The 122668-nt window shown below is 44.8% G+C and overlaps 1 protein-coding gene across 1 annotated transcript; it reads left to right on the forward strand.

The window, feature by feature from the left end:
- The first annotated feature begins 14697 nt into the window (after window positions 1-14697).
- On the forward strand, window positions 14698-116143 carry LOC142581965 (putative cytochrome P450 49a1). The gene is made up of 9 exons (XM_075691400.1): window positions 14698-14810; window positions 99989-100226; window positions 101582-101772; window positions 103948-104149; window positions 105175-105334; window positions 105461-105630; window positions 108912-108990; window positions 112290-112496; window positions 115957-116143. Exons 2-9 carry the CDS (start codon window positions 100024-100026, stop codon window positions 116089-116091), a joined length of 1347 nt encoding a protein of 448 aa, XP_075547515.1. The 5' UTR covers window positions 14698-14810; window positions 99989-100023; the 3' UTR covers window positions 116092-116143.
- Window positions 116144-122668: the final 6525 nt, after the last annotated feature.

Below are 122668 nucleotides of genomic sequence, written 5' to 3' on the forward strand. Positions count from 1 at the left end.
TTGGAACCTGTCATCTTGCTCTTTCACACACACCCCTTTACTTTAACTCATATCTGCAACTTGTGTTTCTGTTGCCTCCTTTCTAAAGAGGAGCCTGGTTCTGTGCACTTCTCGTTGGCAGCGGCCAGCCTGCCACCCCTCACCCTTTTCTCTCTTTGTCGATTGTGTACGTTTGATTTCATATCGAAAAAAATTTAATAATCTTCTGTGAATGTATGAGCAGGCCTGCCTTCACTGAAACAATGGAAAGGGCATTCAAACACTAGTCGAAGCACATGAGAGAAAAGAAAAAAATATTTAGAAGCATGACAACTGCAGCACTAAGCGCAACTCCCCTAAAAAAAATTTTAGCCTTGCTGAGCCTGACTAATAAGTCGCATTTACACCGTGGAGGAAAGTGTTTGTTTCGTTTTACGAAACTCTAGCTCACTTATTAGAAGAACTGCCATATGAAACAATACTCTTTTTTTCTACCTAAAACAATTGGGACGCGTTTTCATTTGACTAATTTTTCTTATTGAATATAGAGCACGACCTCTGAGTACAATATGTGATTCAGTAAATAAGGTGCAGGTTCCGACTTTGCAGGTGAGGTCATTGTAATGTACTAACCCGGTTAATAAAAATCGTAGTTTGGGCAAGCCTCCCTTCAACGTTTGTAACATATTTTCTGTCGGCAGCGCAATATTTACGCAGATATATTGTTTGAAGGAGTAATGCATACGTTAAGGAGATTAGAGTGCTGCATAGATTAGGAAATACCTTTCCAGTGTTGTAGAGTCCTTTTCAATACCTGAAAAGCACTTTATTCTTAATAGATTCTTGATGGCGTGAAGCATTCTTAGCCGCGAGGAAATATGCAACGTTACTGATTGCAATCTGCTCTTTTATAGATTTTCCTTCAGTCACGCTTAATTAATTGTCTTACCTGCTATAGAAAACGTGAAGTTCGAGCGTTTCATATGAATTGTCGGCGTTTTCTCCCGATGATTGCCTAAAATCTACCGCTTACGTTGGTTGTCCTTGTACCTGTTCATTTGTAATGCTGTCAACGCCAACGAATAATCCGCCAAAGATAACTAGGGGCAGAACAAAATGAATCGCTATACCTTCTTCCGATGTGCTGATGGCGTCGACATAGAATTGCATTAAGTGCACACACTGGGATGAAACATCACGCCATTGGGCAAATATATAAGTATCGGCGTTCAGGCCAGACAGCAACTAGGCGCGTCTCCAGTGCAATTTTTGTAGCTCAATATTTTACCGGCGAAATACGCAAAGAAGTAATAGCTCATAATGGAGATGGATTGCTTGTGACTTCGTGTGCCTTGTTATGTAGGTCTCTTCGGCGAGAAAATAAATTTAACCGCTCCTTCATCTACACAGAAACTGCAATGGTAAAGAACACCACGTTATTTTGCACAACGTACTGAAGTAATAAATTGCCTAAGCCACGCCGCTTTCTCGGTGGAACCGAGATGAAATGCAGCCCTTCTAACGTGACACCATTAATAACCACAAAAAAGAAACTGTCTGCTGTTTTTGTTACGTTGCCTAGCTTTTCCATGCATGTCATTTTTCTTTCTTAGAGACCACCGAATCATGCTAATGTTTTTGATGGGCTCTATAGGTCAGTGGCACGTTAGTGGCACGGGGTAACATTTTTTATAAAGTTTGTTTCGGTGCAGAAGAGACGTGGTTATTCTTGCGACGGTCATCAGAACTGGAAGCTCCTCCAAACTCCTGAAATTACAACTGAATTTTAGCATATACTAGGTAATGTAGTACGTGCAAAATGGTCGCAAAAAATTTATAAAAAGTTGTTGAAGTCGTCATGAACAGTGAAAAGCACGCATATTGTCATTTCAATTCTTCTAATCTGCGCAGAAAGCATGTTGCTACAAATGTATCACCTGCATTGCCGCTTAGAATGCAGCAGTTCAATGCTATTCTGATATTTTTAAATAATAGGTCGCTTGCAAAACTCTAGCTGGTTCGCCTGATCTCGCAGCACAGGGCTATACTCTCGAAGGCGCGTGAGCACTGACCCAGCAACAAAGACTCACCGTCAATTCGTTTTCATAATTTCGTTGTGGTCATTCCATCGTCGTCGTCCCGTCATCATTGCTATATCGTCGTTATTTCGTAGCCCTGATTCATCTTTGGTGCACCCTCTTCACACGCTGAGATTGGGACGAAAAAATTTAATGAGGGAAACCCCATGATTTTCTATTTTTATACCTATCGGCGGGACGACGCAACTTAAAACGGAGGCGAGAGCTGTCGCCGACAGGGAACGAGCGCATCCGTAGCTGCAACGTCGAGAAGACGCCCTCTCCCCCACGCTCTCCCCTCACCACGGTGACCTACTTTCGAGCGTCACTCAATCATTTCGGATTTCCAGCGATGCACCGGTTGCTATGCCAACGGAAGAGCAAACCAATAAAATACTCTCTGTCTTGAAGTTACGTCGTACCACCGATTGGTATCTGCTGCCGTCACCGTGCCGATGGATGCGTGCCGATAACTAGTTTATCTCGTCGATCGCGTCTCGCGAATGTCCTCACCTAAAGAGCATATATGTTCACATCTGCCTTACGCCTCGCTTTGTGCGCAACGATGCCCGCGTGTGTAGCGAGCTTCTTACGTGGTTCTCGAAAGCCTTAAGCGTACCGAGTTTCGGCACAGAGGCAACGCTGTGGTTGCTACGAGGTGGAAGAGTTGCATAATCTCATGTTCCAAAACGCTCATCTCGCCGGAGACCTTGAAGCCGCGACCAATTGCAATACGGACCCCAAAACGGTATTTGTGTAAGTCTTCGATCCTCCTCCTCCTCATGTGTGCATCGAGTAACCTTGTATGCATTATGTGACCCAGTGTACATGACAAAGGTCGTTCTTAAACAACAATTTAGGTACGACATGCCACTCCTAGTGCCAGTTGATGGAACGGCCGTGCGTCACTCAGCTATTACAGTACTCAGCCCTCGCGTTAAGTTGTAGACTTGCTTGGTATACGCTCCTTTATATACTACATAGGGCAGTGAAAATTTCACAAAGAGCGTTATAGAAGACAAGCTATCTCGTATACACGGCCTTCATTACACAAATAGAGATGCGGCGAATGTGTGTTCTGGGTTGCCGGTACCGACTGCGTGTAGAGTCCAGGCCTGAATTAGGTGGCGTTGAAGGGTGACAAATTGATGAATCACGGAAGTAGCTTCATGGAGGAGAGACCAGTGGTTTCTAATGAAGACTGTAGACGAATGAAGGGAACTTTTATTTCAGCCATATGGTACAGGTGGCGTTCTATGCGACCAATTACTGAGTTCTTGAACGTGAATTTGCTTTTTCGTATAACTGAGGGGGAGTTGTGTTTCGGCAGTGGGTACAATGGTAGCGTTATATCGGCCTCCAAGCTATTATCTATCGATAATTTCGCATTTATCGCAAGAAAATTTCCAGAGTGCAAAAACAAAGCATTGTTTTTAAGAGCAGGCCGTGGAGGCAGCATTGTTTTCATAGGGAGAGAAGAGACTTAGATGCCTGGACGTTAACCAGAAAAGCATCTGGTTGGCTACCATATGATGGGAAAGGAGAACAGATGTACAAGAAGGAGAGAGGAAGAGAAAGGAAAGACCTGGTCATTGCGTGCACGCGTGCGGACAATGTCACATAGTCAGACATGTTTGCAGAAGACTCGGAATAATGGTGGGGACAAGACCATAATGCGACATTTTAAGTTAACGCACTCTTGCAGACCAAAGAAAAACACTTATTTTCAACGACACACAGTTCGGATAGTCCGTTGTATAAAAGGCTTAAAGTTAAATAGATAGCGCACCTTACAAATTTAGGCGGATGGTGAAAAGGTCGGAAATGAGTTCCTCGAGGTCGACTTCTGCAACACTATTTAGAAGGAAAGATAGGCGGAAGGAAGTATGCAAGCGTGAGAAGCTAAACCAGACTAGAAAATCAGGATTTTCTATGGTACACTGGCACCAGGTGTTGTTTTTCTTCGCCATACACAATAGGTTGGTTTGAAACTGCCCAATTATCCGCGCGGCTGCGACACATGTGAACCACAATCCAGAGAAAGAAATGAAGTCTGTTCATTGTATATATCTGTTCTTTGTATGTATACTCTGGTTGGATGAACATAACATTTTCTAGGGAATAATAAGTTTTTTCATATAATTTTTCTTATTTACGCTCTTCAATGACGCCGAATCTGGGGCTGAATTTAGAAATATTTTCTTTCGTAGGAGCTCGCCCTTGTCGCTTACTACGTTAATTATTATTTTGTAGTCTAGTAATAACAGTGACTGGTGCTATTCTTTGAAACACCTGAAACATACAAAGGACCTCAATCCCTGTTCTGATTTAAAGATGGTCGAGGTCAAATCGTTTAAACAATATGAAGTAAGTTAATAAACATTCGCCGCTGCCCAAAAAAAGAATGAAGAAACCTCTCGCAGCATGTGGCATTCCAGAATTTATGCGAAATATCACATTCCCAGCAGGGCTGGTGCTTTGTTTCATCTTTCAATAAAACGAACGTGGACGATGTGTAACCTAATTATTTAGACACAATATTGGTTTCATTAGCCATTCAGAAAGTAGTGTTGAATGCGCAGCAGTTCAGTTTATTATAATAAGAAGGCATTTATTCCTCCTTGTGGAATATAACGCTAGTTTAAAGAAATACTAGGCTTCGTTGTTCGATTAGTCAATGCTGAGGAATTGATTATTATAAGTTTGACGCACCACGGGGCAGGCATACCGAGGGAATCGCACATAGGCGCCCATGCCAGAACTCGGGCTCAGGCCACTGCTAAGTCCAAATCTTTAAAATGAAGTCATATGAGTGAATTTGTTCGCTCATCCCATTGCCGAAATCCTAAGCAACACGGAAGGCCTTATGTAGTCAAATCCTAAAATTGAGTAGACGAATGTGCGCTCCGACTGCGCCAGTGCCCTTGTTCGCTTTCTACAGTAATTAATACTTTAGTATTCACTCCTGGTTTTTTTTCGTTGCTATGCGATAGCATAGTACCCCCATAGCTGCCTTTAAATTACCGATTCCTTAAGGCACCCTCTTGTGACGAATAGCACTAGTTTTCCCGCCATTTTTCGGGGAACGTTCAGCCAGAACTCACTCAAAGGCTTCACTAAGGCCTTGTACCTGATCAGCCTCGACGAAATATAGAACAATAAATGTAGGCCGAGTGATTTTCACGTGAAGGAATGTCCGCAGATAAAAAAGGAAGTGTAGACAAGCTCTAAATTTTTGCTCTATATACCGCCAGTTGGCAAGAAAGGTCTCAGCAAAACCTTACGGTACGGTAAATATAAAATGTTGCATGCGAGATATGTTTCCCAAAGATATCTGTTTGTTTCTCTAATACATGCACTGTTACACAGAATGAAGATAGTCTCGGTACTCCCTCAGCGCTGATTTTTAGATCCCTTGTTGTCTAACTTGTTTTGAAATGTTATAGTTCATATATTATCGAACTTTAATTTCTTAGTTTACGGTAATGATACCTATATTTTGGCAGCTGTTCCGTCAACTGCAGGCGCTTTCGAAAACAGAAACTAAGCTCTAGAATCTTTACAGTCAAGGACAAACAATAATAACCTAAAATATAAATATCACAAAGAACAAAGGCAGTAATTTGTAGGCCTAAGGATAGTCAAATTGGTGCTGACTATGCAATTACTCTAGATAGGTCAAGAATTCAGACTGCCAAATCTATTAAAGTTTCAGGAGTTTATTTTTGTGAAAACCTAACATGGTGTGGCCAAGTGAATTTTGTGTTACAAATATTAATCCATAAGACAGGCTGTTTTAGTAGAAACATTTACACACATCGACAGCTATCAAGCTAGTAGTTTAGAAATCTACTTTTGCTTCCCACTTGAGTGATTACCACCTAGTTCGAGGGAACCACAAACGCAGACAAACCTACTCCGGCTCCTAAAGGCTCAGATAAACGTTTTACGCGTGACTATCCTTCTGAGCCTGTATCAAATTCGTTCATAAATACCCTTTATTAAGAATGAATTACTTCTACCGGTTAATACTAGCCAGGGAGTACCTTTTCAAATACAAAACCAAAAAAATTGTACAGATCCCACGCACTCTGGGAAACTACGTTACCCGAATCATTTTGCAGCTACATGGATATTTATCGATGGTTGGTCTTCTGTGAAACGGTACCGTGGGGACCAACGTGATCCTGTAAATTGAGTAGGTGTGTGTGTGTGTTTGTGCGAGCGTGTGCGTGTGCGTGCGTGTGTGTGCATGTGTGCGTGCGTGCGTGTGTGTGTGCGCGCGTATGTGCGTGTGCGTGGGTGCACACGCACACGCACACGCATACACACGTTGTAAACGATTGCACGATGGCGATAGCATAATTTCCACGCCTGCCGTTTGGTGCGAGCCTGCGACATGGCAAATGTTGGTTTCTACAAAGGTATTGGATGAGCGCAAGCGAGAGAAACACTGAATGTGTCATCAGCGACTACGTGCTATTTGCCATTTCATGCTATGTCATGCTGTGTATGTTAAAAGGGCGATAGCGTTCCTATTTCGCCGAGGAAGTGCTAAAGCTTGATTAACTTGGGCGATCGTCATGTCTGTACAACGTTGGACGGTTTTACAAAGCGTAAGCTGCTACGAGGAAAGTACTCGGCAAAGTGGGCTGGTCCCGGTGATAGTGCAGGTGATAGGGCTGAGGATAGTGCAACTGATGGTGCAACACGCGCCTCAGAGTGCGAGCTGTCACGAGGAAAGACAACTACCAAATGCCACGGGGAGAACGCGCCGGAATCATACAGTTTAATAATATTTGGGGTTTTACGTGCCAAAACCACTTTCTGATTATGAGGCACGCCGTAGTGGAGGACTCCGGAAATTTTGACCACCTGGGGTTCTTTAACGTGCACCTAAATCTAAGCACACGGGTGTTTTCGCATTTCGCCCCCATCGAAATGCGGCCGCCGTGGCCGGGATTCGATCCCGCGACCTCGTGCTCAGCAGCCCAACACCATAGCCACTGAGCAACCACGGCGGGTAATCATACAGTTTAACATGGCACGTTAAAGCTCGAGCTGTCACAAGCAAAGACAAGTGGCATGGAATGCATGCGCCTGCTATTTGAAAGCGCTGGTTGGCCTTGAATCTAGAAAAGCATTCACGCGATTCTGGCCCAATAATTAGAGCACCTGACTACTGTGCTCGACGGTAGCAATTCAATCCCCTCATCAGTCGCGCATAATTTTATTTTCCTTAATGTGAGGTGAGACACGAGCATGCAAGCGGCGACAACTTTCTGTGGCCGCACAGTCAAAGCTTCGCGCACGTGCGGAGCTTGTGCTTTTACACTGACAAGTGTACATTGCCGTCGTTGGCACTGTATGCTTGGCAGACATGGGCACCAGCAAGCCAAAACTAAGAACAGCAAGTAACGGCAACCCTTTCTGAAGCAAGGTTATTATTTGTTACAAAACGAATCTTGAAGAAAATAAAAATATAATAATTGGTACGATTTGTTTTACGTTGCGTAGCCTCAAGTTGACTGCATTCATGGAACACATGCAGATGGGCAGTAAAAGCAATATGTGATTCAGCTCCATAGCTTTGGCTGCGTTGCCACATAAAGTTGTCGCCGGGTGTACGTACCTACTGCAAAGTGTCAAGAATGGGGCAAAGAATGGTTCGCATTAAACTCCGTTAAATGACATGGCGAATTTAGAGTGCAGTAAGTTAACCTGCAAGCACGAAGGGCAGAATTCTGGAAGTTGCCCGTGTGGATGTCCAACATATGGTCTTCAATTGTTAAGAAATGGCTAATTTCGTTTGTTGAACGAATGCGACGGGTCGGGTTTGATATTTATCAGATAGGACTGCCGGAATTAGCGGAAATATTTAATTTTTAAGGCGTTTCTGTGTAGACTGTGCACTTCTTTTTCTTGTTATTCTCATTCCTCTACGTTTCATGTTTCTATACGTTTCATGTTCTGCCTCCACTTTACCGTGTTGCCTCGACTTTATCCTTGTTTATTTATTTTTATATCTTAGACCGCAGGTAATCGTTTGTAACCGGACAATTTTTCGTCATTTTTTTTTCTTCTTTCCTCACGGGCATGAGAGTCCACTGATTGTTGTTTATATGCGATGTTTATAGTTGTAATTAAGCTCTGTATTCTTGTTGTAGTAATTATTGCATCTATCACTCGTGTCAATTCTTCATAATTGTGATTTTTTTGTATGATTTTAATGTTTTGCTGCTTTCTTCTATGGCCAAAGTTGTAGGAGTTTGAGAACTCTTCTAATAGCTCTTCGCGAATTTGCTTCAGGTCCCTTTATTTGTTTCATGTAAATAGAAAATAAATATTGTTTGGTTTCGTTTGAGTAAAGCCGAGAGAATCAACAGCAACCGACAGCTGTGCTCGGCAGCGGTGCTACAACTTAAGTAGTCACCCTCACGTGTATTCTTCTCACACGTATGGCCCGTCGGGCCACTCGACGAGTGGCTTCGTTGCCAGATCTGCGCACACCTTCGGCCAGCAATATCTCTGCCACAAGCACAGCGAAAGCCACACCATTGCCAGCCAGTATTAACAAGAACACGGAACGGTGGTGCTCGAAGTCCAGTGTCTCCGCCTCTCCCTGCTGAACCTTCGGGCATCTTGAGAAGTCTGCTCCCAGTGAGATAGTGTCGCGGTGCCACTTGCTGACCACGCCTGCCTCGTTCAGCCACTTTACCCTGCACCAACGTAGTAGCAGAAAGAAAAGACAAAGATTATTATTAGAAGTGTTCCCAATTGTTCCCGACAGCCCTGATTGTCACCAGTGTCATGCTGAGCCCCAATGAAGCATCGTAACTGTTGTGGCCGAGGTGCCACTTTCACGATGTGGAAAAATACCAGCCAGATTTGCAGTTCATTTCATCGTCTTCCCTTAGCCAGTAGCAAGTGTTTCTAAACTGAGTGCCTCTGTGCTTTCAGCTTAACCGCCGGTGAAGACACCTGAGCGCTCGAAGGAACATATATTACTCAGTGTCATCATCATCATCATCATTTATTGGTCCTTAAAGACCCCTGGAGGGGGCATTACATAAGGGGGGGAAACATTGAACACAACAACGCAGGTCACTGTAAAACATTGTCACAATCAGTGATCAGCAGGGTATATACAGAAAAAAAGAGTACAAGAACCCTTTAAGCATATACAAATATAAAAATAGCAACAGTAAAGCAAACAGAGGCAAACAGAAGAAGACAATAATTTCCACATCATGTTTTCAAATAGGACGTCAGCAATTGCCGGAACTTAAATGGATCGCGTTCTATTACAATATGGTCTGGTAATGAATTCCATTCTTCAATTGCAAGAGGCAGGAATGACTTGTTAAATGTGTTAGAGGAGCCGTGCAGACGTAGAATGCTCATGGAGTTGAAAAGACGGCGTGATGTTCGGAGAGGTGGTAGCAGAAGAGAGCCCCGAAGCGAAGGAAAACAGAAGTATAGTTTATGAAATAATGCCAAACGGGCGATTTGTCGTCTGAGTGTCAGAGGCTCGATGTCAAGCGATAATTTTATATTGGTAACGCTGGAGTGAGTGTCGTAATCGGATGAAATATATCGGGCTGCACGGTTTTGAATGGCTTCTAGGCTATCGATTAGGTAAGCCTGATGTGGATTCCAAATTGGGGAGCCAAATTCTAGTTTGGTTCGGACAAAAGTTTTGTAAGCTAGACTGCGAATAGAGGGAGGGGAGAAGCTGAGGTGCCGTCTGATAAACCCAAGTGATTTCGATGCATCAGCTGCAATCTTCGTGATGTGCTCGGACCAGGTGAGTTTGCTGCTGATGTGAATTCCAAGATAACGGTAAGATTCAACTTGAGAAAGGGTGGTTGAGTACAACGAATATGCGTAGCTGAGGTTGGTGCGCTTGCGTGTTACCTGCATGTATTTACACTTTGATACATTCAGCTTCATTAGCCATGTCGAACACCAGTCTTCAATTCTGTCCAAGTCATTTTGAAGCAATAACTGATCGTTGGATGTGGTTATGCGGCGGTACAAGACGCAGTCATCTGCGAAAAGACGAATGCTCGACGAAATGCTGGAAGGAAGATCATTTATGAAGATTAAAAACAAAAGTGGGCCGAGCACCGAGCCCTGCGGGACACCAGAAAGAACTTCAGTTGTGGGCGAATGAACATTATCGATGACAGTGAATTGACAACGACCGGATAGAAAACAACGGTCCAGTTCCACTCCCTTTAAATTGTTACAGTAAAGCAAAAAGAACTTGCCGCGTCTTTGGTTGTTCTCATTACTGATGCTGCCTAAACTTTGCAGCTTCCAGTGCGCTTCTCGGTGCTATGGATTTGCAATTTATTTTACAGCGAAGCTGCCACACTCTCCTTGGTCGAGAGTTTTCGTGTCTACGTGCGCGGTGCTCACACAGAAATGTGGGCTGGTCCCGTAGAGAGTGCGAAGAACTGTAAAGCACACAGTGTGTTTCTTCTCCAATCCGCTTTCACAAAGTGGAATGAAGGCGGATTTTCTTTTGTTTTGGAAACATGTATAATGGCATAAATGAGTAAACACAAATTCCTGCAGCTAATAAGTATACCCATCGCCAGTATCATTATTTATAGAGGTGTGGGGCACATCGCCTAGGACGACACCACCTTTTCAATCTTGCGACGAAACAGACACTCGGTTACCTGCAACCACAAGCAGTGGACATGGTCGACACTGCAGGTAGCAGTCACCACCCTACCGGTGCCGAACCAGAAAGTCACCGGACAAGGCAAGACGACTATATTGCTCTGTCTAGAAAACCGTGAACTTTTTCCAGCAAAGCGGGTGAAGACGTGTATGATTGGCTCAAGCCCTATCAGAGAGTAAGTAAAAACACAGCCACTGTATTACGGCAGCACAGCTAGAGGGGGTTGCTCTTTTTCTTGTCAGAATCGCGCTATTCTGGTTCGATAATAACGAGGACGTCCTGGTGAATTGGCGATGTCTGAAGAGGAACTGAAGATGCGCTTTGGAGATATGCTCCGCAAGAAGAAAAGAAAGCGCTTTCAGAAACAGCTCTGTTGAGAGACAAAACTTGCACGTCCAATAATATGGAAGTTTAGAAGACTGACGGAATCGTAAGTACGAGCATGCATGGATAATACAAAGGAAGGCATCTTTTGAAAGGTGTAGGCAGGGATGTCTGTAATCTCCTTACTGTAAAAAAAAGACACCAACACCCCATCCGATGTAAAGCGGTACTGTCGCACATTTGACGCCCTATTAATCCGGAGGATCCCGGCAAAGTTTGACCGCCCAGAGAATGTCGCCCCTGTTTCAAGCACTCAGGTGCCTGCCTCTGATTACATCGCTGAAATTGTACGGCTAGTTGTTAAGGAAGAACTCGCTCACCTCCAGTGGCTGGTGTGTGCCACCAGTGTACATTTAGCGAACGCTGCCTTTAATAACCTGCACCCTGGTGTCGCGGAATTTGGAGAGAGCATCATGCGACTTAGGACGAATGTTTCAAACAGAGGAGCTCGCGGCCGCAATATACTCGTCTCAGACGATCGGAGGACCCACCGCACCTAGATGTGGCCTCGTTGACTCCAGTTCCTCAAGACTGCAGCAAGGAATCCGAGCGCGGTGTTCCTCGAGATCGAAAGACACGAAGCACCCTTCCTAAAGCTGCGTTATTCCGGGGCACATCGCAAGGTACTGCCGCCGTCGTCAGCAGTGAGTATAGCGGTTTTCCGTCTAACAAACACGCGCTCAGGTGCATGATACCTGGCCTCTGCCTCTTTCCTTTTCACGGTTTCAACAAGAACGCCTAACGCGTGGTGAGTTCCCCTTCTCAGGTTAGCATATTTTAGGTTATTTATAAGCAATCAGATATAAGAATTATATATGGTAAACATGTGAACTACTTCAATAATATCTTGTTCTGGTGCGCCTTGCCACATACGTTAACCTCAACTCAGATGTTTCGTGGTTGATTGCAGGAATGTCGGCGCATATTGGGAAATATGTGCTCGTACAAGTGCTTATTTACGTCACAGTCGCTGAGGAGCATATGTAAATGTGAAGAGGAAACACCGGGACATGGGAGAGTGAGGGAGAGAAAATTGAGGTGAACAGCGGATGCACTCAGAATTGGGGAGCGGGTGCTACATATACCATGTGTCCCACGTAACTCGCAGCTATACCTAAACATATGCAAGTGCCACCTAGCTGCAAAATATTCAAGGTAGTGTAGTTTGCCGTCCTTTGTAGCGCGTCAAGCGATGTTTTGTATTTCGCCTAATTACCTAATTAGTTATTGTTCAATATTTCAGGGCAAAAGCGTCAACGAGAAAATTGTACACCCTAAAGATAGCCCGCGAAACACGAACAAGGCGCGCGCGGCCAGTCCACTGGACATCTCGGCTACGCGACTGTCGTCGTGTTCTGAGAATTTCGTGAAATCATTGTTCTTTCAGTGGCCACAGTGCCAGAGCACGAGTGTATCACGTCGTTATGATCTTTTCACAAGGCCGGTGTTGTAACCACTGGTGAGAATGCCTTTCACAAGCATAGCAACGCACACGCTTCTGACAGTCACACAGGTGATTTCACTGTTTTCTCAGTGCGTCAGTGCTACCAACCACTGCTCTGTATTAAAGATCTTGTTTTTTTGCCCCAAATACAAGAGCACAATTGTGCTGTCGTATTTGAGTGAAGTTAATACACTTATTTGAAGCGGCCTTTTACGAGAGACAAGAATATGGAACAAAAAAGCAAGAACTTGGGGAACAATTCAAAAACAGCAACTGAATTCACCGCACGCTCTTTCTTGAATTGCAAAATGCCTGCCCTTGCTTAATAAGTTTACTGTTCAGATCCAAAACTGGTGGTTAAGCAATATCTGATCAAGTTTAATTTAAATTATTTATTGTAGTTTTCTGGCCTTTTTCGTGCAATTGTCGTGCCAATTTATCTATTTATGTTTTGAATATTGTCTTCAGGAATGTTCTTAGTTTCCTTTTCTTGATTTTTTTTACTGGGTGCTCGTTTCGTTTTGTATAAGATGAAGGCATTTTTTCGGCGCACTTACTCGTTCTTTACAGCACAGTTGGTTTATGTTTCTTTTTCGCCTTCATCTGGTCAGCAAGACCACCATGAATGGCGCCCTGCGGTGCGGCCTGACTCCTACACGATGCATGCATCACCGCCTTGCTCGTCACCTCTAATTAAAAAGCGGCAAACAAGATCTCTATCACGCTGCCATCTTTTACGACCCTCATATGGTCCGCTTGCTGGACTTTCTATCATCATTACAGCCATTATTTTATATTCCTTTACCTGTAGATCAACCGTCCGCCCCTTTGCACTTCTACCATTTCACTTTTGTCGACTTGCCGCTGCACGTTTTTTAAAAACTCGGGGCATCCTCCCCGAGGAGATAATTCCTTTTTTTAATTGAAGTACCTTACAGGCCCGTAGCGCTTTTTGTAAGGAGAGGGGGGGGGGGGAGGGGGGCAAAAGATCCCAATAGGGCATACAAAACCAGATGAAAAAGAAAAAGTACAGTACATGGTAAATAAAATTTGGGCACATAATAGTACTAAAGAAGAGGAGACTAAGCAATGCGGAAATAACAAGAAGATATATGGTACATAGCTTAAAGCACACGATAACATAAAAAGCGCATGGTGGATGAATAAGTGCGCAATTCATCAAGCGTGTTATAGCAAATGTAAAAAGGGAGGGAAGAGGGGAAACGAAATGCTTAACTTCAAAATATGAACTGAAATATTAATATGAAACATGAATAAACATGAGCTCAAACATGAATATGAAACACGCTAAACGACGGATTCAGTGAAATGTGTAATAAGTTGGTGATGGAATGTATCAGGATTAGACAGAGATGAGATCCTGTCTGGTAGTATATTCCATAATCTGATGGCTCCGGGAAGTGCTGATTAATTAAAAGCTAAAGTGTCCCCATAGATCCGTGTAAGACTCAAATAATTGTGCAGTCTTTTGGAGGTGCGAAATTATTTTATGATACTTATGCTTTTCGTGAAATTGGCCTCGTTTGTTCGCTCCTTCCACATTTTCGGCTGTGCTTAAGCAAATAAAGGTACTGCGCGCTGTTTCTTGCATTGCACAGTGCCTGCCCTTGCTTAATAAGTTTACTGTTCAGATTCAAAACTGGCTGGTAGGCAATATCTGATGAAGCTTAAATTCAATTTTTATTGTAGTTTGGTGACCTTCGTTGGGCAATTATCGTGCCAATTTACCTCCTTAAGTTTTGAATATTGTCTTCCAGAATGTTTTTATTTTTTTTAAGTGGGTGCAGATTTCGTTTTGTATAAGATGAAGGCACTTTCCACCCACTTGCGGTTGGTTACAGCCGAGTTGGTATTGGCTTTCTTCTTTTTTTTTTATTTTTCGCCTTCGTCGGGTCGGCAAACAGCACACATTTACAACACGTTAAATAAGCTATATTTTATACACCTACCTAGCACGGCCGTCTTTTCAGTACCCAAAAATAACACAGTTGTTCTTATTATAAAGGCGAGTGCATGTAATACAGTGTGAAAATTCCTCGTGCCTTTACCGCACGCTTTGAGATTGAAAGTGCTAAACCTATTCCTTCCAGGAGAGAAAGTATTCCGAGTATGAACCTTTCGTGGGATTCTACGCTACAGCTGCTTCCTGTCCCCGACATTGAGGAGATCGGTGAGCATGTGAAAAGGGCGCCCGGCTTGAACGCTTAGCGTGAGTATGGTTGAATGTTCCTTCGCAAGTAACTCACCTTTTCTGCCATTTCTTCATCAAATCCATCACCGTCTTCCGCTGGCGACTATAGTAGACGACTAGTGGATTCAAGAAGAATCGGTCACGGGAAATGTAGAACTCGTGGTCTGGGTAATGCTTGCATAACGCGGCTAGCTTATACGTAGCCGTCGTTCGATCGCTGAGAAGGACGGCCTTTCCCTCCGCTACTTCGTCCAGCACAGCCGCTGAGAAGAGCTGGCGGTACGTCAGGAAGGAGGAGGGCCTCAGCATGCGGAACACCTGGCGGTCGTAGTCACGGGGTGACGTCTGCGCAGGGTGAGCGAGGATTTACTGAGCGGCAAGGTGACCTTAATATAAGATCAGATACTGTAAGCTCATAAAAATTAAACAGGACGTGAATGTCAAGAGTGGTTTACTGATTGAATTTAGTCTTCTTCTTTAGGGGGGGGGGGGGGCGGGGGGGTAGGCTAGAGGACCAGGAGGGCTATACAATGAGGTGAAGGGTGCAATTCGTACACTTGTTTGAAACTGCCTTGTATGAGACTCAAGAGAATGAAACAAAAAGAAAGCAACAACTTGAGGGGCAATTGAAGAAACGACAAAGTTGTTGTGTCCGTAATAGACTAAATGAAATCTAGCTTCAATAAGGAAATAAAGAACACGAGATTTCATTGCTGTTTGTAACGTTAAAGATTGAACGCTAATTTTAACAAAGAGTAAAACCTACCTCTATGTACACTTCTAATGATCGCATTACATAAAGTGGTGATGACAATAAAGGTTCATAAAGAATGGAACTGCACTAGGTATATTCATTTTTAAAAGTCGAACAGACTCTGCAATCCCAGATCATGTACTTCAATATGAGGCTTTGTCTAAATTAGCGAACATATCAAGTGTACTTTGATAGAAACCAAGGTATCTTATTATGACAATGATACGCGGCAGTGCGTTTCGTTAAATTATTGATAAAAATCCTGGGTGAATTCGTAAACTTCACGGTTTAGACAAATAAAAATGCAGCGTCGTATCTATAGATGATCAAAGCGGGATGAAACCTGTCGTGCTGGATAATTGTGTGATACTGCCAACACTGGTGACACAGCTTTGCATTCAACTTCTCAGGGTCGTTAGCCGGAGTGCTCGTCAGTGACCGAGAACCATCTATACCTTCGCTGCTTTTTTTGTACAAACACACGTAACTTGAGGAGTACAGAGGACCTTGGAAACAAGAGAGCCGCTATGAAAATCGCTGCTTCTTCGCTCCCAACCGTAGGTGAATCTCTTGAGTGCGGATTGTCCGTTTCTCTTGAAATATTGCTCTTTGTTCTAATTTCCCTAAGCATTAACGAGCATCCTCATTACTGATCAATTGCGGCAGTAGCATTTTTACTGAGCCATTCGTTCTGTAAGAGGTCCGATATGGGCCGATTATTAGGTCTCGCGTTTGCAAGTCCGTCTATTTCTTCGTCCCATTCATTTGCTGGGTGTTTTTTTTTATTTTCTCTTTCGCTTTAATTGTTATGTTTCATTTTCTTCTTGCACTATATCATGTAAATATTCATCGCTGCTGGCAGGTTGAACAAACATTAAGCTTTCTTTCCTATGAAACTCCCTAAAAATGGAGCAAGCTTTCTGTGTTTCATCGTCCTGTTTTTCCATCTTTTTTCTCTAATCTGAGCGCGCTGAACTCCATTGCAATTTCCTCGCTTGGCCACAGACAGCCTTACTCTCTTCTTCACCTCTTCTCTAATTATGAGTCTGTGACAAGAGGTGATGTGGTTATTAACTGTTTTACCCTACAACATTGCCTGTCTTTCGAGTATATTTCTCCTTGCGGTACGAAACCTCATGGCAGACGGTAGTAGTCAGCGTTTCGAAGAGCATGGCGTCATCTTTGGAACTATAACCGAGCTTCGAACGAATGGGCGTTCAGAGCCACCAGGGCATGGATCAGTTCCATAGCGTTGCCACAAAACGCGGCCGCAGAGGGCGCTCTAATGTATTAAAGACATAGCTTTCTTTTCTTTTTATTTGACGTCGCAGCTTGATTGGCTACGGCATATCTTAATTGTCGTGGCGGCTCAATTTCAACGGCGCCGTGTAGTTGAACGCTAGTGCATGGGTTTGATTAATACTTTTCGCGAAGGGCGCAAATGCCTGTGCACGTTCATTTTGGTGCATGTCAAAGTGTGCGAGCTGGTTAATGCTCTTGAGTATTTCACCATTGGCAGTCGCTGTGGGACTTTGGAAACCGTGATTAAATTTATAAATCAACTCGAAAAAAAGAATTTGATGTACGGATGGGTTGAAAAGCACGGTGACTAAAAAATGGTGCTGTCATTGTGCGATTTATGGGATAAAGGGCGTGACTTATGAGTACACGCAGGCTAGCAAATATTTCAGTGTAAAATGCAGGTTTAATGACGTTTTCGCTAGTCAAGCTTGCACACCCGATGGTAGTCGGAACATATTATAAAGCATGGCGGGTATACGCAAAAAAAAAGCACATTCTCTATATATGTGCATATCACTTCGCATATAACTGCGACATGCTCAAGTAATTTGCGATTAGCAGCTAGCAGCTGGCATCGTGAGACACATGTGGAGCAAGTGTGCGAAGCATGGGAACAACTCCCTGGCCGATGAATGAATGAATGAATGAATGAATTTATTTCCGTAAATATACAAGTTTATGGAGGATATAAGGAAAAAAGTTACAAAAGAGCAACTTGACTAGTCCCTAAACCTTCTCGTGACAGCAGCAGCAGAAAATAAACACATGGAAAAAAGGGAGGGTCAGAGAGAAGGAACAAAACAAAAACAATAAACGTTCTCATACTAGTGTTCATACAGCCGATAGCAATAAAAAAATACGTAACTCAATAAAAAGAAGCCTACTTATACTAAAGGCTAATAGGCACCAAAGACTAAAGGCTAATAGGCACCAAAGTGACCGAAGTGAAGATGCGTGCGCCATTCTTCAAATTATTAAGCAATCATTGAACCTTCGACAACACTCACCGAGAGTAGCTTTGGATATGCGGTTTCTGCCACCATGTACACTTTCATGCCAGCGCGCTCAGCCAACTCTGCGGCGGAATCGACGCGTTGACCCGTCTGGTGACGCACCGTAAGGGCGGCCTTCATTTTGGCTGTGAAGAGGTTGGCGACCACCAGCATGGCTAAGCACCAGATGGCAATCACGATGCGTGAGGATAGATGCCGAGGCTTTATCGCAGTGGCTGTGTGAAGGAGTGAATTGTAGACGTAAACTGCTGGTTAATTACCATGCACCACTTTTTCCAAAGAGGAATATCGAAATATTTAACGTCGCTGTGCACTCGGCAAAGAAATCACGTGAAGGTAACAAAGCACGACAAACAATCACGTCAACATCGAAGGAAACATCTGACCATACGCTGCAGTAGTACTTATCAGCAATTTTCCTATTTGTGTTTCGGAACCATCAGCTTCACTATCGGAAATCTAACGCTACCGGGACAGCAGACCACACGCGCGCCTATAATTGTTGGACTACTATTACGCTCACTTATAGGGAAGGCGTCACTAAGGCGCGGCAAGCTAGATCTTTAGGCATTGGTTGCAATAAAAAGTGATTATATAGTAGTTTCATCACATAAGTCGTAACGGCAAATTGTGTTGCACTTCGTTCGACAAGTAGCAAAATGTAGGCAACGCACAAAACAAAAACAAAGAAGCTACCGATACCAGGGCACCAGACAGGACCTTTTGATTGCAAGCTCATCCACTTGGATACAAATCAGTCATTATGTTTAGACAACCTACATTGAACCATTGCAGGTTGTGTTTTTTTTTTTTTTTTGTACAAGATGCAGGAACACGTCGAATGTGAATGGAAATTGAAAATAAGCACGCCAAAATTATGAGTAGTAGGTTTACCAACAAGAAAGAAATCATCGCTGAGAACCAGGCAAGTCCAATATACCGTAAGAGCGCACATACGCTATGCGGACTTTAACTACGTTATATGCTCGTGTAAGGCCCTCACTCTTTATTTCAGAATTTCTGACGGCAGGCTTTTAGCTGGGCAAAGACAAACTGCAACAAAATGTTGGACAGCGTAAAAAAGCCTAGTTAAATATAATGGAGATAAAACGATTGCTCCGTGCAAAATTTTTCGTTTGAAATACGAGCGGGAGCATACCAAAACGGTCGCAAAAATAGCCGCTTATGATACCGAAACTGTAACATAAAACCGCCACTACCGCTCACTCGAAATGGCTCATGAACACGGTGCTAATGAGTCACGACATAACGCGCGCCTTCTTGGCATGATTTCGCACAGTCTTGGAGGCCACGCTTCTGCGTAGCGTAGATACTACAGCCGCCGCGAGGTGCCGTGACGGGCCCTCTCCTCGTGAGAGACAAGCAGACTTCCGCGGGCTCTGACTGCCTGCCCGCGGCACGAATCGTCTGTTTAGGTGCTGTTTAAAAGCTGATGGCAACATATATATATATATATATATATATATAGTATTACTAACTCTGAAGCTTTATCAACAGGGGTTCAGTGTTATATAGTACTTTAAAGCAAATTTAACCCAAGTCAAATTTCTTTGCAGTTGGACTATAAGCATCGAACTTCGCTCAGACTGCTTTGCAAAATAACATATGCAACCGCTGGCGGCGAACTAGGAACTTATTTACAGACGCCAATGGCTGTTTCCGACATGTACGGTACCGCGAAAATGTCCGAAATATTACGAGTCCGAAAAAGCGAATCTCATGGGTTGGTAAAATCAATCTTGTTATATTGTAGACCGTCCATGCACACGAGAAAATAAGTGTTGTGCTCCCTTAGAATAAAGCTTAATTTAAATTTCGTGATGACCGAGCTCGCAGATGCGTATGGCGTTCACACATCGCGCAGCCCGACGTCTGGCGTGGGTCGTTGCGAAGTGCAGATATAGTACACGCGACCTTCATCTAGCCGCGTTCCGTTTGCACAGTGTTGCGCAAAATCCGTTAGGAGGTTTACTTGTTTTACGCCCCTTCGCGAACTTCCGCCGTTCCTTCCGTATAGGCACGCACACGTACTTGGTATACACGTTCGCGGCAGTTGCGGGCCAATCGCTCGCAGATCGAAACTCCACTTCGCGCACGCGTCCGTCAGACTAGCCTCTGCACGTGACATCGCGCCTCACTGACCGTGTGGTCTACTAGTACAAACGTTTTAAGGGCGAACTTCCCGCATCGGCTTGCCGCTTGCCGCAACCGCCAGCTAGGCCTAGCGAGTCCCTCGGCGCTGCTTCATCGGAGTCGGCCGACAAAGTTGGGGTTTGGTGCCTTTTGCGGGATACGGTCATGATAATGCTGTTGTCGAAAGGACAAATAGTGTCATCGTGTAGCGGCTTGCGGAAATTCACCAGCAGCCGCAGGTATCCGCGGACGCTTAGGAAAACACTTTCCTACTAATTTTCCGCGCTGCAAAGAGGGGATGCGGGCCTTACACGAGGATGTGCCTTACACGACTAAATACGCAGACGCTTGTCTGCCTGGATGCCTAAGCTATCTAGGCAGACAAGCCAGGTAGATGGATATCTGCTCTTGTTTTGTTCTTGCATGCGATGAAAATGAAGCACAAAAGGGGAAAAAAATAGATCATCCACACGGCTGCAAATCCCGACCTGGCGAAGCATATGACACCTCTGAAATAGAAGTGCACTAACTTTTCACTAAGTGTGGGCAACCGACATGTCTTTGTGAAGGTATTTGTACTTGTGTCCCATATTTCTGAGAAGATTGTTCGTCATGTGCTCGCGATAATCCTCACTCCATGCGATATTATCAAATGAGCAACTGAATAAACATCTGTGATGAAGAAAAGTCAGGCCTTTAGGAGTCCACTTGCACAATAGCTAAGAATTATAGTAAATTGTAAGCTCCTGAAATGTGTAGCCAAAAATCTCCTTTGCTAGACATTGTCAAAATTCGATTTGTGGGTCACCGATTGCGCTCATCTTCCCGTCTTCGAGTGGCCTGAGGAGATACGCAGCCCAGTACATTTCTTGTGGTACAGCAACCATTACCGCGAGGGTTCAGCGCAAAGGTTCCCCTTAAGCGTTTTGAACAAGTCTAGCTCGTCAATGCGATACTAGCAAGCTTTGATTCGGAAGAGCTAAGCTCATGCAAAGCAAACCTCGCCCACGGCAGTATTACCGTCTTCGAAGCTAATTGGACAAACGGAGCGCGTCCAGTTAGTCTTTATTTGACCGCAAAGATGGCAGCACAGTGCGATTGCTCGAAAGCGGCGTTATTGCACTGTTTGTGTCCAACTGTATAATCTGCAGCACATCTTAAGCGTGCGAAGGCACTGTACTGTTTGTAGCAATGACTTATACACCTACTATATTGCTTTGTGAAGAGGTAAAACGAGGGTTCTACGCGTAGAGTAGGATGTAAATTTGTAAGGACAAAGAGTATTTCGAAAAAAAAGAGAAACTTGAAAACAAGCCGTAAAGAACCAAGACACGGTAACCTTTCGTCAGCATAATGAAACGCTGAAGGCGTTAAATGCGTACTAACCGGGAAAAGATAGGCTGGACAAAGACCAGCGGTAACTTCCAGCTGAGGTTTTATTATCAGCCCTTGTCCTGTCTACGTTCGCGTTTAAGCTATCCGGGGTACGCTCACTACAATGAATCACCAGGGGGCCCGAACAGCCACCCTGTTATGTACAACAACTTATTTTATGGGACGGTACTGTTCATTAGGTCATGTAGAGGCGGTGCAACTAGCCACGTAAGGAATCGCCTTGTTCACCACTGTAGGCATGCGCGCACTGTACTGTCTCTAAGGTAGCATTCGAGAATGCAGGTCTCTCATTATTGATGTTTACAGTGTGTCCTTACACTGTGTGTGCACGTTTTGGTCAAAAGTAATAGTGATAGACGAACTTGTAAACGATAACCAACATGTAAACGGAGGTGGAGGAAGGCAGTTAAGCTCGGCCGCTACACGATTTTCTTAAACGTTCGGATATCTTTATATGTAAATTATTTATGGCTGAGCCACCGCGAGTGGTGACAGTGTGGCCGTGGTCAGCCTTGCAGTGTAAAATAAAGCACAGAGCATTACGACGGCACTACCCCTTCAACAATGTACATCGCCGTGACCCATTGCACGTGTTATATTCGTACAGTTATAATTGCAAATCTGCGGTGTTTGCACATTCTCTCACCATACATGAAAACACCAGAAAATATAGGCAGATGTTACGTAATACGTCATTTTCTACATGCCTAAATCTATCGTATTATGAAAACAGCATTTTTACTGCTTCTACCTTATCGGTGACTCTGTCGTGAACAAAGTATCTTATTTGGTATCATCAAACGACTCCCTTCATGTTCCATTGTTCCGGCTTGCTTTCAGAACTTCGGCACTGAATGGGCTTAACGTAGCGCGAATAAAAGACACGACAAAAGAAGACACAATAACACACACGGTGCTTACTGAGACTAGCGTACGCAAGAAAAACAGCCAAGTTTTACTAATAAGCGAAGACTTTCAGAATTGGCACTGTCTGGACTTGTTGGTTCAGGATAAGGACAAATTGGAGCAGAGGAACAGAAACGGGCAGAAAAAGATGACAGACGAGCGTTAACTTCCTCTGTCGACTCCTTTATGTGCGTCTGTAACTTTCTGACCTAAAACGTGTCTTGGTAAAAACTTCCAGGATAATCACAAGGCAAGTGCAAGGCGTACTCTTTCTTTTATGCACAAGAAGTCAAGTAAAAATTACTGCGGGAAATCCTTAGTGGGACATATCAGCTAGTGTGGGAGCATTCATTCCAGTCGATCATCTTGCACACACGTGTCTCTTTTGATGCGAAAGCATCAAATGGCCCATTGAACGAAAAAGAAACAACAGGTGTCTGTAGCAGAGAAACTGCACCTAAATTCCCATTGGTTTCGATGCCCCGTCACGAGTGCGCCTCGACATAGCAGAGCGGGCGAAACGGTGTTGCGTGAGGGAAGAGGGCGTCTCCGCGACGCCATGTCACCAGCGCGCATCTAAGGAGCAGATACGGCGACGCGACGCCGCGGGGCGACATGGCTTGTCGTCAACAAGGCGGTCACGTGACGCACGCGTGAGGGTGCCGTCGTCTCTCTCATGGAAGCAGGCGCGCGGTCCGTCTCTCTCTCTCTCACCGAGACTAACTGCTGCGTGCACCTGGCGGCCTTGGTGACCGCTGCTGCTTCCTCGGTATCTCGTCGCGCAGGACGTCGGTGGCATGCAGTGTTGGGACCGCGAGTTGCTGATGCTTGCTGACTCGGGCAGCGCGTTCCGCTACAGTAAATTACTCGCAGCGCAAAACTTACACCTGTCCGCGGCGTTCAAATGGGCATTAATGCCTTCGCATTCACAGCTCGCATGAATTGCTTAGGGGCCTCAGATTTTATTACCCTTGTTAATCTTCATTGGGCTAAGTAATGTAATCCCACTTAATCTTAATGAGGCTTAACTTATCTTAATTGTCATTATTATTATCCTAGTTAATCTTGTTTGGGCTTAATGTAATCGCAATTATTCATCATTAGGCCTAAATTATCTTAAACACCATTAATTTGTCCTCACTAGCCGAATTCAATTTGATGGTAATCAAGCGAAATAAGGCTTAATCAATACTAAGGACCCTTATTTATTCTTGATGAGGCTTAATCATCCTTAATTACTCTTGATCTGGAAAATCTAGGCTATAATAATTTTAATTAGCATCTATATTCTTAATTACCCTCAATTAATTATAGTTATGCAAATGTAATTCCATCGTATTCAGCCTCCATTAGACTTCCTTGGCCTTCATTAGTCTTAAGAGTCTTGTTTAGGCTTAAATAACTGCATTGTAATTTAACTTACTAGCCTTTAAGTAACCTTAGTTACTCTTAATACCTCTTCAGTACTCACAATATATAGTCAGAGTCATAACTTTCAGTAGGCATATCTAGTCATAAGGCACTCTCATATATACCTCCATGGGTCCCCATGGAGGTATATCGCATCGTATCGATGCGATATCGTATCGTATCGTATCACGCGTTACAGACAGACGGACAAACTTATTTCCGAGGTAAGTAGCGCTAGAATGCGTACACATTAAAAAATGCGACAAGCATAAAAGTAGAAGTATACGTGCCTTCAAGAAAAACGCTTGCCAGAAGCCGAAATATGTTTTCCTTTAACCTGTAAAAGAACTTTAAGCGAGAGCCTGGAGCCAGGGACAGGATGATTGCGAATGCGATGAGAGATCCAAGAAGGAGCATCCAGACCTGGAAGTGCGATGTATATCAAGAGAAAAAAAAACAGTATCTGAAATATGTCATTGACGGGCATAGATACACAGGGAGAAATATGTTTGGGACGTTCTCACACCAAACCGCAAACCATTAGGCCAGCCCAACTAATGTTTTCTGAAGTACTGCTCATGTAATTCGGAGGATGTTATCATAGGCAACAAACTGGCTGACGATGTTGCGCTCTAAGGGGGAAAGAAACAAGGGGCCCTATGATGTAAACTATCTAAATCTGTTTTTATTCCAATTTTCTTAGCTAAAACTTACGTAACTGCTGACGCAAGCTTAGGGCGGTGACCCGCAGCGTTGTCTCAACAGCCCAATAAAACGCTCTCCTCGTCCATAGGAGGTTCTTTGTTCGCTTTCAAAGCGAATAACATTTTTTGGACAGAGAAGTCTTTGTTACCTAATTGGTTGACAAAAGGCGAGGAGCATGTTCAAGTGCAGAGGGTTTCGATGGTGTCGAGCCAGCGCAGTGAAAATAGGTAACCGTATGAAGAGGGTGGTGCTGGCGTCTGTAATTGGTGCACTTCTCCTTACTTAGCTTGCGCTGACTGCTCGAAAATCGTGGCGGTGTGCAATGGGAGGTTAAGAATGCCGCTAAAGCGGATCCCCAGCAAGGAATAGTTGCCCGAGCGATGGCGCATACACGTAGAAAGGGTTAGATAACGTTTTACTTTCACGCAAAAAAGGTTTGTTATACGGAAATAAATCCATGCTCACCGGCAGGTGCGAGTAGCGATTGCCTCGGCGATCGGCCGGCAGCTATCTGTTATGCCTTTCAGAACGGAGCAACCTCTGGCTATTCATAAAAAAAAATTATTTTGTTCGGCATATTTTTGCATCTTTAACGCGTGCACGTTTCTTTGACGCGGTGAGATTTAGCGGTTTTGTGACGTCACATGACAGGCAGGTGAAATGGTCGCAGCCTGGAAACTTTAGACCATAGAAGAGGGGTAATGGCTACAAGGTGTCGAATCAGGAATAATAATTTTTTGTTCGGTTTAATCATGCCTAATCAGTGTATGCACGTCATATCAGATGGGGAGCTATCGCGGTTTCTGTGACGTCGCTTGACAGATAGGCGAAGTTGGCGGTGGCCCGAAAATTTTTTTACCAATCCTGGAGGGCTGATTGGAGAATTGGAACAGAAAAGTTTGGAATAGCTTTACATTACAGCGCCCCAGAACACGTACCTGTTATGACGGTAGGCTCAATTAAGTAGTGCACAAGGGTCATTTTCTTTCATGTAGTATGAAATTATGTTCCCTACAGGAGACCTAGAACAGGCTTCTCTGACATCAAAGCTTAATTCTTGTGAGCATAACACGCAGGTTTCCTTTGTGAACTTGGGATTGTTATTCAATTTCGGCAGTAATTTATTGTAGTACCTTGTATCCCCACCGGTGCAATGAAGGTAAAGAAATATAATAATATACCTAAATTATTGTGCTCTCTTTACAATTATAACATGTTTTCTCAAGACCTCTGAAGCAAATTTCTGTCTTTTTTTTCTGCAGAAGAAAATAGCAAAAGAAGAGAGACCTTGTATGCTACCTACGCTATTATCGCGTTCGCATGGCGTGCCACAGGCTGCCGATGACAGCAAATAATGTGATATTGTTATCATACATAGAGATATTCTTTAGATATTTACCTTAAGATTATTGCAGTGATCAGCTAGTGGCGACCTTTCCTTTCGTGGTTTATAGACATGATTCTGCTATCTCTACATATTTATTGTATGACTAAAAGAGACACTTTAGCACCGGTATTTACAGTGGTAAGCGGAGCCCGTCGCTCTCTTCGTCTTTCGAGGTTTCATTCACTGGCGAAGTTAATCTGCAATCAGAATAAATCTATTGTCCAGGGGCAGGATGCGTTATAATTCTGATTTGTGTTTACCTTAAAAAAAAGAACATCCCAATTCACAAGAGCATATTAGTGGACGTGCAGAACGAGGGAGCAATCAACCTGCTAGTTCAGACACCGTGTTTCTTTTTCTGCGCAAAGTATGATGTCGGTGTTTTGTATGTCCATCAATAAGTTTTTTTTTTGTATTTGGGGTCTACTTACAACACGCAGCATCCTAAATAAAGGGTATATTGAGCGACCTAAACACCACATTGATTCTTTCTTTCTCCAGTAATTAAAACACTTTTAATTGTATAATTTGCATATTTCATTGCTTCCAAGAGCCCAGGAGCTTAGAAAAAATTTGGTTGAGCACCGATGAGGCGCAGTTATCTCTGATAAAACAACAAATTCCTCAACAGGATATAAGAAAAGCCCGACGATTTTGCGCGAACTGTTCATAACTAAGAAATAAGCCTTGTTCAGTGCGACTCTTTAAAATACTGAAATTTGTTAGTTTTCGGCAGTTTTGGGTTTGTGTAGAGGCTGCAAGCCTCGTTGACGCTCGTTTATACGCTTACATTAATGCTTAAAATTTGACAGTTTGTTTAAATGACCAAGTCTTGTTTCAATGATTTCTGCAAGTTTTTGTGTTACATCGCCACGTTCTCCACACGTCCACCTAGACTAGTTACAGTTAGTAGCATTTAGGCAAGGTAGAGAAAGTAAAAAGCGTTTACTTCGTTTAAATTTAAAAAATAGCTATGTGTGCGGCCAGCTTTCAGCGAAGACGACAGTCAAGGCACTTTTGTTTACGTTTACGCTTTCATGAAAATTATAATGTTGATTTTTTTCTTACAGCTTTTATTGTTGGAAAACCTTGTGGTCTTTTGGATGCTGAAATAAGAATTTACCATGCTTTCTACTTGTGTTTCCACGTGTATGCCAGTGTTTCGACGCATAGAGATGGCGAGTGTCCCTTTGCCTAATTAATCATTTGTTCCAAACTTTCCGTAACCGATGCCCCTTACAGGAACTGTGCAATAAATTGCAAAGACGAACTCTTATAGTTCGTATGGCAGCACGCACCTCTGCGCCAAACACAGAGAACGAGCTGGCGACGCTGGTCTGCTGGACGGTGTCCTTGCTGAAGCCTCCGACGATTATGAAGTCTTCGTACCACAAGGTGTCGCTGGGTTCGGCCACCTCGTTCCGCTCTGCTGTTGGGCTGTAGAGGACGAAGGACACGTCGCACTCCTGGGCAGTGGCGAGTGAGCAGGTTAGAGATCCTAGGGGTTGTCCTTAAGGTGTTCATATTGAGAGAGGAAGAGCTCCAGCACTTCAGCGACGCTGGCCGACCGAACGTTTTATTTAACAACGTGCGAATATGAAAACCTAAACGAATGTGAACCTAAAGACGAATATTAAAACCTATGATGATTAATATTAACGTGTTAAAATAACGAAGTCTCGACTTGGCTCTCAAAGTGCTCAATCACCTCATGCAAGGGCAAGGAAAACTCAAATAAGAGAGAGTGGAGAGTGAACACATGTACTGAATCGGAACTGATTTTCATTCATGAGTGCGTGCAATGAAAGCATGAGAATTTCATGTAAAGGACGATATCGGGCTTCGATTAGTTAATTTTATGAGAAAATAGATTTCGTTCACTCGCCAACCATGTTCGGCTCGCCATAGCAAGATTTATGCTACCAGAAACGTGGCAGTGAAGCCTTCTCGAACAATTTTTACCATCCAGTCTTTTTCAACCTTTACCTAAGTTTTCGCACATGGGTGTTCATGCATCGCACGCTCGATGGAACGGAACCATTGCGGCTGATAGTCAAACAGGCGAAGCTAACTCTTCACATACGTGGGTTATGTAAATGCGTTACTGCCTGAAAAATAAAACACTATTAATACGCGTAAATACTCTGCTCTCTTTGCTATGAGTCAACATCACTTCTGTCACTCCTATCTAGGCTCCTAAGACTTGTGCCCCCGCTTTTGAACAGACGTGAAGTAACCGTCTCTCAATACAATAATAATTTTTGTGTTCTCTTCAAGGCCACCACGGCTCTGTGGGAAAGACCGGTTGGATTTTGCTTGACTGAGACACTAGAGGGAGGAAGAGGTCCACTAACACCAAATGATAGAAGCGTTTAATCAAGCTTTTCGACATTTTTTAATATTTAAGACTAATAGTGAGTTATTCACCGTTGTCATTTAAGTGAACTACAATAGCATTCCTGTTTTCTTACAAAGACGAGGTATTATTCGGCGGTATGAACGTTCGCGTTCTTTAAAGTAACAGGAAATCCGCGATTAGCAATCATGTGTGCTACTCTTACTTATTTCCTTTGTGTGTGTTTGTGTTTGTGTGTGTGTGTGTGTGTGTGTGTGTGTGTGTGTGTGTGTGTGTGTGTGTGTGTGTGTGTGTGTGTGTGTGTGTGTGTGTGTGTGTGTGTGTGTGTGTGTGTGTGTGTGTGTGTGTGTGTGTGTGTGTGTGTCCCTTCATTTATTTGACCTTTTCCCCACTCCTGTACCTGTACGTCAGCATCTTCGAGCTCTTTACCGACCAGCAAGCCGTGGCCTATATCCTTCACCTCGCCGAGCCCTGAGAAAAAGTAAATGTGTGAGCGAACACCAGCAGTGTGTGTTCGGGGTCCGTCACACGTAGAGAACACCTTAACGATGCCGACGCACTTTCGGGACCTGTATTAACATCAGAGCAAGACAATATCATGTAACTATGCTGCGGGGACGAAGCGATGAACTGAAGTTCTGCGAGAAGTTGGTCATCTCTGAATCAATGGCGCCTCGAATATTGAAACCTTAGCATTAACTCCCTGTAGTGTGACCCACACAATGGGTTCTGGTGATCCTATTACAAAATCCTGCAGCATCTTGATTGAAAAAATGTGAAAGACGAGGTCCAGCGCTACGTCCAGTCTTGCCATAAAAATCAACTCCACAAACCAAGAACCTCCACAGAATCGACGAGCTTATCCGACCTCAGCAAACGACACACCATTTGAAATCGTCCACGGGGATATCACATTACTCAAGGAAAATACTACATTAATAAGAAGAATACTCCTTTCTAGCAGGAATAGATCGCTGCGCTAGAATAGCGGCTGAACGATCTGTAATGCCAGACACAAACAGTTTGATTGCTCTTTTAAGCCGATATATTTGAGAATATGTAAACAATGATATCAGGAAATGATCCAGCTTTTGTAAGCCAGTGTATCCAAGAATGGGCCAGCGACCAAGGAGTCATTTTGCCACACTACGCGCCGTACCACTCTTCAGGCGATGGCATGGCCGAGAGAGTATTACTGGACTGGACGCAGTTTGTTTTCGTCTATTCACGCTATCAATGCTTCTTTAAGACTGCCGTTGCTCACCACAAGAAATCGCACATTGCAAGCATTGGCGGTAGCCCATATTTCGTAGCGTTTGAAGATGCACTGGTGCTTCCCGATGATCAAGAGCTCGTTATACCTTGGCGCCTTCAATTGTGCAAGTAGAGGGAAAATGCGGATATGCCAGTGATATCGCGAAGAGATGGACACATTTGGACGTCGTCACAACATGTGGATACCCTGCCCGTAGCTGAAAAATTACGTGCTTCTCAGAAAAGCTCTTCCCGGTGCAATACATCTGTATTTGAGGGGGTACCTGTCTTGCGAAAGCTGCAGTGCAGAAAGCTGTCTTTTAGAGAGTGGGTTATGTCAACGATGACGGCGTGCTGACGTTACAACCACTGAGAAGGCCTTTTTATATCATCCCAGGAGGTTTAAATGTTCAAAGAGGGGAAGTTTACTTGGCCACTCTTTCATGTCTCGTTTCTTACACTCTTCTTAGCATCATGTACCATATTGCCCAGCAGCTGATTCTGATGCTGAAAAGAAGTTAGGGCGTCAGCATAAGCAAGGCGATGCAGTGGGCAGAGGACGGGCAGAATAAATAGAAGATATCTGACCATTAACTTAGTGATATTGTGTGCTCTTACATTATTCACGTGCTTCATAGCTAGACGCAAGAAATCAGTGTACAACAATGTCCTCCCTGACCATATCTTTGCAATTGCAAATAAGCCTCAACGGGCGCCCATGGCAGAGGTCAGAATATCTAACGATGATGGGATGCCGAGGAATGAAAGAACTAATCAGCTCACCTGCCAGTCTTTGAACCACGTGCCCGCAATTCCCAGACCAGCCTCGAGAACCACTAGGTATCCCTGCTCTGCGGCAGTATGAAAAAGCTAGACGCATGTTTGTCGAGCTCAGAAAATTTCTCATCCGACATCAGTATATATTAATTAACAAGGTACCGTCTAGAACACTCCCTACACAATCCCTTTTGCACCTCATCCGCTGGTTCTTCGCTCGAGTATCTCTCACTGGGCCAGTACTGTGACGAACATTTGAACACATCGAATATCCTCCGGTCCTGCCAGCCACTCCCAGCCTTCTTTTCCACTCCCACATACCTCGCCTCTAAACGCGATGCAGCATGGCTGCTAGAAGCAAGCAGCGCCGTTGACAAACCATACCTTGTGGAGTTTGCGAGTGCTCCATTGAAGAATGGAACAAGTCAGGCTCTGGACTGACGGCCTTCATACCACACCCAGCCAACTTATAAAGCTTTCTCTTTCGTATGCGTCTCTAGAGTATTTCACGAACGTATGTACACATCTGAGTGCTTCTACACCTTTTGTCTCAGCTCTAAAATGCACCTTTGCTTTCATCTTCTAAGTTCCTAGGTTCTGAGTGGCAGCTCGCTTAGCAGTGTTTCATGTCAAAGCAGGATGAATTCATCATGAGAAAACACTGCATTGAAGGCAGAGCTGGAAGTCTGAATTAGCACTGCCAGAGGAAGCCTCGCAAGAAAGATCTTCAAATGAGTAAGGCATACTGACACTATGCTAGTTGCGTATCTCTAGACCATTGAAGCACACCTTCCTGTAACTACGTACACATTTCCTTTACTGCTTGCCGGCGTCACCTTATTTGATCACCCTGTTTGTTTCAGAAATTAAATAACCCTAGATTTCTTAGTCTTAGCGTCGTCAGTCAGAAGGTGACTTACGTTTCTGTGAAGTTCACCAAGATATCCATTCCAGGAACCATTCGGCAGCTTCCTCCCCCATCCGTTAATAGAGGGAAGGCTTGTCTTGTAGCTGTGTCACAAGTCATGCGTTGTGTATACGTAATTATTTATTGACAAACATCACAGGTTCCAAATTATGGCATTTCTTGATGATGGTTCAAAAGGCAGTTTTTACATAACTGGGTAACGGGTAGATGTGTCATTGTACAATATCCATGAATGTTAGAAGAATATTTTGTTGAATAAAGCATTAAACAAAGCAGATGAAAGCAAGAACGTGACAATTATAGGTTAGTAATGAATTAAATAAGTTAGAATAGTAGAATACTTCATAGGAAAAAAACAACAAAAGACATTGTCTCACCACATTCTTTAGGGCAATAGCGTAACTCAACAAAGGTACGGCAGTTGATGATTTTATGTCCAGTTTCTTCCAATACAACCTTAAAACTGGTAGTTAGTAAAACTTTCAACGGTGCTGAATGGCGAATACATGATCAAGTGGGAACCTTCTGCATAGCTTCATTGCGCAAGCCAAAAATGAAATGTGCTAATCTTGTGTTTTATCAGGAATTATTGGCAAAATTTATTTAAGGTGGCGTGAAGTGAGAGTTGACTGGAAGTGTGACAATGCAAACTTACAATAATTATTAAATATTTCACATGTGGGCAAATATTCCTGTTTGCCTACGGAATTCTAAACCTAAGAGCAGTAGTTATGACTTTAGTAGATTGCACTAGAGGAATATCAACTACACTTGCTGCACTGACAAGTTCATACAGGCACTATATTGGCACGTGTACTTGTTTATCTTTTTCCTGAGAGCGTTTTAACCGAGTGAGAAATGTCAAACGTTATCGGTCGGCAGAAGACGCGCCTGCATCTATCAGAAGTTTCGAGAAAGTTATCGATAGCTCTATCAATTGTCTGTTGTCACAAATCACGTGTAATCTGATAGCATGCGCGACGCGAATTGTGTAATACTCTCTGGAAGGGACGTGGACACCAGTGATTACGCTGGAACCTTCGACGGCTCTTGTATAAAAGCCGGTGCGCTAGGCCTACTGGTCAGATTTCGCCGACCGCGAATTGTGCTCGCTGATATTGTTGTCCTTCGAGCCTTTGTAGGTGCAGGCTCACCAAATAAAAAATTAGCTTCGTGATGTACAGTTTTTTTACCCTGTTCCTCACCGTCACTACGACGTGAGAATATAGGTATGTCTATACGATGCAGCATTCGCAAGGGCCCTCAGACAGAAGTAAGTCCTCAAAGTCAGCAATAAATACCGCCATAATCACTTTGTCAGCCATTCCTCTTCCTAAACTCCTCAAGATTGATACATCTTCCATGGTGCTTTTGCATTGCTCATCTGTTTTTAGGTTCACAAAGCCTGGCTAAGCCCACACAGCCAAGTGGAACATGCAGGTAGGAGACGCTGTTGGTATGTTATGGAGTAGCTATATTGCTACGTTTCATGCACTCCTCACATCTCCGGAACTGTCGGCGCACTGTGTAGTGGGGAGGGTCAGTGGATTTTTAAAACCCATACTTTCCTTTGGCACTTGAACCCATTTTCGTGGCAGGTGGCCGTTTCGGTCGCGTTTTCATGACTCATTGAAAAGCACCTATGAAAAAAGCGTGTGCTCTCCTAACCCATTTTCGGGACGCATTCGTCACCGAACGTAAGTTGTTGTAGCTATTCCAAAAGCACACGTTCCCGCGCGCTAGTCTTGGGTTGTTTGAAGGTTGTTCAAAGGGTTATAGGTTTGAAAGTTTGAAGGGCGTGGGAGAAACGCCTCATCCTGTTCTTCCGCAACCCTATGCTCATACGGCGGCTGCAGGAGAGGGCTCCAGTGCCAGGAGTGGAGGTGATACTTGCGTTCACGCCGCTAGAGGCAACAAACATGATGAATTAGCTTATATGTACAGCAACCTTTACTACCCCTAAAGATCTGCCTGTTACAGATCTATTCACTGCGGAATTACGCAAAGAGATAAAAGCACTACTCAAGTGTCCTCACGGAAACAAATATTCACCTTCAAGCGCAAATGTCCTTAAATAAAGCGAATAGCTTCACAGAAGCGTTTAGATTGACAAGCGCCTACATCTCGGTTGGCCATTCGTATCCCGCCATTGTATCAACTGTGCCCATGTTGAAGTGGCGCTTTATCGCGCGATTCTGCGGCGCTTAACATTTTTTTACCATAAACGCCACCAAGCGCACTGTTGCATCTAAAACGGGTGTTTCACCCAAAATATCGGTCATTGTGTTTGCTCCACCAGCCCAAACACCACTATCATGTTTACACGAGCGCCTAGCTTCGTCGCAATGCTTTACATCTCCCTTTCGCCGTTTTCGTATCTTCATCTGGTTGCCCCGTCATGCTTGTCTGCAAACGGTTCAACCACAATGTGACCTTGCTTCGCAGAGGATCATTCGCATGTCTCACCCGTCGATCTCTTTCGCATAGTGGAGACCCTCGACAACAGGTCGCTTGCAAGAACACGAAATGCGCGTCATCTGCCAGTCAAATCGCAAGCACACTGATGCAGATAGCCTTTCACGATCGCTAATATCACTTGACCTGACATACATGTCAGCATCTCTCACTGCCCTGTCACTTATTAGTTTCTCCGTTATGAGGGCTGAACAGCGTAAAGACCCATCGCTGGCAACATTCTTATATTTTCTAAATAATTCATCCCTAGTTCAATCTTCTCGAAAACTGCGCCGTCAGGTTGCCCACTTTGCCGTGCGCCACGTTACTTGCCTCGCGAATATTTGCCCGACAGTAATAGGTGGCCTCTAGCGATACCATGCTACACACGCGGTGAGATGGGCCCCTGTTTTTCACGGTAACTCAACAGTACTTTGATAACATACAGCCGGCTAAAATAGCAATTCCACTGCTATAAAATGCACTATTTCGTGGGTCCGTACATGCACGGTGTGCCAACAACACAAAATCCAATGCGACCCTCTGGAGGATTACTACCTAGGCTTCGTCTGACTCGTCCATCCAACTGGCGCTGACCGCTATGGCCAGCTTTCGTAAGCTTTTCTGCGAACCGACACATATTTGTAGATGTCGATCACTTCACGCATTACGTCAGGATTGCAGCACTCATTGTCTCCGTGACCCTAGAAGTGGCATTTTTCATTGTGCAGAGCTTGTTTCGACGCCACGATGCACCACGCAATCTACTCGGTGACAGCAGTTGCGCGTGCCTCTCGAAAATAATTAAATCCTTTCGCGCTGCGCAAAACATTGTACACTGAAGGTGTGCCGTCTACCGCCCTAAAGCGTACGGTTTGACTAATCAGTTCAACCGCACACTCGGTGTGGCGTTAACTTCGGGAATTATGTTTCAGTCGGCATACGCTCACTAATTACGCATTCAAACTTTTCTACTGTGAACTAGTAATTATGATTACGAAGCCTATTTTTAAAGGGAAACTAACTTTGACAATCTTTCCAGATTTGGTGTGGCTGCTGCTGAGAAGTGCTAGATCGGTTAGTATTATGGCATAATGAATGGTATGATATATATATATATATATATATATATATATATATATATATATATATATGCAAAGCTATTTGCGAACTAAGTACATGCACCAGCAAACTGGGCTATATAACCCCAGTATGCTGACCGACAAAGCAAAGGCTCTATAAACAAAAAAGCAGAGGCAATAAAGAAACTTCCTGAACATTTCCTTAGCGTGTAATCTCGAGTCTTAGGTATCTTCAAAGCACCGATTCCTCATACCTTTTCATGGAAAGGAGTACTATACTCAACCGTATTCTTTCCCCTGACTGTTCTCTTATATAGCTGTTCTGTATTGGCCACTTGGTGGGTGCCCATTGTAGACAAATCCTGCAGAAAGGTTACGTGCCAATGATAGCTATTATCTGTAGGTACATGCCATGTACAAAATAATTATAGAATTAAACATACATAGATATGTGTCACCCTTCTGTGTGCCTACATCTCTTATCGTCACTATTTGTCATGCTTCAACTTCGTCCGTCGACCATCGCTGCGCAGACGTCTCAAACTCTGCATACCCTTGATTTGGTGTTTCCATATGGGCATAGCTTGTGAGCGATGTAGTGTATAAACAAAAAAAATACTTGTCAAGAAGACTCTAACCTTCGTGATGGAGAATCATTACGTACGATTGCACGCTAGATAAGTTTGAAGCAAAAACAATAATAAACAATATGTTTATTTAAAATAAGCAAGTACCGCTTGACTAGAGCTTTGGTTCACATTGACTCTACAATGAGCGTTGGGTCCGCGTAGTTTTTCATTCAAGAAGCAATAAGAAAATATTACCTCAGATTGAGCTTCCGGGCCGTATACCAGAGGGTATCGATGAGGGAGGTGAAGAACAGGTACGTGCGAATAGTTCCATTTGGGAAGAAGTCTGAATGTGGTAGATGCTAAAACATAATGTGAGCAAATATTATTAACACATGACTGAGTGTCGACATGCCAAACGCGAACAGAAACAATAAACCGTTCGTATTGAATCTGTGAGAGGCCTTTATTTACTTCTGCATTACGCTGATAATTGCAATCACATTTTATGTGTTTATTTAAAACTTTCACTTATCTGTACTTCAATTCCTTAGGTATATGTCCTTAATTACTTTAGCATCCTTTGGGCATATACTATAGTAAGGAATAAAAATAGAGTCCACCACCCCTTTTCTCTGCCAATCTGTGATTCGGTCAATTTACCAGGTGTGTGCGGGCACTGATATCAGAAACCCAACATTATGTTGATGGAATTTCTTTGGTAACGAATTGATTACGAGTCACAGTTTAATATGCTTCGGCGGGCCTTGAGGACAAGGCTTTTTTACATATTCTGGTAGCCGGCAACTATGGGAAAGAAACAAGAGACTGTGCGCATTGTGCACCTTCTAGGAGACGAATTAATATGTACAAGAATGCTTGACTGCAAACAAAGAACCAGAAAAAAGCAGTTTTTATAGCAGCTAACTGCACTCCATACGAAACGCTGCATAAACTGAGCGAGATTTCTTTGTCACGCCTCGACCTCCATGGCTTCATGCTTGTCCCACAATGGCATAGAAGTTATGACGCCGCTCTTCAGCATCTGCTAGGAGCCGGGCAGTTGGGCTTTTCGGCATTTTAGTTTAGGTGTTCCGAGTGATATTGGCAGAAATTCACTAAGACACAAAACTTAGCTGCATCAGCAGTGAACTGTTTGGACGACCAGTTTGATTTCTCGCAGTAGGATTGGTCCTTTGACTTTCTTGGTTAAATATGTAATTACGCCACTGTGATTGTAACAATTACGAGGACATCGAGTAAATACGTCGTCTTTCCCACTTTAAAAAAGTTTCTAAGACATTTGTTGAAGCACCATGCAAATATTGCTTTAAAGCCATGGTGTCATGTTGAGGTTTTAGCAGGTAGCATTTTGTTCGCGGGAAAGATATAGCCCAGGATACTTGCTTCCTTTTCTCCAAAGTTTGACGCCTTTGTGAAGCCGAATGGCATATAACTGGCGATGTCCATAGCATAATAGATTAACCAAGGGAAATCACAATTTATGTACAGTGCTCGCAATATGAGGCAACTATTTCGGGCGGGCGTCGTAATATTTCATTTTAGAAAGTAGAGGAATAAATACCAGATATACGCTTCTTATAATCAGGCCTGAGTGCCTTGTCAGAGCATGCTACATCTCAAGCATTTTCAGCGCACTTTGTTGTCATATATACTTCGTGTTATATAACTAACATGCCGCCCGGCGAAAGCTACACAAGAAATTCGGTGACCAAATGTGTATCGCACTGCGCCTTTTTTGTCAAACTGTTAGGACATCCAGCTACACAGTGCCCGAACGTTTATAGTTCTCTTCATTTTCCATAGCTAAATGAAAATATATCTCGCAGGAACCTTGCAAGGCGTCTTTTCGGCGTTTCAGCGGGAACCAAGTGCAGCTATCATCTAGTCAACGCTTGGTTACATGGGAGACTAGAAATGAAAAACCGGAAGACAAAAAATAAAATAACCTAGAAGAGCCGTTTAGGAAAGTTAGTTGTTTTTATTAATGAAAACGTTTTTTCCTACATTGCCAAGCATAAATAAAGAACAACTTCACATAATTGCTGCCAAAAAAGCATCGAACTATTTCCTTGGGACGAAGGCTGCCGCCACTGCGAGAGGTCTTACTGGCCTCCAACGAATTGGTCGCGATGCAATAAACGGAGAGCAAGCTTGTTCGTTTAATTCGAAAAATAAATTTATATACGGCTGCACCCTTTCTAATACAATTGAAACTGGGATCTCAGTAGGAACAACTCACTTGCAAGGCGGTTATGCGCAAATATGGCACGCTGTAGTTGGGCATATCTGTGCACGCCCTGACGAAGCAATGTAGAGTGCTCGACCACTTTGTCGATGCAAATAAGTCACTCTGTTGAATGACGGTGACGTAGAGGTGCATCTTAGCTCGCCAGTGTGTCTGCAGAACTTGCTACTCCCCCTGTCCTTCCTCGTATTGGTCATTCAAACACACACAGTATAACAGCCGTCCTTATTGGTCACGCTAGCATCGGCGTCATTGCATTGGTACCAACCGGAAGCTGGCTGCGGCTGCCTCGAGAGGCACAGGATTGTGAGACTGTGCAAATACGGCTTACGATGAATTATGTCAGCGAGCGTTTGTATTGTACACACTGTCAATGAAACAAATAACAAACGCTTTCGAAAATGAGGTAGCGTTCTGCGTCCTCATCACTCATAAAAGACATCGCATAATTGACACAAGTGTCAACCGAACCAGTTATTATTTTTTTCTTATCTCACCGTAAAACAGGTGACTCGAGCTAATAACATTTTGAACCAAACGAATGCGATGTGTCACAATGAGAAAAATTCTGCAACCGCAATAAAAGCAAAATTTTGAATTTTTCAGGTAAGCGACAACACTAAGACTATAACACCTCTTTTTCACAGCGCGAGAGTCAGATATTGTTTATTTCTTTTTTCAAGGTCATTAATTGCACGTATGGTTCGCCATTTCCTCATTGGTACTCAAGTATAACACGCAGGTCGCATATCGCGCCGCAGTTTAAATATAGTAGCATGTTCGCCATCAGTACGTCTATGTTTAGCTTGGAAATGGAATAAAACAGCTTTCTCTTTCTCTGCCTCTTCCTCTCTCTGTCTCTCTCTCTCTCTCTCTTGCTGTTTTTCTAAATCAAGCAACTTGCCAGTGCCGTTTCGAATGGCTTACGCAGCATTTCGCGGTGTTTCTTGAAGCTCCTTCTGCGTTACTTGTAGTCACAGCACACTTGGTGCGTCAGGGAAAATTTGTTTGCGCAGTATTGAAAACCTGGAACAGACAAATCGATACCACCAAATGGAATTCGGCACACCTGTCATTGGGCATGCGGAGAAACAGAAACGAAGAATCACTCTACTCCAATGTCAATAACGCCTGAGGAGATGCTTTTTCAGACTAGGTTTACTCATCCACATCCTACGTTGTATACAAGTTTAGCACACTACTCAACAAGAACTTTCAGAACGCCAACTTCTAACGATGTTTCTTATATGACACATACCACAACAGCCACATTCACGAGTATACGGCAAAGAGGAGCCAAATTTCTTACTGAGGCATTACACAGCGTCAATATTGTTACAGTATGTATGCATTTTTGCCATAGCTTCGTGATCCTTGTTTGAGAGACATATGAGGTTCTTTGTGTATCTTGTAACTGTCTCTCAATGCTAAGGGCATCTGTACAGTTCCGAACTATGGGAAATGAAAATTATAAATATAAAAAGGTTGAGAGTCGATATGGAATAAAGCAAAGGATGTGCCGTCCTAGTATGACGCATCCGGACCATTTATGGATTTTCAATGCCACAGGAAAAGTTGAGAGTTGAGAACGAATTCGAGAAGGCTCCAAGGGCGCATTGAACTTTGTCTGACGGGCCGTTGTAAAAGAGGTTTTCTATATAGTGGAACTATATAGAATTGTTCATTGACCCGCCGTGGTTGCTCAGTGGCTATGGTGTTGGGCTGCTGAGCACGAGGTCGCGGGATCGAATCCCGGCCACGGCGGCCGCATTTCGATGGGGGCGAAATGCGAAAACACCCGTGTGCTTAGATTTAGGTGCACGTTAAAGAACCCCAGGTGGTCAAAATTTCCGGAGTCCTCCACTACGGCGTGCCTCATAATCAGAAAGTGGTTTTGGCACGTAAAACCCCAAATATTATTATTGTTCATTGTTTACAGTCACAGGCCTTGACGACTTCCGATTTTGGCTCTGAGTCGTGGCCCGCTAAATGTCACAAGCAAGAAAGGCAATGGCGGCAATATTAAGTACCAGGAGTGCGTCAGAGCCAAAGCGCACAAATTTTATACACTTTTCATCTATACATAACGACAGTTTTACAAGCGATGCTGGCATTAAGTTGTACAAAAAATTCTAGGTGCTAGTCTTGAGACGTAATGCGAGCATGTTTTTAATCCGAATACGTAAAAATACAATTTCAGAACATTGAAACAACTTGAAAACACTCTTTGTGTTCTGCCGTAGTAGGCTAATCGCCCCCGTGACCGGAAGGTTCTTGGGATTGCACGTTCACTGGCGTTACCACGCGCATGAAACTGTCTATAAATATAAAGCCACAGTCGAGAGTTGTGGTGGTCACGTTTTTTTTTCCGCTTCATATTCTTTCGATGCAACCACAGACTACCGGCGGCCTGTATATTAAAGTTCTCCGGAATTAAAAAAAAATTGCCTCTTCAAGATAGCTTGATTGATGCCCTTGAGCTGGATTATCCTAAGAGGCGGACATTAAGCGCGATAAATTGAAGCACATGTTCAACTAATTGCCAAATATGCACTAATTAACTTCTTAATTAATTACTGTGCTTTATATATTGCAATTCACGAATTGTAGCCGGTGAGTTTGCAAGGCGTATTCACTTGAATTGAATCTCCAGGATGACACCAGTTTCGAGACAGTATTTCTCAGAGTGTAGGACGAAAGGCATGAGCGTTCCAGATACTTATGTGGTTATATGCATAAAATTTTGTTTAACAAAAACTAAGTGAAACAACAGTGCATTTCCATGGAGAGTTCGACACCGCATATCTCCGAACTGGTGCCGTTCTGGAAATTCATTTCAAGAGAGGAAACAATACGCCTTGCCAACTCATCGGCTACAATTCGCCAATAGGAATTTCTACCGCAAAGTAATCGATTAGGAAGTCTTTTGGGGAATTTTCCTTAAGTAGTAGGATATATATTTCGATTGCTCGTGCAAGTGATGTCAGCGTCTCTGAATACTCCAGCTCAAGAAGAAGGATTACGTTATCAGCAACAGGAGATTTTTAAATGTTCCGGAAAACTTAAGAATGATCGCCCCGTAAAGCAAATTAAATAGCAGCTGAATCCTCTTCAGATTTTGGTTGCATGTTAATCATCAGTATTCGTGAATAACAGTTAAGAGAGACCTCACGTGAAGTGACAACATAACTAAAAAAAAACGTTGTCAACCACCGGATGGTCCACATCATTCTAATCATAATCTAGGAATGCTTTGAAGTGCGAGCTATATTTCATTGTTCTAAATGGCTCCTGAAGCAATTGCATCCTTGATTGCCGTAGCAGCGAAGAAAGAGCATTATTGTTCGTTGCAGTCTGATCTCGTGTGCAATTTCCTTCGGCTGTATGAAACAATCATGCTTGATTGGTGTGTCTGCCGTAGAAAGCACACAGTTCCCTTTCAAGCGCAATGTAAGCATTTGCTTCAATTGACCTCTAAAATATGATGTTTCCGTGTTTTGTTCTTCAGTAACTGGTAATCAATTGCGTTGTCGGCAGCAACCACATCAAAGGAAGGGGGGAGACGTGCAGTCATATCTGCTTCCCGTGTGCCGCCAGATTCGCCGTAAAAATTCAATGAGCGTACATACTGGGACGACATGTCACTTCCCTGGAAAAATATGGAATTAACCACCTTCTGAGGACATACAGCCATTTATTTCAACCGCTAAAAACACAAGTAAGTGATCGCTCATGATGTACGAGTAGGTGGAGAAATTGCTGCCGGGTGTGTTTTGCTGTAATGCAAGCGTAACCTCAGAGGCAAGAAAAAAAAATGTCAACAGATCGCTTCGCAGCAACTGCAGTGATTGTGACATTGTGACATTTGTGAACTTTGTGACATTTAGCAGAGTGGAAATATGTGACGAAGAGCCTGAAACTGACGATTTCTTTCAGCTGAATAATTAAATGCAGCTCCTCGATATCATTAGCATGTATACCAAAAAACTAGGCAACCTTTTTTTTTTGTTACATCGCATGGCACATCCAACGTGTCTTTATTACATGTCATGTAGCCATGCTGAAATTTCTGAAGATCTCTGTGTTGCGTTTGAGTGGGACAGTGCTGCATATTATATCAAATGTAACCTCGATCTTGTCTGACGTGGTTCTCTTAATGACGGCCGTCGCGACTCTGGAAATTTTCCCAAGTTCTCTGAGCTACGGCAATATCCCGCGCCCTTTGTTTTCTGGTACCTACCGCATTGTTGTAAGGATATCCGTAAAAATTTCTTCGTCGCCATTAGGTGTGGCAATTAATACCCTTTTCACCCTCTCCTATTATTTTAATACAAGTAGAAAGCCTATCGCTGAAGTTCGGGCACCCAACTTGCGACACATAATGCAGCGATTCAACTCACCCTTGGATTTTCTAGTGGCAGCTTCGCTGATCAAACTAAAGAATGAAATTAAATTCTACGGTATTTTGTGACACCACCACGATATGATAACGAGGCACGCCACAGTTGGGGACGCCGGATTAATTTGCACCACCTGGGGTTGTTTAGGACGTGGACCTACATCTAAATGCACTTGTTTTGCAATTTGCCCCCATCAAAATGGCGCCGCGGCGGCCAGGTTCAAACCCCCGACCTTGAGCTGAGCAGCGCCACGCCATAGTCACTGGGCTACCGCTGCGGGTATGCAGTTAAGCTAACGGTTCTCTTGGTGGGCGATCCGGCCTTGTAGCAGCGCGCTAATCTAAGCACTGACGCAGCAAAAAACCGATACCCTCAATCCGTCTTCTTAATTTCGTTGGCGTCGTTACGTCCTTCTTAAACCTTCGTCTCTATGCGGTCGCCGTCATTTAAATGTTGTGATCGCCGCTGTTGGCATATCATTGTCATCATCTGTCGTCGTGAAGTCTCCATCGCAGCCGCCGTCTTGTGGGCGTTGTGACACATGCTCGCATTAAACATAATTTACATCTCGGCCGGTTTACAGGACAAACTTAGCGCTTAGTCTCTAATACCACGGTGATCCCGGAAAAATATTTTTATCAGGTACTGTACGCATATGGAATGATGGGACGACGATAGTGCCATCTAAATACAGCCCAAGAACCTGGGGAAGTATCCTTGGTATACACCTTAGCAGCCACTTTAAAAGAACAGAGCACCATTTGATGCCGAGGTGTGAACGCGCAATGCATGTGCGGTATTGTCTGAACTCAGTATAGATGGCTTGCACTGACGTCAAATTAAGGGCATGCTGGCAAACCTACATGGTGAGCAGCTGCGTCTGTTGATGGTTCGCGCAGCCACAGTGCTCTCCAACACAGCCGGTAGGGCAGAGGCCTCTCCTGAGCATTCGTTGCGCTAGGCAAGCAGCTTACCAGCGGGTTTGAACGGTACACTGCCCTCAGCCTACGCGCCGTGTTTCAGACCCATCACGGTGAAAAGCTGCGTCCATGAGGTCCCGTGCAAATCATCTATACATTGATGTTTCTTCCCATATGATTACTTCAGTAAAAATGAGAAAGATAGCGCAACTTACCTGTAGTGCACGCAGAATCATCCACACCACTTTGTTACCTTTGTGTCCGACGAACATAAAGTTTCACCACCAGTTTTTTTTTTTTCAAATATTGTTTCGATATTTTTTCGTCTGTCACGGCGCATTTAATTCCGCCATAAAGACGACTGAAGAAATGCCAGCTGGACACAGAGACAAGAAAGGTACATTTGCAAACTAAGAAGTGCTACTTCCAAAAAGGTATTATGAGGACCTTGCTGCTGCTTATAACCTGCGAACGTCAGTCTAATCCGAACGTGTCAATGGCTGTGCAACAAAGCCAGAAAGAAGTGACCATCTACAAAATGTACCTAAGCCGCACTGGCACTACAAAAAATGAGAGTTCTTTCGTTGGTAGCGCCTCTGAAGGCATGCTTACTCACACGGACCTAAGCTTTTCGGGTGCTTCCGCTTCAACAATTTCACTGATAAGCTCATTCCTGCTTCGGTCAACAATTACTCAGGAAAATAAATGGAAAAACCATCGTATTCCCACAGGAGATAGCTAAAACGTTGTTCGGAGTAAAAGAAGTTAAGAATATTTGTTCCATATATTATGCAAGCTTAAAAGAAAGTGAATTGTTTTGAAGAAGCATTGACGTCAGTTTGAAGTAGCCAATTAGCCATATCTCACGCGTACAGTGCATGCTTCAGTTCATGCATTATGGCGTGAGCTCCGTAGCGATTTCATGCAGGTTGGTCTCCGTTACTGCTTTATGGGTATCGGAAGAGGGTCGACATATGAATCATGCATATACATTCCATTGCCCTCAATGACACGTCGTAATTTTCCCAATCGTATGTGGCTTCACCCAATGAAATACAAACTCAGGGGGCAGAAAAATCAAAATAAATTACATTTTTCGCGGCAGTATCAAGTGTTATCCCAAGTAAGGAACTCAAAACACGTCTTTCTTTAGTTATTCTTCGGGCTTTTAATTTCACAGGTCAGCATGTTTTTTCTTGTTTTTTTTTACATTTCACTTTCAGTACCATGCTGACGGTTGTTCTTTAACGCCTAACTAAAGCTCAGTATGTCAGGGCGCTTAAGAGAAAAATTTATATGAAATTAATCTGCGTATCAAATATACAACTATGAAATTGGGGCGATGACCCTGTAATGTCCGGCCTACGTCTTGAAACTAAGATAATAAATCAACTACATTGCAGTTTTGCCGCAACAATTAATTGCTTTTAGGCTGTCGCTGCTCTATGAGCTATGTAAACTTTCGGAGTAATATTTTATACTTATCTGTCAGTGCGCATCTGTGCCTGCCTGTTAATATGAAGAATAATATGATTTTGAAAGAATTGTTACCCAGGATGCCGGCATGATTCTTCGGCAAGTCCCCACGAACGAGGCGTACGAGTGCGCGGTCAAGGCGGATGACCCAGAGTGCCAAGTCATGCTGGCAGAGTAGGCTAATCGCCTCGCGGCCACATGCCCTCCACACTAGATCCCCTGCCAGGTTCTCAACTACTGATTTACGCTCTCTCTCTCTAGAAAGAATTCTCGTTTACCGGTATTTCTGAGCTTGTTGTACTTTCTTAACGCAAAGGTATTATAATCAAGGGTCCTTTCATTATCTTGACTACATTTACTAATACCATTACTCCGCATCAACAACTGGTAAAAATAGGAGCTGAAACTGGGCTCCAAGAAAATGCCGGTACCTCACTCGCTGATACATGTGTCAAAAAAGGCAAGGACACAAACAGCACAACCACATGTAGTGCGTAAGGAACGGGAATATCAATTTTCTAGACAGTTAATCGGACGTTGATCTTTCTCTTTCTTTTCAGCACGTATTCAAGATTTTGACCTATATTTTTAATGACAATATCGTTTTAATGTTGAAGAGCGGTAAGAGAGAGCCACATTTCTTTTGAAGTGCACAGTTTTACACATACTTTATTGATTCAATGTTCAGGTGTCGACCAAGCACTGGAGGTTCGGTAACATGTCCGGTTTCTGATTGATTCAAATATGTTTAGCTTCTTGAAGGGGCTTGAAGCACAGTCGGGTCGGTCCTTTCGGAATCATGTAAATCGTTTCGTGGAATTCAACGTCAGGTTGGTGGTGTTCAATTCTGTACTTTAGCAAGGTCTAGAAAGTAGAAGAAGAAACCAAAATGAGATCATCGAAGAAGCTGTTTTACAATAAGTTGCGAGCCCGCGTTGGGACAAATTGTTTTATTGTCACCTCTCTATAAATATTGTCAAAACAAGAAAACGGCCTAAGCTTACTCTCTTTACCACGCGTGCAACAGGGGAACTATTCCAGCATTCGTATACCAAACTGTACTCAGCCGCGCGCAAGTGATGCTCACTTGCGAAAACATCTTGCTGAGTCATTTATTTGTTAAGGAAATATTATTTACAATATCAGGCAGTGTTAAGCAAAAGAAAATTAGGCAAAGGTCATTGTTGCCAAATTAAACTCTACTGTACGGATAGCTATAGGGGCTTGCTGTGTCACTATCGCACTATAGCGACTGCGGATGTAAGCCACACTTATAAAGTACAGCTGTACTGAATTGGCATCACGATGAGGACACGCGTGAAGTACCTGAGGCCTTTTGTGTAAAAAAACTTAATTTTATTGCCCTTCCACTCTGTGAAGAATGGTAACCAGCGAAGCGATATTGGGATCACTATATTGACAACTGTATTGATTTATAGTTTATGTCGTCATTGCTATATTGAATCAGCAAACACACGTACACGTAACTTCGTGATTGTTATCGTCTTTATTTTGTTTTATTCGTTGCCACAGTGACCATGGCTTTGTGGTCACTGGTACGCCGGGATCGGCTGTATTGTTATGCTAGACAGGGTCTTGCCAAAGGTTAAATCTATGCACAACCGATGACGCGTGGTTGGCACATTGACGTTAGTGTATCACTCAATTCCAAACCGTTCCAACAGGAAGGATACAATCCACTTGGCGGCGGGCGGGCTGCGTCGACGTTAAAATAGACGATTGGTGGGTACACTTATGCGTTTTATTATACTTTTTGACACTCCAATTGGAGCGATGGATCGCCGCCATCCCAAGTTTTATATATGGCCATGAAAATCATGCGTCATAACATGGTCTATGAGATTATAATAATCAGAGCGACCGCCACGACTGATCACATCACGCGGAAACAGTTGGACTACTATATATATATATATATTTCCATTGTACACGGCTTTTGAGCACGAACACATTTTTCGTCAGAACCTAATCATATACAGCTTCGCTGTAAAACAAAAATCGCAGGACGGCTACGATTCTGTAATGCGAATGTTTAAGCTTTAGGCTGTGGTACGGGCTACTGGTTTTCGCAGTGGATCTAGAGCTAAGCTAATCGCTTCGTTGTCTGAAGGTTCTACCTCATTCATGATATTTGAGTGTATGTATGTTTTATCGTGTTCCTCCCCTTACCCCTTCCCCAGTGCAGGGTAACAAACTGGATATTTATCTTCCGGTTAACACCCCTGCTTTTCGCATCTCATTTATATTTCTCTCTGTTAAAGCTAATACGCTCATCTCCGATACTCGAGTCCTCAGCGAATCTCTAAGCATGAAATGGTGCAGCCGAAAGCGATTTAGGATGACTATTCTGCTGAGATGACGCTGGTGTTGCAATGACGTCGTGACGACAAGTGTATGACGACGATGGCGTGCAGACGACGCAGTGACGACGATGGCATACAATGGCGTCGTAATCACACTTTATACAGCGAAAAATCCTTTTTAGTGCGCAAAACGTGGAAGCAAGCAAGAGGATAGGACAGAGCACCCAAGCGCTCTTGGCTGCTTGGACAACCAGTCTAATGAGTAACGCTTTTGCGGTATCATAATCCCGACTGAATAATGAGTTCATTATTACGGTCAAATGATGAAGGAATGAAATCCATGGAACGACGGAGGTGGTATGATGATGATGGCATAGCGACAATGGAATGACGACGACGACTGTTTTGCGAGGAATATGATCGCTGTATCATGACGATGGTGTGACGACGACGGTATGACGAGAATCAAATGACGAAGCTAGAATGGCAACGACGTAACACCCACGACAGCATGACGGCGACCACGACGGCACGACGGCATAATGACCACTAAATTAAGACGATAGCATGACAACAGCGTCGTGATAACGATTGAAAGACCGAAGCAGGAGTAGGATGGAAAAAGGAAAAATGAATAACGAGGATGAAACGACGACTGGCGCAATCGGTGGGTTTCACCGAACGCGATGCTCAGAGGCTAACCCAATCTGGTGTTATGCAGGAAGCATAGCTTCCCTTAAAGATATCTGTATAGCCCAAGAAAACAAAGACACAAGAAGAAACGAAGACGAAGACAAGCACTAACTATCAACAAAAAAAATGTTACTTCCGGGATCGGTCATACTTATACCCCAAACAATCCCGTGCACACTATGATAGCAACCATGAGGATGCACTTAAGTACATGACGGTATGAAAACAGTCTAAACCGAATACAACAGAAAAATTCAAGAAATTCTAAATGACATATGAAAAGTGCAGTTCAGCCTTTATGCCATGCGTAAATAATCCAGCTCTCTCGCCGACAATGACAGTGATGGTTTTCTGATGCATTGGTCAGCGGCCGAGTGGATCTTCTCCGTTTCTATTATTAGTCTTACACATTCGCGCTTATTCCTATCTATAATTGTGGTACCTTCTAGAAGTGGGTGACTTGGCCGACACTGACACGTTTTACAATGGAAAGCAAGAAAACCATTGCCTGATTCACTGTGGCACTTATTTCTGTGCTGTCTTAAGCGCTCATTGACGCATCTTCCAGTTTGGCTTATGTAGCATTTACTACATGACACCGGAATGCGATAGATCCTCCCCACTGCGCATCCTAAGAACGGATCTTTGTGGTTCTTATCACACACCAGCCTTTTCGTCCACATTGGGTTCGGGGTTTTTCACAAGGTGCCCAGCTTATTTGGGGCTGAAAAAACAACCCGTACGTTGGCGTGACTTCGAATTTTTTTGAGGCTATGTGATACCCGGTGTATGAACGAAATCACTGCGGTTTTCACCTGCTCACAGCTGCTAGCTCTGGCATTCTCACCAGGGTAATCTCTCGAGCATTCCTGTTTTAGCAACCCCTCCGCCACCGACACCAAGACACGGTTAGGATAACCTGCCTCATCAAGGCGCGCAGACTGCTGCTGGAGACTGGTCTTTATTTGGTGTGGGCATGATTTTCTAAGGGCGTTATTGAAGCACATGTTATACCCCTCTCCACCAACTTTGAATGGGCTGAATGAAATTGGAGAAGAGGTTTGTTAGCTCGTAGGCTGTAAGCCCAGAAGGTCTTACTATCGCTAAAGCAGAACTGAACGTCAAGAAACCGAACCTTAATGTCGACAGGCACTTCAAAAGTCACGTCAAGAGATCTCCAATGCTCGCGAAAAATCATAAAGGCATTGGCCTCTTCTTCGAAACACTTATTAAGGGAATCTAGAAGCCGTGAAAAATCGTTAACAAATCTAAAAGCTCCCTGAAAGCCTGTTAGCCCTGAGAGGCGTACATACATGTGCCTATCTAAATGTGCTAAGAAGAGGTTGCTAAGGAGGGGAGCTAGACACGGCTCTATACAAATGCCTTCCTTCTGCAGATGCGGCCTATCGTTCCACTGTACAAAAGTTGACGACAGGAAAAAACGTAAAAATTCTAAAAACCTTTCTACTGAAACACCTGCTTCTGTGAAAACCTTGTGGCGCCATATTTGTCAATACAATCCTCTACACATTGGAGGTTATTCTGTGGAATATAGTAATATAATTATTTAACATCAGCAGAGAAGGCCTTGAAGCCCTTTTCCACGTGGCACCTAACAAAATCAAGGACTTCGTCAGAACCTTTCACGAGAAACGGGTCATCAATCTCGAGAACCTTCAGCTTTGAAAGCAGGGACATGGCAGCTTGCTTCTGCCAGGTGCCCCTTTCGGAAATTATAACTCGAAAAGGTACATCAGCTTTGTGCGTCTTAGCAATAAAAATACATCAACGACTTTCTGATCTAATTTCAGTATACTTTTCCGTAGTCCGTCAAGGTTCAATTTCTTGCAAATTCCACTGGCTGTTGCTGCTACTTTCGTAGGTGACACATCCTTGCGTTCATTGAACTGCAGAGATCACTTTACCAACTTTTTCTAAGAAATAATTATAGGAAAAAACCGCAAAACCGCCTTCTTTGTCTGCCGGTATGACGCACAATGAATTATTCCTCAGCTGAGTTTCTACAACAGCAACCGTCACTGTCATTGTCCAAGAGATAATTGGATTATTTGCGCATGGCATAAAAAGCTGAACTGCATTTTCCAAAAGTCATTTAGATTTTCTTGTGCTTGCCTGTTGTATCGGGTTTAAACTATTTTCATACCGTCATGTACTTAAGTGCATCCTCATGGTTATCATAGTGTGCGCAGGATTGTTTGGGGTATAAGTATGACCGCTCCCGGAAGTAAAATTTTCGTTGTTGATAGTTAGCGCTTCTCTTCGTCTTCTTTTCTTCTTGTGTCTTTTTTTTCTTGCGCTATGCAGATACCTTTCAACAATGACCGACCAACAAGCCCATATCGCCACCCTCGTCGATTTCATTCCTAGCTTCGTATCACGTCACTGAACGCTCTTGTCTCATTGGCGAAAACGCAGGCGGCGTCACGTTTGCTTTTACCAATGAGAGCACCTTACGGCGCCTCCCTCCTCTCCTTTCTCTATTCTATGGCTGAGCTCTCTCGCTGCGGATGGCACCAACGGGGTGAAACAGAGCAACGAGCTAACAAAAACTATTGCTTTAAAATTCCGTAAGTCAAATCTTGGTAACCTTTCATGAAAAGTGTTTGCTCTTCTGAACCTCTGTACCCCTTCATTTTATTAATTTGAACTGTTAGCTCTTGTTAGCTAAGATATTGCTGCTGGTTCTCACACCTACCAATATTGCAAAGTGCCCGAGGTATGATGTTTGATTAGCTTCTCACGTTCTGTGTTCCTATATATGCTTTTTTGATCTATGAGAAATAAAATTTAGTTGGTAATTAGGGGTTGTGTTTGTAGCTCTTTCCGCAAACCACGACACCTTCAGCGCAAGGAACTGACATGTTTTATCAGGGAGTAGAGAGAGTGAGTTGCAAAGATTTCGAGTAGTTGTCCATACGCCTGTCCGTAAATCTATCATAGCTGATCATCCACGATGAACATTGCTTTTTACAGTGCTTACAAGCCATGTTTTCGAACCATGACTAGCATCAAGTTCAATACCCAGCATATCCTAGAAGGGAAAAAACTGAACAAAAGAAGTCAATTCTGTACATGTAGCCGCGATCAGCTTCCTTGCTCAAGGTGACTGCTGGCATACTTGTTGGAAGTACGCTAGTGCGCCTCGTAGAAATCATGGAACAAATTATGTTGAGAATGTCTATTGTAAATAATTTTAGAAATGAGCAAGGTTCGATGATTTTGAATGAAACACAAGAAGCTGAATGCAACTGACGGACAAATTTTGCGTTAGGGTGTGGAATTCAAATGCAATTTCTCCAGTGGTGCATAATACAACTGCGTAACTGGAGCGGGTCATGCCGCAAATTGGGGCTTTAAAAGGACACGCATCCGCTTGTAGGAATGTCTGCCGAACATGCTCCGGAAAGCGTGAGCGTTTCAATCAGTTTTTCCTCTATACCCAAGCAGTGCTTTAATCTCTTTGTGGCATTTCACCGCGAAAAACACGGGTTGGTGTGTAAACATTTATTAACATAGCATTTCTTCAGCCCCGGCAGGCTTAAATCACGCGAGTAAAGATGTAATCTACGACAATCAGGTAAGCACAGTGGCATACTTAAGATAGGTAAGTCGCTAACTCTAATCTCTCGCTCAGGTATCTCTGTTAGCTTAAAGTGATCCAGACCCAGTTTTGAAGTTGGCAGTGTAGTCAACCTCATTAGCACAAATCCGTCAAATCTAAAAGGTTAATTTTGCATACCTTGCAAAGAAGATTGATGATCTCAAGCTCGGATATTCTCCTGCCGAGGCAAGGCCTTCTGCCAGCGCCGAAAGGCAAAGAGGCCGTGGTTTGGTGAACCCACGCATCACTTTTCTCTTCGCTCAATAACCAGCGCTCAGGCAGGAAATTATCTGGTTTGCTAAAGTGCTCTTCTAATTGACTTGCCACGAGGGTTTGAAGGTATATAGTTGTCTGTAATGGAAAATATTGCGAAGTCAAGAGAAAGAGAGAAACAGTTTGAAGAAAGAGACAGAGCTATGCTACCGTTCACATAAGCGATCACATTCTACCGTTGATTAGCAGAGCCATCGACGGCCGAAAGGGCAGCAGGAAAGCGAATTAAACCTTAGCAAAAAAAGCACCATGGTATGTCACAGTGTTTCAAAGCTTAAGGGGGCTGCATTATGAGTATGTATGTATGTATGTATGTATGTATGTATGTATGTATGTATGTATGTATGTATGTATGTATGTATGTATGTATGTATGTATGTATGTATGTATGTATGCATGCATGCATGCATGTATGTATGTATGTATGTATGTATGTATGTATGTATGTATGTATGTATGTATGTATGTATGTATGTATGTATGTATGTATGTATGTATGTATGTATGTATGTATGTATGTATGTATGTATGTATGTATGTATGTATGTACGTGTGTGTGTGTGTGTGTGTGTGCGTGTGTGCGTGCGTGCGTATGTTTGTGTGTGTGTGTGTGTGTGTGTGTGCGCGTGCGTGCGTGCGTGCGTGCGTGCGTGCGTGCGTGCGTGCGCGCGCGCGCGCGCGTGTGTGTGTGTGTGTGTGTGTGTGTGTGTGTGTGTGTGTGTGTGTGTGTGTGTGTGTGTGTGTGTGTGTGTGTGTGTGTGTGTGTGTGTGTGTGTGTGTGAGAGAGAGAGAGCTAACATATCCAACTTGTCTGCTCTGTGCTGAAGTGGGTACAGTCCGACTTTCCGGTGTACTTCGTGGGTTACCCGTGCAACCAGTTTACAAATGAATTATTTGCCCTTGAATACAAATTGTACTTTCAACAAGTTAACAGGCTCCTCATTCTATTGCACAAGCTTTGTTAAGGTTGTTTTTCTTGTAATCGTGCTTGTACTTATATCCTAATGGTTTTAGCAGTTCTACGAACCACTTTCGGCCCCTTCGGGCATAAGAATGTTAACCATGTATTCAACATTTGTAAAGTATGTAGAACTTTGTATTTGAAGAAAAATGTTTTTAGGTTGCCTCGAAACTTTCATGTCAATATGGCTCAAGTGGTGATCACCCTTTTATAGTAATGCAGTCAAGCTTACTTCTACACGCAAGCATAGTTTAGATATAGCTCGATTTGTTATGTCACTGGTATGTCTCTTTTTTTTTTACTTGAGCAGTTGCCATCACTCCAGATCTGTCCGCGCTACAGGGCAGTTGAGAATTTATTCTCCAACCAAAAATCAAGTAGGCCACAATTGTCAGCGTTGGTCCTTCTAAATATCGTCTGATAGGTCACCTCAACATATAGGTAGATTGAAAAACAGCGCGGCAAGTCGCACCAATCCCAGGTATCGTAACAGCACAAGCAAAGAACCAATGGCACGGCTTCGATAAAGATTGACGTAAAGAAGGTTTGGTATAATGTCAGGGCTGTTGTCTGCCGATAATGCTGAGATTACGCTTAGTGTAAATATTTCCCACTTACCTTTGCAGGAATCCGGTAGCCTGAAATTACAGTGTCATGATTTAGCTTCCGAATAATTCCTGGTACCGCTGGAGTCATCCTGGCAGTGGGAATAACCGCGAAACGAATTGGCTCAGCAATCTTATTCTGAGATATTCTTGAAACCCCATCAAAAAACGCCGACCTAAAGTTCGCGACAGGGCAGCGACAATACCCATACTTTAAGCGTAATAACGGGTTTTCTTTAGATTACACAGAAATTCTGAAGATCGCCTGTGACTGATAGAATAATGGTAGTCCTATACGGGGGGGATGCAAATGAGAGAAAGGCAGGGAGGTTAACCAGACTTAAAACCTCCGGTTTGCTACCCTGCACTAGGGGAAGGGAAAAGGGAAGTAAAGACGGAAAGAAGAGCGTGACAAAAATAAAAGCGTGAGAAAAAAATATCAGAAGGGATGAAATGGGGTCCTTATAGTCTTTCTAATAGGCCACTGTCACGTAGAAAAGTCAACAAAGCCTTGACCGACTTTTGCTGCGACGACAGTTCACGTCGGCATTCCAAAACTGACTGTTCTGAAAGTGGCCTGTCGTCAAGGCGTGCCAACGTGGTCGCTAGTGACAGCCGGTGCGTGCTGTATTGAGGACAGTGGCAAAGCACGTGTTCGATGGTCTCCTCGCCGCCGCAGTGTCTGCAAGCCGCGCTGTCGTCCATACCGACTCGGAAGGCGAAGGATCTTGTGTAGGCGACACCAAGCCACAGTCGGCAAAGTACTGCTGTTTCTAGTCGAGAGAGTCCAGATGGGGGTCGAAGTCGAAGGGATGGGTCCAGTCGGTGTAGACGTGTATGCTGTAAGCTTGGTGTGTTCCATAAAGTTTTGATGGATTCATGTGCAAGCACACGAATTTTCGTTGCAGCGTCTGTTCTTGAGAATGGAATGGAGTCTTGCAAGCCCTCCTCATGTGCAGATCGTGCTGCTGCGTCGGCAAGTTCATTGCCCATTATACCACAGTGACTTGGAATCCACTGCAACGTGATGTCGTGTCCTTGCTCGACGAGGTGGTGAAGCAGCAGTCTGATTTCTAGAACTAGTTGTTCGTGGGGTCCTCTGCGTAAGGCAGAAACCAAACAATGAAGTGCAGCCTTGGAGTCAGTGAACACGCTCCACTTCTTGGGTAGTTCTTCAGAAATTACACGAAGTGCGCAACGAATAGCAGCAAGCTCCGCGGCAGTCGATGTAGTCTGGTGAGAGAGTCGAATCTTTATGGTGGAAGGTTTTGCAGGAAAGATCACCGATCCTGCAGACCCATTTACCGTGGTTGAAGCGTCAGTATACAGATGATGATGATCGTTGTACGTCTCGTACAGCAAGAGCAGTGAAAGCTGCTTGAGTGCTGGAGACGAGAGTTGGGCTTTTGTTCGTATGCCTGGTACGACAAGTCGAACCTTTGCTTGAGCCAAGCACCATGGTGGAAATGGAACTTTCGCTGGAGCTGTATAACCTGATGGAAGGTACGCACGATAGGGCAGGACAGTTTCACAAAAGGAAGCACGTGGTCGATCCTCTGGCAGTGAGCCTAGATGATGGGCAGGGGCTCGAGCAAGGTGTCTTACGTGTGCTCTGAGTGCTTCCATGACTATATGGGTCTTGGCTGGGAAATCATGTGCAATCGCAATGGTTTCAGCCGTTGACGAACACCGCGGCAAGCCAAGACACACTCTTAGCGCCTGGGCCTGGACGCTTTCGAGTGTACGGATATTACTTCTGCAGGTATTGGTCAGCACAGGCAAGCTGTATCGCAAATACCCAAGAAAGAGCGTCCTGTACAGTTGCATCATTGCATGTACTGAAGTACCCCAGACATTTCCTCCAAGAAACTTAAACACATTAGAGATATCCGTCAGGCGCTTCTTTAGGTAGGCCACATGAGGACTCCAGCAGAGGTCGCGATCAATGATTACTCCTAAGAATCGGTGCGTCCTGACATAAGGAATGTTTTGACCGTCGATAGAGACATCGTATGATCTCATTGGCTTCCGGCTAAACGCGACCAATGCGCATTTTTCTGGCGAGATCTTGAGGCCTTGTTCATTTAAGTAGGCCGATGTTGACGTGGCAGCTTTTTGAAGCCTGGCGCGTACTTGCGGCCGTGTCACACCAGATGCCCACACGCAGATGTCATCGGCATACATTGAAATTTTAACTGTGTTCGGAAGTCGTTCCACGAGACCAATGAGTACAAGGTTGAAAAGCGTTGGACTCAAGACACCACCTTGTGGAACTCCATGGTGCGTATAATATTCCGAGGTTGGGCCAGCTTCAGTGTTAAGAAATAGAGACCGCCTATGTAAATAACTGCGAGTCCAACGATATAATGGACCGCCTAGGCCCACCGATTCCAATGCTTCAAGTATGGCGTCATGAAGAACGTTGTCGTAGGCTCCCTTTATATCTAAGAACATTGCGACAGATAATCCCTTACACGTCTTTTGGTGTTGAACATAGGTTACCAGATCGATAACGTTGTCGATAGAGCATCGGTGACGTCGAAAACCAGCCATGGCGTCCGGGTAGATTTCGTAATGTTCAAGATACCACTCAAGTCTGGCGAGGATCATTCGCTCCATTACCTTCCCAACGCAACTTGCCAGCGCAATCGGTCGGTATGAAGTAATCTCTAAGGGAGACTTGCCAGGCTTAAGAAGCGGTACCAGGCGGCTGAGGTTCCAATCTTGAGGAACTTTGCCCACTTGCCAGGACTCGTTATAGATATGAAGGAGTGCACTTCGTGCCCGTTCACCAAGGTGACATAGCATGCGGTAAGATATGTCATCCGGACCAGGCGACGACGACCGATTACAGAGGGCGAGCGCCGCGTCAAGCTCTTGCGTCGTGAAAGGCAGATCCATGCGTGAATCGCGTGAATCTGGAATACGGTTCAATGTAAGCGAACCTGTGCGAGTTGGCTGGCCCGCAATCATAGCACAGAAGTCTTCCGCCACATCAATGTCTTGTCGGCGCTGGAATAGTGCTAGGGCCTTAAACGGGAAACGCTGTTCCGGAACAGAACGTAGACCTCGCACAGTTCTCCATATTTGAGATAGCGGTTTGCGGGGATCTAGCGACGCACAAAATTTCGACCAACGCTGAGCCTCTAGTTTATCCATGCGCCGTTGTATCTTCTTTTGCATTCGCCTGGCTGTTCTGAGATCCTGAATGGACTTAGTGCGTCGATATCTCCTTTCGGCACGACGGCGAATCGCACGAAGCCGCTCCAATTCCAGGTCGAATTCAGAATACCTTGGAGAACACGTAAGTGTGCGCGTGGCCGTCTGTGCCGTTTTCTTAATAGCTTGTTGAAGTCCACAAGAGAGGCCTTTGTGACAAGCGTCCTCAATCTGGGATTTAAAGACAGACCAATCTATTCTTCGTATCCTAGATCTATCCTAGTCTAGTCTAGATCTATCCTAGTCCTAGAGCTGTATTACTCAAAGCGGCAGACATTACTGGCGCGAGAAATCAAAATTCATATCGGACTAATTGCCAAAGCGTCACTAATTTAGTTTTAAGTATTTACATTACTACAAATTGCAATTTACAAATTGTAGCCGATGAGTTGGCAAGGCGTATTCACTTCGAATTTATTCTGAGGGTGGCACGGGATTCTAGGTATGCTGTACAAGGTTGCGATAAATATGGAGTATGGAAAGGTTCTAACTCTTTACTAAAACGCCGTTTCGTGCATTGAAGCACAAAAGTAACTGGAACACTTATGTATTTTATTGCAGACTTAAAATGAGTATCTCGAAACTGGTATTATTCCGGAAACTTATTCAGAGTGGACACTGCAAACTCGCCTGCTACAATTGGTAAATTGCAACATATACCTCAAATAATTTAAAATCGTGTAATACTTTTAATTATGCGATTATGCATTTCAATTTCTTGTGCACCTAAGGGCCGCCTCTTTGGCTCAAGAACTAGAATTGTGCTATCTGGCCACAAAGCGATTTTTGACAATTATGTATAGTTTACCCAAAAAGAAAGAAAACACCCGGTATAATTCCAGTTCACTCATTCTTGTATCTCGGCACTCGCGTTCCCTTGGCGACTGTACTCGTATTGACTCAAGGTACTAAAGGTAGCACTTATTCCTCAGCGCGATAGCAATGATGAATAAAATATTTCTGCCTTGCTTTAATGACGCCATTTGCTACCTCTCACTCTGCACAGGGCTACATTTACCGGAATTATCATCGCTTGCTTCTACGGTTGCTTAGGGCATATAAAGAACGACAACTTTTAGCGAGAACGTACTTGTCAAAGCAAAAAAATGGCGTAATGATAGCACAGATCCCGAGGCCACAAATCTCGCGCCACCAACATGAAACATCACATTCTCCGTTCACATTTTTTCCGTTATAGTCAGCCGCTGTCAAATGGAAAGTTTCTTACATGGCGTGTACACACGGAAGATCGTGAATTTTAAGAAATTTCGTCTGCTTTCCAAGTAAAACTCTAGCGCTGCCAGTTCACACAACCCTTTTCGGTCTTTTAACCAGACGGTGGCGCCCCCACTGTGTGTTCCTCTGACTTAACGCATGCAAGATATTCTACCCTATCAGCGCGGGCGATTAGAATTGCGAAAAAATTGCTCAGTCACAGTACCTTTTAGTTGTAGTTAACCACTGACAATAAGGGTTCCTTACGTTTCATGTAGACACAAAAGATGGTGCGTTTTAGCCAATTTTATCGGAACGCAAAGCGAAAATCCTTTGACCCGTCAGTTCACGCAAATACTGTCTGCGCGTCTGCGGTGCCTTGATGCCAAGCTATCGTGGCTTCCCACTTCTAACGGGAGTGTGGCGCCATCTCTATGCGTTTCTCTGACTCAAGGCATGCAAGAGAACCTGTTAGTGAAGTGCGGGTGATTTGAAGCATGAGAAAATTGCTCAACAATTCGTTAACGCCACCAACCACTCATTGCCCATTCGTAAATGTTGGCGTAATTTCTAATCAATTGAGGGGCCAGGCCAGCATCACGTGAGTCAAATTACTTATAAGCATGAAGACGCGTTCAGGGCGTGTAGTGCACAAAAACTTATGTAATTTATTGTCCATGGGCTATTGCTCATAGTCTGAAGGCCTCTTAGTTCTTAAATTCCCATTTCTAACTTTATATGATGCATGGCGCCGTTTCTAAAAGAAATAGCTATCAATATATATTGATTCAGTGCTGGCCTATGGTGTCCCTGTAGAAATATTTTAACAATAACCGGCTCTTTTTGTACTAGTGCGTTCATTTCCCTTAACATCATTCGTTCATCTATGAGCACAGTTGCAACAACATTCGCTCTTTCTGTAATAATGTTAGAGTTTCACGCTTTCGTATAAAAGAATAAAAACTAAACTTGATGAGTTCTGCTTAAACTAGCGTAACTCAGTATGACTGAAGAAAAAAATGGGAAAATGGAAAAGAAACACTAGAAAGGTGGGCGCCCTCTAGATTTCCGTGTGTGCTTGTAGCACCAATGGAAAATATATGCGGAAGGTTGCAGGAAAAAACGCAACAAAGTGGAGTGTAATAAAATACAAAGCAAAGTATAGTATTTCTCATATAGTTCACACTCCCAAACAGGATCCTTGATTAGTGTACGATATTACTGTTGCGAAGCCGAAACGTCCTTTAAGAAATTTCGCTGTGGTCGTCACTATCCTTTGTTTTAATTAGGATGATCCGCAACCACATTCGCAATTTCAACTTTGAAATTCTAATCTAGATAGAATTGATTCAACAACACCTGCACGTACGTAAGTACTAATGAAGTACTAAATAACAGCAAGAATTCAGCTACGTGAAAATCCTTCAATGTGTATTATACTAAAGGGGTCCTGAAGCACCCCTCGGGCTTTGTGAAATAACACAGCCCGTGGATAGCATGCACTGCAGTGAACATTACCGCCAAATTTTGCAGTCGTGCGTGGCGCCTGGAGCTCGCAAACTAAGCGCGAAACCATCTATTCTGAAACTCTGCATATTCAGCGGAACTCGGTGGTTCACTCTTTTCGGCTTGCTTTATTTCGTAATATTGTAACGTGTAGGTGACGCACAAGGCTATTTACAATATATTTATACGTAACCAAACGGTAGCCAATATGGCGGCCCTTCATGTATGGGAAACACAACCTCTACCTTCTCTTCAGTGCAGCCCCACTGTGGCGGCTGTCCCGTATCATCAACCCCTACCGTAGAGACACTGTCCCGGTGCTTAAGCTACACATCCGCGGTGAAAGTTGTGAGATTGGGCTTCAGTCTCACTACGTGAACGCTGTCACTTGCTGCTGACGGCGATGGGGTGCCGACGGGGGTTGATTTCATATGTGACATCGGTCGCTTGTCGCACCACACGGTATGGATTAGTGTTATGCAACAGCAGCTTCTCGGCAAGGCCCACGGGGCGAGAGAAGCACCAGAGAACCCGGATAACAGTGCACGTCGTTGCGGTGGCAATCGTAGAGGCGTTTCTGATGCTCCTGTGAGGCCTGTAGACGGGAGCGGGCGAGCCTCCGCACCTGGCTGGCGAGTGCGTATTCAGTAGGTGAACGTGCGGGTGAGGGCAGCATGTGGTCCAAAAGCAACTCTGGTTCTCGGCCGTATAGCAAACGGAATGGTGAACAGCCTGCGATGTCGTAACGCGATGAATTATACGCGAACGTCACATGTGGTAAATGATGATCCCAGTCGTGGTGGTCGGCCGCAACATACTTCGAAAGCATGTCGGTGACGGTGCGTGAATCCGCTGCGTGAGTCAATGAGATCCCACAAGGGATCTCATTCGCCGTAAAACGTCACAATATAGCAGATTGCGATACGCAGCTGCTATTTGCCAACATGTGGCATTAATCCAGAAATGCGTTTGTATCACTGTGATTGTTCCCACGGTTACTGGGAATATTTATCGACGGAGTTTAATAAAAACGATGGAGTAAGCAAAAATCTTTTTTCGCATTTTCGTAATAGATACGTGTTTAGATAACAAGATGACTATCGTCTCCTCACGCTCAGCCGCGGCTGCCCGCGTAGGAACTTTGGCCGCCCTGCTTATCGGTGTCGTAGCCGTCGGGCCTCGTCAATTTCGACTAGTTTTGAACAATCAATTAAGTTTCAGACCACGCGAAACGTAAGGGGAGACAACACGCACGCTTGACAGCGCCCGCTAACTCCTGGCCGCTCCTTTTTAGACGCCTTGGCAGTCTTGGCTTTTCAATGATCGGGCTATTGGCAGTGCTTCAAAATACGCGAGTTGGATGTGGCTACTATGCGTCGGTTACGCTGGTGCAGGACAAAGCCGGTCCGCATCACGTAGCGCGGCTATGTTGGAACATATCAGCACGCGTGTGCGCACTAAAGCCTTGTCGTGCTTAAAGCAAGCGCTGCGCATGCGCACTGCAATTGCATGTAGCTGCGGTCTGCCACGTATACAGCATAGGCACCGCGGCTGCCGCGGTGTGCTAAGACGAGTGCGCTGGCTGAGTCCACGGTGGCTCGATAAGGACAACCGCATTTGGCACGTCATAGGCGCCAAAATCAGAAATGTTAGCTTCTACGTGAAAATCCAAAATCAAATTTGAACGGCGCGCGCCACGATGACTTTCAGCAGGCCGAACGTTGTGGAGACGCCTCGCTCCACCGTGGCGTTCGTAGAGCGAGGTATTCAAGAAAGAGCGGGAGCACCACGATGGGGATGTTTGACTGCCATTTACTCCGCTTCTGTTTAACGCATTGATGTACTTATTTTTAAAGTAGTCTATTTTAACTTGAAATAATTGATAAAAAGTGGTTCAGCGCCCCTTTAATTCACAATAAGAACAGCCTTCTTATAGCACGTCGCTGAAGCTTGTATACATGCTGTCCTTTACATCGTATTTCCACTGTATGATACTCATGCGGCCTATATGCTAGTTCCAAGATATAACTTTAAAAGAAAAGCTCTGACAGATGGCCCTTTTCCGCTTTTTCAGAACGATTTACCTTAACAGGCCGACATTATTTTCACGACAAAAATCAATGTACAGGTAGGGAAATAATCACCCTATATTTGTCCACTTATACACGAATGCGTCTTCCATCGATCTCCAATTACATCTCACTTGCGACAGGAGGTCGCACCATATACCTACAGATTTACTAATTTCATCACATCGCCTCATTCTCTGCTGCACTTCCCTTCTCTCAGTACTTGTTTTGTAGCTCTAATAGACCACCCGTAACCCGCCTACGCATTGCATCGCCTGTCTAGCTCCACTTTTTTCTCTTAATATCAAGCATTACATCGGGTACGTCCGCTTGCCCTTTAAACAGCACCGTTGACCTCCTTTCTCTTAACGTTACGCCTAATATTTTCCATGCCTCGTTGCGTGCTCCTTAACATCGCCTCAAGCTTCTTTTTTGACCTCCAAGTTTCTGCCCCATAGTCGTTAGTACCTGTAGAATGCAATGATTATACTCTAATCTTTTCAAGGTCAAAAAGCTCGCTCTAAGGCCCTCTTATTTCGTTAAAACAAGTTGGTAGCTGCTGATTGGCGCCAGCTTACTGCTGCGTACATCTATTTCTTTGAAGGGTTAGGTCTTTCAAGGAAAATCGGCTGTGTAACCTACCGCATGCTTTCCTTCATGCACGCGCTCAGGTAAGGTAAGCGATCGAGGTGTTCCAGCTGAAAGACTGCGGCATCTTTTCCGAATGCAGCAACGACCTCACTACGAGCCTTCTCTTGAGCCTCTGCGTTCTTGGCCAAATGCAGCAAGCAAGCCGTAGCCGCTGAAGCGACCTGCGGAGAAAGTGGTTGAAACGGTCATGTCACTGCTCTGAATCACTTCTCTCATAAATTTTTTGGAGTACGAATATTTTTTCCCTGCCTTAGCAATATGTGAAAGTGAGTTCATTCGGCATGTCGATTGCCTCGATTTCGTTTGCTTGGTTTGATTGGTTGTATGACTGGACTGTAACCGAAGAGTTGGTTACCTCAAGATCGGAATTGTAAAGTAAAAAAAAAAACAATACCGCATGCAGCCGACAGACTAATACTTAAGATAACAACTCGAACTGTTTTATGAAGTTTATATTACATGATAATTAAATGCTCGACAACCAATGCAGAATAAGTATTTAAAGACAGTAGTATATAGGCATATTTATTTATCTAAATTCTCTGGTGGGAGGGGGGGGGGGGCCATGGTGGCAACAACTGCTGAACGAGTAATTCCTCTATCTCTCAGAGCTACTCAGGCCCAGTTTGTTGCCGCCATGAAAGGTTAGGGCAAAAAGTAAATACTCAGCACTTGCTTACAGTCTCAATGCCTCCAAGGATAACGTCTCTGGTGAATGTCACAGTTTCCGCGAAATCCAGCTTCTTCTCGTCGAGTAGACGGGACAAGATTGTGTTAGATGGCGAACTTAGAGCAGCATTTTTGATGTGCCCGGTTATATGCCTAAAAAGGTGAAAAAAAAGTAATAACTCGCAGTGTTGTACGAGACGAGCTTACAAATACGAAAACAGGCAAAATTAAATTAAATTCCAAAAAATAAAGCAAGTGGAATCAAGACATAACTTACGTGGGACACATTTTCCAAAAGTCTGTAATGTATAAGCTGCGACGATTGTACTGCAAGCAGTCTTATATTTAAAAAACCAGAAGCTTTTAGTGCTTCAAAAGCCGAATCCTGCTAGTTTCACCACTTTTGTCTGTGCGAAAATATTATTCACTCATGGCCCTTCAAGTACACATGAATAACGGATATCTTTCTCACCTGACAATCATAAAAAAATATTTGAACACATTTGGCTGCATTTGACCGATAAGAACAAATTCTTGTCAATTACACGTAGGAGAAATTCGCACTAAAACCTTTAATGTGCTTTATAAATATTCTGAGGGCTAAAAACATCTACCTTAAAAACTAAAAGCATTAGATTTCCTATTTTGTAACTGCAGGATAAAAAAGCTAATTTCCAGATTAGGTTATTTGCACCTCTTGGAGAGTGCGAAGCGAGCAACGTTGTTGTTCAGCATATGCTTACATACTGTAAATATTTATGCTAGATGCCATTCCTTATTGTTGGTGCCGTACTGCTGTTGAACACGAGTTCATAGGTTCTCTTCCTGACAACAACGGTAGCATTAGGACAGTTGCAGAACGCAGCAACGCTTATACACAGTGTTGTGTTAGTTTTCTTGCATTTTGCGAGTGTCGCAAATACAGCCATATACATGTATAATGCTGTCACATATGTTGGTCGCAATAGCTTAGAGGTTATGGCACTATGCTGCTGAGCACAATGTTGTTTTGAATCCAGGCAGCAATAGCTAAATCGCGACAGTTGCAGAATGCAAGAACGCTAGCAGAGAGGTGATAGAGAACCAACAATTGCTGGGTGTAATTAAGACTTTTGAGTAGAAGTACTAAGCGTTTGATGCAACAATTCCGAACCTTCTTTTAATGTATAATATTTCGGAGATGTTGCCACATTTAGGTGCACCGAGCTACTCCTTCTTGCATAAAAGAAAGATATACTGAAAATGAAGTCAACAGCTGCCACTGAGAAAAAGTAATGCCCTCTCTCTGCATTCTTTTGCACTTTCTCTGTATTCTTTCGTAGGAGCGGTGATTTACGTGCCCTATAGTTGGGTGCGCAAAATCTAAAACTACCTATTGCAGCTGCTAATACAGTGAAAAGTATCAAGCAAGAAATAGAAAGCAAATGTAGGCTCATACGATTAGAAGGAGTGATTCCAAGCGTTCGCGCAATGCCCCAGAAGTGATTACAACTTGAGCATCAGTCATCGGAGTATATACCCTTCGTTAGCAAAAAACGCAATCAGGAAAAGTTCCGAGAAATATTTCGGGCAGTTGTTGCGATGGCATGATATTGCCATCGCGGCCGCTTCTCGTTATGTACGGGTTACTGGGCCCCTGATTTTACACTGAGGGAGTTGTATGCGGAAGCACTGCACCATTTGGCTATTCGACGACGCATTCCCAAGTCATGAGAATTTGCAGACGTTCCGATGGTTACTGCACTGTGTACTTGGAGCTTTATGTTTAATTCGTGAAACACTCTACCCGCAGCTCCGGAACCTCAACCACACAACGAGCCCTTGCCGCGTTCATCTCGCGATCTTTACACGTACACCCGTGAGCAAAAGTGTACGAACCGGGGATTGCGCGAGAAAACTAATTTTCTCCGCTGTCTGTGAATGCAACTTCAAATTAAAGATTGCAGTCCAAACTTGGCATTACGAATTTTCAAGTGCATTCGTCAGTTTTCGTTTATGCGTGTTAACTACGAAGAAATTCTGTTTTTTCGGCGACCCTGTGGTCCGTATACTATTGCTCACGGATGTACACTTGGGCTCGCGTAGCGTAGCCAAATGCGTCTTCCGCTGCTCGAGTGTCGCTTCTGCGCGACCAGCTATCGCCCCATCGGACGCACTGCGTCGATGGTCGTTGCCATAGGCGTTGGTTAAAATGTTCTGAGGACGAACCCATTAGGATATCAGGTCCTGTCGCGTCCAGTGTTGCTGCAGCGTCTAGCCCTGACTAAAGAATTTTTTTTCTTTTTTTCGGCGCGATGTAGCCTTCCAAGCAACGTCAGCAGATCACTTCACACGGAGTCGGCGTCGCATTCAAGTCAATCAACACCCTTTCAGTGCCTTGTCCGCGTTCCTCATTCCTCCTCCTGCAGACAACCGGTGCTCCAACACCCCCCTTCCACTGCTACGGTGATCTTGCACTGCTATTTCCTGCACCGAGCACGCTTGCTCCCCTACACAAGACAAAAAAATGGGGAGGTTCTTTTCTGCATTTGCACGACACACATGTGCCATCTAGAGAGTGACAATTCTCGCATTGGTTGAACTTATGTTCTTTTCTTTTTTATTTTGGTAATAGTGCATTATGAAAATATTGAGTATGTTTTCCCCTGCCGAAGGATAAGTAATATCGTTTTAGAAGGCGTATGTGTCAGCTAGCGCCATCTACGGAACCCCGTTGAAATTAGGTCCAGAACTTGTTTTTAACGTACCCTGTGTCTAAAGGTACGTCGAACAGACCTTTACGCGCCTGCAGCGCTTGTACTCCGCCAGACATGCCGGATTGTACCTTCATCGCGCATTACGGTGCTATCCTTTCAAAATAACATCACTGATTGCCCCAAGGCAACAGTAGAGGCCTGTTACGATCGGCCTGCTGGGGTACTGCTCTGCAAAGCTATCTCAGCCCCCTGCAGGTGCTTCGATCGACCCGTGGTGGTGGCGCCCTTCAGAGAACCGGCGAAGACGACAGCGCTAACCGACCATGAACTTTCTTCGGAGAATTGGAGAACACGGCAGCGTTAATCCACTATGCGCCCTCTTCGCAGAGTCGGCGACGGCAGCAGGGCTGTCCACGTTTGGCGGTCTGTGTATTGTTGGTTGATTTGCCGTGGCCTTCATGGTCGCTTTGCAGCAAGAAGCGCCTCTTTAACAAAAGGGTGCTTTGCGGTACGTTTTTCCTCGGACCCCAGGATTCGCCACAGTCTGCTGACACTCGTGGCGACTACCGGAGAAAGTCAGCTCTCGAATTAAGAGGCGCCGGCTGGAGCAAGCGTGACCACTTGGCTACGAGGGCCCGCTCAACTCGGGTACTGGGAACCCAAAGTGTGTATGTGAGTGTGTGAGCCCTCCCCCTCAAAAGGCGGGTCGACTACGCCCCAACCACTGTGGACGGTCCGATTGGACTAAGGTTGGACAGGAGTTTTCCCTCCCCTATGGATCTAGGGAGGACAGAGGCTTTTTAAGCAGCAGTTTGTCGGCTGCTAGAGTGTGCTCGTGAGCAGTCTGGTCGTGCTCGAGAAGCAGTTTGCTTGGAGCTGTGTGCTGGTGCGCTGTATGCTTCGTCTTGCGTGCTCCATTTGGGAGTCACGCTAGACTGTCGAATGTATGTCTTGTTTTAATGTAAATATGTATATAAATCCTGTACTCCTAGTTCTCGATGAGAGCAACTTCCTCCAACCCTTCCCTCCAACCACGTCCCAAGCGTGGATGAGCTGGATGATGGCATGGGCCAGCTATCACATAGTTCATGCCTAACCACAAACCTTACAACTGGATGCCAGCGGCGAGTTCGTCCTACAACTCTTACAGGCCGTTGCAGAGACCGGGCCTGATTTACTGGAGCAGTATCTTCGCTCGTGCCAGCTTTTTCTTATGCTGCTCTTCGTGACTTGTCAATAGCATTTGCTGTCCGTCCCCTTTGAGTTAAATAAACGTCCTTCTGCAAAAATATGTGTAAGAATCAGTAAGCGCTAGCCGCGGAGCTAGCGAAACAGAAGCAAAGCAAGTAAGTCCGACGTACCTCTAGCTTCTGAGTTTCGGGTACGTATGACGTGCCTTTAGACACTTTGTTTAACCTAACCTAACCTATCCTTTCACCAACCTTAATCTCCGGGATAAGAGTTGCTAAACAGTATAATGTTTCACCAATACGAGAATTCTCATTCCCTAGATAGCGCCTTAGCGTCGTGCACATGGCCACTTCGGCAGGGGCGCACTCTGTAGCACGCACAGCATCATTATTCAGAAATAACCCAACCGGTGTAGCATTACTAGGCCTAGTATGGAATGCTTTCGCATTAAACGTCTGGACAAGCATTCCGCCCTGTTCATGGTGAACGCTTGTATTGCAACCGAGATTACGAGCGCTAAAGATCTGGGTCCGTATTCCCCCCAAAAGAGCACTCACGCCAGAATTCTTTAGCGCAAATTCCAATTAATGTTTATGCTGGATATAATATTACCAAAGCAGTGGACTATTGGCAAAGAGCCCTTATGAAGAAAAAGCTTTTTTAATTTGCTTCCTGGAACCTCTCACATTTGTATGACGCAATAAACTTTTGCAATCTACAAACTTTAAGAGCAGTTCATCCTTACCGTGTGTAGTCGTCCATGGCCTGTTCAAACGTTCGCCATGTCGATGTCGGAAAATAGCGATAGTATGGGAATGTTTTAGTAAAGACGGATAAACACTCAAGAGACGTCATTATTTCTTCCAAAATTGTTGCGCTTTCTCCTGAAGGAAGTGGATGTGGAGGTCTCAGGGCTCCCAGACGAACGCCAATACAAATAAGGGTTATACCTGCGGAAATCATTTGACACCATCAAGAAAAGCAATAAGTTTCCCATATAAACTTCTCCTTTAATAATGCTGCTGGAAGGCCTCAACGCTTCTGGTTGCTTTCCCTTACGCTTCACTGCAGAGCGAACACATTCACTGATGACATTATAACTACCTGAACATTACGCTAATGATTTTAGGTATCTAACTGACGATGTGAGACCACTACGGTAAGTTATTAAGAGTGTGCCCATTATTGCGTTGGTACGTTGAGTATGCGTGCATGTTACATGACGTTACGTATGAAAACAAGTTTGTGTGAGTAAAGAAGAGGATTCGAAATTCATTGATAGGTGTAATCTAATTGACTCGTTAGTATGTTGTGTTTTTCCTTCTTATGAAGACGTTTCTGAAGATAGTAGTTACGCTAAAATTACTGTTAATATTTGCATATCCATACATAACGCTTGGATATGATCACAAATATTACCGCAGCTCGTTTGTTTTGCTTCCTGCTGGTGTGTGCTTTCACCTTATTAGCAATGACGTAAAGTTATCACTCAGCGTCTTCACTCAGTTATCGCCTTACGCTAAATCTAAAGTATCCGGTCACAGAAGCCGAATTTTGATGGAGCGAAACGCAAAAGCTCCCGTGTATACCATGCATTTGGCAATTAATCCGCAACCCCCCGTTACAGCGTGCCTGCAGTTTTGGTACAAAAAAGAGCAGAATCGTCTGCGGTCGCAAATGAAATATTTATTGAAGCCCAGCGATTTTATCTACACAATCAAGTCACGTGAACATTTGAAAGCGACATAAAAACAAAAACAGGCTTGACATCATGTTTTGGGAGAATGCTCGCACATCCCATTCGTTAGGAATAGACGGACAGAAATCAAGCCTGATCCGTCAGACCGATGCCAGGAAATCTTGATTTTTGCACCTGATAATAACACCGAAGGATAGCTGATGCAAAGAAAATGTTTTACCTTCCATATATGGTACACCTCGGCTATATTCCTGATGAGTTGATTACTGTGACAGTTAATGATAGTGGCTTGCTGTTTTGAACAGGAAACCATAATTCACCATCACAGCAATCAACTCATGAGGAAAATAGTTGGAGGCATACGTTACATAAAACGTAAACTGTTTCTGAAGACGAGGTCTTCGTTGGCGACTTCAGATCAAATAGATGTTCGCAGGTGGGGCTATTGACCACTTTCGCATCGTCAAATTAGGCAAGTTGGTGTTGGCTATTGCGCGTCCAACTACCGAAAAGGCGTTAAAATGAAGCTTGTGTAACAAATGTCTGCTGTTGCACGTACAACTACCAAAAAGGCGTTAAAACAAAGCTTATAACAAAACAACAAATGCGCCCAGTTAGAGTACAACTACGTATGCAGCGGTAATTATGTGTAATTAGCGCAAAAAGGTCAAAATAGGAGCAAGATGAGCTCGATCAAACTGCGCGCTCCGAAACCGAAAGGGCGGCTTTACTCAACTGAAAGTATGGGCTGGTCCCGCAGATAGTGCTCTCTAAAAATGATGGCAGACCTGGAACTTAGTGCAATCTAACAAGTGACAGGGGGCCCTAATGTACCTAAGGATATCTTCTCTTTCTTCTGCGTTAACCGCTGTTGACTCGACTCTTTATAAATATACTTATTCTTCTAGCGCCAATGAATAATCTGCCTTCTCGCACTGCCTTCCTTATGGACATTTTATGTCGACAACAAATGTGAGGCACATTTTTAACGCACCCTTTTTAGATCAACGAAATAATTTATTGAATCAGTAGCAAATCAATTCTGGAATCGAGATTTAAACATTATGTTGCATGCGAAGGCATGTAGTGTCAGCCTGCTACTGCGTTCCATTTAAGTTCGTCATCCTTTTGCATCAGTCATCCTTCGTTGTCATTGTCACGAAAATAATTGCATTTCCTTAACACCACTTTAAGCAGTCCGGACTGAAAACTGCGGACCTATTCATCGGGTACGAGTTGTGGGGGCATGCTCTTGAAGAATAGTGTCACGCTTGTTTTTGTTTACGCATTGCGTTCACACAGATCACGTGACTTGTTTGTGTTGATAAATTTGCTTCGCTTTGAAGCAACCTCATCGTTTCGATTTCAGAGCCTGTGTCTACAATCACGTCGTACATCTGCATCTGCGATTACTTTGATATACCCATGGCGACATGCGTGCAAACCAAGGACGTACACCCTGTCACAAAGGTTTAACAGACCACGGGTTCTCAGGAAACACAAGCAGCCTGTAATAGTAGCCAGTAAAATTGTACTCGACAATGCTGCTACCATATTCTAGTCGAGGCCCGAATTGCAAATACCATGCTGCATTGTGAGCTTGCAGAGATATTCAGCTTTTTCTCAGATATAATGCTCCGTAATATATTGTGGCCGGGTACGCATGGCGTTTGAGATTAGATTTGACGATCGACGACCGGACTCGTCGCTGTGGTTGTGATTTGACAATTCTTTGCCTCTCTGGGCACAAGTTCGTCAAAGAAGCGTTGTTAACTCGCACTTCTAGTAGTCTTCCTCGCTCTTCACCGCGACTGTACAGTGCGGCAGTAGTTTTAACATCCTGCCATTTTACAAATTTTCAGCGTCATGTTCTCAGTGAATACGAGTAATACTTACTTTCTAGTGCCCATCGGCGCATAAAATAGAAACAGTCGGGTATTTCTCCTCGGTCGTCAGCCAGTCCTTCGATTACACTGACGGCGTCTTGAGCGACTAAGTCGATGGCCGAAGCGTACGACGAAGCGGCTTGGTTTCTGAGCACATGCTCCTGTGTAGCGCAGCGTAGCCTGTTCCACTTTTCACCTTGACTGCAAGGTTCGAATCACATTAACGGCATCACAAATCATGATCTTGATCCTAGGAAGTCGCATAAAATCGACTCATTTCTGTACACACTTGCACCAACAGCCTTCAGGCTACCCCTGGGTAGGAAGTCTATTGTACTCTATGCTTCCATTGTAATATGCACCAGCGCAGGTTGAAAGCGTCAGGAAGTGCCCTTTGGGCAGCAACAGAAATTTGGTTTTGAAATATGAGCGGGTATAACTCGACTCTTTTGAATAGCGAATAAAATAAAACCGTAAGGTAGCTCACGGTCAGCAAACAAGACGTAGAAACCAACAAGTATGACGCCAGCGCTACAGCTTCATCTTGTATAACAATTTCGACAAACACACTAAATTTAAACAAAGATGATAAAGTATAGTACGTTTGCGATTTTAAGTTTCTGCGGGGAACATACATGCTGACATGCGAAGCACAATTCTTGGAGCTTGTGAAGCTAGGAAATTTGACAGTACGCTCGGTTCTACGCTTTCTCATTGTATTGCACACAGACCTCTTCTGAAACTCACACTAAAGCCCGATCAATTCAGCAAGAACAGAATGGACCGTGATATTTCGCTTTAGGCCCTGTATGGGCTGGTGTTATTAATCACATTTTCATTGAAGTCCGTACAAAACATTCAACGCGCTTACTGCGACAGGTGAAAATCGAATTTTTTCCAACTCATCGCAAATATTAGAAGGCTCTGGTGAAACCTTCGCTTTTATCCGCTAAGGTGGCCCAATTCTGGCGCCATCCTGCTACAAAGGACACAGCTGAGGATTACGTCCCAGATCGCTGGGGTGATACGCATTCGGGTAAAGTGGAAGAACACGCCTGTAGCCTGCTCTGCGCGCACGATTAGAAGGGACGCCTATAATGAAACAGTTCTTTTATACTGATGAAGCATTTTTTTTATCTACACTTAGGGAAATTTCGCAATATTAGGCTGAATATTAGAAGATAAAATTAAGTTAAAGCTTCAATTGGCCCAATTTTGCACCGAAACGCACCAAAAGATTGTGACCTCACGAATTTAAACCTTTTTTTCTTTTCGTACTCGTACTATTGAGGCTCAGTGAACACTGCTAAAACGTGTCCAATTCGTTCTTTGTCTTTTTTTAAAATACGCTACATTTTATTTTTACCGATAGAATGTTAACCGGGGCTCAGTCGACGCTATGAAGTCACGACAAGCTGATGCAGGAATTTTCAGGGGGCGTCACCACCCTCACTTCGTTTTCTTTATTCATTTTTTTCTCTGGCTTTCCAATCCTATTTTCATGGCTGGAGCGGCTATACTTGCATTGTAACAAGGCGATTGCCTGATACAGCTTAAATAATTTTTCTCATTGGTGTCCCTGTATTGGTGTCCCTTCATTTTCAAGATTAAGTGGGAGCCATCCACGATGGCGTAAGTTACACCCGATTACGCAGATTCTATATCCAAAGCTCTACAAATGTTCACAAATTCTCTTGGCATTGCTGAAGTTAATTTCAACCAATCTATCTAATCTTACACAATCAGGGCTATCAAGTGCATGTTTTTCAGAGCATTTCCATAGGTCAGAGGTGGAAGATACTTTTGCCTTTCAAGAGAGGTTACTCTGCGGCACATTTTGCATCTCGATAGGGTTAAAGTTTTACGTACAGGTGAAGAATGCTGGCATCAGCATACTCCTTGGGTGCCCTGTCCCTGTAGTGCTTCAAAGCTGCCATTCCGATCCGAAAAGGTGTATCACCTTCCTCTTGGTAAACTGTGTGAAAATCTTTGGGGCTGAACAAGTGCACAACACTATAGCGTCCAGGAAGCTTCTCAGCCACGATTGGACCATATTTCCGGAACAATCTCGCACCGGTTTCGCATATTTTATCACGGGTGCTCAGTCCTGCGAGGAGGCAAATTATGGCACCAATTTTTTTTTTTCTTTTTCTCTCGGGCACGCTGCAAAACTAGTATTATCACGTGGTAGCGACGGTAAACAACACAACAGCAAGACTGTGAATGACGAAACAAAGTTTTATTGGGCCAACCTGCGCCCACAAAAACAAGCTACATTCAAAGCTCAACGACAGCTACGAATACAGTCGGCGATCGTCGAAATTTCTGTCCATTTCTTTCCTAAGTGTTATTAATAATATTTACGAAAAGATTCTATCCAATAGCATTAGCAAATTCTTAGAAAAATATAACTTACTCCGTCAACCGCAACGTGGATTTAGAAACCATCATTCAACGGCATCTTAAGTCCTAAGCTTGACTCAATTAATTAATACAACATTAGATGAAAACAAACTGGCCGCCGTTGTATTTGTTTATCTAAAGAAAGCGTTTGATACCCTGGATCACGCTATTATGCTCAACAAATTAAACCGCAATGGATTCCGCGGTGAAGTCTACAGCTTACTTTCCAGTTACCTCGAAAACCGTCAACAAGCTGCAGTTATCAATAACATTATATCATCACTTCAATATTTACAGACCGGGGTTCCTCAAGGATCCGTTTTAGGGCCCATGTTATTTTCGTTATACTTGAATGATTTGCCGAAAGTCCTAAGTTGCTCTGATATATTAATGTATGCAGATGACACTGCGATCATAGTTACAGCTGACAACATTGAGGATCTAGAAGCAAAGAGAAACGCTGAATTAAAAAAAATGTCAAGCTGGTTTTTCACCAACAAGCTAACGGTTAATTCAAGCAAAACCAAATATATAGTATTTAGCTCACGAGCAGAAGTTATTGACAGCTTCCAAATTAACTTTTACATTAACGATCACTCACTCGAACGAACACACTTACTTAAGTATCTTGGCGTCATTCTATAGATGAACATCTTCACTGGAAAAATCAGATTAGCGCCGTCTGTTCGAAGTTGGCTTCTGGCTGTTATGCCTAATTACTGGACCGCGATTGTTTTTAAACACATACACTGCGTACCCTTTATTTTGCCCTTATTAACAGTCATTTAACATACTGTGTAGAATCATGGGGTTTGACATACAACACTTGCCTTGATCCTATCTGGCGATTTCAAAAACGGGCTATCGAAATTATAACACAAACCAAGTATACTGAACCAAGTAAACCAATTTTACAGTTATTAAATAGCCCTCCTTTTGACCTTCTGCGGCCTTTAAATATAGCCGTGTGTGTAAACAACAGAGTAAAATATAACCAACCTTTCAATGACTCCCTCTTTCGCTCTCTTCTCGACTCGCAAGAAACCTCACTCATAGTAACTTTAATCTGCCACCGAATAATAACATCTACAGTGAAAGATTGGTGCAGTTTTCAGGAACCAAGGTTTGGAATGCTTTACCCTCAGGAATAAAACAGTCCCACGAAACAAATCAAACCTTAAACTTTATGAGCCTCATTTGATCTATGTGACATTCGTTTTCGGTTTGTGTTTGTTGTACCGTATTGTTCATGACAGATCTTTATTCATTATGCTGTAAAATGCACATTATTTTATTTTCTCCTCATTGTATGCTGCACTTTGGTATTTCTCCGTGATATTGGGCTTTTAATTTTCCGCACCTGCTGTGTCATTGCCATCGTGTATTTTTGTTTCTGAGCCTCGTACTAGCCTCTGGCTACGGGTTCAGTCAGTGTTTTGATAATTTGTATGACAAGAGTAGCAATAAAATGAAATGAAATTTAAAAAAATCTGTTCAGTGTCGGCGTTTATACACGAGTCATCGAATTTTCCAGACTAATCACTGGTGCCCGCGTGTCTTCCAGAAAGTACTACACAATTCCTGTGGCGCATACGGATCACACAAGGTCACAAGGTTTAATGACAACAGACAGCGGATAGACCCATCGATAAAATTCGAGGAACCTCCAATATACGCAGCCGCGTCCTGGGCTGAGAGATAACATTTGCTAGATGGTCGAACGCGGTCACCCGATAAACAAGTACACGCGTCAATATGTTGTTGAATGGTATTTGAAAAAAATGCGGGGGTCATTAGAGTAATAAATAAGGAACCAGGTTATATATGTATATCTTTTTCTATATATGCTCAATTTAACCTAGTTTAGTAACCAAGTGACAAGGAGTAATCGTTTTCACGATACGGTTGCAAACAGTGCACCGTCTTGCCATTGACTTTAAATGGCACTGATTCGTGCAATTTAAACAAACATAAGTTTCACTTACATCGACTCGGCGCGAGCAGGTCAAGTCGTAAGTCGAGCTGGCCAAGCCCAACCCAGCTGTGCTTACACGCATCTTGCAAATCTCATTGAACGAGTAAGCCTATTCCTGGCAGACAGCTTGACTGAACTCGCACCGACGCTCACACACCTTGACCCATTGGTGCTTACATGAACCGGACGCGATGACCGGCTTTTTCCTGGACCCCAGTTTGTCGTCTTCAGGGAAAGTGGATGTAGCTATATGCTGTCGTGCATCCACGCTTGGACGCGTCAAATAGCTTTTAAAAATGATTCGCACCTCGCTAGTCCATAACTTCTTGTCGACACTTTGGATTTGCTACTTGGCTCATGTTTAATGCAAAACTAATTATCATACACTTCTTGGCGTAGAGAAATGTTTTTTGGCCTTTTACTTCATGCTCTCGGAAAGTGCTGCTCGCCGACCCATAGGTAACACACGTTTCAATGCAAACCTATTTGTAAATTTTGCAAGCCAACTTGTGATTATTTCCACTTTTCATGTGGCACTTTGTGGCCGGAGATTGTGTATTAAGTAACCTAATTTGTGTCACAAATTGTATAATCCTTAATTCGTTCAAAAGATGGTAGTGTCGTCGGTAACAACCTGCTTCTGCTGCATGAAATAAGTTCAGTGACAGAGCAATTGCTATAGCCTGCTTATCTGTTAACCGCTAAGCTGATAAGTGTTATTGGAAGTATTTTAGCGCAAGTTCAACACTGGCACGTAATTATATGCTGAAAGAAACGGCAACGTTAAAACCTCTTATGTGAAGGTTCCTGAAAGGTTCCTGCTCGTAATCATGAACCAACTAGCCCAAATGCGTACTCTTCTGCGGTTTCTGAAAGTTTTTGCGAGATTTCCTTTCAACAGTGTCTCTTTACTGAGTGTTGCCAAAATCACAGAAAATTTTATCCTTGTACAAGCACAGAGAAAATTTGCCTGAATGTCGAGAAAAAGAAATATCTTAGACTGCAATGTGTTGCACAGCTATAGCCATAATACATCATATGCGCTCAGCGTGCACAAATATTATGAGCTTTCCTTGCAAAAATGACACATAGATATCGAATAAAAAGAAGGAACTGAAAGAAAGATTGGCTAAAGTGACACAAAATAGTCTAATGTATCCTTACCTGCCAAACGCCAGGGCTTCCAAAAAATGTCCATCGGGGGGAACAATGGTACAAGGGGCACTTCATCGAAGTCTTTTGCCTTCGAAAAATTTGCCGTTTTGTAGCAAAATGGCTTTTTAGTCACCTTAGTCGCCGTAGATGTACTGAGAAATGCACCGCAACAGTGCGCCAACAAACGAGGCGAGAAAATGAGGCTCCCATTCAGTTTGCCCGGCAACGCGCAGATAGCATGCAGGGCCATGTCAACTTCAAGAACTTTCGCACTGAATGCCAACAGAGGATTGCGTCCGCATTAGCCCACTGCTCGTTCGAAGCGTTTGTAGAGGTCGCTGCATATGCAATGCAAAAGAATTTCTCGCTGTATCGGCCATGTCGCCAGAAACGGGTAGAAAGCCTTAGTCGCTATCTATCTTTGCACGCGAAGTACTTTATCAAGGGCACTCCACGTATTCAAACGTGGCTTTCCTGAGTTCAGTGACCCACTGTGGGGACTTAGCGACTATGATGTTGCGCCGCTATGTTCGAGGTCACGAGATCAAATCCTGGCCGCTGCGGCCGCACTGAGAAGGCAGGAAATTCAATAACGCCCGTGCACTAGGGGCACGTTAAGGGTCCTCTGGTAGTGAAAAATTAATCCGGGCTCCCCCACTACAGCGTGCCACATAACAAAATCATGGTTTTGGCACGTTTGACCACAGAATTCAACTTAACTCAAGAGTTCAATGTGCGCAATCTCCTTGCTCTGAAGTTTTACTGCAATCGGCGTGCTTAACCAGTGCCGCGGAACACGTGCAAGGCGCCTGCCTATTTATGGGAGGGCGAGTTCGGACACCCTTGAATGATGAATAACCACTCTGCGAGTTCGGTCATTCCACGCGACACATCCCAGACCCTAAAAGCGACCATCACCAATTTTCTTGAAAAAAGAAATTGGGCTAGTTGCCTATTGTCTGAATGAGATTTTACCAAATTAATTTTCACACACAAAAATGTTGGCTTAAGCGCCTTTGAAGTTCTCCCGAAGAAGAAGAAGAACGTTATTAAAAAGAATGGTCCGGAAGTTCCTGTTGTGCTGGCGCCTCAGGTGAAGGCTCGAAGTCTTTGGACTCCGGTGGCATCTTCGGCTTGCACGACGGCCCAAAACCGGTCTTCCAACTCCGAACTTTTGAGAGCCGCTTCCGAGCGGCGGCGACGCCGATGGAGAAGGTCCATGGCGGCCCCCGCTGCTGGGGCGGCGTCGGGTTGAAGGTAATCTTTTTTAACTCAAGTGTGCAAATAGGTACAATGACAAATCCTATTTTATAATATTCCACTGCCACGGATTTTTCCCTAGACGAGATAGGGGAATACCTTCATGAATTTTCTGCCTTTAATTGGCTGAATAGAAAAGCGAACGAATGTGTACGTTTAGACAATTTTTGGATACATATTGTTACGGGGAAGCTGGGAATATGAGAGTGTATTTACAATGTATATACAAGCAGAGTCAATTGGGTTAAAATGGCTGACTAGTAACAACACGCAGTTGCCAGCGTCTGGCGAACTTCTTCCTCTCTCGCTTCTTTGACCCTTCCGTAACAGGACCCCCGGGTGGTGAAGCGCCGTCTCGGCGCATGGCAGGCGAAGAAGTGCGAGCGAGGTATGGCTTCAGCCGCGAAATGTGTACGACGTCAACAGGCAGCGGACTTGAGTATGGATGAAACTGTAACGGTGCGATCTCGTAATTGACGTCGTTAACTTGGCGTAGGACTTCATAAGGCCCTGTGTAGCGAGGGAGAAGCTTCTTGGAGAGGCCGACCCGACGACATGGTGACCAAACCAGCTCTCAAGCACCTGCGGCGAACTGAACATAGCGATGGCACCGGTCGTAACGCTCTTTTCCAGATGCTGCGAGGCTAATAAGCGAAATCGGGTGACTTGACGCGCCATGTGAGCGCGATCGCTGACTTCATGAGCGTAATCAGTGGCAACGCGGGGCCAAGAAGGTAGGATAGTGTCAAAGGGCAATGTGGGGTCGCGACCATACAAAAGATAAAAGGGTGAACATCCTGCGGTGTCATGTGGGGACGAGTCATACGCAAATGTCACGTAGGCGAGCGTGGCGTCCCAGTCGCGGTGATCGTTGGAAACGTACATCGACAGCATCTCTGTAAGTGTTCAGTTGTGACGTTCCGTAACACCGTTCATTTGTGGGTGGTAGGCGATGGACAGCTTGTGCTCAGTGGCGCAAGAGCGGAGGAAGTCGTTCACAACTCGAGAGAAGAACGAGCGGCCGCGGTCTTTAAGTAACTGTCGAATTGCACTGCGCTGGAGAATGACGTCGTGAAGGAGAAAATCGGTGACGTCAGTTGCGCAACTAGTCGGAAACGCCTTTGTTATCGCGTAGCGTGCTGCGTAATCAGTAGCGAAAGCGATCCACTTATTCCCTCTAGTCGTCGCCGAAAAAGGCCAAGCAGGACAAGAACTACGCGAAAGAACGGTTCAGAGGGAACTTCAATTGGATGTAGTCCGCCGAAAGGCGGTAGGGGATGTTTCTTCCGGCGCTGACACAATTCGCAAGCTGCGAAATGACGACTCCCAGGGCGATAGAGACCCCCCCAGAAGAACCGGTGTCGTACGCGGTCATATGTACGCTAAACTGCAAGGTGTCCCGCCGTCGGTGCATCGTGAAGTTGTTCGAGAACGACGGATCGCAGATTACGAGGAAGGACAACGAGCAACTCAGGGCCGTCAGGATTGATAGTGCGACGGTAGAGGATGCTGTCATGCAGCACGAACATGCGGCACGTGCCGTCGGCGCGGCCAGATTGCACTCCGGCAATGATGTACTGTAAGAATGCGTCGCGTTATTGTTCAGTGCGCAGGTCGGTCATGTCAGTCAAAGCCATCACGCAGGTCACCGGATCATGCCAAACAGGATCGGGAGGATCCACGGGGTGACGCGAGAGGTAGTCAGCGTCCTTGTGCAGACGTCCACACTTATAGTTGACAACAGATGAAAATTCCGAAAGCCGCAAAGCCCAGCGACCAAGCCGCCCTGCGGGGTCCCGGAGGGAAGACAGCCAGCAGAGGGCGTTTTCGGGAAAACGTGCGGCCGTACAAATATGGCCGGAACTTGGCGATAGCCAAAACTAAAGCCATGCACTCCTGCTGGGTGATGCACAATTTCTCTCAGCAGGTGACAGCAGGCGGCTGGCGTAAGCTATTACGCACTCGGCGCCATGCTCTTATTGGGCGAGAGCAGCGCCGATGCCGTGGTCGCTTGCGTCAGTGTGGACTTCGGTCGGTTCAGATGGATCAAAGTGGGCAACACCGGCCGTGGTGGCTCAGTGGCTATGGTATAAGGCTGCTGAGCACGAGGTCGCGGGATCAAATCCCGGCCACGGCGGCCGCATCTCGATGGGGGCGAAATGCGAAAACACCCGTGTACTTAGATTTAGGTGCACGTTAAAGAACCCCAGGTGGTCGAAATTTCCGAAGTCCCCCACTACGGCGTGCCTCACAATCAAAAAGTAGTTTTGGCACGTAAAACGCCAAAATTTTATTTTTTTTAAAGTGGGCAAGTATGGGAGGCTTAGTCAGAAACCGGATGAGAGCGGCAAACGCGTGAGCTTGCTCAGGGCCCCATGAGAACGGCGTGTTGTTCTTTAAAAGATCTGTCAAAGGCCGAGCAACGTCTGCGACGTTTTTGACGAAACAGCGAAAGTAAGAACACAGGCAGATGAAGCAGCGCACGTCAGAAGCAGAACGTGGCACAAGAAAACTGCGTAAGGCGCGAACTTTTTCCAGATATGGTTGGAAACCGGATGCGTCAACCAGGTGTGCAATCACGGTAATCTGACGGCGCCCGAATTGACAATTCGTGGAGTTCAGTTGGAGGCCGGCTTTTTGGAAGACCGCAAGAATGGCAGCGAGGCGGGTAAGGTGGCTGCCGAACGTGAGAGAAAAAACAATAAAGTCGCCAAGGTAACAGAGACAGCTGGTGTATTTGTAGCCTCACAGAAGAGATTCCATCATACGTTCCAATGGTGCAGGAGCATTGCACAGGCCAAAGGGCATGATTTTGAACTGATATAAGCCATCCAGCGTGAAGGCCGTCTTCTTGCGGTCCATTTCATCAACTGAAATTTGCCGGTAGCCGGATCAAAGATCGATGGACGAGAAGTATTAGCTCCGCGCATGCAGTCCAAGGCGTCATAGATGCGTGGTAGTGGGTAGACGTCTTTTTTGGGTGATCTTGTTTAAATGGCGATAATGGACGGAAGAACGCCAGGTACGATCTTTTTTTTTCACAATGACGACAGGTGATAATAATAATATTTGGGGTTTTACGTGCCAAAACCACTTTCTGATTATGAGGCACGCCGTAGTGGAGGACTCCGGAAATGTTGACCACCTGGGGTTTTTTAACGTGCACCTAAATCTAAGCACACGGGTGTTTTCGCATTTTGCCCCCGTCGAAATGCGGCCGCCGTGGCCGGGATTCGATCCCGCGACCTCCTGCTCAGCAGCCCAACACCATAGCCACTGAGCAACCACGGCGGGTGACGACAGGTGAGGCCCAAGGGCTGGCTGATGGTATCGCTCAGCGCAGGACTCGCCTCAATGTATCAGAAATTTCTAGAATGTTGTCGATGGTTCTATCTGTTGTCTCTTGTCACCGAAGATTGTGTAATCGGACTGTATGAGCGACGCAAACTGGAAGACGAATGGGCACGAGGTATTACTCTGGAACCTTCGATGACCCACGCAGAAAAGCCGACGCACTTTACCTGCAGATCAGATTTCGATGATCGCCAACTGTGTTCGCCGCTATCGTTGTTTGAGTGTAGCCTGTTTTTGAAGTCACAGGTTCACCCATTTAAACGCTAGTTTCGCCATTCAGTTTCGCTACTTTCTTCACCGTCACTTCTACGTGACTATATTTCGTTTGAGGTCAGAGAATGTTTGCGAAGTGCAAAACCAATCTCATTTGTGGGCACTCCCGAACTGTGTTTTCACTGCAAAACACGTATTCACCACCGTCTGCTACAGCGTAAGCTGTTGTCGACTCATTCCAATGGACGTTTCGGTTGGAGGTGGAGTCCGCCGCCTCCGTCGCCGGTGTCCGGTATCTGTAGCAGCTATCGTCGGGAATGAGAAAAATACCTTGTTCCCGCCGGGGTCGAACCTGAGTCCGTTGCGTGGGAGTCAGCAACTCTACCACTGAGCCACGCCAGCTTTTTTTCTTCCTTTTTCTTCCCCGAGCAATTGCTAGCATGCTGTCCTACGGTCCACAAGGAGGCCCGCGATGTCACAAGCGCGCCGCGTAGCGTCGATACGCACACATTTTGCATTGTAGTTACATCTTAATACACGCGGTAGAACGCCATGCAGCAATTGCATAGGTAGTGGTACAAGGCAGTTAAAGAAGGTTTGAGGGAGCAAAAAAAGTTTGAAGAGATGTGTGCAAGAATGCTAGAAAAAATATATAATGTGTACGTGATTAAATCAAGCTGGCTAGGTGGCTATGTCGCCGCCGCGTTTCGAATGGGATGCCAATAAATCATCGTCATCATTAGCACTGTGTCGTGCCATTTGCCTTGCGATGTGAGAGGTGCACCGCGTAGCGTATATGCGTGCGCCCTATGCATTAAAGTGGCATATAATTACACCAGGCGGAACGCCATGTAATAATTACAAAAGTGGCAGCACATGGTATAGCAAATATTCCTGAAGCAGAAAAGAAAGATTATATATATATATATATATATATATATATATATATATATATATATATATATATATATATATATATATATATATATATATATATATATATATATATATATATATATTAATCTAATGATAGACATATATGGCATGCCTGATGATTTCTAGCAAGCTAGGTGACTTACCCCATTTCGTTTCAAAGGGAATGCCATCAAATCATCACCATCATTAACATCGAAATCACCAGATGCACTATTATTGTGTGCCACTTACAAACCACATAGAGTGAATGGCTCTCAATAGTGTTGAAGCAATTTGAAGCATGCGTGAATTTTAGCGTGAACCTCATGGCAATCGCGGAAATCCCGTTCCTAAAGACTGCTAACCCGAATGTACTTTTCGCTGTGCTTCTACCGTCCAGCGTGGAAATAAAAAGAATAGAAAGCATGTGTGGCAGAGCACCAGGCTGCTGTACGAGTGGTCCCCTGTTTAAATCCAGCGCCAGACAACTATATATATATATATATATATATTCAGAATACGACGGTGACCAGTGGTCCCAGGGTTAACAACCAGTAGCAGGTGTAGACCCACATTTTCCGGCTATAAACATACCCGATTCCGAAGAGTGATGGTAATTAGCGCCCTAAGAAAGACTGTTTCCAAAAAAACTAAAAGATAAGAAAGACAACAATAGCGAGTAAAAATTGTAAAAAGGGGCGCCGCTGAGTTCGAATGCGCGTAAAAATTAAGAAAGGATGCTAGTTGTTCAGATATGGAATCTCCTTGTCATGCAGTAAAAAAATATGGTGCATCAACACGTGCGGGAACCGTTCTTGTGAACGATCTACGCTTCCCAAATCTCACTGTTCGCGGTGTTGGCGAAGTACGCATGCCTATATCAAACGTTAACCCCCACATTCTATACAATGCAAGACTAAGGTGCTGTCGGCATTTCCTTCCAGCGAGTTGGAATATTCACGCGACCTACCGTTTGGACACTTTCCTGTTTGGCCTTGACAGCGGTTTCCATAGGCCGTACGGGAATCATAGACGATATGCGTCTTGCAGGCCACGAAGAGGTTCATGTATTTTGCGTCGCAGACCGGTCTCGTTTTATCACCACCATTTACGCGTCTGCATAAGGCTGGAACTTGTATGAGGTAGAAAAGGCAGTGTCGATGCAAAACACGCCCTGCCGATTTTTCGATGTCGTGCATTACATCATGAATGTGAAACGGCAGCAGTTCCGGCTTGCCGTTTTCTATCAGTCGCTGTCTAGCTGCCCTGGAAGTGTAGACTAGGATACGTTCAGCAAGGCTCCTCAAGGTGCTAACAGGAAATGAAGCGAACTTCCGATGCAGAGCTTTGTTGTACTTGCTGCGTGCACGACCTGCATAAGGCGTTCTAGGAGAAATCATGGCGAGTTTCTAACGCGACAGCGTTATGGGTCCCGTGGCGCAGAAAATCTGGCGTCGGCATGCGTCATCGGCGGCATTGTTCGTCAGAAACAAAACATCCCGAACCACAACTATGCAGGCCCTCCGCGTGGCACAGAGGGGCTACTAAACTAATGGAATTTCTAAATGTAAAACGCTTCAGAAAGTTCGTAATGTCCGACTTATACACAACCGACGGACATGTTAGCGTCAAACTGTAATTTGAAAATACGGGCAAATAATTTGAATATATGAGAAAACATAATTATGTTACGCGGAAACTCAAACACAAACCCCTTTATCCTAGCTTGCGGGGGCATGAGCCGTTGCTCCGCCTGGCACTTCCTCCCGATCGGCCCACTATTGTTTTCTATCGGGACCCATGTCACAAACTATTCGGTGTCGGCGTCAGCGTCAGCGGGTCCCGATGACACTAACGCGTTCCACTGTTAAAGGCAAAGCTTCAGCTTCCTCCAAATTTTTATTTTTCATCCTTGCCTATCTTTATTTATTAATTTGCGTTGTTCACAAGTGCCTTCACTTGGCACACGGAATACATTTTGTAATAGTGGCTGGCCGGCCGTAGCTTCTGTCTCATTTGGTGCCCCCTAACTCGCCGCTTTCTTTTTCTTTTTTTATGTAGGCTAACTTCATTGCTTTAGCCTTTTTACCTGAATGTTTTTCTGGGTCCTTGAATAAAACCATCAGCCGGCAGTCAGTGCTTATGTTTTTTGTCTTCCCTTAGTCCTGTTTATGTGCACTAATTCTTCAACAGCCGTCGTGGTTGCTCAGTGACTATGGTGTTAGGCTGCTGAGCACAAGGTCGCGGGACCGAATCCCAACCACGTCGGCCGCACTTCGATGGGGGTGATATGCGAAAACACATGCGAAGTGCACGTTAAAGAAGCCCAGGTGGTCGGAATTGCCGGAGTGCTCCACTACGGCATGCCCCACAAAGTGACTTTGATGCGTAAAACCCCATAATTTAATTAAATTCTTTTAATTCTTCAACTTATGAACATTCAAAAACATGGACCGAGACCGCTAAACGCCAACGCGGTAGACAACATAAAACATAATACAACCAACATAAGAGCAAGCCCACCTTTACAAGCATGTCAGGAAAAGAAACACACCAGCAGCAAAGGAAAAGAAATGAAATTAACCAGAATACGAACAAGTGGCAGCCAAAGGTAAATTAAAATGCATTGCAATTCGTTCTTCTTTGTCAACTGCTAAGGCTTTCATAGCTAGTTCATTGGAACGAATGATAATTAGTGGTCATTTCGACAAATTTATCCAGCGCTCAACGGTGAGCCGTGTTTCCTTTTTTTTTTTTACGCTGCTTTTGTTATACTGCTTCTGCTACGCCAAGGATCCTGGCATCGCTGTATAAATTAGGCAAGAAAATGCAGTTTCAATAGAGTGTGTCCGGCAAAACGCAGCAGGCGTAGAGGGAGGGTCCTCTTCCATGGAGTTTTTCTATAAGCGCTTTAGAAACAAACGGCTGTATTGCTCATGGGCTCTCTGAGTGTTTCCAGAGGGCACTATTTGAAATAAACACTAAGCTATTTCGCTGTTTTGACCAGGTCTTCAGGACATTAGCCGATAGCGTTGGTCGCTATTGTATTTCCATGTAGGTGTTTTTCAGATGTGCACCGCTCTTCTCGACCTTATCTTTTGGAACTTGGCTGATAAAAAAAGTTCTATGTCTGCTCAAAATCGCCTTACTATGGCTCGGCTACCCGAGTAATCAGCGAAACGTTCGACGCGAATCGTATCTTTCCTTTTTCAGCTGGGGCCAGCTTTAAGAGCCTAGATTTTCAGGCATTCGCTACTCACTGTCGCAGCAAGCCTTATGATCCCTTCGTCTGGGCTTTCTCTTTTGTTAACCAGGAAAGAATGTTTCGAACACATAATCGATCGGCAAACGACATGCATCAAGTACAAGAACATGTCAGAAAGTTTATTAAACTATCGCAAAGAGCCCTCAACTAATCATGATATATAATTATTCCCGCAGATTCTCGGCGAGTAGAAATATATATTTTATTAAAATTGAATCCTGGTGCTTTACGTGCCAACACAACGATATGATTATGAGGGAAGGGGTGGACACCGGAAATTTTGAACACCTGGGGATCTATAATCGGCCCCCAATACACGGGAAAAAGACGTTTTTGCATTTCGCTCCCATCGAAATGCGACGGCCGCGGCCGGGATTCGATCCCGCTACCTCTTGGCAGCGCCACACTAGTCGCTAAGCCACGACAAAAGAATGTTGCTTGCAACGCGTAATAGTAGCAAAAAATTAAAGGGATTAGACCCGGACTCGGATGCCTGACTCGTTCGTCATCTGGCAGCAACTGCGCGAGCAGCCGCCGTGGCAGCTGCTCGTGCTCGGCGCATCTTATTTTTAATTTGTAATACACTTTCGCGACCGACAAAATTGCTAAAGGCTGCCGCCTTCAAGAAAGTACTTTTTGCACAGGACGGCTTATCATGAAGCCGGACGCCGACTTCAGGCAGCACGCTCGAGGGATGCTGTCGCGACGAGGAAACAGTTCCGTCACCCGGGCCAGCTTCCACAGGATAGGCGGCAAAGAGTCGTCGTACACCAGTGCACCAGGACCACGTCTCTAACTTGAAGTCGTGGTGGTAGCTTCGCTGTCGCCTTATGTGCAGTGCGCAGAAGCGGCAAGTACTCCTTGTGCCAGCGCTACTCGAGATTGTCCATTGAAGCTCGTAGATGTCACCATCATCATAATAATCATCATCATAATCATCATCATCAGCCTGGCTACGCCCGCTGCAGGGCAAAGGCCTCTCCCATACTTCTCCAACTACCCCGGTCATGTGCTAATTGTGGCCATGTTGTCCCTGCAAACTTCTTAATCTTATCCTCCCACCTAACTTTCTGCCGCCCTCTGCTACGCTTGCCTTTTCTTGAAATCCAGTCCGTAACCCTTAATGACCATAGGTTATCTTCCCTCCTCATTACATGTCCTGCGCATGCCCCACTTCTTTTTCTTGATTTCAAGTAAGATGTCATTAACTCGCGTTCGTTCCCTCACCCAATCTGCTCTTTTCTTATCCCTTAACGTTACAACCATCATTCTTCTTTCTTTCCATATCTCGTTGCGTCGTCCTCAATTTACGTAGAACCCTTTTTGTACGCCTCCAGGTTCCTGCCTGTATGTGAGTACTGGTAATACAGCTGTTATACACTTTCCTTTTGAGGGATAATGGCAACCTGCTGTTCATGATCTGAGAATGCCTGCCAAACGCACCCCAACCCATTCTTATTCTTCCGATTATTTCAGTCTCACGATCCGGATCCGCGGTCACGACCTGCCCAAAGATGTGTTCCGTTACCAGTTCCAGTGCCTCGCTACCTATCGTAAACTGCTGCTCTCTTCCCCCCCCCCCAAGGCTGTTAAACATTAATTTACTTTTCTGCAGATTAATTTTTAGACCCAGTCTTCTGTGTTGCCTGTCCAGGTCAATGAGCATGCATTGCAATTGGTCCCCTGAGTTACTAAGCAAGGCAATATCATCAGCGAATCGCAAGTGTGATTGCCTTGCTTAGTAACTCAGGTTACTAGATTACGAGGTTACTAAATCGTAGATGTATGTTATATTCTACTGTATTTACATTTACGCACTATTTTCCTCACCGATGTAACCTTTACCCTATGTAATACCCTCCCTAGAGGGCCTTCAGGGTTATTGTGAAATAAAAAGAAACAAAGTTGATTTGGGCAGCGTGGCATTCAACTCCTGAGACAAACACGTTGCACGTTTGCCAAATAATAAGTGTGAAGGCGCTAAGTGACCTTCTATCGCCGGCGCCCTTGTGGCTCGACGTAGCATTCGCGCGGTACGTGTGTCTCCGCTTGTGTTGAGTTTTGATTGGGCGTTGAGCATTGTGCGCCGGCGTTCATTCCGGAAGGGCGGCGATTGTACACATGCCTCTTTACGTAGTGGCGTACTGCCATGCTTGCACTCGTCATCGAATTACCTTCCGGAGTACATGGAACCATCGTTGGCAAGAGTCTTGAGCCTCGTCTGTTAGGCTTGCACAGCCTTGTAGGAGGTGAACATTTCTTGCCTTTGGGAGACCTCGTGGCGCCGCTATTGCACCTGGGTTCACTAGGTCTGTATGTGGCAGCTGCCTTAGGCGGCGTTTCATGATCGGCAACCTTGTCACTGTCGTGTTTCTTGAAGGCGCCTGTGTTCTTGCCTTTCCCTTGTTTTTCTTTGTGGGGTTTTGGGGAATAAGACGCGCCATTGCGCGGGCACATTTCACCTGTTTCTGCAATCCCTGTGCCTCACTCCCTCCTTGCTCCGAGCCAGTTGTCAGTGGTGGCGCTCCGCTCGCGATGCTTCGCGGTGAGGGTCGAGCTACGACGTGACGTAGCGGCCCCTGGCAGCTGCTGTCATGACTGTAGCGTGTCTCTCTCTCCTTGGAACAGCGCCGGGTACGTACATACTTCCTCTCGTCCACCCGCCGACACCTTTTTGACTAGGACTGAGCACGCGCGGTGCCTTTGCCCGTGCGGGGAGCGCGTACCTCGTGTGTATCTTGTCCCCACGCTAAGCCGAAGAACGGGTGCCTAGTGCTCGCGCGAGGTCGTACGTACCACGCCGAGCCGCACTCATCGGAGGTCCAAGCCCAAGGAGATTGCCCGAGCTCCCGCGACTTGACCGATTGGTTATCGTGAGAGCAAGTAGCATAGCCACCGGGACTTTTCCTAGGGGCATGCCCCAGCTTGAGCCTGTACTCTCGCAGCAACGTACTATAGGCTCCCCTCACTATCGCCCTTGGTGCGGAACCCCTTTGGTTCTCCGCCGCCCTGGGAGCGGGCGTTTGTGCAGTGTCGCGTGTCACCGAATAGAATAATCGGTATCAGTCAACTCAGGTCAATACTGTGTTCTTGCGTGCTTCGCTCAGTAGCCCCTTGCGGCCTGAGCTCGCGCGCAGCGGCGCTAGGTGCTGACGGCTGACGCGGCCCTGCGGCTCGCTAAGCTCGAACCCGCGGTGGTCGGTACCCCTGTGAGGCATGAAGACCACACCTTGTCCTTGCTACTTTTCTTGCCCTCCTGAGGCATTGTAATAATAATAATAATAATATTTGGGGTTTTACGTGCCAAAACCACTATCTAATTATGAGGCACGCCGTAGTGGAGAACTCCGGAAACTTTGACCACCTGGGGTTCTTTAACGTGCACCTAAATCTAAGCACACGGGTGTTTTCGCATTTCGCCCCCATCGAAATGCGGCCGCCGTGGCCGGGATTCGATCCCGCGACCTCGTGCTCAGCAGCCCAACACCATAGCCACTGAGCAACCACGGCGGGTCTGAGGCATTGTGATGGCTTGTTCTCTGGACAGGAGCACTCTTCTATGGAAGCTTGGTAAACAATGAAGGAGGTGCGGTGCGGGCCCGTCTCCTTGCGCGACGAGGGGAGCTTTGTACCTGTATTGGTTACCTTCCTCAGTAATGTCTCGTATGCCAACTGTATTCAGGTATTTCAATGGTGCATCAATGGTGCATCAACTGTATTTCAATGGCGCATTGTCTCTGCGAGGCTCTCCAATGCCCAAGACCAGAGACGTGATTTGAACAGTTGAACCTTGAGAGAAGTCAAAGGTTCCCTGGATCGTTCACCGAAAACGGGTTTCCACTGCAGTAACTTGAGGCGATAATCGAGATACCCGGCCAGTTACAATGTCCCAGTAGATATTGGAGCAAATGAGAATGCTGGTCACCTTTTTTTTTTTGTTTCGGAAAGTAGCTGCTTCAGAGCTTGCAACAGACCGAACACGACCGATGTTATTCATCATGGTGATTATCGCGCCATCCGCTGGTGAATTAGTTACCGCAGAGATTTCCGGTACTTCGAGGGCGTCTATAGTGGTCTCGTTGGTACTGTGCCCACTTCGGAGTGTGACGGATACTCAGTTACATGTAAGGGTCGCAAGGTGATGCGTCTTCCCGAAGGTGAATATAGTGAGGGGCTCCACACCTTGGACTGGACAATTAAGTGATCGAGCGACGTCCTGCTGAATGAAAGTGCGCTGGCTGCCCGTGTCCAGAAGGAACCGCAGCAAACTTCACCTTGCTGGTGCGACAGCTCTAACTCTACCCGTCGTTAGGAATACGGGCGTGCGTGAGGTACCACGCGTTAACACGGAAGTTGCACAAGGTGGTGTGTGGATACGTCCCGGCCCGCTTGCGTGTTGCACGGACGGCGCATACGCGTTGCCCACGCACATTCCTTGGTTGTGACTCGGAGTGCATACGTTGCACAACGAAGTCAGGTGTTGGCTCTCAAGTTTCCGTGGCGTTGTGGACACGCAAAAGACCCAGTTGGTCCCAGATTAGAGAAGGGGCGGGAAAGAGCGGTTTGATGAGCTGACAGCTGCGCTGACTCCGGAACGTCTGTCATTAGCAAGGGTTCCAGCTGCATAGGTGCGCGCTCACGCCACACGCGCTACCAATCAGAACCCTTTCGGTTCCGCCAGGGCGGGGGGCGGGGGTGTTGCGATATGGCAGGAAAGGGTTTCGCGAGCGCTGCACCGGCTTCGTTTCCGCTCAGTTCAGCCTCGAAGAACGGAAGGGGCACCGACGTGTTGTGCGTTCCCCGAAGAAACACGCAGCCTTTGAAGAGCGCCAACAAGAACTCGCCCGCGAAAGGCCTCGCCGTCGGCGCACCGATCCAGCCAATAGAGCCAACTGAGCCCAGCCAATCCGACAGCAACGAGATCTCGAGCTTAGGGAGCGGGAGACCGAAGCAATCTGCCACCGTTACCTTTGGGTTACTTAACCGTTACAAAGGTCAAGTGCGCGCTGGACAAGCTTCGCTTACCCGCATTTTCCGGTATGGGAAGGGTTGGTCAGTTTATTGTATGATGCTTACCCCGGGCCGTTCCCGTAAGCGCTGCCAAAGCGCTCTTAGAAACTCATCAACCGTGATTGAATATTTTTGCATCAACCAACCAAATAATTGCCCATTGACCTTCAGCTTCAAATAGACTTACTCTTTCCGCCTTTTCACGCCTTACATTAGGAGGCGCACCTTGATTATGCTTTTGCGGGTCCGCGTGTTAGCATAACAACAACAAACCTTCAAAGATCAACGCGATACTATCATTTGGTCTACAACTTTATTCCTGGCATGGGCATGGTATGCTGAAACATGTTGATTGCGTCAAGTTCTTAACGCATTGTTGTGTGTTCTAGTAGTTTTTAACTTCCGTTAGAGCATATTTACAGACGTATGATACCTTAGCGTTATCAGATTTAAATGCGATTAACATTCTTTCGGAACTTCATCCAGTGTGAGTTAGGTATCCTGCCTATTTGTCCGCATCTAGGGCAACTGTGTGTTCGCCCGTTTGTGCTTAGTAACTCAGCGGAGCAATTGCAATGCATGTTCACTGACCTGGAGAGGCAAAGCAGAAGAGTGGGTCTAAAAATTAGACTGCAGAAAACTAAAGTAAGGCTTACCGTCTCGGAAGAGAGCAGCAGTTTACGATAGGTAGCGAGGCACTGGAAGTAGTGAGGGAATACATTTACTTAGGCCAGGTAGTGACCGCGGATCCGGATCATGAGGCTGAAATAATCAGAAGAATAAGAATGGGCTGGGGTGGGTTTGACAAGCATTCTCAGATCATGAACAGCAGGTTGCCATCATCTCTCCAGGGAAAAGTGTATAACAGCTGTGTCGTACCAGTACTCACCTACGGGGCAGAAACCTGGAGGCTTACGAAAATGGGTCTACTCAAATTGAGGACGACACAACGAGCTATGTAAACAAGAATGATGGGTGTAACGTTAAGGGATAAGAAAATAGCAGATTGGGTGAGGGAACTAACGCAAGTTAATGACATCTTAGTTGTAATCTAGAAAAATAAATAGGCATGGGCAGGACATGTAATGAGGAGGGAAGATAACCGATGTTCGTTAAGGGTTACAGACTGGAGTCCAAGGAAAGGGAAGCGCAGCAGGGGGCGTAAGAAAGTCATGTAGGCGGATGAGATTAAGAAGTTTGCAGGGACGACATGGCCACAATTAATACATGACTGGGGTAGTTGGAGAAGTATCGGAGAGGCCTTTGTCCTGCAGTGGGCGTAACTAGGGTGATGATGATGGTGATGATGATGATGATGAGGGCCACTGGCTGGTCCATAGTCTAGTGGGTAAAGCATCGGACTGCAGTTCTGAGGGAACCAGTTTTAAAAGTAACCGTTGAACCAACATTGTTCACTAGGTATGGATGGAAACAACTTTATTCTGAATCCGGCAAATTTGATGACCCGGGCTCAGGTCTCCCATGAGGTGACTTCGAGGCCTTGCCTCGTCGCCGCCTCTCGGGCTTGCTGGACAGCCCACTCTTGTGTCTTGAGGTTGGAGCTGCGCAGAGCGGCGGCCCACTTCGACGCAAGAGCCTCCGGAGCTACTGCCATTGTAGCTGATGTAACCCGACACTCCCACAACATGTGTGACAGCGTCGCTCTAGTGTCCTGACATAATTTGCAAAGAGCATTCGGGTATTGCGCGGGGAAAATGTGCTGCAATCGCACCGGACTGGGGAATGTTTGTGTTTGCAATTGTCGCCAGATGACTGCCTGGCGACGTTTCAGCATGGGGTGAGGTGGGGGCAGCAACCGCCTGCCTAGCTGGTAGTGCTTGGTGATGTCATTATACCTGACCAGGCGTTCTCGCGTGCTTTGAGCCAGCAGTTCCGAACTCGAAGAGGCGGTCCCCGATTCTGCGCGGCGGGTCAGTTCTCGCGCAGAGCGGTGTGCTACTTCGTTCAAGTTAATGAGGCCCTCATCGGTGGGGGTGGCGACGTGCGCTGGAAACCATATGATGGCGGTGTTATTGAAGTGCTGTCGACCAGCTTTCCTTAGAATCTGGAGAGCTTCGGAGGAAATGCGCCCCGGCGCGTAGTTGCGAACTGCGGATTGTGAGTCGCTAAACACTACCTCGCAGAGGGGGTCGGTAAGCGCAAGCGCAATCGCTACCTCTTCTGCTGTTTCGGGGTATTCCGTTGCGACACTACACGCGTGCGTAAGCCTGGAGCTAACGTCTACGACTACCGCCGTGAACCGGCGTTCTCGCGTGTATTCTGCGGCGTCTACAAAGCGCGTAGTCCTCTTTCCACCCAAGGAGCGCAGCAGTGCCTTGGCACGGGCCTGGCGTCGGCCCCGATTAAATTCGGGGTGCATGTTTCGAGGTATAGGGGCGACAATCAGTGTGTCGCTGAGGTCAGGTGGAATGACCTGTTTCTGACCGTGTTGGACGTGGTAGTTGAAGCCGAGTTTCCGCAGGATGTACCGGCCCGTGGCTGTCAGAGACATGCGTTCGAGTTGAGAGGTTCTTTGCACATCCACGATTTCCTCAAGCGTGTTGTAGACCCCCAGCTGTAGCAGACGAGCAGTGCTTGTGGACTCCGGTAGGCCAAGGGCGATCTTGTAAGTCCTGCGTATAAGGGTGTTGATTTTCTCCCTTTCAGTGACATTCCAGTTGTGGAAGGCAGCCACATAAGTGATGTGACTGATTGCGAAAGAGTGTATGAGGCGCATGACACTGTCCTCCTTCATGCCCGTGTGCTTGTTTGTAATGCGTTTGATCAGGCGGGTAGCCGCTGTAACCTTGCCTTCGATTTTGCGAATAGCTTCTATGTTTGACCCGTTGGCTGTTATATGCATGCCTAGGATGCGTATCTTCGGGACTCGGGGAATGCAGGAGCCGTCTTGCGTATAGAGGATTATGTCGTCACATTGGCGCCATTCGGCTGTAGGCTTGGGCCGGCGGCGCGAGCGGTAGACGAGCAGCTCCGATTTCAGTGGAGATAGTCGGAAACCTGTGTCTTGTAGGTAGGTTTCGACTGCAGAGACAGCTGCTTGTAAGGGGCATTCTATCTGACCGTCACTGCCCTTGTTGACCCACAGGGTGATGTCATCTGCGTACAAGGCGTGATGGAGGCCATCGATCTCGTCGAGGTAGGCCGGGAGACCCAGCATCACGAGGTTGAAAAGGAGCGGGGATATGACCGATCCTTGAGGAGTGCCGGTGCTTCCTAGTGTATGTTCGTCGGATGTCATGCTGCCGACCGCGAGGGTGACTGTGCGGCGCGACAGGAAGTCTCTGACGTAGTTGTAGCTTCGCGCACCCAAGTTGAGCTTGTTTATGCGGCTCAGGATTGCTGCATGTGCTACATTGTCAAATGCCTTTTCCAAGTCCAGGCCGAGGATGGCCCGGTTGCCGCTAGTTGGGTCATTGATAATCTCGTGGTAGAGCTGGAGCATGACGTCTTGAGTGGAGAGGTGTGACCGGAAGCCCACCATAGTGGGTGGGTAGGCTCCAGTGTCCTCGAGGTGGTGGTTGATGCGGGAGAGGAACGCGTGCTCCATCACCTTGCCAACGCAGGATGTGAGGGAAATGGGCCGCAAGTGATCGAGGCTGGACGGCTTGCCTGGCTTCGGTATCAGGACTGCTTTAGAGCGTTTCCACGCCTCTGGGATGCAACCTGCTCGCCAGCATTTGTTGATGTATGCCGTAAGAGCGGTTATCGAGGCATCGTCGAGGTTTCTTAGAGTCTTGTTCGTAACCTTGTCGGGACCAGGTGCTGATTTGCCATTAAGGTCGTGGAGAGCTGCGCGGATCTCTGACTCGTGAAATTCTTCATCGAGTGTCACATTTGTCTCTCCAGTGTAATCCCCGTGTTGAACATCGGGCCGTCGAGGGAAGTACTTGGCTAGCAGGCGTGTCACGAGCTGGTGATCACTCGTGGTAGCCTGTTCCTTGTGCAAAAGGCGTTGCAGGTTTGCTTGCTGAGCAGACTTGCTCTGCGTTTCCCCCAAGAGGTGACGAAGGAGACGCCACGTGCTGCCATTGTGGAGCTGCCCATCGACTGCGTTGCAGATGTCATACCACTGTTGGCGGCTTAAGGTCCGGCAATGGTCTTCCAGCTGGCGATTGATATGTGCGATCTTCTTACGAAGCTTTCGGTTGTGCCTTTGCTGCTTCCATCTTGCGTTTAGTGACGTCTTGGCTTCCCAGAGGTGGGCTAGTCGGCTGTCGATCTTGTCAACCTGGAATTCGGGTGCGAGCGTCTGCGTCGCCTTGTTCATGTCGTCGTTGAGCGTCTCCATCCATGCCTCGATGTCATCGATGTTCTCCTCACCTCTCTGTTCAGCTCGCTGCTTTCGGAATTTGTCCCAGTCCGTCCATTTGAATAGCTTAGGAAAAGGGGGTGTACCCGCCTGAGGAATTTGTGTTTCTATGATCATGTGGTCACTCTTCAACGAATGTCTGTCACGCTAACATGGTTCACTGAGTGGTTGCCACTGGGTATGCGCCTATGTTAAAAAAATATTTGTCACATGAACTAGGTTCACCAGTTACGGGCCGTTCTTCATTGAACCTCTCTGGCGCCAGCTTACGTAACTGGCCTCTTCAATAAAATAAAATTAATCTTTCTCCCGTGTTGGGGAAATCCAAACCGTGTCATGTATATATTCAGAAAATCTTCACTGAATATATATTCAGGCATGTGCCACGCATGGACCTCGCGGCGTCACCGCAGCTAGGTGGTGCAGCTTTTCGAGAGGAAAGTGCGATTGAGGAGGCCGGCTCCAGTATACGCCTCACATGCTTTTGGGTGGTGACTTTACGGTGTGTCGCTGCATTTTTTAATGGTAATCTCATTAACGCCAACAGTCATCTTTGATGGTTTGTGAGGGTCTTTCTTTTTTGTCTGCAATCATGTTCATTACCTTTCTGCTAACTCATGTTTTATAAGGTCCCTGAGGAGCCATGAAAGTTTACTAGAACATAGTAAGTCGGGCATAATACCTTACTGTCATATTACCATAGTATACGACAGAAAGGGGTCAACATAGTATGAATAGCAAGCATACTGAGATGGCGCCCTTTGCTTAAGGAGAGGACATACAAGCTTCTTGAAGCTCCAAGTCATGCACTAACTCATTACCCTCGGCAACCACCACTCACCGTTTTCCGTCAGACGTTTGACGATAACTGCCCTTTTAGGTTGCCTCTGCTGGTTCCAGGGAAAACAATATCTTCATTTCTATTCACGCACTCTATCGCCGTGTCGATACTTCGCGATTGCGCCGAAGAATGCTAATCGTAGAGGGTCGTGAAGGGGGCAATATAGACCTCGAACTCAATGATTTATTGTAGATAACACGAAGCATTCACATATGGCGACTTGGTCTGCGCATGTGATAAATGATAGTCTGCCGTTGTCGTCACGCTACGCGAACTGGTCGCATGTCAAGAACCTTGTTTTACTCGCCTTATGTTTGTGCGCCGGACGTCGCTCCCTCGTTTCTTTCGTCTCTTTATCGCATTTTACCCCTTTTTTTATCGCCCTCTTAAGCACACTCTTGCACGTGCGGTCACGAGCAGCCGCACTGGCAGTTCGACGCTGCTTCTCTGTGTTTTCTGGCTCAGTCGTATTGTAATGAAGCGCCTAATACAAACTCTTGCTGCTCCGGCAGCTGCTTCGAAAGCGCGATTTACTACCACAAGCACTGTCAATGGAAGTATTCCTGATAGTTCATCCATGAAGTGGAAGCCTTTCCGAGAAATACCCAGAATTCCAGCGCTACCAGTGATCGGAAGTTCATGGATATACTCACGCTGTTTCCGTAAGTTTTATATGTGAATGTTACCGCCTCCACCTCCCATTGTGTGCGTAATAGAAAAAATCAGAGATATCCGCAAGTAACGAGTGCGCTCTTGCGTTCTACTAAACATAATAAAGTATATATAGATAACTGAAAAGGCAAGGTTTTAACACATCATTGAAGGAAAGATGTATATACTCAAGGTAGTCAAATTCTGAATAGAACATTTTATGCACCAGAGAAACATTGTTTTAGCAATCGCATTCACATGAACGACAAATATTTGAGAAGAACCCGGGGTTCTCTCAATAATTTCTCGGGAGAGACGTAAGGTGACATGCCCATAAAAAGATCGTTTGCAATGACGCTGTGTACACCACGACTTAAGCATTTGTAATGCTATAATATTCGATTTTTTGTCCCACAATAACTGAACAAGTAAAAAATTTAATGGAACGTATATTCCCCGTGAAAAATTCTCTTTCAGAGGAGCTCGAGGGGGCTTCAGTTATTTAGGGTTTACGAAACACAACCTCTGGAATTGACAATTGTTCTGGCGCACGCAGTTTAGCTTGCATTAGTCATCAGTCATCAATTTTCGCGCATATTGTGAATACTGCATTTGCCATTAGTGTTTCTTCGGCACTTATGAAATTTGCCAAGCTGTTACTAATTACTAGTTGGAGGACTAGTTGGAGTTGAAAACTACCACCCTATTGGAGTGCTGTCATTCTTCAACAAAGCTGCTGCAATAATATTTGCAGAGCGCCTAATGACTACTTGGATAAGTACATTTTTATCTCCTCACTAATTTGGTTTCATAACAGTTCTCTCCACACAAACTGCAATGTCAGCATTTAGAGACCTAATTAGAAAAGCAATAGAAAGTGGTTATCTAGGCGCCGGATTATTTATATGCATTGCGAAAGCTACAGCATAGAATGGACTGGTGTACTGTTATTGGGACACCTGCGTTACAGTCTACCAGTTTTGTCAAATACATGCAAGACCAACATTTGCGCTCTGGAGAGCATAAAAGGCCAAGCTCTATACGCACGTGTTTAGAGCTACACCGGTGCACCTCAACACCAGCACCAATTGCCATCGCGAGAGACCACATGATCCAGACACACATAGCTGTCGACTCTCTCGTAGCCCGCATTCACCAACTGTCAAGGATCCTCGACCATCACTTAGCTACCCTACCAGCAGAGACACCTCAAGCGACCTTTTCAAGAGTTATTAACGCTCAGTGCGAGTGCTTACCGTCATCTTATACACCGGCGGCGAAGCGTTCAGCTCCCCTGTGGTGCCTGCGACAGCCTATTCGCAGAATTTCAAAGGCCAATAATCTGTCAGTAGTTCCGAAACAAGTGACGCCCTTATTACTGCACCAGGCATACCATGCCCGCATGCACATACAGGGTGTCCTACGTAACACTTGAGCCAAGAATTTAAAAATGAAAGGCGCGTCGTTAGCGATTTGGACCAAACGCGTACTATTCGCAATAGCCTATAGTAACTCGGAAAATGTTTATTTTCCCCATAGCTCGCTAATTAATGAAGCCTAATTACCCAACTTTATTATTATTGGCTCACGACCCCAAGTATGATACGCAGATTTGTAGAACACCTTCAGAAAACACCGATCGAGCTGTTTCTCGTAGGATACGTTTCACGTAGTCTTTTTTTTCCGGGTTTCAGAAAAGGCCCGCGAAATATGAAAAAAGCCACGTGACGGATCGTTTGCGCAATGGTATTGTGCTGCTCTCAAGCCTGAGGTCGGTGAACAAGGTCGGCTGAATCGTGTGACTGGCGACGTGTAAGCGGCAGGGCGTTGTTTATCTCCTCGGCAACGCTCGGCCAGCAGCATGCATTTGCGCCGTCATGCGACGCGAGCTGACCTTCTTCACCGAACGCACGCTTGAGAGCAGCACGATACCTCTGCATTGGTATTGCGCCTAAGTTGGGAGTAGCTTTGATAATCAGCAAACTCGACTGCGAAAATGTTTCAACAGAACTGTTGAAGCAGATAGACGACGGCGCCGTGGGGTCGTTTATGCCTCTTCCTTTTGTGTGTGCTTTATTTGCGGCAAAAAACATGCCTTTATAGTGCGAATATTGAATACATTCCTAACAAAATAAAGCAATCACTCATTCAAAACGCCAAACACTGCCGACCACCTCATCTTTCTCCTCTGAATATTATGTTGGCAGTGCAAAAGAAAGTTGTTAGAAAATTATAACCTTGTGTAAAGTTTTCTCAGCCAGTATACCGTACTGTTTTAATTACTTCAGCTTGTTTTTATTTATGTAATTACGCTTCACAAGGAGCACCTGCCATAATATGTCTTTTTTTCCTTAATAATGATCGGTAGTGAGTAACAAATAGTTTGGGTCGCAAATGTGTTTATTTTGTAATTATTCTAAATGAACTTGCAAGTGTCGTCACTCGCGAGAACGTTTTGTTGACGTTACCTGTAATGCGCCTGCTAATGATTCACGAGTAACATTTAACCTGCTTCGTTAAATTGTAAAATTTCTCACGTCATGGGCCAAACGAATCTTATTTATTTTCGGCAAATCAAGTAAATATTCAAAGCGCTCTCACCTCTTTTTGGCGAGGTAATGAGCCGCCGCGTCACTGTAACTTCTACAGGCGATGTTTATTAGATACTAATATTTCTGACAAGTGATAATGGTTGTTTTTAAAGCTAAGACTTTTAAGTTGTAAAAGGGCGAAAGAAAATCCTGTTCAATATAGAAAAGCTGAGTCCACTCCTATGCAAATTTGCGAATTCAATATTTGAGCAGCTCCGTAAGAAAATATTGTATTCTATCGATGAACTTCTATATGCCATCAAACACTGACCTCTGGGTTTTCAAAGACCACTGCTGCGTACGGAATTATTTGCAAAGCCCGCAATCTATCCACAGACATACAGTGCTCCTTTTACATGAAGTATAAGATAGGTGTAACTTAGCGTTCCCTCAGGACACTAGAAAACAGCGTAAAATAGTCGCAGGATGCTTTCGAGCACACGTTAAAGTAATTTACAAAGGTCGTGTTTCATCCAGACGCTTTCAACTTTGGACAATAATTTGCCGGGATGGTTCCTTTTTTTTACATTTTCTTAGCATTTTAATTCTGCCAGGGCACCGGGCTAACTTTTGCTCCTCTCGTAAAACACCTATATAACGCTACAAAACGCTTGCGTATGTGATTTATTGCAATAGCCGCCACATAACCCCACTTTAAACGGTGCCGGCACATCATCCATTATGTTACCCTCCCTTTAGCGAAAAATAATCAGGGGGCCTAGTTTCGTTCATCGTGGAGACTAACTACGAACGTTGCATAACGCGTGAAAATAAGTGGAAAGGATGGTTCAGTAATCAGTTGCAAATCTGTTAACCCTAGGAACGATAAGGTTGCCGCAGACATTACACATAACGTGCCCCAATTTTCAACAAATGTAAACTAGTTGTCATGCATAGTTATTTTGGTGCTCTTGGAAGATGGTCGTTTGACACTCTACACTGCTTGAATAAGTAAGTTTCTGCAAAAACTGTAATTAACCTGCACAGATTGAACATTTCTGTACGTCACCTGCAGCGCATAATCCATAAGGCGTGGAAATGAAGATTCAGTAATCGTATTCAAAGCACCTGATTACTCTACATCCTTCTAACTTTTGGTACACGTCACCATAGCATATGGCCCTTACTCCCTGCAAATGTAGAATTCTTACCATTGTTGTGCTCCCAAGACAGCACGAATATTTTGTAAGCGTTTCATATAATGCGTTTAGCCATGCACAAACAAGGGTTTAGCTATTTTTGTTTTACTGGGAGCACCAGCTAACCATCACCTACCCAGAGACAAGGCGAAGAGGACGCCTGGGCGCCAATGCTTCGCAGTCTGAGGGAGGACCTCCCAGCACAAGACAAAAATAACCGCCTGCAAAAAAAAATGTTCGTTCATCGTAGTAACATACCAACAAACTTGACATTTTGCCTGTATATTACACCTAAAATTTCACACAGTTCCTGCGAATCTAAACGCCTTAGCGACGCAGTTTTTCTTTTTTTCACAGAACTGTGAAAACGCGCACGTTACGTTTTCGAGCGCTTCGTCGCACTAACATTTTCGCTGTAAAGCAGTGCACACACCCGCTGTGGCATCGTATCTTCCTCTGCCCCCGTTTTCCGGCCCGCACTATTTTGTATTGAACATTTGACAGTTTTAAGTGAAGGAGCATGTGAAAAAAAATGCCCTTTCACTAGAAAAATATTGTGGCTGTCCTTAGCTCCGCCGGGTATGTGACCTGTACAGGGGGCCACAAAGGCACACTGAAGCTATTTGTAACAGCTCTCTGCATATAGTGGCAACGAACAATTTCGTTGAAATGTAAACGTAACTGTGTGTGAATTTCAAAAATTAAAGTCATAATATAGCGTAAGAATGTAGATAGTGCAGTAAGATATAAATATCACAGAGTTCGGGGTGTATCTGTATTTCCCTTAAGTAGAAAGAGCGCGAACGAGGCAGGAACATAAGAACCAGCTACAGAAAGATGGCTGTCTTGTATTATAACTTGTGTTGCGTATGCGCCGTAGCCTAGCTCCACTTCATTACGGGCTTCTCAGTTTTATTATTATTGTTCGCATGTATTTTAATCGCAGAGGCGATTGGTGCATAAACAGCAAATTTTATCTTACTCAAGCCTATTGCTGCAGACCTCCACTGCAAATTCGCTTCAGATGTACCGATACCCGTGTGTAACTATGTCTAGATCTCCTCAATATTTTCTCCTAACTAAAAAGGCCGGCATCACTACTTGTCGCTAACTTTAGTGCAATGCGCTTCATTCTTCAACGCTATGTTTCCGCGTTATGTCAAAGAGTGGTGGTCGCTCTATTGGTAAGTTAGTTCAGTGCGCCGGCACAATCGCTGCCGGCATCCCAATTTCGTTTGCCCAATAGATGTGTGGAATAGGACGAAAGATAAACCTATTGGCTACAAGAAGTTAATCTTTTGCAGGGAATCGCCACCCCGACGAAAGACACAAGGTCTCCATGGAAATGCACAGGAAGTACGGGCCCATTTATGTCGAGAGGCTACAGGGTCGGTACTCGCTGGTGCACATCGCCAAAGGCACGGACGTACGGAAGCTACACCAGGAAGAAGGCAAAGAACCGTTCAGGTTGGGAGCGACGCCCTTGAAGCACTACCGTACGTCCAGGCCCGAGCACTACGCCGACGCCGGTCTTCTAAATCTGTAAGCCGCTCCTATGCGCGCGCAGTGTATGGATTGCTTATCAATTAACATCTGCATCAATTTGAGAGAGTATTTCACCTTCAGATAAGTCTTCGATCCAATGAGGCTTGATTTCAGTGCCGAGTGACACGTTATTTTATTGTTACTATTGTTATTTACGTTCTTGTTTCTTTAAGTGCCACAATTGTCCTCAGCGGCAATTTCTTTCGCTGGGAGAAATATTTGGAAACAACGAGTTATGTGACTAAGAGAGTGAAGCCTCGCAATTATTCAATCATAGTGATTTTACCGACGTCAGGGGGATTCAGTTCATCAAGACGTCGTCACTCGATCAATTTTGGGTAATCATTGAATAGATGGGAAACGGAAGAAATGCTTTCAGGTCGATGCGATGTATGGTGATTCCTGACGCAAGAATCGCCACGATAGTTCTTATCAGTGGAATCTCGTTAATTTTTACAACCCTTCAATTTTTTTTATATTCCACCGGGATTTTGCACATCCCATAAATAAATATAGGAGCACTAGGAACTTTGCATCTCTATTCCTGCCTACCCAACTAGTGTAAGAGCTGCTGTATTTTAGCTGCGGCATTGCATGGTTTCATATACTACGGGACCGTTTATTTCCGCTCTACTTTAGACAATTTTGATAAGACCTGTAAAAATGTAAATCGCAAGTTGAACAACAGTTTTCCTAATTAATCTGTTTGTACTCATGATGGCGCAGTGCTAAGACACTGAGGAGTTCAGGCACAATCGCTGAATAACAACTGTTGAGTCAGTGTTCGTGTAGGTAACGTTGCCTTAATACATTTTCGTACGCTGGACTCAGCACGAAGCTCATCCAGTTCCGGCAATATGTCGGGCTTATTTTTTCGGTCTTCAGTATTCAGGCCAGTCATCCCGCAGTTAGCTGTGCAAGATCAAGCTACAATTTGGGTCAGAATCTTACAATTAGCGTACTCATGGTCAGTAGACTAGGCACTAGAGACAATGTTTTACGTGGCGCTTATGTAGATGAATTTCTACAGCTGCAAGAAGCAACGTGAGCCACTCGCACAAGCACGCCACACAGCACACTGGAAGCCCATGGCGGGTATACATCTCGAGGATCGCTAAACCTAAATTCGCTCTCAGTGATATTGCATGAAATACGTTGTGACTGCTTCCACATTGTAAAACAGCGACAAAGTTGTAGCGGAGTAGTTTCTGGAAGCGCAACGTGGGGTTTCTTTGGCAGAGCCGTTATACCATCGCTGCACACTATTTCATGCGCGCGCATACAAAGAGAGATAAAACAGCGCAAACGCAGTCTTTCATATTTTGTGTGTGTGCGTTTGTGTTTGTATGCAGCCAAGGCAAAAAGTGGCAAAGGGTCCGGTCGAGCACGCAGCCACACACCCTGAAAGTTCGAACGACAATGGAATACGTGCCGGCCATGCACAGAATCTCCGACGAAGCTCTGAATCTCATTGATGAGCTCATGGACAAAAACGGCGAAGTAAAGAACTGCTTTCGTATCCTCCAGCAATGGGCCCTGGAAAGTGAGTTCATGGGAGCCTCCGCAAGCAAACTGACATTTTAAATTTTAGACACTAAGGCGAAGGATATTGAATAAGTGCACCTTGGGACGTCGTTCAATTCAGTGTGTCATGCTTTCACAATTACAAATGCTGAGCACGAACACGCATGAAACGTAGCATTTTGTTGTCCCTCCAAGCTGATGTTCGAGCATTGCGCTTGTAATACAGTTCACGTGTAAATATTCTTGAACTTTGTTGCATTCATGCCAACATCTACTCTACAGTCAGCGCTTCCCTCACCAACGGCATTGATGGGCCCAAACGAAGCGTAGTACACCAGGACGCCGGTCCTTTTTCTATTCCTCCTTACCTTTACCCCACAGCCTAGGCTATCAAACCGTGCGCTCGTCTCGTTGAACTCCTTGCCTTTCCTCTCCTTTCTTTGTCTCTCTCTCTTGAGCAAAGTTTTGCTTGGTGTCACGTGCTATGAGCGCGTTCATTTTTTCTTTAAATTAAAAGGACAAACAACTTATTTTTTTTTCGAATTGGTTTTCGCTTATGCCTGCCGCTCCTGAAAAAGGCAGTGATCGTGCTTTTTGTGACTGTTTAAGTCAACATATGGCTCGCCGACGGTAGGTGATGGCTAATCTTCTGCTGTGCCGATGGCAGAGGGAAGAAAACGACTCACCTCGAGCCGTAATCACCAATCCGGAACAATAAAGATGGTTCGGCATGCGTGGCGGCAGACGGGGAAACATCAGGAGTACATCAATCGCTCTTGATTTTTTTGTGCACGTGATGTCCCACTCTCCTCAAGTGCCCATTTTCAGTTTCCCAAGAAAGACATGACAAATTTTTTTCCTGCTGCAAGGCTTCAGAGCCCACCAGGACTTTTCAGGCAATTTGAATGCTGATATGAGATAGCCTCGGCAGCATAGAAACTCTACATTGTCCGTAACCACGTAATGTCGCTAAAAACAGAGAATTATTAGTGTTATGCTATAAATTATCATTAATTACTTATGAATACTAATACTATCTGTTGCCGTACTATTAAATAGCGACGAAGGTGGAACACACAACCTGCTTCCTGAGGTTTACTATTCTCGGTAATCTGGTTTGTAAAAAAAAATGATGTTTTATATTGAGCCCTCTACTTTAAGAAATCTTTGGCAATCTTCGTAAAAATAATTGGTATACATCGAGGGTTTCAACGCATACCTCAGAAGTGATTTTTTTTGTTTTTTTGAAAAGAGATTGCTTACGGGTGAATAAGGGGTGGTCACTTGCTCTCGACCTTGAGATTGGCGCAATAGAACTTGCAGAAACAGAGCTTGTAGCTTGTAGTAGGAGACAGATTTGCTGTCGCTTCTAAAATAGGCGCCATACATTGGCACTTACCTTCCACCCCTCCCTTATAGAACTCGACGCTATCCTCAGCCAAACATAGAAAACCCTGCTAAGATTTGTAAAAAAAGAGAGCCTTCTCTTCACCTCTTGTAGATGTGGCCAGCAGTTTAGCGACTCCTCATATTTCAACGTGTTTGGCAGGTATTTGTTATACTATCCTCCCGACTACCCCCATTTACGTAATTATGCTACAAATATTAAGAGCCACTGCACTCTCCAACATGCTACATTTTTTTTTCTTTCTTGGTTGTGCTCCCTCAATATACACGTGTGGGCAGAAGAATAAAATACGAGCTGCGAGCTACGAACAGCATACATGACACGATTATTACTCGGAATTCCTGTGTTGTGTTGGTGTAACTGGCGCATCTGAATGATTCTTGTCACTGTCATTTTGGACGGCCAACTTGAAAAACGAATTGTATGTAGACCCTTTCTTGCTATTTTGTCCTGCCGTTTGCCATTCGAGCTTCAGTTCAGCACTTCTCACTGGTACACACTAGTTTATGAGTCACAGAGCAGCGCTTATTTCCCGTTTTATTGCGGTGGTAGCCGTTATGTTTCCTTGCCACGCTGAAGGCGTCTGATGAAGCTACCTCGGCGTAGAAAAAGAAAGTTCTGAACTTCATCGCGTAGAATCACGCTCTGAAGCACAGTGATTTGGCAGACACAAAAGGCGTTGCGCTGATAATCGTGTTACAGCACTGCTCAACGTAAATATCTTGTGACGTTTTCCACTCGTCCTGGAACGCGCTTATTACGCTCTGCACCTTGTTTTCAACGCAGGTATAGCTTCCGTCACCGCCGACATCAGGCTGCGCTGTTTGAAAGAGCCGCTTGACCCAACATCTGACGGTGCCGCCATACTAGAGGACATAAAAATTGCTTTTACTTCCATACAAAAGCTCGGCTACCGGTTTCCGTACTTCCACTACTTGAGGACGCCCACTTGGCGACGTTTCGAAAAAGCTATGGACGACTTCACAGAGTAAGTGCCGCCTGTTGTGTATTAAATAATCCGAAATGCCCATATTAGCCTTGAAAGCTCCACTTATCATAGGAACGCCCGTATTCATTAACGCGGCTCGTAACTCCCTTTATCGACTCTGCTGCACGGACAATACTGCTGACGGATGTTCTGGTTAGAAAGCACGCAAATACGGCAATGGTGTGTCACATAACTAGCACCACCGGACGACCAGCCCATCGGATGATCATCTGAGATGCCCTACTACTGGAAATACGCTTCGACTCGGGGCTGCGAAGTCGAAAAATGCAGCCGTTTTGGTAGCGGCCTAGGTGGCTGTGACAGAATTTGAGATCGACGTCGGGCAACTGCTCCTGCGTCCATGAGAGGTGCAGTGAGCGGCGTAGCGGTGGATCGCGTATTTGAGTAATAGCTTTAGAGATATGTTCTAGGATTAGGCTGCGGAGCGTTGGTGTCCAAAATAGTAGTAGACGCTGACGGTTCCGAGATGCAAGACACCAAGGACCTGGCCAGTGACCGCTGCGCGAACAAACTACTGAATCTTTAAAATCAGACGAGCGTGTTAATTTACGATGACATGACTTCATAGCAAATAATCAGATGCAGGAGGGCTGCTGGTTCCAAGGCTTTGCCGGCGCAACTCGTCGTAGCTCTGACAGAGTTTCATTTGTTTTGACCATTAGTGTCAGCATTCTGATAGCAATATTAGGAATGCGTCGTGTTCAATTCATTTGATTATATCCATTATCTCATCTACGGGCATCGATGTTCCACTCCGGAGTACCAGTGTGCTAGGAATCGCACTTCCACTAAATATCCCCAAGTTTATTACGAAGGTATGCTAGCAAACGGGCAGCGGTCGCAGATGTTCGGCCAAGCACAGCAACCACATGCTTACGCAGGTGGTGATGCCATTTAGGCACAGGCTACTGTTCCTTACAGTTGTTTTACGTTGTGCTTTAGCACTTTCCTAACAGTTTGATGTACACTTGTTATACCTAAATGCATCACTTTACATTCTCTAGGCGCACATACCGTCTCATCGAAGAAGCAGCCCGGCGTATAGAGTGTCAGAAGCTGGAAACCGAGTCAACTGTATTGCGAAGCCTGCTACTGGAAAAGAAGTTGACCTTTGGAGAAATTTTCACATTCACTAGCGATTTCATTCTCTCAGGCGTTGATACGGTAAGCAGTTGAGCACTATTTCACGTTCAATGTACTGTAGATTGAGTACTACTTAACTTACTATCCTTAACAGTGATCCTGACACTAAAGATAGAAGTGCTGGCCCACCGGGAATTACTTTTTCAGACGGCGTTTGCAACAACTTGCCTGCTGTTCCAGTTAGCGAAGAATCGAGAAGCTCAGCAGAAAGCGCGCGATGAAATTCTGAACGCTGCTCGGGTGAAGTCGGGCTTCATAACGCCAGAACAACTCGAGAAAATGCTGTTCCTGAAGGCGTGCCTGAGAGAAAGCCTAAGGTGAGCGAAGCACTCATTGGAATTCGCAGTGACGTTTTGTTTTTCGTGTTTCTTTTTTTGCTTTTTTTGTTATGGCTTCGTGAACAAACAAAAGTAGGCTGTGAATTGCGGTGACTCACGTGTGTACAAAAAGGACCACAGGAAATAAGCAGATCCCTAGAACACGTTTAAAGTTTGGAAGTTAAGCTTCTGGTAAGTTGACTTTCTATTATGTTTCTACAAGCTAATAGTTTCCTGAAAAGCACCTATCGCACTTGCAGCGATAATGTCCTTACTCAGATCTTTAAATATATGCGAAAATGGACGAAGCAACCCTAAAGAACACCGTAGATTGGGTTTATTTGCGTCAAAAAAATTCACTACGCAGCCTGATCCCCACGTTGCATGGATTTTGAGCTTATTCCTAGCAGACCTTGAGCTGAAGAAAACGGCCTGTTCTGGATGACCCCGTGACACTTTCCACTAACACTTAGCGCAGAGCAGGCTTTTCAAGGTCCATAAAGGTATTCACCATGCCTGGGGCCCTATAACGTAAAACTATTCCAATATGTTTCTATTCCAATCTCCTGACGTCATATTTGCGTAAACACTGACGCAAGCACCGGGCGGTCACCCGCAGGGTTTTCTGAACAGACCAATCAAATGCTCTCCTCTCTCATAGGAGGTCACTTTTGTTTGCTTGAAAAACGAATAACGTTGCCTAAACTGAGCGGCTTGTCGTATCTAATTGGCTGACAAGGGGCGAGGAGAACTCTCAAGTGGAGAGGGATTCACTGGGGCAGAGCCAGTGCACTGAAAATCGATAGCCGGATGAAGAGGGTGGTGCCGGCGTGTGCGATTGGTCGGCTTTCCCTTATTTAGCTTGCGGTGGCTGGTCGAAAATCACGGCGGCATGTAACGGAAGCTTAAGAATGGCGCTAAAACTGACCCTCCGCAAAGAAGAGTTGGCAGAATGAAGTGGTAAACATGCCGAAGGGGCTCAAAAACTTTACACGGCCACGCAAGAAGTTTTATTATACGCAAATACACCCATGCTCTCCGGCAGGTGCGAGTAGCCAGCGTCTCAGCAATCGGCTGCAGCCATCTATTATTCCTTTCGGAACGGGGCAGCCTGCGGCTATTCCGAAGATAATTCAGTTTTGTTCGGCATATTAATGCATCTTTATCGCGTACACGTCACTTTGACGCGCTGAGTTTGTGCGGTTTTGTGACGTCGCGTGACAGGCAGGTGAAGTGGGTGCAGCCCGAAAACTTTTTACCAATAGCCGAGGGCTAATGGCGAAAAGGGGTCGAATCAGAAATAACTGTTTTTCTTTTTTCTGTCAAATCATGCATAATCAGTGTGTACACATCATATCAGATGGGGAGGTATCGCGGTTTTCGTGACGTCGCGTGACAGACAGGTGAAGTGGGTGTGGTCGAAAAAAGTTTTTGACCAATCGTGGATGGCTGATAGCAGAATTGGAATAGAAAAGTTTAGAATAGTTTTACGTTATAGCGCCCCCTGGGTGCATTGTCTGTCTAGTTTGTGCAGAATAAAGTAAATGCACGCATTGCACGTGACAATATGAAACAAATCTATGACTTCACCCCACGAAACAGTAGCGTCGTGGAGCAAAACATGTAAGAGACGCTACGGGTTTCGCCACTGCAGTGCAAGCTTCATTCCAACAAAATCTACACTTTCTATGAGCGATGTCGACATTTTGGAATAAGAGTTATGACTATAAAAATGTAATAAAACATGAATTCACTGGGAATGTTGCAGTCAACAGCAATCCGCACGACACTCGCAGCCTTGTTGGGACCTATATATTCTGATAGACTTCGCCCTCCCGCTCTTAGTAGAGTTGGGGCCCTATAACGTAAAACTATTCCAATGTGTTTTTATTCCAATTTCCTGACGTCAAGTTCGCGTAACCGCCGAGGCAAGCAGCGGGCGGTCACCCGCCGGGTTCTCTGAACAGACCAATCAAACGCTCTCCTCGTTCATAGGAGGTCACTTGTGTTTGCTTGAAAAACGAATAACATTGCCTACACTGAGTGGCTTGTCTTATCTAATTGGCTCACAAGAGGCGAGGAGCACGCTCAGGTGGAGAGGGATTCAATAGGGCCGAGCCACTGCACCGAAAATCGATAACCGGGTGAAGAGGGTGGTGCCGGCGTCTGCGATTGGTCCGCTTTCCCTTATTTAGCTTGCGGTGGCTCGTCGACAATCGCAGCGGCATGCAAAGGAAGCGCAAGAATGACGTTAAAACGGATCCTAAGCAAAGGAGAGCTGGCAGAATGAGGTCGTAACAGGCCGAAAGTGTTCAAAAATGTTACGCGGCAACGTAGAAATTTTTATTACACGCAAATAAACCCATGCTCTTCAACAGGTGCGAGTAGCCAGTGCCTGCGCGATCGGCGGCAGCCACCTTTTATTCCTTTCGGAACGGGGCAGAAGAAATTCAGCTATTCAGCTGCGGCTATTCAGAAGAAAATTCAGTTTTGTTCGGCATATTAATGCATCTTTATCGCGTACACGTCACTTTGACGCGGTGAGTTTTTGCGGTTTTGTGACGTCGCGTGAGGGGCAGGTGAAGTGGGCGCAGCCCGAAAACTTTTGACCAATGGCCGAGGGCTAATGGCGAAGAGGCGTCGAATCAGAAATAACTATTTTTCTTTTATTCGGTCAAATCATGCATAATCCGTGTGCACGTTATATCAGATGGGGAGCTTTCGCGGTTTTCGTGACGTCGCGTGACAGACAGGTGAAAGGGGAGTGGTCCTAAAAGTTTTTGACCAATCGCGGAAGGCTGATTGCAAAATTGGAATAGAAAAGTTTGGAATAGTTTTACGTTATAGCGCCCTTGGATTACTTAGAAATACCATTGTTTGTTTCATTGCTCTTCGTGCCTTTTATGCTTTGACGCGTTGAATGCTGTTTGTTTGTGAACTATAAACGGAACCCAACATGTAACTTCGTCCTAATGCTGATACATTATTTTCGCAGTAGCAAGATGAGCCCTGTCTTATGAATGCGTAATTTTTGAGTTTCAGAAACCTTTGTTCGTAAAAGTGACGCTATTGATAATTTGGATAACTGGTCTATAAATCTACCCAAATTTAATCCTTGCCTCTTGCGCCTCTTTAAAAGGAAGTGTTTAGGTCTGCGTAAAACGAAATCGATAAATGTTGTATCATGCCATCATGTGCAATGCTCAGTAACCTTCGTTTCTTAATATTGTCTGGAGTCATATTGCGGCTCGTTATACACCATGTAATGGTTTTATTGGCAGGTTGAACCCACCTGCTCCTGGAATTTACAGAATACTGGACCGTGACGTTGTGTTGTCCGGCTACGTGGTCTCAGCTGGGGTAGGTTCCACTTAAAATTTTTATATTTTTATCTTTCGGGTTTCGAACACCAAATGCCGTTGGTCGTATTCGCACGAATGAGCGAAGCCGCGCTTCTGCGACCATTGTGAACTCCCGAGCGATAAAAGCCTCAGCCTAGAGCCGACGTTTATGTCGTGTATAGAATTGAAAGAAGCTCCGTGATATGATGGCATTGCAACTCAGTTTCTGTTATGGACTAGTATGTTACGAGCCTGAAAAAACGTTTCGGTTGTTGAAATACCACTCCTAGATGCCGAAATGTCGATCTTCCGTACGCGTTGACAAAACAACTGTCGCATCAGGTTTGTTCTGGTAAAACCACTTTCCTTTACCTAAGCATGAATGTGAAGGCGTAGCATTGAATATCTAGGTAGTGTGCAATGCTGTATGCTTGACTGCATTCGAGAAGTGCTCCACTTTCGATTTTGCTACCTAGAATAACACAACGGTCGATATCGTGTAATTGTTACTTTTCTCAAGAACTCCCCACAAGAAAATGAGTGTACCTCTACTAGATCTTTATACATTCATATGTCTTCAAATTCTGGGTGAACATTTTTCCTCGTTTCTTCTAATATATTTTAGAAAGAATCAATTGCTATGTGCCATATAATGTACAAAGGGTGGCAAAAGAACGTAACTACTTCTAACCCAATATTCGTTAGCCTACAAGGGTTGGAAATATTAGGTTAGGGCTCGGCGAGGGAGACAAAAATTCAGAAAAATGTAATAATACGATTAGAATTATTTGCCTGCTTCCCCCACTTTGCCGTTTGTATCGCGTTTCTCTAGCCTCTTTACTCCGGTGGTTCTATTGACCTTGAAACCAGATCACGTGAGTTGAAAACAAAGGCGATGCGTTATCAGGTGACATTTCCAGACATATCTTCTCAAATTAAACTATTCTTTTTTCACCGCCAGTTACGTATGTGCACCAGTCACTTGTAGATATGCAGCAGGTGAATTTTACACTCCTCACCATTCTTGCGAAATACACGAGTTTCGTGATTGCATAACATTAAATGAATCTTTACCAATTGTTTCAACAATGAATCTCTCACCACCAAAAAACATGTGCGAAACTCCGTGAACGCTAAACGCCTTAATGACAATAAACATCGTCAGAGATAGGTACTGCTTGAATTTTTTTCTACGGGATGTCAGCACTACTACATGCAGTTCTTTTATGCACTCATCCCATATCTTTATCTCTACTACACCCACCTTTATACACGTTTTGGACTTAGAAACGGCAGTGAAAGAAGGAAACTAAACAAAAAACAAGGCAGACAGATTGAAGAAAAGGGCTCATAGCCAGTTATAAGTGGTCACGTTGAAAGAGTTCACAAGTACGGCCCGTCAGCCAGCCATGGCTGACAGACCGGAAGACTAGGACAAACAAGCGCTTCCACGGAAGAGGACGAGTGCCCAGTAGGAAATTATGTAGCGAATTTATAAATTTGGTTGCTCTTGAGTGCTCTTTGTCGCTGTCCGGCCGCCTTCAGCAATATTACGTGCAACATCATGGTACCTGCTCTTTAGAAAAATTGTAGCGTTTGAACGTTTTTGTGAATGCGGGCATGTGCTCCTAACACCGGCGTCACCCGAATGGCTATGGCTGTCATCGGGCTTTGTGAACGAACTTTTCCTCTCTTTTGGGGGCTTTTTTGGTTTAGCAATAAAAACTGTAAAGTCATCCTATAATCGCTTAAATAGCGTAACACGTTTTACACAAGACGACGAATAACAACAGCAACGTCTCCTAGAATGGTGCTGAATCTATGCACGAGTGCGACATATTAGTGCTTCGCAGCATTCCTGGCTAGATAGGAGTAGTGCACTGGCAGATACGAAATGCCTCTGGCACGCAGGTATTGCTTAAAGGTATTTTATTCCGCCTAATGGCTAGAGTTCGAGCTTCGATACTAGAATTCCGTTGCTCTAATCCGGCCATTGAACAATTTTATGTGTGTTTATTTATTGCATTATGTGTACATATATGTGTACACATATGTAATGTAATACATATATGTATTACGTTATATGTACATATACTTACAAAAATCCGGGACATCACAGCGACGGCAAAAGTTCGTCTGAAGCGTCAAGCTACATGGCTATCGCAATAAGAGAAAACAGATATGAAAAAACTATACGATTGCTTTTGAATATACTTCGAAGGAATCTATATCTGAAGGGCTTAGCTGTAATGCGTACAGGTAAGGCTTTGCCTCAAGATTGATCAATCGTATGTATCAGAAAAAAATGAGCTTCTTCTATTAGACGCTGTTTTTCATAGAAGCGACAAATCATGCTGCTCAATTTTTTCAGCAGTGGCATCAGAATAACGGCTACTTAAGCGCGGACAAGTTTGGATAACTGGTGATATCGCCTTCAGGCGCCCTCGGCGGCAAAGCACGCCCAGACTAGGCGGAGTTCTCTTTTCGCCGAGTTAATTTAAGCGATGGTATGTTAGTTAATGGCGATGACAGATAAAGAAACGCAGGGAGGCTAACATTACTTTGTGCGGTTTGCTACCCTACCCGTGGGGACAGGGATGTGGGAGTTGCATAGAGTGAAGACAAGATTTAAATCAGTCACACATGCTACATGCAAGTCGCAGCGCGTATGCAGCTTGGCATTCAAGTCTGTCGCTGTCAGATGCTACAGCTCGTCTGACACTCTGTGCTGACGAGATGATACACCAGGCCTCCGGGCCCTCCGCTTCGGTGAAAGTTCGATCGTTCCGTTAACTGAAAGCACAGTGAAAAGTCTGGCGTTGTTTGTTTGTGTGGGAGCAATCGCGTATTAGATGGTCAGTACTTTCTCCACGTTTGCGCGCTCAGCGCACAAAGGTAAATGACTCATTCCAGTGCGATAGCTTTCAATAAATTCAACGCTACTCCACCTCACGGATGGCATAGCAGGGTTGCATCGATCATTACCATTGCAGTTACCACAACATCTTTCAAGATAATGAGAATAAATTTTGCAGTGCTAGTTGGTATCGGATGAATAATCAACGACGATTTAACTGAGCAATAATAAGCTGTGTCGCATACTGGTTATGAAGCTGCGTTTTACTAATGTGCTATGTTCTTGTTTCGCAAACAATTATTGAAGAATGTTTGCATAGTATCGCTCCCTTAACAGCTACGTTTTAATTACGCGTGCTTAGTTTTTAAACTTGTAGTTTGGCGTGTGATTGGATGTTTCCTATGCATATTTCCTTCGGAAATATCACAGCAATCTCTTTCTTGTTATTTTCTTGTTCTCAGGTGCCTATCTTTGTAGATTACTACGTCGCTGGACGCATCAATGAAAATTTTAGCCATCCAGAGCTGTTCCTACCTGAGCGCTGGCTGAAAGAGCAGCCAGAAAACCTGCACCATGACAGATACGCCTCCCTTCCGTTTAGCTTTGGACCGCGGATGTGTCCTGGCCGAACAATAGCGGAGCTCCACGCATGCCTTCTTGTAGCCAAGGTACGTGTGATTACGGAGACTGAGCTGCCTATACTAGCGAGCAAATTCATCAGCAGAACTCCTAACAGATTAGCAATATGTCAGAGCCTGCGTTCTGTAAACCCTTTTGTATGCCATGATGCTTGTAGTCGAAGCAGCAGATATTTAATGGATGACTTTCCATTAGAAGGGGCCAATGGATACATGAAAAACAGCCCTCCTTGATTAAACCTCGTGTATGTCAGAATACATACTTGTGTACGTTATTCCTTGTGACATCTGTGCGTGTATATATATCCAAAGAAGCCAACAAACAAAGACACCTAGGACAACACAGGGAAAATAACTTGTACTTGCCGATTGGAATAAAAAAATATAAATTAATGGAATTGAAAGTCGATGAAAAAACAACTTGCCGCAGGTGGGGAACGATCCCACGTCTTTGCATTACTCGTGTGATGCTCTAACAATTGAGCTACCACGGCGCCGTCTTCCCATCAACTTTCTGCGGTAGTTATGTGTTACTGTTAGAACTAACCCTCGGAGTGTTAGCCAGCTCCACCATTCACAACCCTCGGCAGCGGATGTGGAACATCCTTGCTGCCGCAGGCGTCACGAGTACCGGATCTTTTTGGGTGAAGGCAACTGGTCAATAAACGCACGTGCTACCTGAGTGCATGAATCTTCTCCGGATTCGAAAACCTCATTCTGTAATGAACGAGAAGAAAGGGGGTGAACCGAGGGGCCCGATTTTTATTAATCATATCATCAGAAGCCAACAAACAAAGACATCGAGGACAACATAGGGAAAATAACTTGTACTTACCGATTGGAATAAAGAAATTATAAATTAATGGAATTAAAAATGAATAATGAAACAACTTGCCGCAGGTGGTTAACGATCGCTTTATGCGCTTTCGCTTTACGCCTGCGATGCGAAGACGTCCGATGTGTGTGTGTGTGTGCGTGCGTGCGTGCGTGCGTGCGTGTGTGTGTGCGTGCGTGTGTGCGTGTGCGTGTGTGTGCGTGTGTGCGTGTGTGCGTGTGTGCGTGTGTGTGCGTGTGTGCGTGTGTGCGTGTGTGCGTGTGTGTGTGTGTGTGTGTGTGTGTGTGTGTGTGTGTGTGTGTGTGTGTGTGTGTGTGTGTGTGTGTGTGTGTGTGTGTGTGTGTGTGTGTGTGTGTGTGTGTGTGTCTGTGCGCGCCCGCGCGCGCGTGCATATGTGGTGCCGCCGGCAATATGACAATGCGTCGCACCAGAAACCAAAAGCAGTATGACATCTTGTCACGTTGTTTAATACGGCACGTACAAAGATGGAGTCGCAGAATTCTACACGTGAAGCTCGGGAACCTTGCTTTCCTGACGCCGACACCTTTGTCCGCAACATAATGTGTCGGGCAAAAAAAAATATTCTTGTAGTCGCCTCTTCTCCAGAAATTTTGCATAAAAATGAACCTTTTTATGATGTAAAATATTATCACAATGGAATAAATGAAGCCTGATTCATGACAACTTGGAAGAAGAACGTTGCCGCTGGTATACAAACGGTTATGCGCTTTCTTTTTTGCCGACTGCTGTTCGAAATACTTGAAGAAAGAACTCTCTCAGTGTGTTGTGCGAGTACTCAGTGGGCGTAATTTTTATGTACAAATGCGGACAAATTATTCCGCGGGGCATCTTGACTTTTAACGTTTCCTCATCGTGTAGGAAGCTCTAGAAACGAATGGAGCAGGTGTGTGTTATGGAGGTCTCGTATGCACTCAAACATACCCACTAAAATATACGTACGTGTCCTAGGCACATGTAGAGGTGAGCTCCACGATTAGTGTTCAGTGCGATAAAATGGAATACAGTAGCAGAAGCGTGTACGTGTATATACTATGGCTTCTCTCATTACCTCTGACTCGGTCATTGTCAACTTAATGCGTAGTCGCCAAAGGCTGCAACGATAGTCTTCTCGTCAACGTCAATATTTTCCCTACGTACTGCCCCTTTTTAACTAAAAATAAATTGAATCTGGCAACGCCTGGCCATCACTGTCGGCTTATTTCACGCCGTCTTAGTCCTTGTGGCATCGTCGATTGGGCCTTTCCACATAGCTACGTGGAGGCTCTGGCCTCCTGCTTCAAATGGCATGCCTCAGGCAACGCGTGAGGCATGGGCCTGGGCGAATGCTTGGGCGAACGCACGAAGATGCCGTTTGCACTATACTTTCCAGTCATTTAATAATCATGCCCCACCTTAGGCATTCCTATAAAACGGTTTGAGATGCTGTTTGATTGCACTCAGCTCCTTTCAACAGCTCATTTCTATGCTACGTACATCTGGTAACGTATTGCTTCCTTTCTTTTCATTCTGTCTTAGTTATTGGTGCATTGTATGAGGGGCCAATTCTCTGCTTTTCTTTTCTCATTTACAAGATTCACAGTTTACCTCACAGCCAATCGTTACCGCAGTATATCTATCGCATAACGTAAAGGTTTTTTTTTTTTTTTTGCAACTGGACTCCACTATGACGTTATATTTCATTCTGTCTTAAAAGTGGGAATATCCGGTATACTATTCAATATTCGAAGGCAATTTTTCTCGAATATTATTCTTTGATTCCACTTGACAATTTCGCCATTTCCCTATAGCTTATACCTTCGGGAACGCCGTGGCAAAATTACAAACTTTTAGGGCTATTTAGCCACAAGCTAATGTATTACGGGTACGATGCTCATACCAACTGAGCAACCTCGGCGCCACACACACAAGCTAATGTCAAAGTCTTATATATTGGAGTACGGCTTGGAGCATACCGGGAGTCAAAAGGCTTATCTAGAGAGATCTTCTAAATGGATAGGGTCAGCATTTTTAGAGGTGCGGTCAGCTAAACAAGCCACTATGATCTAGAAGTTGAGGAGGAATTAGTGGAGGAAGTTCATAGTCATACTGACTGCCTACCTGGGGTGTCGACTATTGCTGTTGTCAATGCGGAAATTCTCGCAAGTGTGACAAATAAGAGGAGCCAAGTGACCCTGGAATGCCCATGACTAATCTCGACCGCAAATTGCACTGCCATGACATGTCGTTCTGCCAATGCTTGTGTTAAGTCGTGCCAAGCTGTAAAGTGCAGAAGCATTTTGAGAAATTGAAATAAATGAAGCCACACCAGGCAAGACGTGTGTGACTATCAAATTTTCTTAGACCAATTTTCTAGAAACCATTGCTTGACTTTAGGCATCAGATGGTTTCTTAAATATGGTTTCTTAAAGTTCAGGAGCATTTGAATCCTTGCTCGAATTGTCACCAAAGCGGCATGATTACGGCAAATTGGAATACATCGAGGAAAAGCCGAATGACGGACCAAAAGTGGATTCGGCAGCACTTTCGTAGTTTCAATGATAGAAAAATTCGATTAAAACTTCCATTAACTTTGCACGGAAACGCCGCATTCGCCGAATAACTCCTGTGTTTTTATGCCACCTTTCCTGCTTGCAGATTTTGCTGAAGTACGAGGTCCATTGTGAGAAAGAAGACATTGGGTTTCATGGACGGTTGGGCAACGTACCAAATGACTCAGTTGACTTCTCTTTCAAAAACGTTTCTACGCCAGCTGTATTAAAAATGGCTTAATGAGCAGGTGTTAGGTGTCACTCTAAGCATACTACGCTGAGACATCGTGGTGGTACACTATAACGACAAACTGTAATTAGGGTATTGAATTAACTAATAAAATCACTGTTTTCTAATTACTTTACTCGCATATATACAGAAACAGTGCGCTGAGAAGGAATACTACAATAGAGCAGCCTAAATATAAGAGGCTACGCGGAACAATCGGCCATTATGCAAGCCAGCAAAGTGAGGACGACGCTTGGGACGTTCCGATCGATTGCGCACTCATCGAGATTGTTTAAGAGCCCAGAGCAGCTTTGAAGCCGTGGTATAGAGGCTGAATGCTTGCTCTCCCCTGCCCCCCCCCCCATTAGGCCAGCCTTCTACATATTACAGGAAGAAGGTAACCACAATTTCTTTAATTGCTTCCTTAATAGTTAATAAATTCTATTTGAATCAGAGAAGTCATAGGCTGCAACAAAAGAAGAAAAAATCACCTGCAGCTTTTACTGCCTGTGAGGGCCGCTACAAGTGCTGCGCAGAAAGGTGCGTAAATCTTCAAGGTGGACATGTTGAGGAGATTGACGCGTACTTGCAGAATGCTGATTCTGTGAAGGAGGTTACCCATGGGTACGTTTTCATTACTTTCGAAAATGTCAATCGCATACTGTGGGAATTCTACTGTAGTTCCCCTCACATCTGAGTGCTCAAATCCGTGTCACCGGTTATTCTTCTTTCGTCGAAACTGTAACACTTTGCACGCAGTTCTTTACTTAAATATGAAATCAAAGTTCATTGACCATTACCAAGTAAACAAAGCACCCGTTAAACTACACAAGTCGCAGAAAAGGTTATTGATTACAAGTAATTATTTACAGGTAATGGGTTGCGCACAATTCTGCAAGAAACCCAGCTTCGAGCCCCGTAGGGAGGTTGTGCTTTCTAATTATATTTCTTGTTCTATTTGCCCCTTCTGTGCTGGCTATTTTTCTACAGTCGTTTCTATTTCTACGCGAAGCCATAAGAATTTAGGCAAAAGTTGTGCGAAGAATAGCAAAATAAGAAAGAATTCACCGATCACGAACCCAACGTGGCCGCAAAACTTAGGCGAACCTTAATTTCCACAGGCGCCACCCGGGTCTCAACAAAAATATACCAGTTAAGGATAGCCTCCGAGGTCTGCGCAGGTGCGAAACATGGCCTCGACTGCTTCCTGGTTTCGACATGACCGTGCTTTCCGAAGCCATCGGCGCAAAAAGGAAACGGATAGTGACCGTTCTTGACGCCAGGAAATGACGCAGCTTCGAATACCCGCAAAGACGAGTTAAAAAGAACGGCCTTGGAGCGGAAGCAGTTATTTCTTCTTCTTTTCCACAAGAACAGCTTTGTCTGTTTGCTTTGATCACTGCACGCTTTCTACTTGTCTGCATTCAAAAGAAACAACGTTATCGTCTGGTGACTGCAGGCATAGGCGGCGAGGTTTCATTTTTCCGGGGCGGGGCTTGGGGCCCGACCAGCTTTCTGAACCCTCCATATATATATATATATTTCTTGCACTCGAAGAAACTTCGGTTGATCTCGAAGAATTGAGCGCTGAAGTGACGGCGTTATATGAGTATATACACGACCTGATAGTAGGAGACTGTTAAATTTTACAGCCTCAGTACTCTCGGCGGTGTAATCTTCCTTCGTATAATTGTCGCATACTTGGCTATCAATAATACTGCTTCGCCTTCCCGGCGAAACTACAGCTCCTCTCTCTCTCGCTCTCTCTTGTTCTTTTTTTGTGAGTCCAAGCGCTACTGCGCATAATTGCTGTTGATTCTGATTTAGAGTGAATCCGACTTGGTCTCATTTCGGTTACTGAGTGAATTATACATTGTTCCCCAACTATCATGCACGAAGACTTAAAGAAGGAGAAGTTGCGTTACTCGAAGAAAACTAGTGCATATTATTTCCACTACAGTGTAGTAGCCGCCAGTTTTTCGGCGCGTACTCTATTGTGCTTCTGTGCATGTATGGGGGGTGCCGCGAGAGGGACGACTAGTACATATATTTGTCTGACCTTCGTGCTTGCGCCTTCAGACATTCTTGTGGATTTGTTTCACTACGTTTTATCGGCCCTAATCGACCTGAATAGGAATTAAGAATTAAATTATAAGGTTTTACGTGCCAAAACCACTTCGTGATTATGAAGCTCGCTGTAGTGGAGGACTCCGGAAACGTCAACCACCTGGGGTTCTTGAACGTGCACCTAAATCTAAGTACACGGGTGTTCTCACATTTCGCCCCCATTGAAATGCGGCCGCCGTGGCACGGATTCGATCCCGCGACCTCGTGCTCAGCAGCCCAACACCATAGCTACTGCGCAACCACGGCGGGTGACCTGAATTTCAAAGCAAATTATGCGTTTTCTAAACGAACAAGGCAATAAGATTCTGCAAGTACGCAAGTATGCAAATATACATACACTGTGAAGAAACAGCACCACCTGGTTTTGACGTTGCTAGAGTTGACAGGAAGCACGGCCGAGGAGGTGATGCAGCGCTTTTCCTCAAATCTGACCTACAATATTCTGTAATCTTAGCTCCAATCGAACTAGAATCAGTTTGGTATAAAATATACCTTGAGAAGAGATCAATAACAGTTGGCATCCCACATCGCCCTCCCGTTTCTTCTCCTGACCTCTTATTTAGTCTGAATACGTTTTTACACGAGCGCGACATCCTCTCTTCAGACATACTGCTCATGGGTGATTTTAATGCTACAGATATATCATGGACGGCATTAGCCCTGTCTGTTGATGAGCATCGCTCATCGAGTGAGCTTCTCGAGCTGCCACAGTCGACTGGTCTTAAACAGATAGTAGACCCTCCTACCAGAGGCGAAGCCCTTCTAGATCTTGTCTTTCTCAGCCAACGCCTCGTCGATGGCACTTTCGAATGTGAAGTCACCGACAGTATTTCGAATCATCGAGCAGCTTCAGTATGTATTTCTCTTACGATAAGAAAGCCACACATTTCGTACACCTCATTTCCAAACTTCGATTGTGCAGATGATGCTTCCATTATGGATACCCTGAGGGAAAATTTCGACAACTTTGTGCAAATAAATGCTGCCAATGGGGGTAATGATTGAGTTTATTTTTTCGAAAACCTCATTCTCATGCATTCGCCGTTTTGTCCCTGTTAAAACAAAAAAACTTGGATGACCACAGATATTTTACACATGTCACGACGTGTCAATAGACTACGGCGCTCAAAGCTGAGTGGTGATCCCGCTAAACTACGATGTTTAGCCAAGTGAAGGAGGAACTTCGAGATAAACTTAAATCGACGAAAGACTTCTACTTTAGAGCAAGATTGCCTCAACTTCATAAAAGCAATTGAAAAAATTAGGCAATCCATCTGACCTTGTGGGATTTGTAACCCCACTCTTGCAATTAATGAGGAGTCTACTAGGAGCTCTAATAAAATCGCATCTGCCTTTAACTCATATTTTCAATCCGTTTTTGCGCAAGATAACCTTGAAGTTCCTCCTTTTCAATATGATATGGCATCAACAATTAGTGACCTCTCTGTATCACTTAACGTAGTCCTTAATTTAGTGTTAAAACTCGGTAGTAAGAAATCCTGTGGTCCTGACGGCATTTGCAATGCTTTCCTTGTTCGTTACTCCCTTTCGACTAGTCGTTGTCTTACACGTATTTTCAACAAATCATTACCAACAAATCATTACCAACTGCGTCTGTTCCTTTTATGGCAACGTGCTAAAATTTTACCTTTGCCCAAATCTGGTAATAAGCATTTCTTAACTAACAGCCGACCAATTTCCCTAACCTGTCACTCGGGATTACCTAGTATTCAGTAACATACTAAATGATTGTCAGCATGGTTCTCGTCGTGGTTCTAGCGCCGTAACCCAACTCACGCATCACATTGTTAAAGAACTATTCATTGGTACACAGGTTGACGCAATTTTTATACATCTGTCCAAAGCGCTCGACGCTGCGGTTTACCATAAGCTACTACTTAAACTCAGCCTCATCCTAAATAATTCTAAACTCGTATGCTGCATTGCCAGTTCTCCGTCTGACCGTTCCCAATGTGTACGCTATAATGCTTCTGACTCCCCTATTACTAACGTTTCCCCTGGCGCGCCGTAGGATACAGTCGTCGGCCCACTTCTCTTTTTACTTAACATTAATGACTCGCCACAAAATATAATTACTAAAGTACGTCTCTATGCTGATGATTGCATCCTCTGTCACGATATTAAATCCCCTGAAAATCATACTGTTCTTAATGACGCATTCTCACACTTGTGTTCATGGTATAACACCTGGCAGATGAACGCAAACGTCACCGAAGCCGTTTCAATGACATTCACTAGGCGTTTAACTCCTTCCGCCTTTTCGTACGCTTTCAATAACTCCTTTCTACTAAAAGTGCCCCAATATAAGTACCTCGGGCTCTTATTCTCTCACAACTTATATTGGAGCAAGCATATTGAAGCATTATGTGCTAAATCACTTAAAGAACTCGGCTATCTGCAACGCACCCTTCGTGTGACTCCTCAAGAAACTATACTCCTAACATAGAAAACACTAATCCAGCCAATCCTTGAATACGCATTTAAAATTTGGAACGCTTTTCATAAAAACAATATTAACAAGATTGAGTCCGTACAAAAGTAAGCTGTTCGTTTTCTATACCGTCGCTACGACAGGGATTTTTCACCTTCCCCTAACCTCTCTAATATCAACATAACCACTCTGGCAACACGTCGCCACAACGAAAAAATAAAGTTCTTGCGCACCTTAGCTCTCCACGCTGAACACGCTTAGATAAACACTTCTGATTTGCTGAAGCTTCCCGCACCCGTAGCTCTCACAACTTAGATCTCTTGCCACTGCACTCTAGAACTGATGTGTAAAACCTACTCTTTTCTCCTCAACAATTGAACGTTGGAACGCATTACCCGGAAATGTTCGTTCCTTGCCCCTGACCAGCTTTTTGTCTGCAATTGACAAATAATGTTATCGCCGCTCCTACTATAGCCCAGATGTGTTGCAGTATAAATGAATAAATAAATAAATAAATAAATAAATAAATAAATAAATAAATAAATAAATAAACTGGCAGTTCCGTCCAAAAGGCGACGCACCGATTGCGACAGTAAATTAGCAGATAGCTGTACGAAGTAAAGGACCCTATAACGTAAAACTATATATAGTCCAATTTGTTTTTATTTCAATCTCTGACGTCAAATTTGCGTAACTGCCGACGCAAGCATCAGGCGGTCACCCACAGGGTTTTCTCAACGGACCAATCAAGCACTCTCGTCGTTCACAGGAGGTCACTTTTCTTCACTTGAAAAACAAATAACATTGCCTACACTGAGCAGCTTGTCTCATCTAATTGGCTCACAAGAGGCGAGGGGCGCGCTCAAGCGGAGAGGGATTCCACTGCACTGAAAATCGATAATCGGATGAAGATGGTGGTGCCGGCGTCTGCGATTGGTCAGCTTTCCCTTACTTAGCTTACGGTAGCTCGTTAACAATCGCGGCGGCATGCAACAGAAGCTTAAAAATGACACTAAAACTGATCCCCAGCAAAGAAGAGTTGGCAGAACAAGGTCGTAAACGTGCCGAAAGTGTTCGAAAATGTTACACAGCCACGCTAAAAGTTTTATTACATGCAAATGAACCCACGCTCTCCGGAAAGGTGTGAGTATCCAGTGCCTAAGCGATCGGCGGCAGCCATCTTTTATTCCTTTCGGAACGGGGCAGCCTGTGGCTATTCAGAAGAAAATTCAGTTTTGTTCGGCATATTATTGCATCTTTAACGCGTACACTTCACTTTGACGCGCTGAGTTTTTGTGGTTTTGCGACGTCGCGTGACAGGCAGGTGAAGTAGGTGCAGCCCGAAAACTTTTGACCAATAGCCGAGGGCCAATGGCTAAGAGGCAGTCGAATCAGAAATAACTATTTTTTTTTGTTCCAACAAATCATGCATAATCAGTGTGTACACGTCATATCAGATGGGGAGCTATCGTGGTTTTCGTGGCGTCGTGTGACAGACAAGTGAAGTGGGGGTGGTCCAAAATGTTTTTCAACAATCGCGGATGGCTGATTGCAGAATTGGAATAGAAAAGTTTGGAATAGGTTTACACTATAGGTGCCATGCACCGTAGTTTTATCGGCCGTATAAACTTGAACTATCAAAATTAACAATGATACGATGTGTAAGCATGACCCAACGAGGACGTAGAAAGAAACAGAGACAACGCTGTCTTTGTGTGTGTCTGCTTCTTTCTACGTCCTTGTTCAGTCGCGCTTACGCATTCTATCATGGATTCAAACCAACTAGACCGCAAACGTATTTTAACTAAATTAAGCAGCACGGCGTCCTGCGTGCACAGATGAACATGAGAAAATATTGCTCGATGAGCGCGGAAACTCGCTGTAAAAATTATCGAGTGAGGAATCACGGCAGCAGCAACCACTTTGGCCTTCATGCGTCTCTCGGTTCAGCGCGAACGAAACGTCGCAAGCACAGCGCATACGAAGCTACCGGCACTACGCGCACTCTGC

The sequence above is a fragment of the Dermacentor variabilis genome, chromosome 5, assembly GCF_050947875.1.
Source record: "Dermacentor variabilis isolate Ectoservices chromosome 5, ASM5094787v1, whole genome shotgun sequence".
Lineage (NCBI taxonomy): Eukaryota > Metazoa > Arthropoda > Arachnida > Ixodida > Ixodidae > Dermacentor > Dermacentor variabilis.

What these genes read in the sequence shown, in the direction of transcription:
- LOC142581965 (XM_075691400.1), top strand. Translation starts at nt 100,024, where the DNA reads ATGGAAATGCACAGGAAGTACGGGCCCATTTATGTCGAGAGGCTACAG. An exon ending in CCAGCAATGGGCCCTGGAAA is followed by an intron (nt 101,773 to 103,947) that starts GTGAGTTCATGG and finishes TTTTCAACGCAG; the next exon opens with GTATAGCTTCCGTCACCGCC. An exon ending in TTCTCTCAGGCGTTGATACG is followed by an intron (nt 105,335 to 105,460) that starts GTAAGCAGTTGA and finishes TTACTTTTTCAG; the next exon opens with ACGGCGTTTGCAACAACTTG.